Genomic DNA, 144,179 nt, shown 5'->3' on the forward strand with positions numbered 1-144,179 from the left:
TTAAGTAGTGTGTACGCTTAGGGACTGATGACTTAAGCAGTTAAGTCCCATAAGATTTCACAGACATTTGAACATTTTTGAACCTACTTCTGCTTCAGATCATAATGAACAAACATTCTTACGATCGTCCCGATGTATTTCCGCTTTTACCTCCGCCACAGGTTCAGAATCCTGTTGGCCCGAGCGTAGAAACTATAACGGGGAAAAATTAGTGATATCGCACTCAGGCTGGTGATGGTGAGAATTTGGCAGTCCCTTCTGCACCAACGTCCTCCGCAGCGATTATGTCCCCTGCTCCTCTCGATGCTACGATACCTCCCATCCGTGGTACGGTGAGTGGCGAAGAAGTCACCTCCAGCATCCCTCCTGCTAGCGAAGTGGCTCCTTCTCAGCTGGCTGTGTGCGGAGCGAGACCGGCGTCCCCCTCCCCCTCCCCCTCTTCGTCTTTGTGTCAGCCATTACAGTATGAGACAACGCAATGTCCCCCTGCTCCTTTGTCTTCAGCCGCTGGGGCTTCCTGTATTTGCCAACTACAGCAACTCCCTGGGAGAATAAAATTAGCGATCAAGTATCACCTGTTGCATTTTCAGTAGCACAGAATGCTTCCGCCTCAGTGACTGGAACTGCACTTCATGACCCTAGTTCTGAGTGGCAGGAGGCTGTGCCTATGACCCCTCACAGACCTCCGTCTGCAGAGGTCGCCATGCCATGTAGCCGACAGAAACAGGGTCTACAACCTGACCGTGCGATGTCACGTAAGACATCTAAGGAAAAAGGGTTGCGATGACATGGGCTCTGGTCCCCCAATGTCTGATTGTGGATTCTACAATGGTCCTTCACTCTCAGCTGTCTACCTAACTCTGCTCAGACCTTCCGTACATTCCTGTATAGCTGTGATCAATGACCCAAGCCTACACGTTCCCTTCCTTAAACGTTAATCGGGTGGAATCAGACTTGTGGTTGGCTTCGCTGCGTCAGTTCATTTATGCTTCATGTGCTGACATAGTGTTCTTGCAGGAGGTGTTATTTGGTAATTTCTCCTTACCTGGTTTTCGTGTTATTTTTAATGTAGCACCCGAATATTCTACGGGGACCACCTTATTATTTCGCGACGGCATTCCTGTTGCTGAGGTGGAAATGTTGGATTCTGGCAGGGGCATAGGTTGTCAACTTTTTAATCTTACCTTGGTTCTTTTATCTGCCCCTTCTGGCACTGGTCGCGCAGTGGATCGTTCGCGTTTTTATAAAGAGGATATTATCTGTTGCGTAAGAGTCCTCCGGGGCCGGCCGGGGTGGCCGATCGGTTCTAGGAGCTCCAGTCTGGAACCGCGCGACCGCTACGGTCGCAGGTTCGAATCCTGCTTCGGGCATGGATGTGTGTGATGTCCTTAGGTTAGTTAGGTTTAAGTAGTTCTAACTTCTAGGGGACTGATGACCTCCGAAGTTAAGTTCAAGTGGTTCAAATGGCTCTGAGCACTATGGGACTTTACATCGGAGGTCATCAGTCCTCTAGAACTTAGAACTACTTAAACCTAACTAAGCTAAGGACGTCACACACATCCATGCCCGAAGCAGGATTCGAACCTGCGACCGTAGCAGTCGCGCGGTTCCGGACTGAAGCGCCTAGAACCGCTCGGCCACCGCGGCCGGCAGAAGATAAGTCCCATAGCGCTCAGAGCCATTTTTTAGTCCTCCGTGTATTCTGTTGGGTGGTTATTTTAACTGTGTGTTGCGTCCTGCAGATAAATTTCCATTCTTTAATTTCTATCGTGAATGACATGAATTGGTTCGCTGCTTACGTCTGAAAGACGTCTGGATATGTAAATACCTGACGTTTATTAAGTTTACTTACATTACTGCGACTTCTAGTAGCCAGTTAGACAGGTTTTACTTATCAGACTGCCTGCGCGATTGCATCCTTAACGTTGAAGTCATTCCAGCCTCCTTTACTGATCACTGTGCTGTGACTACAACCCTCAATCTAGAACGGCAACCAGTTAAATTGTTTCGCACTCCGTGGATATTAAACGTCGCTCACCTAGCTGACCACTCTCTGACGTGATGTCAGCCGTGTAGGAGCATACTCTACGCTCCACAGGGAAGTACTCTTTTGTCCTTGATTGGTGGACACAGCTGGCAAAACCGAAGCTCAGGCAAACTTTGAACGCTTTTTGTGCTGCAAAAGCGCGAGACTTTCGGAGAAATTACGAATATTACTATCCCATTCTGCGTGAACTTTAAGATGCTCCTCAGCGAATAGTGGATGTTAGGCGTACAAAGGCTAAATTGTTGACTTTGAAGAGAATGCAATTGGAAAGGTTGAAAATGCGACCCGAAACACGGTCATTGGCCCGTCGCCGACGCACTTGTATACATTCTCTCACAATACGTAATGGACGTGACGTATCGGAGCAAGCTGATATAGTGCGTTTCTTACATCTCGTCTACATCTACATCTACACCTACATGGATACTCTGCAAATCACGTTTAAGTGCCTGGCAGATGGTTCATCGAACCACTTCACAATTGTATATTATTCCAATCTCGTATAGCGCGCGGAAAGAATGAACACCTATATCTTCCCGTACGAGCTCTGATTTCCCTTATTATATCGTGGCGATTGTTTCTCCCTATGTAGGTCGGTGTCAACAAAATATTTTCGCATTCGCAGGAGAAAGTTGGTGATTGGAATATCGTGAGAAGATTCCGTTGCAATTAAAAACGTCTTTCTTTTTAATGACGTCCAGCAAAAATCCTGTATCATTTTTGCGAGTCTCTCTCCCGTATTTCACGATAGTACAAAACGTGCTGCCTTTCTTTGTACTTTTTCGATGTTCCCCGTCAGTCCTATCTGGTAAGGATCCCACACCGCGCAGCAGTATTCTAAAAGAGGTCGAACAAGCGAAGTGTAGGCAGTCTCCTCATTAGGTCTGTTACATTTCCTAAGTGTCCTGCCAACACAACACAATCTTTGGTTAGCCTTCCCCACAACATTTTCTATGTGTTACTTCCAATTTAAGTTGCTCGTTATTATAATACCTATATATTTAGTTGAATTTAGGGCTTTTAGATTACACTGATTAATCGTATAACCAATAGTATGTAGACATCTACGACATCGATGAATCCAGCGCAACCACTTGCGACTCACTAGGCAGCATCTTGGACACGACAATTACACCTGAGCATAATGAAACGCTGTCATCTGCACTTCAGCCCGAGGAAGTTTACAAACGTATTGTGGGATCGCCTTCTCAAAAGCCTCCGGTTCTGGATGGACTTCCCAAGGAATTTTATGTGCACTTTTGGCCGCTGTTGGGTGCTACCTTTGCGTCTTTCTTTTGAATGAATTGTTACAGGGTAGAGTAGGGCCGATTTCGTTCAAAGTGGGAAAAATTGTTTTAATCCCGAAACGCCCTGGACCAGCTTCTCCTGATACCTTCCGCCCAATTACTTTTTATACCTCTGGCGAGCGCAGTTAACAGTAGTATTTCGGGTCTGTTGGAGATGATTGTTGCCAAATGGTCGTACCATTCTTACTCCTGTAGTCGAGTATCGTGACCTAGTTTCGGTTGCTGCTGTCACGTCGGCCTCTTGTGCCCTTGCTTTCCTAGACTTTGATAAGGCATTTGATTGTGATAACCACGAATTTTTGCTTATGATTCTGGAGGCAGTCGGTTTTACTGTTCACACGGCGAGTGCTATCAAATCTATTTACAGGTATTTCAGCTTCGGTGGTTGTTAATGGCCAACTGACGCAACCCATAAATATCCGTCGGGGAGAGCCCCAATGATGCCCGTTGTCAATGACACTTTGTTTGTGTTGTCCATGGAGCCCCTGCTTCGGATGCTAGCATCCCAGCTGAAAGGTTGGACTCTTTCTGGAAGGACTATAGTTGCTCGTGCATACGCGGATGACGTGATGGTTCTACTTCGCAATTCTGCAGAAATACCTCGACTGAAGGCCGTAATCGACGATTATTGTCGGAGTTCAGGTGCTCTACTTAATGAAGATAAATGTAGGCTTCTTACTTTAAGAGGTTTTGATGACGCCATCTCTCGGTATCTTCATTGATCTTTGTCCACTAAAAAAGGCGACTCTAACTGGAAGCCTGTTATTGAAAAAAAATGCAGGAGCGATGGTGGAACATGAAAGGCGTTCTCTTACTTTGCTCCAGAAAGTCCGAATACTGGATATATATATGTCTTATGCAAAGCTTATTACGTGCCCCAAGTTTATCCGCTTCCCTCGGTGGTGACGAAGAAACTACAACTGGAAAAGCTTACGGTATGAAGTTTACACGAAGCCTCGTTACTTTGGGGGGTTGGGCCTGGCTGCCGTACGAAATTAGACGCAGATGCTACACTACTGGCCATTAAAGTTGCTACACCAACAAGAAATGCAGATGATAAACGGGTATTCATTGGACAAATATATTATACTAGAACTGACATGTGATTACATTTTCACGCAATTTGGGTACATAGATCCTGAGAAATCAGTACCCAGGACAACCACCTCTGGCCGCAATAACGGCCTTGATACGCCTGGGCATTGAGTCAAACAGAGCTTGGATGGCGTGTACAGGTACAGCTGCCCATGCACCTTCAGCACGGTACCAAAGTTCATCAAGAGTAGTGACTGGCGTATTGTGACAAACCAGTTGCTCGGCCACCATTGACCAGATGTTTTCGATTGGTGAGAGATCTGGAGAATGTGCTGGCCAGGGCAGCAGTCGAACCTTTTCTGTATCCAGAAACGCCCGTGCAGGACCTGCTACATGCGGTCGTGCATTACCCTACTGAAATGTAGGGTTTCGGAGGGATCGAATGAAGGGTAGAGCCACGGGTCGTAACACATCTGAAATGTATCGTCCACTGTTCAAAGAGCCGTCAATGCGAACAAGAAGTGACCGAGACGTGTAACCATTGGCACCCCATATCATCACGCCGGGTGATACGCCAGTACACGCTTCCAATGTGCGTTCACCGCGATGTCGCCAAACACGGATGCGACCATAATGATGCTGTAAACAGAACCTGGATTCATCATAAAAAATTACGTTTTGCCATTCGTGCACCCAGGTTCGTCGTTGAGTACACCATCGCAAGCGCTCCTGTCTGTGATGCAACGACAAGTGTAACCGCAGCCATGGTCTCTGAGGTGATAGCCCATGCTGCTGCAAACGTCGTCGAACTTTTCGTGCAGATGGTCGTTGTCTTCCAAACGTCCCCATCTGTTGAGTCAGCGATCGAGACGTGGCTGCACGATCCGTTACAGCCATGCGGATAAGATGGCTGTCCTCTCGACTGCTAGTAATACGAGGCCGTTGGGATCCAGCGCCGGCCGCGGTGGTCTAGCGGTTCTAGGCGCGCAGTCCGGAACCGCGCGACTGCAACGGTCGCAGGTTCGAATCCTGCCTCGGGCATGGATGTGTGTGATGTCCTTAGGTTAGTTAGGTTTAAGTAGTTCTAAGTTCTAGGGGACTGATGACCACAGATGTTAAGTCCCATAGTGCTCAGAGCCATTTTTTTTGGGATCCAGCACGGCGTTCCGTATTACCCTCCTGAACCCACCGATTCCATATTCTGCCAATAGTCATTGGTTCTCGACCAACGCGAGCAGCAATGTCGCGATACGATAAACGGCAATCGTGATGTGCTAAAATCCGACCTTTATCAAAGTCGGAAACGTGGTGGTACGCATCCCTCCTCCTTACGCGAAGCATCACAACAACGTTTCACCAGACAACGCCGGTCAACTGCTGTTTGAGTATGAGAAATCTGTTGGAAACTTTCCTCATGTCAGCACGTTGTAGGTGTCTCCACCGGCGCCAACCTTGTGTGAATGCTCTGAAAAGCTAATAATTTGCATATCACAGCATCTTCTTCCTGTCGGTTAAATTTCGCGTCTGTAGCAAGTCATCTTCGTGGTGTAGCAATTTTAATGGCCAGTAGTGTATTATGTGCGACGTACTGTTTTGATAACTCAAGAAACTTACACATTCACGTCTCGTTTATTTCTCTGTGTCCGTCCTGCTAGTCTTGAACCCCCTATTGATGTTGATCGCATAAATTACAAGTTTAAATACATTCTTTACTTCTATCTAGTACTGAGCTATTTAGGGGCTGAAATTTTATGGAGGCCCGTCCTCGCTATAGAATTCCTACAGACTCGTTGGAAAGCAGTGCCTTGTCTGAACCTCATTGAAAGAGTATCGCCGCAAACAATCTGGGCGACGGTTTGGTGCAATATCAATGTTCCGACTTTGTCAATGCGCGTCGCGTCCTCGTGGTATAAGGTAGTCAATAACTTGATTCCAACGAACGAGCGAGTTTTCCGTATAGGGCTTAGCGACATGTATTTATGTAGTCGTTGTACGTCTACAGATACGATTCGACATCGCTTTGCTTGTGGACGTCTTATGGCAAATTGGTCTTGGATTAGGCCGCAATTGGCCTTCCTTACTTGATCTTCTGAGACTGCATACACTACGGACATCATATTGCGCCCAGATTCTTCTTTCTTTCCACGGTCGAAAACCCATACCATTATGTGGTTACTGGGACACTTCGTTCATTATGTTGTAGAAGGTGAGGAGGAAGATCACATGAACTTCATACAGTACATGATCACTGCCTATTGGACATGCTGGCGAATACCTCGATATCGAAATCTCTTTGCCAACACGTTGAATCTTGTTTTCCGTCAGCAAGGTGTTGGTTAATTTCATTTTTCTGGTGATAGGTGCTTCTCTTTGTTATGTATGTTTCCCATCTGATTATCTTCGGCTTGTTCTCTCCTAGTTTACCTGTTCGTTTTGTTTAGTGTTTTGACTCAGCGTCGCTCCAGCTGTATCGTAAAATGTGACTAGATGAAGTAATCTACACATGAGCGTATACACTCCTTGAAAACATATCGGAATTTTTTTAGTTTGCTATTTAGAATATAATCTGATTCGTTTGACTTTTTGCTTTTTTCAACAAAAAACTAAAAAATATAAAAAACGTAACAAATAGTTTATGTATATCATGAGAGATTGGTGGTGGTTTTTTGGCTATGTTCTCGGTTTCTTTTCCTTTCTCATCCTATTATTATTTTGTTACCATAATTAATTTTTCTACCATTTGCTGCTCATATCACATGATGATTTGACTGTGATCAACTGAAGTTTCATAATAGCACCAAGTAACTCTGATGATAAAAAAAAAGAGTGTTAATGTGCTGCTACTTGGACTTGTGTAGGCGCGCCGGATCCGGATCGAATCCACCTGGCGAATTAACGACGTGGGCTGGTACGCTGGCCAGCCTGGATGTGATTTTTTAGGCGGTTTTCTACATCCCGACAGGTGAATACCGGGCTGAACCCGACATCCCGCCTCAGTTACACGATTCGCAGACATTTGAAACATGTTTGCACTATTTCCTGGTTTACGCTAGATGCAGACAGCTGGGGTACACTGATTCCATCCTGGGGGCTATGGGGTGGTGGCAGGAAGGGCATCCGACCACCTCTTTAAATTAACCATGCCATATCCGTTGTAATGTTGCCGACCCTTCGAAAACTGCAAGATGAAGGCAGAAGCAAAAGAAGAAGAAGAAGAAAAAGAAGACCACTGTGCAGTTCCTGAATCTTTTGTTTCCGTTATTAGCTGCTGGTAGAAAACTTTTCTGCGTATGAGTGTTAAGTGTTGTGTCTTCCTGCTAGCGATTGTCCGCATTTGGAGGAACAAAAAAATCACGTTTGTCCGAAGATTTACTTATGGAAAAAAATCGGGTTGCAAATAGGGATCTAAACCTTCAGCTATTGTAAAGATGTGGCGCTAATTCTCCACGAAAAGCGTAACTGTATTTACGATAGTGTTTACATAAATAATTCTGAAGAGTGATTCTTATCACCTCTTAAAAACCTCCCAAGTGACGTAGATATCGCTGAGACAAGTGGACTACAGGTGTTGAACACGTGATATCACCAGATCGCGTACATCGCCGCACATTCAGTAGTTGAGCATAGTGTTCTGTCACACCTGATCATCCCAACTCATGTCCAGTCTTCATGCAGGTGTGACTATGGGCCCACGTGCGCGACTTAAGTACATGGAGCTAAGGTATCGTGTCTGGTAGGTAGGATTTTTTTTCATTGCGTGAGACAACTGTGTGTTTCGATTGAAGTAAGATTTGCTATTTTATTGTCTGGTCTGTTCATCTCTGATGGTTTATTGCAAAGTACAGTACAATAAATACCTACCGTATGAGTCAAAGTAAATGACTCACGTTTTCTTTACAAAACAATATCTGCTGACAAAAAAGAGATGGTACAAAAGGAAACAAACACAAAGTAAGAACAGCTTTTACTTGGTTACAGTGAGGACAATAATTTCGTAGCTTCTGCTTTTCCAACAGGTCACATTAACATAAGAAGTCCGAAGTTAGCACCGTTTGCTCGAATGCAACTATAGCATAGCTCATTCATCCCTCCACAGACAGGCACCACTGCTGCATGGGTAGCGAGGTACGTCATGTGGTGACATCACACTTTAAACACTTCTCATTCACTTTTGGGACTGAGCGAGGTGGCGTCATGGTTAGCACACTGGACTCGCATTCGGCAGGACGACGTTACAAACCTGCATCTGGCCATCCTGATTTAGGTTTTCCGTGATTTCTCTAAATCGTTCCAGGCAAATGCGGGGGTAGTTCCTTTGAAAGGGAACAGCCGTCATCCTTCCCCATCCTTACTCAATCCGATGGGACCGATGACATCTCTCAAATGAACCAACCAAGCAACCGCTTTTGGGGTACTTACCGACATTTGTGTCCACATCACTTTTCTCAGCGCCATCGACATCATTTAGGCGCTTTTTGATTGTTAGTAAGAATCATCCTCTATATATTCTTAAAAACTGTACATCACTGTATTTGCAGACACATATTACGAAAGTTTTAATACTCATTGTGAAGGAAATTCAAAAGCAATATTTCATGTTCATGATGGCAACATCGAAAATTTATTGCAATGAAATCATCTTGGAACTCCTGCTACATCAGTTCACTGTTGAATCCACAAAGATTTTTAAGGCACAGATACCTTCAACGATCAGAAGGCAGACATAATTTTGAGTATAGTGTTAATATTTTTCCTGTTTGCTCCGTTTACATTTGTATATTGTCCACTAGAAGACAGGCACAATTTTGGGAATAGTGTTGATGTTTCCTTCTGTTTTCCGTTTACATTTGTCTATTGTTCAACGTTTTAAAATGCTGTACCACCACACTCTCAAAGATGACATTCACTGTAGGTTCCCTCACACTCCTCCATTTTCCTGTAGTTACTCATTTATGATTATCTTGATGATATTTCCTAAGTTCCTCATATACTCTGTAGTTACACTGACAAGTCTTTCTTTTAATTGGTTTACTATCAATCTTCACGTTTTATACCTCCTGAAGTATCCTTTTCAAGTATTAATTTTACTTTATTGTTTTTGTTTATTAATATAACCTGTTACGTAGATTTACTATTCCAGTTTCGTGTCAAACTTTTTGCTATTTGCTGTCTTTACATTTGTTTATTGTTCAGCTTTTCACATTTTACTTTGCAGTGTCACCACACTGTCAAAGACGTTATTTACTGTACATTTCTGCTTCAATCTAGATGTGTAACTTCTTTTCCAGTGTCGTTTACAAACACTGTAACTTCTTTGGCAACAACAAAAGTGATACTGTAGAACAAAACCAAATTAGTGCTTTTCATTTATTAATCACAGGACAGTTTATTGCACCCGCACGAAAAAAGCCTGTACATGATACCTATTTTATGGGTGCTGGCAACAGAACACTCCTAACAAAATGTCCTGATGCAGGGTAACGAGGTACTATACAAATAAAAGAGAACTGCTGCCACTTTGATGTTCTGGAGCTCCCCTGATGGCCAGATACATTACATCTTGTCACAAGAACACGTTGAGGTCTAACACCTAGACAGCAGTTCCTGCTGAGTAAACCCTCTGTGTGCAGTATTCAACAGGTTAAGGAATGTCTTGGAGGTCCAGCCCCATCTCTCTCCCGGATACATACGTTAAACACTCCGTCCTCTTAACAAGCCATAGTCTCCACCTTACGGATGTCCCTGTTGAGCCCCGAACACTCCGGCGCAACATCGACAATGTCGATGTTTTGTGATGTCAGCCAGCGGGACATCGCACTAACGTCGCAGCTGCTGCAGTTCCACGGATTATGTCCCAGTGACATCTGCGTCAGCGGTGCCGTCCCGGAAAACAGCTCGGCAGGCAGACTGTGGAAAAGATACACAACCTGTAATTCTCACTAACCTTCAACAGTTACACACTGAAGAGTCAAAGAAACTGGTACACCTGCCTAATATCGTGTAGAGCCCCCGCTGGCACGCAAAAGTGCCAGAACACGACGTGGCGTGGACTCGACCATGTTGGATGGAGTGCTCGAGGGAACTGACACCATCAATTCTGCAGGGCTGTCCATTAATCCGTAAGAGTCCGAGGGGTTGGAGATCCCTTCTGAACAGCGCGTTTCAAGGCGTCCCAGAGATACTCAATAATGTTCATGTCTGGGGAGTTTGGTGCCCAGCGGATGTGTTTAAACTCAGAAGAGTGTTCCTGAGCCACTCTGTAGCAATTCGTGACATGTAGGGTGATGCAATGTCCATCTGGGACTGCCCAAGTCCGTCAGGATGCACAATGGACATGAATGGGTGCAGATGATCAGACAGGATGCTTACGTACGTGCCACCTGTCAGAGTGGTATCTAGACGTATCAGAGGTCCCATATCACACCAACCGCACACACCCCATGCCATTACAGAGCCTCTACCAGCTTCAACATCTGAACAGGCAGTATGTTTCCTGTCATCAAGAGTCCAATGTCTGTGGTGACGAGCCTAGGGGAGGCGTAAAGCTTTGTGTCGTGCAGTTATCATGGGTACACGAGTAGGCCTTCGGCTCCGGAAGCCCATATCGGTGATGTTTTTCGTTGAATGGTTCGCACCCTAACACTTGTTCATGGCCCAGCATTTTTGCGGAAGGGTTGCAGTTCAGTCGTCTTTGGTCCCGTTCTTGAAGGAACTTTTTCCGGCTGCAGCGATGTCGATCTGATGTTTTATCGGACTCCTGATATTCACGGTACATTAGAGCAATTGTCGTACACGAAGATCCCCACTTCATCGCTGCCTCGTAGGCGCTGTGTCCCATGGCTTGTGCTCCGACTATACCACCACTTCAAAACTCACTTAAATCTTGATAACCTTGCCATTGTATCAGCCGTAACCGATCTAACAACAGCGCCAGACACATGCCTTATATAAGCGTTGCCGACAGAAGTGGCGTAATCTACCTGTTTACGTACACTGTATTTGAACACGCATGCCTATACCAGTTTGTTTGGTGCTTCAGTGTACTTCTTAATGAGTAGATTATGACAACATTTTAAATTTTGAAATCGGTCAATAGTTATATGAAATGCAAAAAATGTAGTTTTGCTTCACATGCAAGGCGTTAGGTAGACAATTAGGACGCTGTGACATGTGTTAGTCTCTTCCTACATTCTAAGACAAAAAAACGAATGGGGCAGAAATTTGTAAGTACAGGGTGATTCAAAAAGAATACCACAACTTTAAAAATGTATATTTAATGAAAGAAACATAATATAACCTTCTGTTACATATCATTACAAAGAGTATTTAAAAAGGTTTTTTTTTCACTCAAAAACAAGTTCAGAGATGTTCAATATGGCCCCCTCCAGACACACGAGCAATATCAACCCGATACTCCAACTCGTTCCACACTCTCTGTAGCATATCAGGCGTAACAGTTTGGATAGCTGCTGTTATTTCTCGTTTCAAATCATCAATGGTGGCTGGGAGAGGTGGCCGAAACACCATATCCTTAACATACCCCTATAAGAAAAAATCGCAGGGGGTAAGATCAGGGTTTCTTGGAGGCCAGTGATGAAGTGCTCTGTCACGGGCTGCCTGGCGGCCGATCCATTGCCTCGGGTAGTTGACGTTCAGGTAGTTACGGACAGATAAGTGCCAATGTGGTGGCGCTCCATCCTGATGAAATATGAATTGTTGTGCTTCTTGTTCGAACTGAGGGAACAGCCAATTCTCTAACATCTCCAGATACTGTAGTCCAGTTACAGTAGCACCTTCGAAGAAAAAGGGACCAGAAACTTTATTGGCTGAAATGGCGAACAAATGTACAACTAAATGAAACTTTATAGCTCCCTCAATTCGCCGACAGATAGTGCTTAGCTCTGCCTTTTGTCGTTGCAGAGTTTTAAATTCCTAAAGTTGTGGTATTCTTTTTGAATCACCCTGTATAATGTACATGTGTGAAATAAGAAATGATTACAGTTTGAGATAGATAATTTATTAAAGAGAGAGAGCTTCACAGATTGAGCGAATCAATAAAGCGTTGCTGCACCTCTGGACATTATGCAAACAGTTATTCGATAGGCACTGGTTCACAGAGTTGTTGGATGTTCTCCTGAGAGACATAGTGAAAAGTTCTGTGCAATGGCGTGTTAGACAGTCAAAATCCCGAGCAGCTGGGGTGGCCCTGCCTATAATGCTCAAAACATTCTCAATTCGGGAGAGATCCTGTGACCATGCATGCCAAGGTATTTTATGGCAACCACGGAAGACACGGAGCAAAAACTTTCGCCATAGAAGGACAGGCATGGCTTCCCATGAAGGACAACGTAACGGCGCGTAGAATATTGTGGACGTACCGGTGTGCTGTAAGCCTGCCGTAGATGACAACCAAAGGTGTCCTGCTATGAAAAGAAATGTCACTCCAGACCATCAATACTAGTTGTCACACTCTCGATCTTTGCCTAATTGGATAGTGCCTGACTATCTCCAGGTTATGAAAGTTAAGTGCTTTGCACTATTCCTGCGCTTCCTAATGTGTATTTTAGGTGGTCCTATTATTTGTGTTGGTCCTATTAGGTGGTTAATATAGATCGCTGTGGCGGTTTTTAATGCCTTAGCAGGTCGGGCCATCTCGTTGTGCCCCTTCTATGTGGTTTATTCCCGAGATTTGAGACAAGCCTGTTTTCTGACTGCTGTAACTTTTCGTAGAAACGTCGTGCCGTCTGTCTAATTCTATTTTCTGCGCTCCTGTGATATTATGTAGCTCCCTAGTGGGGAAGTCACGTGGGAGTTTCATGATCATCCGAAGGATTCTACCCTGGAGGCCCTGAAGTCTTCGGATGTGGCAGTCAGCCGCATTGCCGCACACGAGTGCCGTATACTCCATTACCGGCCTTATAAGGGCGTGTGGGTAGGGTTGTCTTCGGGTTCAAGATCGGGTACAGTGCTCTCAATCTTCCACACGCTTTACGCCTAATATCCCTTATGTGTGGCCCCCACGTGAGGCGCCTGTCCAAGGTCACCAAGAGATACTTCGCAGTGAGAGTCCATCATAGGATGGGGCCTCCCATGATCCGCACCGGTTGTAGGTCGATGGGGATCTTTTTCCTCGTGAAGATGATTGCTTGACTTTTTCTGGCATTGTATTTGAGGCACCACTTGGTGGCCCATGTGCCTAGAGCGTAACAAGCCGTCTGCAGGTGGTGGCGTATAAGGTTCGCATTCGAGCTTATGGTATACAGCACGGTGTCGTCCGTGTATAATGCGAGCGAGACTCTGTTGGCGTTTGGCGTATCTGAGGTATATATGGAGTACAGCAGGGGTCCGAGAACAGAACCCTGTGGTACTCCCGCCTGTATGGGCCTTGCTGCAGATATGCCCGCTCCAGCACAGATATTGAACTTTCGTCCCCTGAGGTAGTACTCGATGAGACGGACGTGTGGTATCGGTACCCCCAGTACAAACAATTTGTAGAGGAGGCCCTTGTACTATACACAGTCAAAAGCCCTAGACACTCTGTTGGCCTTTTGCGTGTCCGAGGTATACAGGGAGTACAGCAGGGGTGCGAGAACAGAACCCTGCGGTACTCCCGCCTGTATGGGCCTTGCTGCAGATATGCCCACTCCAGCACAGACATTGAACTTTCGTTCCCTGAGGTAGTACTCGTTGAGATGGACGTGTGGTATCGGTACCCCCAGTACAAACAATTTGTAGAGGAGGCCCTTGTACTATACACAGTCAAAAGCCCTAGACACTCTGTTGGCCTTTTGCGTGTCCGAGGTATACAGGGAGTACAGCAGGGGTGCGAGAACAGAACCCTGCGGTACTCCCGCCTGTATGGGCCTTGCTGCAGATATGCCCGCTCCAGCACAGATATTGAACTTTCGTCCCCTGAGGTAGTACTCGATGAGACGGACGTGTGGTATCGGTACCCCCAGTACAAACAATTTGTAGAGGAGGCCCTTGTACTATACACAGTCAAAAGCCCTAGACACTCTGTTGGCCTTTTGCGTGTCCGAGGTATACAGGGAGTACTGCAGGGGTGCGAGAACAGAACCCTGCGGTACTCCCGCCTGTATGGGCCTTGCTGCAGATATGCTCGCTCCAGCACAGACATTGAACTTTCGTCCCCTGAGGTAGTACTCGATGAGACGGACGTGTGGTATCGGTACCCCCAGTACAAACAATTTGTAGAGGAGGCCCTTGTACTATACACAGTCGAAAGCCCTAGAAACATCAAGCAGCACGGCCCCTGCGTGCTGCCGATACTCCAGGGCACTCATCGCGTCCTCCGACAGACGTAGCAGCTGTTGCTCGGTGCTGTGTCCGCGTCGGAAGCCGATTTGTTCCGGCGGGATTAGCTCCACCTCGTTTACATGTAGCACTAACCTTTTAGAGTACAGGGGCTCGAATACCTTCGAGATTGCCGGTAGAAGACTGATCGGCCGGACCGTATGGCGGCTGACAGTCAGGTTGATATTGCCCCTCTTTTCAGGGCACCTTCAGACACATCTTCGCTGGTAGAAGTTGGACTCGTCACTGAAGACAATCCTATTACGGTCATCCAGATTCCAGGCGGATGATTTGTCCGGAGTCGTCCCAGAAAGTGATTGGATACCGACCTGACTGTCGGCAGTCATGCAGCCTGACAACCACTGGAGTGCCGCTTCGTTTCATAGCACAACCCCTTCGGTTGTCATCCGCGCCACCCTTAGAACACCGCGGTATGACAGTGATACTCTACGACCTATTTTGTTGCCATTCATAGCACACTATCCTATTCATATATCTCAGCAAGATAATGCGTGACCGCACACTGCGAGAGTTTCTACTGCAGGTCTTGGTCTTTGCCAATGCAAAGGTCGCCGAACGACTCCATAATTCACAGCATTATGGGTAGAGCCCTCCAGCCAGCCCGGGATTTCGACGATCTAACGCGCCAATTGGACAAAACCTGACATAATATCCCTCAGAAGGAAATCTAACAATTCCATCCATCAGCGCTGCTTTCATAAGGCCCAGATGCGAGCCAACGCGTGATTGACTTGCTCAATTTGTGAAACCCTTCCTCCTTAATAAAGGATCCAAATTTCCTGGATTATAATAATTTGTTTGATACACATGTACACCACATTTACCAATTCGTGCCCCTTTCACATAAGTCCTTCGTGGTGCGTCGACATCCTATGTCTCTCTGCCTTCTTATTACGTTATCGTGTAGTACAGACGGCATAGGACTGCATTAGTTCCATACATTTTCGAACCAGGTAGTAACTATCTAGCTGTTCGTATCCAAAAAAAGAGAGTGTGAGGCATTGCGCAAGTTACACACTGAAGCGCCAAAGAAATTGCTATAAGTGTGCGTATTCAAACACGCAGACATGTGAATAGCCAGCATACGGCGCTGGGGTCGCAACGCCTATCTGAGACAACAAGTGTCTGGTGCAGTTGTTAAATCAGTTACTGCTGCTACAATGGCAGGTTATCAAGATTTACGTTAGTTTGAACTTATAGTCGGCGCACAAGCGATGGGACACTGTCTCTCCGAGGTAGCGATGAAGCGGGTACTTTCCCGGATAACCATTTCATGAATGTATCGTGAATATCAGGAATCAGGTAAAATATCAGATCTCCGATATCGCTGCTCCCGTAAAAAGACCCCTAGTAAATTGTATAGAGCTCGTGGACATAATTGGGTGTGGAGATGACCTCAAGAATCCATGGAACCAGCATATCTGCAGGTGACTGTTCAAGCTGGCGAAGGCTCTGTATTAGTGTGTGGCCTGTGCAGTTGGAATGATGTGGGAGCCCTGATGCGTCTAGATACCACCCTGACAGGTGACACGTACGTAAGCATCCTGTCTGGTCACTTGCACCCATTCATGTCCATTGTGCACTTCGACGGACTTGGACAATTCCAGCAGGAAACTGCGACACGTACACGTCCAGAATTTCTACAGAGTGGCTCCAGGAACACACTTCTGAATTTAAGCACTTCCGCTGGCCACCAAACTCCCCAATCATGAACAGTATTGAGCATATCTGGGATACCTTGCTATGTGCTGTTCAGAAGAGATCTCCACCTCTTCGTACACTAGTGGTTTTATGGACAGCCCTCCAGGATTCGTGGTGTTTATGGACAGCCCTCCAGGATTCATGGTGTCAATTCCCTCCAGTAATATTTCAGACATTAGTCGAGACTACGCCACTTCGTGTTGTTGCAACCTTGCGTGCTCGTGGGGGCCCTACACGATATTAAGCAGTTATAGCGGTTTCTTTGGCTCTCCAATGTATAACCCCTGTTAGCGATTTAACACAAGTATTGCAGTAGCAAACTGTGTTTATTTCTCGAGGCAGCGTAACGTACTGTTCACAAATACCCCGAATTTATTCACAAAATATTTGAGGATCTAACAAATATAAACACAATTCAAAACATTGTCCAAACCTTTACTCGCTTACACGCTTAACGTCAAGTGTTTAACATTCATGTACGGCGATATTCTGTTGTCTCTGGTGAAGAATTTCGTAATAGTGTCCATATGTAGCAGACATCTTGCAATGTAGTACTTTTGATGCGATTTTGTTGCGTTGTTTCTTATTGTGCTACGAAAACTGCTTATAACAGGATAGAGGAAGTCTTGAAGGTGGGTTATTACATAAAGTGTTAACGAATTCTACGTGGGACGCAGAAAGTGTACTTATCTTGCCTGGGAAGAGGAAACATTTCTGAGAGTGTTGGATGGGCAACAAGAAGAGACGAAGATGAATACAGCCTATGCCAGTGAATGATATACAATAGGATACTTTTGGTCACTGGTCAGAGTATAGGCCGAAAACTAAGTTGTAGACTTTGCCCTCAGGGATAATCGTCTGTAAAATATGGAAAACATGGAACTCTTCTGAGCTTTGTAGCAAAGAGGAATTGTTTTAAGGCATCTGACATGATGTAAACTGGAACCGTTTTCTCAGGATCACAGGAAAAACACTGTAGTACTTTTTTACTACAGCGACAACGCTCTTTTTATGGACAATGATACTTACAGATAATATAACCTATTTTGAAGCAGCGTATGTGAAATTGTTCACATAACCATGTACATAAAATTTAAGTAAATACTTTTGGTTCATAATACCTCGACGTCTGCGAAATAAAGGATTAACACACTAACTCGCACATAAAGTAATGAGAAATTTTTTGTACGTAGGGGTTTGACTCATTAAGAATCGGAGATTTACTGGTATCCCTCTAATTTCTCCATATCCGTCGCATCGCCCGGCGCAACACGAAGGTGTAATTGCTCCGCGCAACTCTGATGTACTATAAACCGTGAGGGAAATTTCAAGTCTTTTGAAGGACCTCACAAAAATTGTTCTGTGTTGATGGAGCAATGCTGCATCCGTCTCAATCGTTAATTTCCCAGTAAAGCTTTTATTTTTCCCGCAAGAGTTTAAAAAACACTGTTTTGGATTTGCGAATGTTCTCCGCTATGCAGTATTGCTCATTCGATCTTGAGGAAACTGCTCAGTAAAGAGTTTATGCACCTTATGATCTGATATCTTAGCACTGAAATCGTTTTCTTTTCGCTTCATCTTATTGTGAGTACGAAGGATTGCTTTGTTAGCTACTAAAGTTAGGTTGACGTCACTGGTAAAACATGGCCATTGGGTGTTTATATTTTGACTCTGTTTGTCAACTGTGCTTACATAACAAATGCAGTTATATGAAGACTGTTTTGACTCATTACTTGGGACACGGAACACAAGCCAGCAGAAGCGAACCAGGGACTAAACTCCCAGAATGGACAGCAGCCACTACAATTCACCACTGTTTGACGATGAAATCCACAATAAATAGTTTTCTGGCATAATTGTATGGGGAATGAGAACTTAACTGATTATTGACCTCGAGATCAGGAAACGCCACACGTAGTTGGGAATCCTTTGTCGTCAGTCTTTCGTCCGGTTTTAGCTGTCCACAGTCTGGTACTGTCTATCGAAATTTTTTTGGTATTGATGTGATCGTTAGGTCTTACATCATCTATAATCTATTATACGTATTCCAGTCTCCTTTACTACTCCTTCCAGGGAGAAATATTATTGAAAGCTGTAGCAAATATCCTACTAAACCCGACGCCCAGGCAGAAGTTACTCACCATGGAGGTGAGAGGCGGGACACTCCGCAAGAGGAATCGACAATTAATCAGGAGTAACAGGATTGTGCAGGATATTCCAGATGGTTGGAAGGCAGTATTCATCTACTCCATGCACAAGAAAGATGACAAAATGGACTGTACCGGCCACATGGAAGCCTCCCTTTTGAATGTCTGCTGTGAGATACTGACCAACTTTACAGTCGGTGGACTCCAAGTGTTTTCAGAAGAAGTGTACGGCCAGTACGGTACGGTACGGTACGGTTTGGGCTGGGTTGGGTTGTTTGGGGGAAGAGACCAAACTACGAGGTCATCAGTCTCATCGGATTAGGGAAGGACGAGGAAGGAAGTCGGCCGTTCCCTTTCAAAGGAACCATCCCGGCATTTGCCTGGAGCGATTTAGGGAAATCACGGAAAACCTAAATCAGGATGGCCGGACGCGGGATTAAACCGTCGTCCTCCCGAATGCGAGTCCAGTGTGCTAACCACAGCGCCACCTCGCCCGGTGAATGGCCAGTGTCAGGGTGGTTTCAAAAAGGGGCGTTTGACCGTGAACAGCATCTACGTATTGTGACAACTCACTGAGAAGAGGTCGGAATATGGCGAAGACTTTCAAGCGCTCCTCATAGATTTTGAGAAGGCATACGATTACATCCACCAGGAGACACTGATGAATTAGCTAACCACTTCTGGAATACCCCAGAAACATACCAGCCTACTTCGCGTTCGTGTCTCTGATTAAGAAGGTAAAGTAAAGCTCGGGAAGCAACTCAGCTAGGGCATCAACATACAAGGAAATGGTGTGTCACTGATATTGTGCAATATAGCGCCATAAAGGATAATGAGGGAAGCTTTCCATAAGAAGCTCGAAGGAATCAAGGTAGGAGTTAAAAAAATCCCACATCATGCATTTGCAGAGGACACAGTCCTGTTGTCCAGATCTAAGGGAGAACTAATATGGATGAGCAACAGTGTGGAGCCAGCAGGAAGCAAGATCCGTCTCCTAGTGAATGAATCGAGGACTGAGTAACGGTGATCAGTAGGATCAAGCCTGTCCAAGAGACCCACTCCGGGCTCTGGTAGTCTCAAACAATCGAGGTAGCAAGTAAAAAAAAAATCACACATCAAGCATTTACTGATAACCTAGCCCTGTTGTCCACATGAACTAATGTGGATGAGGGACAGGATGGAGGCAGTAGTGAGCAAGATGCATCTCCTGCTGAATGAATTAAAGACCAGCAGAACTAAGCCTGACCAACGGACCCACTCCAGGCTCTGGTAATCTGAAAGGCTTGATGTAGCAGATAAAAGAAAAATCGTACATCACACGTTTACCAGTGATGTAGCCCTGTTGTCCAGATCTAAGTAAAAAGTAATGAGTATGAGCAACAGAGTGGAGGCGGCAGCGAGAGAGATCCTTGTCCTGCTGAATGAACTGAAGACCGAGTATCTAGTCAATTATTCAAAAAGACAGTCACAATCGCGTTATTTATTTTGCCGCCAACCGGTTTCAACCCACGATTGGGTCATCTTCAGGGCAGTCTACACCATTTGGTCGCTCGCCGGAGTCGTCACCCTGCCTGTGCACGTTGGTAACTATCTGGTGAACAGCAGGACTAAGCCTGCCCACCCGATACTCTGGTAGTCCAAAAGGATCGAGGTGGAAGTTAAAAAAATCACACATCAAGCATTTGCTGATGACATAACTTTGTTGTCTGGATCCAAGAAAGAACTAATGCAGCTGAACAACAATGTTTCGATGGCAATCAGCAACATCCATACCCTGGTGAATGAACTGAGGCCAAGTGTCTGGAGATCAGCCGGATTTATTCGAGAGACCCCCTCCATGCTCTCGTAGTCATAACTCAGTCCAACATGAAAGGGTTTATTATTTTCAATATATAGTTTTAATATTAACACAGGAGATGTCGCATGAGGCAGAAACTAATGCGATGATCGAAACGAGAGTTTAAGTAACGTTTTCAAATCTCACAGTCTCTCAAGTAACTTCAAACACCAAGTGTGCAAAATACTGAGCCAGTCTGTTGGGCTAGATGATTGCGAAACTTGCAGTTTTCAAAAGAAAGAGCTAAATAATCAAATAATTCTTGAGTGAAATGTCTTAAAGGAGATCTGCGGGCCAGTACAAGATCACTGGGGAATGGAGAACCCAAGCATAGTTGTAAGCTGGGTGCGATTTACAACAGGCTAAATATTGTAGCCAGCTGGATAAACAGTGATGAGCTTTGAAATCCAAAAACTTTACACCTCACAGAAAAAAAAGTTAGATGGGCCAGTATGATCTACCTTCGACTCTATTACAACATCGACAGTGAAAACTTGTGCTGGACTGGGACTTGCACCCGGATATCCAGCCGGACGCTATGGCCGAGCGGCTCTAGCCGCTTCAGTCCAGAACCACGCGGCTGCTACGGTCGCAGGTTCGAATCCTGCCTTAGGTTAGTTAGGTTTAAGTCTAGGGGACTGATGACCTAATATGTTAAGTCCCATATTGCTTAGAGCCATTTGAACCGGATTTCCAACTTTACGTGAGTGACACCTTAACCACTACATCTTCCCATACACCTACCACAGCCAGCCCCAATCTTCCATGTATTTCTTGTCTCACAAACTGCACTCTTGCTTTACGTATATACCCATCTAGGAAGAGCATATTCATTGAGAACCGAGGGCCTGGTATCAGCAGATAAGTATATGACACAAGTGCCTCTGTTATTAAGAACTATGGCGCAGTGTTCCTTCAGATACGCATGTGTGAAACTGAGTCAGGTGGAGGAGGAGCCTCTAGTTGGATGTCGTTCTCTGAGCCTAATTGTGTGAAGTAACATAAAGAAACTACACACTGTAATATCTCAGTGGATGCATTATTGGTCACCATAACCTTTGACATACTTCATGCATCCACTTCTCAATTGTTTTCGCTATGGTTTTTAGTCAATTCACATAACTAAATTTAATAATTTGTGGGGATTCGAAATGGAACGGTCACAGATGCTCACTTGCAGGTAAATCATATTGCAGGCTCATTACTGTTGGAACCAGGATGACAAAATCAGACTAACTCCGTGCACATATAGGCCTTTGAGCCCTGGGTTTAACAGTAGTTGGAAAGTAGGGCAATGGATGATGATACAGTTTCATCAGATTTTAAAACTGTCTGATCACATAGGTGTTGCCACCCCAGTTACAATCTTTAGATAACTCTTCACCTATACAACGGTCACATCCAAAGGTTGACAGTCTATCAGAAACATCTGGAGTATTCTAAACAACGGTATCAGTGTCTGAGGGGTAGTCATATGGAAATCAAATACCCGCTACAATGGGGCCATTCAAAAGTAATCGTCACACAAGTTAACATAGTTACCTTACTGCAAGACAAGATTATCAATCCCTGTTTCGCAGAAAGCAGTGGGGCGCTGATGAATCCGTGACCACGCCCACTCTTGCACTATCTTGTCCAACTGAAACTGACGTCCACAGGTGTCCTTCATCAGGTCACCATAGCCGTGACACTCACACGGTGAAAGATTTGGCTTTAAGGAGGATGTTGAGGTATTTAACAACAGAAACGCTAGCCTTCGTCCAAATGGCACTGCGGGAGGTGGACGTTATTGTGCATCAGGGTAATTGCATCCAACTGCATTTCTGGGTGTCTCGCCTTCATGGCGAGGAACTTGACGAGCAGATGCCCCTTCCAGTCGAAGAAGAAGGTCATCTTGATCTTAGCGGCACCTGTGTGAACAGCACTTGATTTCTCTGGAGGAGGATATGTGGGATGTTTCCACCCACGCCATTTGCCCTCGGACTGAGAGTGATGTCACCATGTAAGGTCATGATGACCTTTTTCTTCGACTGCAGAGGCACTCTGCTCGTCGAGTTTATCGAACGTTGAACCACAATCAATATGCATCACTACAAAGACATCCATGTGCTATAAAGTCAAAACCCCTTGGAAGGCTTTCAGGCAGAATCATCCTGTTGCACGGTAATGTACCCCTCCACAGTGCCAATCAGACGCTAGTTACGCTTCAGCGAGTCGCTGGGAAGTACAGCAATACCCTCGATACATCCCGTATCATTCACCATGAAGTTTTCACATTTTTATCGACCTGAAGAAAACATAGATGGCCATCGATTTCAGTCGTATAAGGAAGTCCAAGAATGGATGCGGTTTTGGATCGTAATTGACAGAGACGTTCTAAGAAACAGCACCTGATCATCTCATCTCTCAATGGGTTGCGGTATAGATTACTTTTGAATGGAACCATGCCATGGTCCCATTGTGACAGGCGTCCCTTATACAGAGTGGTCCATACTTGTCTATCTTGAAGGGGGAAACGAGATGGCGCTATGGTTGGCCCACTAGATGGCGCTGCCATAGGTCAAACGTATATCAACTGAGTTTTTTTAAAATAGGAACCCCCCACTTTTATTACATATTCGTGTAGTACGTAAAGAAATATCAATGTCTTAGTTGGACCACTTTTTTAGGTTTGTGATAGATGGCGCTGTCATAGTCAAAAACATATGGCTCACAATTTTAGACGAACGGTTGGTAACAGGTAGGTTTTTTAAAATTAAATACAGAACGTAGGTACGTTTGAACATTTTATTTCGGTTGTTCCAATGTGATACATGTACCTTTGTGAACTTATCATTTCTGAGTGCGCATGCTGTTACAGCGTGATTACCTGTAAATACCACATTAATGCAATAATTGTTCAAAATGATGTCCGTCAACCTCAATGCGTTTGGTAATACGTGTAACGACATTCCACTAAACAGCGAGTAGTTCGCCTTGCGTAATGTTCGCACATGCATTGACAATGCGCTGACGCATGTTGTCAAGCGTCGTCGGTGGATCACGACAGCAAATATCTTTCAACCTTGCCCACAGAAAGAAATCCGGTGACGCCAGATCCGGTGAACGTGCGGGCCATGGTGCTTCGACGACCAATCCACCTGTCATGAAATATGCTATTCAATACCGCTTCAACTGCTCGCGAGCTATGTGCCGGACGTCCATCATGTTGGAAGTACATCGCCAATCTGTCACGCAGTGAAACAACTTATGTTCTACCGGTGTTACTACAACGTAGGAAATCAGCATACATTGCACCTATAAGATTGCCATCGATAAAATGGGGGCCAATTATCCTTCCTCCCATAATGCCGCACCATACATTAACGCGACAAGGTCGCTGATGTTCCACTTGTCGCAGCTATCGTGGATTTTCCGTTGTCCAGTAGTGCATATTACGCCGGTTTACGTTACCGCTGTTGGTGAATGACGCTTCGTCGCTTAATCTGTCATCGTCCCGTAATTTATCTTGTGCCCAATGGCAGAACTGTACACGACGTTCAAAGTCGTCGCCATGCAATTCCTGGAGCATAGAAATATGGTACGGGTGCAATCGATGTTGATGTAGCATTCTCAATACCGACGTTTTTGAGATTCCCGATTCTCGCGCAATTTCTCTGCTACTGATGTGCGGATTAGCCGCGACAGCAGCTAAAACACCTACTTGGGCATCATCATTTGTTGCAGGTCGTGGTTGACGTATCAGGTTGAATACTTCTGTTTACACAAATAACGTAACTATCCGGCGAACGGTCCGGACACTTGGATGATGTCGTCCAGGATACCGAGCAGCATACATAGCACACGCCCGTTGGGCATGTTGATCACAATAGCCATACATCAACACGATATCGACCTTTTCCGCAATTGGTAAACGGTCCATTTTAACACAGGTAATGTATCACGGAGCAAATACCGTCCGCACTGGCGGAATGTTACGTGATACCACGTACTTATACGTTTGTGACTATTACAGCGCCATCTGTGACAAAGCGAAAAAAGTGGTCCAACTAAAACATTCATGTTTCTTTACGTACTACATGAATATGTAATAAAAAAATGGAGGTTCCTATTTAAAAAAACGCAGTTGATATCCGTTTGACCTATGGCAGCGCCATCTACCCGGCCAACCATAGCGTCATCTGGTTTCCCCTTCAAGCTAGACGAGTTTCGTTCTTTGTAGTTTTTTCGGTTGATGGTTATTTCGTGAGACATTTGGTCCGGTCACTATCAATGGACCACCCTGTATACACACCGTCATTAAGGTGTGCATTGGTATCACAGGGATGGTACCTTTGATCTGTTCCAAACAAGAGGGTAAACAAGTAATTAAAAAGAGCAATTAGAAAAAGTGCGTACCTCGAGAGATTGTTGTCTTCTAGCCAGACACACCAGAGATCAGTGTTGTTGACGAAGAGTCGCCCAGGCAGTCTCTTGAGCTGGTTGTGGCCCAAAAATAGAATCGACAGCTCAGGGCAGTTGGCCAGCAGCTGCTCTGGCAAGTCCTCGAGGAAGTTGTTTGACATCTCCAGAGTCAGCAAGCCAGTCGTCTCCTTGAAGACATCAGCTGGCAGTGAGGCCAGCTGGTTGTGGGACAGGCGCAGGTAGCGCAAGCCCCGCATCCCGGCAAACGCATCTCCAGGGAGGGTCTTGAGGATGTTCTCTCTGAGATCCAATGTGTGCAGCAGGGGGGTGTTCCGGAACATGGCTGGCTCCAGGGTTTCCAGCTGGTTGGAGGCCAGGAGTACATCCTGTGAATGCAGGACAGTACCTCTCTAAATGCACGTAGACCAAGGTAGGGGCAACAGTCCGAAAGTGACAATGATATCTAAGTGTTCTGAGTGGGTAGTTCACCTTCAAATTTAGGCTGAATTCTGGTTGTGCACAGACATTGGCTGCCTTTAGTGGGGGCGAAGGCAGCTGTTTAAGTAACACTTTGAAAAATTCCTAGGGAATACAATGTACTATAACCACTGGTGGAGGCTTCCTTTTTCAGATTGTTATCCCCAGTCTAGTTTCGATGGGAGGCAATTATTAGAGTTAGAATATTTTTTTTTAAAAAAAAAGTGGTTTTAGTGGCAATGGGATACCGACCTAGACAGTAGTAAACAGACAAGTTTGACTTAATTACTGACAGTTACCCTAACATTTCCATTTGACACGTTACAGGGTGGAGTTTGCATCTAGAATATAGTATATGTAGGAACACAAAAAAATGGCCCTGAGCACTATGGGACTTAACTTCGGAGGTCATCAGTCCCCTAGAACTTAGAATACTTAAACTTAACTAGCCTAAGGACATCACACACATTCATGCCCGAGGCAGGATTCGAACCTGCGACCGTAGCGGTCACGCGGTTCCAGACTGTAGCGCCTAGAACCGCTTTTTTTTCCTTTATTAAAACAACCATAAGTACATAAGCACGAAAACAAAATATTGAAGTGCTGGAACTGTTTCAACAATAATTGTATCTTACAATAGAATGAAGAACACATTTCAATATAGTGCCATTTGTAAGCTTACAAAATAGAACAAAAATAGTAAACTGACAATAGCCTCTTCAGTCCAGACAGAGACGTAGAACCGAAACGCAAACATATATATAATTGACTGTCTTAACTAGAATGACAGTTCTGTCATTTGATTCATAACCGTCCAAACTCAAAGTCATTTGGAGCATACAAACGGATAACAAGAGATGCACAGGAACATAAATTAATGAAAACGTCATAATGAAGTTAATAACATCATTGAGAAGTCTGGAGTAGTCCTAGGAACAGGTATAACCCCTTATTCGTTGTGTATTTTGTTCGCTACTTAATCTTGCATGCCACACCGGCCGGCCTATGTTCGAACAAATGATGCTTCTTGGCCGGTGAGTGATTCTAGAGTTATACAGTTACCCTAATATGTCCGTTTGATACGTTACAGTGTGGAGTTTGCATCTAGAGTATAGTATAGAGTGAAACGTGGACGATAAATAGTTTGGACAAGAAGAGAATAGAAGATATCGAAATGTGGTGCTACAGAAGAATGCTGAAGATTAGATGGGTAGATCACATAACTAATGAGGAGGTATTGAATAGAATTGGAGAGAAGAGAAATTTGTGGCACAACTTGACTAGAAGAACGGATCGATTGATAGGGCATATTCTGAGGCATCAAGATTCTAGAAACACATGATGTTTCTTGGTCGGTTCTTCAGCCTAGTGAGACATTTTAGAGTCACATGATGCTTGTGCACTAGAGAATCAGATAAGCAGTTCATGCCATTTCCTGCAATTTTTGTTGTTGTTGGTACACACGGGCTTTGGTTTTGCACGGCATTTGTAAATATTTCGAATTCTGCTCGTTTAAGTGCTATATAATGTATTATAGTTATTTGGAATATATTGCAAATTTTTCAGTTACAGAGTAAAATGTAATATGTATGTTTTGTCGTTGTGGTCCTCAGTCCAGAGACTGGTTTGATGCAGCACTCCATGCTACTCTATCCTGTGCAAGCCTCTTCATCTCCAAGTACCTACTGCAGCCTACATCCTTCTGAATCTGTTTTTTGTTTATTCATCTCTTGGTCTCCGTCTACAACTTTTACCCTCCACGCTGCACTCCAATACTAATTTGGTGATTCCTTGATGCCTCAGAATATGTCATCCCAAGCGATCCCTTCTTCTATTCATGTTCTACCATAAATTTCTTTTCTCCCCAATTCTATTCAATACCTCCTCATTAGTTATGTGATCTACCCACCTAATCTCCAGCATTCTTCTGTAGCACCACATTTCGAAAGCTTCTATTCTCTTCTTGTTTAAACTATTTATCGTCTACGTTTCACTTCCATACATGGCTACACCCCATACAAATACTTTCAGAAATGACTTCCTGACACTTAAATCTGTACTCGATGTTAACAAATTTCTCTTTTTCGGAAACGCTTTCCTTGCCATCGCCAGTCGACATTTTATGTCCTCTCTACTTCGACCATCATCAGTTATTTTGCTCCCCAAATAGCAAAACTTATTTACTACTTTAAGCGTCTCATTTCCTAATCTAATTTCATCAGCATCACCCGATTTAATTCGACTACATTCCATTATCGTCGTTTTGCTTTTGTTGATGTTCATCTTATATCCTCCTTTCGACACACTGTCCATGTTTTAAAGCTATTTATATGCGCACAGTTAAGTCTTATTTCCTTATAGAGAGACAGATTTAAGCGAAATCGATTTGCTGTTCTGTCATGACAACCGAAAATCTTTGCCATCGCACTTTAGGAATCCTTATCATCAACTAAATGCGTTAATTAATTACGCCATCTGAGAACATCTCAAAAAAAAACTTTCGGTGTTTGCACAAATCACTTCCGTATCCGGTCATCTCAAGGTTATATAAGTGTAGCACCAATTAGAGGACAGGTTTGAAGGACTGGCCATGTAGCACCATAAAGGCCTATATGTGCTAGCTATGGAAAACCTGCAGTTAGGGCTTTAATGAGCTTACTTGACGCAATGATAATGATGTCACTCCTCTGTAATGAAAACTGAAAATCAATGGCTGGCTTCTATTTGATTCCATATCTCCCGCATATCTCAAACTAGTCACATGTTTTGTGGGCGTTCTCATATCACGTGACGCCCACAAAACCAATCCATACGTTAGTGGCTCTTTATTTCTATTACAGTGTCTGACAACAGAAGTGAAGCACCCTGAAGATATAGATGTCAGTGCAACTTCCTATTGGTAGACAGCACCTGTGGTTAGGTAACTGACTGAAGATACAGGTGAAAGTGCCACCGCTGGGCAATTGAATTGTTCGTGTTCGTCGCTCTTACCAGGCATGATAGAGTATAGAGACGGGGATGTTGCGTACTCGGATGGGACAGTGGTCTGATGTTGGACGGCATGGAAACATGAGCAGAGGCATATTCGCTTCAAAGGTTCCAGTCCACCATGTCTGACAAGGGGAGAGACCCCTATATTCCACCAAACAAATCGTAATCCTTTCTTAGTTCTTATGAATGCCTGTCATCAGAGAAGAAATAATGGACTCTCTGGAATATTCGTTGGCAGCAGTCAGCAGGCAGATGATGGAATGACTCTCTGATGCATAGGCTTACATTAACGCCACTATGGCGTTTGTAGTGGTGCGGTGATCAGGAAATACGGACTGCCAATTAATAACGCCACACTGTGTGCACCAATGAAATGCAGTTGTGGACTACCCCGGGTGACCATCGTAAGCCCTTGGTTACGTCTTCTGGTCAAGTATGGTAGTGAGTGTGGAAACTCCTAGGCACAAAACTGCATCACAAACATTCTGCATCCTTATTTGTCACGGGTGCACTCGTGGTCTCCAGGTAGCGCCCTGGCTTCGAGACCCGCCACCCCTTAAATTTTCAAAATGATCAGAATTGGCGGCACTCGTGGCATATGAAGTCATCCCCATTCTGCCAATTGCTTTGACAAAGAGGGCGAAGAGCAGACAGATGTTCTTTGGTACTCTGTTGTCTTTCTATCGGGAAACTGCCCCTAGAGGCGGAAGAATCAGTAATCATCAAAGGCATGGGAACGCAGAAGGCAATGGAAACCACTGAATTAAATACACATAACGTGTATCCACAGGACACGTGGCGTGTCATAGAAAAAGTTTCATGAAGATCTCTGCATTGACAAAAGATTCCGGAATAGTCCCCCACTCGGATCTCTGGGAGGGTATTGAAAAGTGGGAGGTGACCATGTGAAAAATGAGTAACCAACGAAAGGACAACGTTCTATGAGTCGTGGCATGGAATGTCAGAAGTTTGAACGTGGTAGGACAGGAAACCTGAAACGGAAATGCAAAGACTAAATCTAGATGTGGTTGAGGTCAGTGAAGTGCAATGGAAGATAAGGATTTCTGGCCATATGAGTGTAAGATAACATCAGTAGCAGCATAAAATGGTATAATGGGTGTAACATTCGTTATGAACAGGAATGTAAGACAGACAGTGTGTTACTATGAACAGTTCAGTGATAGGGCTGTTCTTATCAAAATCGACAGCAAACCAACACCAACAACGATAGTGCAGGTATACATGCCGAAGTCGCTAAGGAATAGGAAGAGATAGAGAAAGTATATGAAGATATTAAAAGGGTAATACAGTACGTAAAGGGAGATGGAGATCTAATAGCCATGGAGGAGTAGAATGCAGTTGTAGGGGAAGGAGTAGAAGAAACGGTTACAAGAGAACATGGGTTTGGGACAAGAGGTGAAAGAGGAGGAAGACTAATTGAGTTCTATAGTAAATTTCAGCTAGTTGTAGCGAATACTCTATCGAAGAATAAGAGGAGGAGGTATACTTGGGAAAGGCCAGGTGATATGGGAAGATCTGTTAGATTACGAGGTGCATTCAAGTTCTAAGGCCTCCGATTTTTTTTCTCCGGACTGGAAAGAGATAGAAACATGCGCATTGTTTTAAAATGAGGCCGTGTTCATTGTCAATACGTCCCAGAGATGGCAGCACCGTACGGCAGATGGAATTTTACCGCCAGCGCCGAGAATGAGAACTTTTTTAAATACTTAAAATGGCGCCGTTTTCCTTACTTGAACAGTGTGCAATCATTCGTTTTCTGAATTTGCGTGGTGTGAAACCAATTGAAATTCATCAACAGTTGAAGGAGACATGTGGTGATGGAGTTATGGATGTGTCGAAAGTGCGTTCGTAGGTGCGACAGTTTAATGAAGGCAGAACATCATGTGACAACAAAGCGAAACAACCTCGGGCTCGCACAAGCCGGTCTGACGACATGATCGAGAAAGTGGAGAGAATTGTTTTGGGGGATCGCCGAATGACTGTTGAACAGATCGCCTCCAGAGTTGGCATTTCTGTGTATTCTGTGCACACAATCCTGCATGACGACCTGAAAATGCGAAAAGTGTCATCCTGGTGGGTGCCACAAATGCTGACAGACGACCACATGGCTGCCCATGTGGCATATTGCCAAGCAATGTTGACGCGCAACGACAGCATGAATGGGACTTTCTTTTCGTTGGTTGTGGCAATGGATGAGACGTGGATGCCATTTTTCAATCCAGAAACAAAGCGCCAGTCAGCTCAATGGAAGCACACAGATTCACCGCCACCAAAAAGTTTCGGGGTAACCGCCAGTGGTGAAAAAATGGTGGTGTCCATGTTCTGGGACAGCGAGGGCGTAATCCTTACCCATTGCGTTCCAAAGGGCACTACGGTAACAGGTGCAACCTACGAAAATGTTTTGAAGAACAAATTCCTTTCTGCACTGCAACAAAAACGTCCGGGAAGGGCTGCGCGTGTGCTGTTTCACCAAGACAACGCCCCCGCACATCGAGCTAACGTTACGCAACCGTTTCTTCGTGATAACAACTTTGAAGTGATTCCTCATGCTCCCTACTCACCTGACCTGGCTCCTAGTGACTTTTGGCTTTTTCCAACAATGAAAGACACTCTCCGTTGCCGCACATTTACCAGCCGTGCTGCTATTGCCTCAGCGATTTTCCAGTGGTCAAAATAGACTCCTAAAGAAGCCTTCGCCGCTGCCATGGAATCATGGCGTGAGCGTTGTGAAAAATGTGTACGTCTGCAGGGCGATTACGTCGAGAAGTAACGCCAGTTTCATCGATTTCGGGTGAGTAGTTAATTAGAAAAAAAATCGGAGGCCTTAGAACTTGAATGCACCTCGTACAACATGGCCAGACAGTGATTCCGAAACCAGATACTGAAATGTAAGACGTACCCAGGAGTAGATATAAACTCAGATCACTATCTAGTAATGATGAAGAGTAGGCAGAAATTTAAGATTAGTCAGGAAGAATCTTTATGCGACTAAGTGGGATTCGGTAGTGCTAAAGAGTGACGAGATACTATTGAAGTTCTCGAAGACTATAAATACAGCGATAGGAAATAGCTCAGTAGGCAATACATATGACTAGTAATGGACATCGCTAAAAAGGGCAATCACATAAGTTTGGAAGGGACTGATGGAAAGCGTGGCCAACCCTTCAAACCCGCCTCGTAATCGATGCTGCGGCCATGTAACAGTGAGAAGTAATATGAGGAAATATAGGAGGATTTCTTTTGTGCTTTTGAGAAGTTCTCGGATGACCTAAATAATTAGTGCCATAAGCATATGATAAGATGCCTAACCTGGCATGGCAGATATTTTGGTTGTTATGACTCAAGAGCTGATCCATTTTGAGGAGAGCTGTGTCGCTGTAAGGAAGTAGTCCAAGGCTGAAACACAGTCACACTCTAAAAGGCCATACAAAGTCTCATTTCCTTTCTGTTAAGGTAGTACACTCTACTAACTACATTTGCATGTGGAGTACTGAGCTTTCCTTTGTGATGACTGTCGGGTACTAAATCGTAAAAATAAACAAAAAAAATTATTTTTTCTTACCACGAGATTGGTAGTAGTTGCAAATATGTCCTTTGGAAGAGACGTCAGGTTGTTCGAGTGGAGATCAATTTTTCTCAGCGACACAGTTTTGGCAAAGATCGTCGAGGGCAGAGATGTGATTTCGTTCTCCGAAGCGTCGAAATCGGTGAGCAGCTCCGCGTCGTCCAACGTTCCCTGTTCCAGCTTTCTCAGGTGGTTTCGAGACAGCATCAGCTCCTGGAGTTTCGAAGCGTTCCTGAACGCCCCACCAGAAATGGTCCGTATCGCATTGTTATTGAGGAACAAGTGGCGCAATTCTGGGTTGCCAGCGAGCAGACCATTTGGCAAGTGCGTGAAGTTGTTGTTGTAGAGGCTCAGGAAACTGAGTGCCTTGTTCTGTCTGAAAGTTCCTGGCCATATTTCCTGGATCCTGGCGTTGATGACCACTGTTCTCAGGTCTGGGCACAGCTCGAACTGGTTCTCGTCCAGACTCTGGATGGCACTCGTCATGTACAGGTACTGGAGTTTGGGCAATAATCGGAAGACTCCCGACTCCAAAGTGGTCACGCTCGGTATACTCATTCTGAGTTCATACACTAATGGGTTGTTGGCGAAGGCGGACGATCCGATGGTTGTCAAGGAAGAGGACGTAATGTAGAGTTTCTGCACGCTCGGCACATTCTCCAACACGGGAGCAGTCAGATGGGTGATGGTTGGAAGATCAATTATGAAGAACGAGACGTTCTTAGACAGGAGGCATGGAGGTGCTTGAGAGACTTCATAGCAGGATGTCAGTGTGGAGACATCACATGGACAGTCGGTGGTATTGGAATCGCCACAAACCTCAACACTGAATATCAGAAGGACTGATGCCACTATGATACCTGGGACGTGAGGCCCTCGATGAAACCTGAAACATTCACCAGTCATTGATTTAAGATCTTAAACCCTATAATAATAAGAATAGTCGATCTGGCTTGGACCTACAACACAAGGTTAAAATTATCAGTACTCTGAAGTCATTAATGCTCTGTAGTTATCTGTTGAAGTGTACATATTCCCTAAAGAATCTGACCTTCATCCAAAACAAAGGTAGATCTACAGTAAAGCCTCAAATGGCTGTGAGCACTATGGGACCTAACATCTGAGGTCATCAGTCGCCTAGACTTAGAACTACTTAAACCTAACTAACCTAAGGACATCACACACATCCATGCCCGAGGTAGAATTCGATCCTGCGACCGTAGAAGCAACGCGGTTCCAGACTGAAGCGCCTAGAACCGCTCGGCCACAGAGTTTGGCAAAGCCTCGGTGCATAGAGTACTGATTACTTACAAGAAACACTGAGTAACTTGCAGCACACTTTTCAGAAAATTGGTTACCGGTACTCCGCTAATGGGGTGGAACGAGCATTACGTCGAAGAATCCAGGAATCAGTAACAATGGCCACGAACAGGGAAAGTTTTGCTCTCTTTCATTAACTACGTTACTGATCGGATCAGGATTTTTTCGACAAGCTTGAGGTTGGTAGGATCTTCACTATCACTACAATAATAAGAGATCACCTGAGAACTACAAATTATGAAAGTCATTCTCTGATGACAGTTGTTACGAATAAAATTTCATGTGGTTGTAGCTAAGTCACTACGTACTTGAAACTTTAACAACAACTATTAAATTGCCCTTCGCCGATTATAAACAGAACTGTCACTTCGTACGAACAGGTATGTCAGCTGTGGCGGAAAGTGCTTCACAGTGTGAAGACAATAAAAAAAATAGCTCCTGCGATTATAGTCCGTACGTTGAAAGACGAGCCCTGAGACTTTATGTGGGCATGATGCAGCTCCTTCGCACACTTGGCATAACCAGTTCTATGGCACGTGTTTGTTTACATATGTATGGCAACGCCTCCTTTTGCCACACTTCTGGAGGGGACTGCAGCTTTCAGTCAGTTAGGTTAGGTGCATCCAACAGTGTCTTCCTGCTTCGTAGTTCAAAGCTGGTAGGAGTGATGCTAAAAGACAGCATTCTTCTTTCGCTTGATAGTGGAAGGCGCTTAGACCAGGTGAGAGACCTGCAGTTCTAGACAGACTGAGCAAAAGATCTCGTTCCCCTTCTCGTAGTAGTTCCTCGTAGGTCGGCAGGGACAATGAAGCGTACTGAGCCGTGGCGCTCGTTACTGGCGCGCCAGTCTCTTGTATGTCCATTATCGATCCTTCGAGGTTTCTCACCTTTGCTTGCCTTGTGGTTTTCCGCATTCGTGGGGCGAGTGGCAGTTGACGTTTGCTCGGGCTACCTGCTGAGACTTCGCGAGGTACGAGGTGGGAAGCAACCACGTATACGTGGAGTTGGTTGTACACGGCCTGCCGGTTCAGGATGGAGGATACGTGTTGGCTGCCTGCCTGTCTGCTCTCCTGATTTTGCTCGCCGTGCCTTGCGACCGCCTAGCTTGGGTTGCTGCCTGGTGTATCCTACACGAGCCATACCGGACGTCCAGCAGAAGTTAAGCAGCCTTGTGTTTCTTTTAAAGAAAAGGAGCAAATGAATAAGACCTTTTGTAACCAATTTTGGTGGCCTCTTAAGTGTGGCCTTCGCGTTTACACTGCCTTTGGGGGCAATTCTTTTAAATTTAAATAATTGGGGTTACCTGTCCTTTATAATCTTTTGGGGGTTTTATTTGAATTTTCTCTTCGGGGTTCCTTCCTTGTGCTTGGTTAAATGTTTACTTGTATAGCGAGAAGTGACTCCTGGTTAAAACTCGGAGAAGGTGTTTGATGTTACTGCCTCCTCACGCATTCGTCTTTTCAATTAAGTGTTGTCATCCCTTCGAGCGACCTGGTGTCACTCCTCGTTAATCAATGCTGGTTTATGTGTACTTAATTTTGAATTGGCCATTTGAATTAATATTTTGGAGCTCAGTATAGCACTAAGGCAACCTCATTGTATACCACCTCTTGCCCCGGTCTAGTACCCTAATTTTCAGTGGCACGAGTTAGCTCCACTACCGGTTTTACTGATGTGCTCCCTTCAAAATCTTGTCTTGTTTAAGTTTGCCCCATGTGTGTCTGGGAACACAGAGATGAGCATTAGTGTGACTTCAGTGCTAGTCAGTTAATGGAATCTTCATTTTGGCTCGGCTTCCACTGAAGAGTTTGAGTGGAGCGTAGTGTGTTTGATTTGTTATCCATTAACTACCGTAAGTTTGTTTATTTAATGGGGAGCAAGACATCTATAGACTGTTGGTATTAACTCTCCTAGTTGCGGGGTGTTGCTAATTCGCTCGAAATGGCCTACTACTTATTCAACTGCAAGTTGGTTGCTGTGAGTACAAATTCACGCTATTTTTTTTGTTACCGAAATTGTTGAAGTGTCTGTGTCGTGATTCAATCACTAGCTACGTGTTTGAGCTAAACTGACATAAACCTTACATTGCCTCCTTAAAATTTGTTGCCAGCAGAAAGCCTTAAGACAACTAAGTTTTGTCACTGCTTATGTTAACCTTTACTAGGAGCAATATTTCATGTAGTTAAATTTTGTCTTAAAATGTGTATTTCTCTGATGTAATAAACAAGTGATAAAAGAAAAAAAGCAAAGGGGCCTGGTCCTTCCCATTGTGTCCGGTTTGTAACACTTATCACGTACCTAGCAAACGGAAAAATGTACACGGCATTCCCGTTTTCAATAAGGACCGTATGACAGATGCAAATAGACTGAAGAACCAAAGAAACTGGTAAACCCGCCTAATATGGTGTAGGGCCCCCGCGAGCACGCAGAAGTGCGCAGCACGACGTGACATGGCATCGACTAATGTCTGAAGTAGAGCTGGAGGGAACTGACCCCATGAATCTGTCAGGGCTGTCCATAAATCTGTAAGAGTACGAGGGAGTGGAGATTTCATCTGAACAGCGCGTTGCATGGCATCCCAGATATGCTCAATAATGAAACTTCCTAGCAGATTAAAACTGTGTGCCCGACCGAGACTCGGTCGGGCACACAGTTTTAATCTGCCAGGAAGTTTCATATCAGCGCACACTCCGCTGCAGAGTGAAAATCTCATTATGCTCAATAATGTTAATTTCAGGGGAGTTTGGTGGCCAGCCGAAGTGTTTAAACTCAGCAGAGTGTTCCTGGAGCCATTCTGTAGCAATTATGGACGCATGTGGTGTCGCAGTGTCCTGTTGGAATTGCCCAAGTCCGTCAGAATGCTAAATTGACATGAATGGATCCTGGTGATCAGTGCGGACGGTATTTGCTTCGTGATTCATTACCCGTGTTAAAATGGACCGTTTACCAATTGCGGAGAAGGTCGATATCGTGTTGATGTATGGCTATTGTGATCATAATGCCCAACGGGGGTGTGCTGTGTATGCTGCTCGGTATCCTGGACCACATCATCCAAGTGTAAGGACTGTTCCTCGGATAGTTACGTTATTTATGGAAACAGGAAGTGTCCAGCCACTTGTGAAACGTCAACCACGACCTACAACAAATGATGATGCCCAAGTAGGTGTTTTAGGTGCTGTCGCGGTTAATCCACACATCAGCAGCAGACAAATTGCGCGATAATCGTGAATCTAAAAAAGTTGGTGTTGATAATGCTACATCAACATCGATTGCGCCCGTACCATATTTCCATGCACCAGTAATTGCATGGCGACGACTTTGAACGTCGTGTACAGTTCTGCCACTGGGCACAAGAGAAATTACGGGACGATGATAGATTTTTTGCACGCGTTCTATTTAGCGAGGAAGCGTCATTCACCAACAGCGGTAACGTAAACCGGCATAATATGCACTATTGGACAACGGAAAATCCACGATGGCTGCGACAAGTGGAACATCAGCGACCTTGGCGGGTTAATGTATGGTGCGGCATTATGGGAGGAAGGATAATTGGCCCCCATTTTATCGATGGCAATCTAAATGGTGTTTCACTGCGTGACAGATTAGCAATGTACTTCCAACATGATGGACGTCCGGCACATAGCTCGCGTGCAGTTGAAGCGGTATTGAATAGCATACTTCATGACAGGCACCATACCATGGCCCGCACGTTCACCGGATCTGACGTCACTGGATTTCTTTCTGTGGGCAAAGTTGAAGGATATTCGCTGTCGTGATCTACCGACAACGCTTGACAACATGCGTCAGCGCATTTTCAATGCATGTGCGAACATTACGGAAGGCGAACTACTCGCTCTTGAGAGGAATGTCGTTACACGTATTGCCAAACGCATTGAGGTTGACAGACATCATTTTGAGCAATTATTGCATTAATGTGGTATTTACAGGTAAGCACGCTGTAACAGCATGCGATCTCAGAAATGATAAGTTCACAAAGGTACATGTATCACATTGAACAACCGTAATAAAATGTTCAAACGTACCTACGTTCTGTATTTTAATTTAAAAAACCTACCTGTTACCAACTGTTTGTCTAAAATTGTGAGCCATATGTTTGTGTCTATTACAGAGCCATCTGCCACAAAGCGAAAACATTTGTCCAACTGAAACATTCATATTTCATTACGTACTACACGAATATGTAATAAAAAATGGGGGTTCCTATTTTTAAAAAAGTAGTTGTTATCCGTTTGATCTATGGCAGCGCCATCTAGCGGGCCAACCATAGCGCCATCTGGTTTCCCCCTTCCGAATTCTGCCTGTTTATCTGTGCTTGAATACACATGGGTATACCACTTTCTCTGGCGCTCCATGGTAGCTATAGGCCTGTATCAATACGTCAGTGTGTTGTAAATTTGAGGAGCGAGTTTTATGATCAACAGTTTTTGGAGAGCGAAAACTGTCAATAAAAATCATGATCAGTCCCGCAGGCAGAAGCCCTGTAAAATGCAGCTCACTCTCTTCAAAGCACAAAGCAATTAAAGATGGTCGCTACCAGTAGACATTGGTTTATATCAATGGGGAAAGTTGAAAATTTGTGCTGGACTTGGATTTCAGTCCGGGGTGTATGCTTGCTAGCAAGTAGACCGACCACTACACCAACTGGACAAGTGGTCACCACGACTTTACGAACTACCCTATTATGCCTTCCACCAGAAACACACACTACATATGTAGTTTCCCTTGTCCATTATCTCCGTTACTTGCGGCATTTCGCCGATTCCCGTAAAAGTTCGGGCTTATTGTGCATCTGCACTGAAGGGATCTTTGGCCGTGCTCACGTTAATTATTTATAACGTGGTATCTGTTCTTTTGGACATGTCTGAGAAAAGAGATACCGCATATACGGGGTCTTTCCTTAGGAGCGTGCAAAAATGTAACAGGATGTAGAGAACGCTACATTGAAAAAATTGAGATAAGAGACGCCAGCTTAAGGAGTTACGGAAGTAAACTTGTCTACCGCTTTCTCTGTCATTACTGTTTTCCAACTTATTTAGAACTAACATGCATACAAGTTTACACGTACTGTGCTGTTTCTTTACATGTATGTTCTTTATTTCCTGCAAGGAAAGAAGGGGGACGAGTCTGTTTAGCCGACTGCTGTGGCCGTGCGTGTCTAGGCGCTTCAGTCTGGAACCATGCGACCGCTACGGTCGCAGGTTCGAATCCCGCCCCGGGCGTGGATGTGTGTGATGCCCTTAGGTTAGTTAGGTTTAAGTAGATCTAAGTTCTAGGGCACTGATGACCTCAGGTGATAAGTCCCATAGTGCTCAGAGCCATTTGAACCATTTTTTTTAGTCTGTTCACTAGAAAGTCATAACGCAGGTTTTCTTTACTTTACTTGTCAGTAAGGGGGCTATGTTGTATCGTATTTACGTTCTCCCATGACAGGACGTACTATGAATCAACGACAGATCCATTCATTTCTCAGTGCTCTTAGAGACGTACAGTATAGTACGATGGGGCAGTAGGTTGCAATGCTATCGCTGCTGTATAGGTAACGATTCCCTAACAGGCATCATCTGTCACGATGTTTATTTCTGTCGATAGAGGAATGAGGGAGACTGCTTCATTGGAAAGAAAAAACGATGGACCTGGGAAAATGACGGATTACTCCATTCCACTCCGTCTACAGACCACAAGTGGCCTATCGGGACCATCCGACCGCCGTGTCATCCTCAGTGGGAGGATGTGGATAGGAGGGGCGTGGGGTCAGCACACCGCTCTCCCGGTCGTTATGATGCTATTCTTGACCGAAGCCGCATGCGTATTCAAATACAGAGATATGTAAACAGGCAGAATACGGCGCTACGGTCGCCAACACCTATTTAAGAAAAGTGTCTGGCGCAGTTGTTAGATCGTTAGTCTGCTACAGTGGCAGGTTATCAAGATTTAAGTGAGTTTGCACGTGGTGTTGTTGTCAGCGCACGGCGATGGGATACAGCATCTCCGAGATAGTGATGAAGTGGGGATTTTCCAGTACGACCATTCCATGAGCGTACCGTGAATATCACGAATCCGGTAAAACATCAAATCTTCGGCACCGCTGCAGCCGGAAAAAAGATTCAGCAAGAACGGGACCAGCGACGACTGAAGAGAGTCGTTCAAAGTGACAGAGGTGCAACTCTTCCACAAATTGCTGCAGTTTTCAATCCTGGGACATAAAGAGGCGTCAGCGAGCGAACCATTCAACGAAACATCATCGATATGGGCTTTCGAAGACGAAGGCCCAATCGTGTACCATTGAAGACTGCTTTACGCCTCGCCTGGTCCCGTCACCACATTGGACTACTGATGACTGGATGCACGTAACCTGGACGAGTCTCGTTTCAAATTGTATCTAACGGATGGATGTGTACGGGTATGGAGACAACCTCATGACTCCATGCACCTTGCATGTCAGCAGGCGACTGTTCAAGCTGGTCGAGGCTCTGTAATGGTGTTGGAAATGTGCAGTTGGAGTGATATGGGACCTCTGAAACGTCTGGATACGAGTCTGACAAGTGACAAGTACGTAAGCATCCTGACTGATCAGCTGCATCCATTCGTTTCCATTGCGCATTCCGACAGATGAGGGCAATTCCAGCACCACAATGCGACCTGTCACACGTCCAAAATTGCTACAGAGTGGTTGCAGGAAAACTCTTCTGAGTTTAAACACTTCCACTGGCCACCAAACACCCCAGACGTGAACATTATTGAGCATATTTGGGATGCCTTGCGATGTACTGTTCAGATCTCTACCCCACGTACTCTTACGGATTTATGGAGAGCCCTGCAGGATTCATGGTGTCAGTTCCCACCAGCACTACATAAGACATTAGACGAGTCCATCCCACGTCGTGTTGCGACACTTCTGCGTCACTGCGGTCACCGTACACGATATTAGGCAGATCTACTAGTTTCTTTGGCTCTTCAGTGTATTACAATGAATTAAACATATGAGGGGAGTTCAATATGTAATGCAATACATTTTTCCCCGGTCACTTTCGGTTGGAAAACGGAACTTTGTAGTGTGCCATCACAGAATATTCCCGCTTCAGCCCACATTCCTTCATGAAGTTCACCGGCCGCTGTGGCCGATCGCTTCTAGGCGCTTCAGTCCGCAACCGCGCTGCTGCTATGGTCGCAGGTTCTAAACCAGCCTTCGGCATCGATGTGTGTCACAAAAATGGTTCAAATGGCTCTGAGCACTATGGGACTTAACATCTGAGTTCATCAGTCCCCTAGACTTAGAACTACTTAAACCTAAGGACATCACACACATCCATGCCTGAGGCAGGATTCGAACCTGCGAACGTAGCGGTCACGCGGTTCCAGACCGAAACGCCTAGAACCGCACGGCCACACCGGCCGGCTGTGTGATGTCCTTAGGTTAGTTAGGTTTAAGTAGTTCTAAGTTCTAGGGGACTAATGACCTCAGATAGTAAGTCCCATAGTGCTCAGAGCCATTTGAACAATTTTTTTTCATGAAATTCCGCTATGTGGCGGCGGTATGTGTCTGTTCTGTCTGTAATGTAGGTGAGTTCCAAGCAGTGTGCTGTCACCGAGTTTCTTTTAGTGGAAAACCAGAGCATTTTAGATAAGAATATCTTCGGAGACATGACAGTTAACAAAAGCACGGCGAGTCGTTGGATTACGCTCCTGTCGTCAAGGCAACAAGTTCTCACATACCTGTCCGATCTCCGGCGTGCTGGCCGGACGCAAACAGTTGCACACCCTACCCACCTCATTAGGTTGGCAACATCTCGGTAAACAAATCAAATAGGATGGGACACATAGTAAACTCAAAATACTTAGGTCTTTAAAAGCACTGTATCCGAAGAAATGTGTGTAACTATCTGTAGAATTCTAATAGTGCAGCACATAAATGGGGTTAACAAGACGAACAGCGTGAAAGGAAAAGTTCGGAATATAATAATGTGCTTACGTAAATGAAATGTAGTGCTACCTCCAGACCAGATGAAAGGCAACGCAGATGCCAACCAAAAACGTGAAGAACTGTAAGTAATTACTTATTCACATAAAAAACGCGACGTGAACTGTTTTATAATCTAAAAATAACACTGTAAATTCCTTAGAGTGATAAATGGCGAAACGCGTCTGGTAGAAATAAACTACAGTGCAGCAAGAAAAGTTGGTTTTTATTTGTAAAACACATAATAAAACTTTTCTGATTTAACCAAGGTCGTACTGATGTCGTCTTTCTCGCTGGGGGTTAAAATGTCTCGTGGCGGCCAGTCAATTTCTGACCAGTGCAGCTGTCCTGCTCTGCTGTCCCGTAAACAAAGAAAGCAAGCATATTTCGTATAACCTCCCCGCTGACCCAACAACGTGGTTAATCAACATCTACATTTATACTCCGCAAGACACCCAACGGTGTGTGGCGGAGGGCACTTTGCGTGCCACTGTCATTACCTCTCTTTCCTGTCCCAGTCGCGTATGGTTCGAGGGAAGAACGACTGTCGGAAAGACTCCGTGCGCGCTCGAATCTCTCTAGTTTTACATTCGTGATCTCCTCGGGAGGTATAAGTAGGGGGAAGCAATATATTCGATACCTCATCCAGAAACGCACCCTCTCGAAACCTGGACAGCAAGCTACATCGCGATGCAGAGCGCCTCTCTTGCAGAGTCTGCCACTTGAGTTTGCTAAACATCTCCATAACGCTATCACGCTTACCAAATAACCCCGTGACGAAACGCGCCGCTCTTCTTTGGATCAATTGAAATCCTCACAAACCATCCACTGATGCTCAAGAACCGTAGCCAAATCGTTATACTTTTCTTGCATATGAACCGAGTGTCGCATAGGAAGCGATGCAAATACATTTCCATAACGCATTAAGTCTGCGTTGAGAATAGCTTTCGAAGAATCAGTGAATGTGTGCCATTCTTCTTAATCATATCCCGTTACAAAACACATCGTGAATCCATGAGCATTACTACAGTAAACCAAATTTCCGTTTTGGAGAAAAACTGAGTAAATTCTCTCGATGTCTGCACTACGAAAATGAGCCCACAGACCATAGCAGGTTTTTGTTTTTGATCTTGATCGTAGCAATTCGCCTACATCTTCTGAAAGATCTGAATCTCTTAGTAGTTCGTTCACCTCACTCTGAGAATAAAGTTGAGGTCTTTCGTCAACAGGAAAATATTAGCTAGATCCGTCCTGGGAAGCTAATATGTTTTTGTCCTCTGACTCAACCAGGATTTTATCTGAATTAGATGGCTGTGGAACTGGTACTTGAGAGGCATGGGACAGTGGAAGAATGACTGAGCAAGGTTGGGGTAAGGTGTTTTATTTTGAGTTTTCTATTAGATCCTTTGACATTTAAGTAACGCAAGTAGCAGTCGGTAGACTGATTCTTCTGTTCAAGCCATATCACAGAAATGAGTTGTTCTTAAACCGCAACCGAAGATCTTCCTCGTATCTACCGCACATGTTTTGTGAAGTTCATCGTTTGTCTTGATCTCGAAGTTTCAGTTCAAAATATCCAAAATAAACATTTTTCAGAAGTTCACTTGTCTATATAATTGCGACAGTACGCTTACCAATATGTTCTAAAACGGCATGGGACTTTCCGCTGTTCATACCTCAGGTTCTACTGATGATACAAAGATAGGGCTAAGTGTTCAGTATAACTCTTGAGTTAGGGACCATTTGTATACCCAACAGGAAGTCCGTCTTAGTGTCACTACGAGGTGCATTCAAGTTCTAAGGCCTCCGATTTTTTTTCCTCCGGACTTGGAAGAGATAGAAACATGCGCATTGTTTTAAAATGATGCCGCGATCATTGTCAATACGTCCCAGAGATGGCAGCAATGTATGGCAGATGGAATTTTACCGGCAGTGGCGAGAATGAGAACTGTTTTAAATACTTAAAATGGTGACGTTTTCCTTACTTGAACAGCGTGCAATCATTCGTTTTCTGAATTTGTCTGGTGTGAAACCAATTGAAATTCATCGACAGTTGAAGGACAATTTAATGAAGGCAGAACATCGAGTGACAACAAACCGAAACAACCTCGGGCTCGCACAAGCCGGTCTGACGGCATGATCGAGAAAGTGGACAGAATTGTTTTGGGGGATCACCGAATGACTGTTGAACAGATCGCCTCCAGAGTTGGAATTTCTGTGGGTTCTGTGCGCACAATCCTGCATGACGACCTGAAAATGCGAAAAGTGTCATCCAGGTGGGTGTCACGAATGCTGACGGACGACCACATGGCTGCCCGTGTGGCAAGTTGCCGAGCAATGTTGACGCGCAACGACAGCATGAATGAGACTTTCTTTTCGTCGGTTGTGACAATGGATGAGACGTGGATGCCGTTTTTCAATCCAGAAACAAAGCGCCAGTCAGCTCAATTGAAGCACACAGATACACCGCCACCAAAAAAATTTCGGGTAACCGCCAGTGTTGAAAGAATGATGGTGTCCATGTTCTGGGACAGCGAGGGCGTAATCCTTACCCACTGCGTTCCAAAGGGCACTACGGTAACAGGTGCATCCTACGAAAATGTTTTGAAGAACAAATTCCTTCCTGCACTGCAACAAAAACGTCCGGGAAGGGCTGCGCGTGTGCTGTTAAACCAAGACAACGCACCCGCACATCGAGCTAACGTTACGCAACAGTTTCTTCGTGATAACAACTTTGAAGTGATTCCTCATGCTCTCTACTCACCTTACCTGGCCCCTAGAGACTTTTGGCTTTTTCCAACAATGAAAGACACTCTCCGTGGCCACACATTCACCAGCCGTGCTGCTATTGCCTCAGCGATTTTCCAGTGGTCAAAACAGACTCCTAAATAGGCCTTCGCCGCTGCCATGGAATCATGGCGTCAGCGTAGTGAAAAATGTGTACGTCTGGAGGGCGATTACGTCGAGAAGTAACGCCAGTTTCATCGATTTCGGGTGAGTAGTTAACTAGAAAAAAAAATCGGAGGCCTTAGAACTTGAATGCACCTCGTGTATTGCAGTACGGGCCGAAACTACGAATATTCCACGATTGGTGATGACCTCACTGTAGTTCATAAAGCTCGTATAAATTAGTAGTTGAGTGACCTTAGGATATAGTTGCCAGTTTTATCTCTGAATATGTGTCCCAAATGTGGGGACGAAGCGGAACGTTTATGCATCGATCACGGCTTTTCCGTCTTGAATATTAAGTAGGCACTGGCCGCGAATGGTTTCATTGTACTATCAAGACATTAGGAAACAAATAATAAAATTGGATATGTACAGGAACCAATAGAGTAGAATAAAAATTGAAGACTACAGGAGATGGGCTCCAAGTAAAAAGGGCATAAAGTAGGGACGCAATACTTCTCCTGCACTGGTTGACCTGTACATCGAAGGAGCACTGACAAATTTAAAGTAGGATTCAGTAGCGGGATTAAAATTCACCGCGGAATGATATCAGCGATAAGATTCGCGGATAACATTTCTATCCTCAGTGGAAGTGAAGAACTACAGATCAGTTTGAATGAACAGTCTAATAGGTGCAGAATATTTGTTTTGAGATAGACCGAAGAAAGACGAAAATAGTGAAAAGTTGCATCAATGAGTTTAGTGACTAAGTTAGGATCAAACTCGGGGACCACATGGTAGATGAATGACGGAATTCTACTACCTTGGAAGCAAAATCAAAGGCAAAGAACGCTGTATATAAGTAGACGTCCACTGACATAAAACATTGGACTTAATTTGAGGAAGGTAATAGAGTACGGTACTGTAGGTACACAATCATGGACTGTGACTGTCGGAAAAGGAACAGCCTTACAGAAAAATGCTTAGAATTAAGGGGACTAATAGGATAAAAAAGTGTGGAGGTTCGCAGCAGAACCTGTTCGACATGGAATACGTGGAAAACATGGGCTAGAAAAGGGGAATGGGAAACTAGATCTGTCTTACGATATGAGAGATAGTGAAAAAGAGACAAAAAAGATGATTTCAACAGTAAACACCATATTCTTGGTATCAGTATTTTCAATTCACCGATGAAGACCAACTCAACTGCAGAATATTAACTAACTATGAAAAGTGATGTTCACGGCGGAAGGGAATGACAAATGCTTGTATCCATAAATTCACGTAACCTTTGTAGCTAAAGTAACTCCGCAATCGGCAACAACAATGAAAAAACTGTGTCCGAAACACAACAAGCCATTTACATCATACCACCTGGTATTATTATTTGCACTTAAACCTAGGTAGCTGAAATGATCTGCACGATACCCACGGACCACAAAAAAAGTATTAACTATGAAACCAAATAAAGCTGCAGTGCGAAAGTACATCTGGTATCTTTAAACGGAATCCACGCTACTACCGAGTCTCACTTGAGTATAATCATAATAAAATCCTAAGAATGGCTTAAGTAGTTCAAATGGCTCTGAGCACTATGGGACTTTACATCTGAGGTCATGAATCCCCCAGAACTTAGAACTACTTAAACCTAACTAACTTAAGGACATCACACACATCCATGCCCGAGGCAGGATTCTAACCTGCGACCGTAGGAGTCGCGCGGTTCCGGATTGAAGCGCCTAGAACCGCTCGGCCACAGCGGCTGGCGTTCCTAAGAATGAAAACCACGTCTTAAAAACTTACTTGTTAAGAAAGACCATAATGCAAAAAGTATACTCTAGCGAAAATTAAAATACAAAAAAATATGAAATGCAATCTTCACTATAATAACAATGAAAGAATATAATAACAGACACGAACAGAAATAATGAAATCGCTGATCATCCGTCACAACTGCTGTCTCTAAATATCAGGTACACGCATAGATGTGTTTCTCACCACTACTAAAAGAAAAGTTAGAACACACTGAAAACTGATTATTATTGATGCGGAAAAATATAATCAGTATCAAATAAACAGCAACAAAAATACGATACTGCATGGAAGTCGGGGCTTCGAAATTGATGTAAAATCATATTATTCATAACTAACTCACGTGCAATACAGCAAGTGTACCAAAATATGTAAGATGTTCTGTTACAGATAACCTGATGATGGACGTATAGCTGAAACATACTTGCAGTTCAAATAAAATAATACTCATAGCAACGTAACTGGTTATATATAATTTAAAAAAATCCCCAAGGATTACAAATACAAGATTTATTTATAAATTCCATCGGACCTCATGCAGCAGCGTACCTCGGGGAACAGCAATAAAAACGGACTTGAGTACTCACATGCTGCTCGGATGGTGAACTTGGACGTAGCAGCTAGCAATAAATGCCGATGTCAGCGGTTTGCAGGTGAAAGAAACAGCAAGAGCGGACTCGCCAACTAGCTACCGATCAAGTTCCGAGACTCACGCACAGGAAAGCACTGCCGTACGCAATCAGGAACGCAGAGCCGCGAGTCTCGCCTGGGGCTGTTTGTGTGTCTGCCACGCACGTCACAGACTGCCGGAATGCCCCCGAAGTAGTCATGCAATAGTTTCCTGGTGGACCGCTGTTCCGGAAAACGCCGTGCCATCAGAGCGAGGGGGGAATCGGAGTTGCTTACAGCTCTGAGCAGCATTGCCTTCTGAAGGAATTCAGCTGCAAAGAGCTCTGAACGTCTCACTGAGCCGGCCGAGGTGGCCGAGCGGTTAAAGGCGCTACAGTCTGCAACCGCGCCACAGCTACTGTCGCAGGTTCGAATCCTGCCTCGGGCATGGATGTGTATGATGTCCTAAGGTTAGTTAGGTTTAAGTAGTTCTACGTTCTAGGGGACTGATGACCTCAGAAGTCCCATAGTGCTCAAAGCCATTTGAACCATTTTGTCTCACTGACGCAGTCTCTGACATACACGGGATAGGCAAAATAATGTGAACAAACTGTTCAAATGTGTGTGAATTGCTAAGGGAGCAAACTGCTAAGGTTATCGGTCTCTAGTCTTACACACTACTTAAACTAACTTACGCTAAGGAGAACACAACACCCATGCCCGAGGGAGGACTGGAACCTCCAACGGAGGCAGCCGCACGAACCGTGGTAAGACGCCCCAGACCGCGCGGCTACCCCGCGCGGCCTAATGTGAACCCTTGTACTTGCTTGGGAATGGTTTATTAATAAGGGGTTCGACCTCCGTTTACCGGTAATGCAGCTGCGATTCTTCTTGGAATACTGGCATATAACAATTGTATCGTGTGCAGTGGAATGTTATGCCACTCTGCGATCAGAACCTCTTCTCACTCCTGTAGTGACGAGGGAGGCGGAAATCTGTTCCGGAGTCTGCACTCCAACACAAGTGACACCCAGTCACGTGACCTCGTTCGGTCTGGAACCGCGCGACCCCTACGGTCGCAGGTTCGAATCCTGCCTCCGGCATGAATGTGTGTGATGGTCCTTAGGTTAGTTAGGTTTAAGTAGTTCTAGGTTCTAGGGGACTGATAAATTAAGTCCCAAAGTGCTCAGAGCGATTTGACCTCGTTCGAAGTTCGTGATTTCCGCGGAGCGCCCCATTCTGCTCTCTCACTATGACTACTGAGGTCACTGATATGGAGTAGCTGGCAGTAGGTGGCAGCAAAAAGCACTTAATATAAAAATGTATGTTTTGATCACATAGCGTATGTGCCTATGAAACGACAGAAAATAAAAAAATATCACTTTAGATAATCAGTATTTAATATCGATTAACCGATGGATCGATAATTTATATATCGCTGGTATGCATCGTCTGTACGCGAGATTTCCACACTCTTAGACATCCCTAGGTCCACTGTTTTCGCTGTGATAGTGAAGTACAAACGTGAAGGGACGCGTACAGCACAAAAGCGCACAGGCCGACCTCGTCTGTTGACTGACAGGGATCACCGACAGGCGAACAGGGTCGTAAAGTGTAATAGACAGACATCTATGCAGACCATCACACAGGAATTCCCAACTGCATCAGGATCCGCTGCAAGTACTACGACAGTTACGCGGTTTTCATGGTCGAGTGGATGCTCATAAGCGACACATCACGCCGGTAATGCCAAACGCCGCCTCGCTTGGTCTAAGGAGCGTAAACATTGGACGATCGAACAGTGGAAAAACGTTGTGGGCAGTGACGAATCACGGTACACAATGTAGCGATCAGATGGCAGGGTGTGGGTATGGCAAATGTCCAGTGAACGTCATCTGCCAGCGTGTGTAGTGCCAACAGTAAAATTCGGAGGCGGTGGTGTTATGGTGTGGTCGTACTTTTCATTGAGGGGGCTTGCACCCCTTGTTGTTTTGCGTGGCATTAACACAGCACAGGCCTACATTGATGTTTTAAACACCTTCTTGCTTTCCACTGTTAAAGAACAATTCGGGGATGGCGATTGCATCTTTCATCACGATCGGGCACCATAATGCACGGCCTGTGGCGGAGTGGTTTCCCGACAATAACATGCCTGTAATGGACTGGCCTGCACAGAGTCCTGACCTGGATCCTATAGCACACCTCTGAGATGTTTTGGAACGGCAACTTTGTGCCACGCCTTACCGAACGACATCGATACCTCTCCTCAGTGCAGCACTCCGTGAACAGTGGGCGGCCATTCCCGAGGAAATCTTCCAGCACGTGATTGAACATATGCCTGCGAGAGTGGAAGCTGTCATCAACGCGAAGGGTAGGTCAACACCATATTCAATTCCAGCATTACCGATGTGGGGCACCACGAACTTGTAAGTCATTTTCAGCGAGGTGTCCGGATACTTTTGACCACATAGTGCAGACAGATTTCTTGCCCATTCCAGCTACTACCAAACTAACCTGACAGTAAACGTCTCACAAAGGACTATATTTAATCTCATATTCAGGGCAACAGATGAGTACCGGAACTGAACATTAATTTATCTACGTCGTACATTCATGAAAGATTGTTAGTTCCGTCTGTCATCTGTATCAGTGAAAATAATAGGTACGAGGTACATAACGAACAATTTTGCTCACCTCATTGTATGAGAATGATGCAAATTACCACTTCCCGCTCCCAACTGCGCGGCAGAACATGCGCTCTCCTTACCTCCTGAGCGACTGGAGTAAGAAAAGATAAACGCAGTGTAGAAATTATGTGTACTCGGCACAAAAGTCACACACATTACTAGACTGATATTTAATGGAATATGGACTCTTTGTTGTCTGAAATGTTTTTGTTAAGTACAATATTTCACGCTCGTAACACATGACAGAAGTGTTTCATTCCCGACCTGTATCTTGTTTAGGGATTCGCCAGTAATATCGATATATTAAAGTATCGACATGTACTTCAAATCATCGATGTCTTTTGAATGCATCGATACAACACATATCGATTTATTAAAATTTGCCAATCCCTGATATATATCATACGCCTCTAATCTCCTACTGGTGTGTGATGGAGTGTACTTCTAGTGCCTACCTAACTTCGGCACAGCGAGACCGTCTCATAACTACATGGCGGAATTGGCCGACACGGCCAAATCCCGCGACCTGCTGAAGTTAAAGCTATTTCTTCACATGGTCGTCAATGTAGAGGTGTACAACACGCCGCGCACCCCCCAACAATGCCACAACTGCCAGCGCTTTGCGCACGCGGGTATCAGATGCGGTCTCGCACCCCGCTGCCGCATCTGCGCTGGCGGTCACACAACCCAACGCTGCAAACTCCCCCATACAACACCTCGCAAGTCCGCCAACTGTGGTGCTGCCCATCCGGCAAACTACAGAGGGTGCATTGCTTACAAAGCAGCTCTGAGGCGCAAAATCGCGAAACATGCGAAACCTACCGCCATCACAGTTCCAAAACCGCCCCCGCGCCCAGTAAGAAGTGGAATATCCTTCGCTGGAGTGGTCGCTGGCAGCCCCAGCAGCGCGGGACGGTCAGAGGAGCCCCAGAGCTCAGAACACGCTCAGCAAACACCCCCAGCAACAGACACACAACAGACAAACACAACACCTGACACCACACCCGCACCGGGCACACCACACGAAACAAGCTACAACGCCACCCTACCCCCTGAGATCGCGAACTGCAGCCCACCACAGGCTACAGAAAACGCACCTACACAGGGACAATCACAGCGCCAGAGGAGGAGGAGAAGGAGAAACAGCCGCAGCACGAGGAACACGACCACACGACAACAAGTATACAGGCAACAGAACACCAACACCCACGAATACATCCCGGACACCAACTCAACAACCCACATAACACACCCACTCACCACAGAGAATACACAGGCGACCACAACTGCCACATGAACAACCGACTCGCAGGCCAGCCCTCACCAAACGCCAACACTGGAACAAGCGGCCGCTAACACGACCAATAACTCGCAGGCCGACATGACCAACATTACGACAACATTCCAGAGAATAATGGAAACATTATTCCCCGGACGCACGACCACCGAAATAGTCTCGAAGATTATGGGGTGTGTCTCACAACTCTTCATGCAGCTCATGTCGGGTACGCTCAACTGGACTAGCTTCCAAGCCACTATCACACCGCTCTTTACACTACTACATGGAGAATACACCACACCAGCCCCGAAACGCAGACTTAAACACAATCACACAGATCCTGTTTTGGAATGCCAACGGGATCGCAAGCAAAAAAGCCGAGATGGCCGCGTTCATGGAGCGAAAGGGTATCCGAATCGCTCTTGTGAACGAAACACTGCTTACGCCTCGCAAACAACTAAACTTCCCAGGTTATTGCGTCTATCGTACCGACCGAGCGGATGGCAGGAGGGGAGGCGGCACGGCAATCATCATACACAGAGACATAGACCACACGAACATCGAGCTCCCAGCACTTGAAAGACTGGAGGCTACGGCCGTCAGCGTCAAGTTCAACGGAGCCAACACCACACTGGTATCGCTATACAATCCTCCTAAAAACATAGTAACACGCGATATCAGCACAGTACTCAACATAGCACCGTGGGTAATAGCCGCTGGAGACCTCAACGCGAAACACCCTGACTGGAACTCACGAACACGAACCTCCAACGGCAAGAAACTGTACGAACACGCACTACACACCGGAAGCAGCTACTAGGGTAGCAGAGTACGTGTGGCGTGCACATGGGGGTTTTTTAGGTTAGAGGGACCCCCCCTTGGGCGAAACGATAAAATACCTGACGGCTTACCAGAGAGGACATTATCATCGTTGATAAAGAACGTCCGTCCTCAGAGACCAAAAACAGGAAAAGTTAACGTAATATTGGTAAACTGCAGGAGTATCCAGGGCAAGGTTCCTGAATTAGTATCTCTTATTGAAGGAAATAGTGCGTATATGGTATTAGGAACGGAAAGTTGGTTAAAACCGGAAGTGAACAGTAACGAAATCCTAGACACAGAATGGAATATATACCGCAAGGATAGGATAAACGCCAATGGTGGAGGAGTATTTATAGCAGTAAAGAATTCAATAATATCCAGTGAAGTTATTAGCGAATGCGAATGTGAAATAATCTGGGTTAAGTTAAGTATCAAAGGTGGGTCAGATATGATAGTCGGATGCTTCTATAGACCACCTGCATCAGCAACCGTAGTAGTTGAGCGCCTCAGAGAGAACCTGCAGAACGTCGTGAAGAAGTTTCGTGATCATACTATTGTAATAGGGGGAGACTTCAATCTACCAGGTATAGAATGGGATAGTCACACAATCAGAACTGGAGCCAGGGACAGAGACTCTTGTGACATTATCCTGACTGCCTTGTCCGAGAATTACTTCGAGCAGATAGTTAGAGAACCAACTCGTGAAGCTAACGTTTTAGACCTCATAGCAACAATTAGACCGGAACTTTTCGACTCCGTGAATGTAGAAGAGGGTATCAGTGATCATAAGTCAGTGGTTGCATCAATGACTACAAGTGTAATAAGAAATGCCAAGAAAGGAAGGAAAATATATTTGCTTAACAAGAGTGATAGGGCACAAATCGCAGAATATCTGAGTGACCACCATCAAACGTTCATTTCTGAGGAAGAGGATGTGGAACAAAAATGGAAAAAATTCAGAAACATCGTCCAGTACGCCTTAGATAAGTTCGTACCGACTAAGGTCCAAAGCGAGGGGAAAGATCCACCGTGGTATAACAATCATGTACGAAAGGTACTACGGAAACAAAGAAAGCTTCATCATAGGTTTAAGAGTAGTCGAATCATAGCTGATAAGGAAAAGCTGAACGAAGCGAAAAAGAGCGTAAAGAGAGCAATGAGAGAAGCATTCAACGAATTCGAACATAAAACATTGGCAAACAATCTAAACAAGAACCCTAAAAAGTTTTGGTCATATGTAAAATCGGTAAGCGGATCTAAATCCCCTATTCAGTCACTCGTTGACCACGATGGCACCGAAACACAGGACGACCGAAGAAAGGCAGAAATACTGAATTCAGTGTTCCGAAACTGTTTCACTGCGGAAAATCGTAACACGGTCCCTGACTTCAGCCGTCGCACGGACGCCAAAATGGAAAATATTGAAATAAACGATATCGGAATTGAAAAACAACTGCTATCACTTAGTAGCGGAAAAGCATCCGGACCAGACGAGATACCCTTAAGATTCTACAGTGATTATGCTAAAGAACTTGCCCCCTTTCTATCAGCAATTTATCGTAGATCGCTGGAAGAACGTAAAGTACCTAGCGACTGGAAGAAAGCGCAGGTCGTTCCCATTTTCAAGAAGGGTCATAAATCAGATGCGAATAATTATAGGCCTATTTCGCTTACGTCAATCTGTTGTAGAATAATGGAACATGTTTTGTGTTCTCGTATTATGACGTTCTTAGATAATACAAATCTCCTTCATCATAACCAACATGGATTCCGCAAACAGAGATCATGTGAAACTCAGCTCGCCCTATTTGCCCAAGAAATTCACAGTGCCGTAGACACTGGCGAGCAGATTGATGCCGTATTCCTGGACTTCAGGAAGGCATTTGATACGGTTCCGCACTTACGTTTAGTGAAAAAAATACGAGCTTACGGAATATCGGACCAGATTTGTGATTGGATTCAGGGTTTCCTAGAAGAAAGAACACAACATGTCATTCTTAACGGTTCAAAATCTGCAGATGTAGAGGTAATTTCGGGAGTACCGCAGGGAAGCATGATAGGACCTTTATTGTTTACAATATACATAAATGACTTAGTTGACAACATCGGTAGCTCCGTGAGGCTATTTGCAGATGACACGGTTGTCTACAAGAAAGTAGCAACATCAGAAGACTCGTACGTACTCCAGGAGGACCTGCAGAGGATTAATGCATGGTGCGACAGCTGGCAGCTTTCCCTAAACGTAGATAAATGTAATATAATGCGCATACATAGGGGCAGAAATCCATTCCAGTACGATTATGCCATAGGTGGTAAATCATTGGAAGCGGTAACGACCGTAAAATACTTAGGAGTTACTATCTGGAGCGATCTGAAGTGGAATGATCACATAAAACAAATAGTGGGAAAAGCAGGCGCCAGGTTGAGATTCATAGGAAGAATTCTAAGAAAATGTGACTCATCGACGAAAGAAGTAGCTTACAAAACGCTTGTTCGTCCGATTCTTGAGTATTGCTCATCAGTATGGGACCCTTACCAGGTTGGATTAATAGAAGAGATAGACATGATCCAGCGAAAAGCAGCGCGATTCGTCATGGGGACATTTAGTCAGCGCGAGAGCGTTACGGAGATGCTGAACAAGCTCCAGTGGCGGACACTTCAAGAAAGGCGTTACGCAATACGGAGAGGTTTATTATCGAAATTACGAGAGAGCACATTCCGGGAAGAGATGGGCAACATATTACTACCGCCCACATATATCTCGCGTAATGATCACAACGAAAAGATCCGAGAAATTAGAGCAAATACGGAGACTTACAAGCAGTCGTTCTTCCCACGCACAATTCGTGAGTGGAACAGGGAAGGGGGGATCAGATAGTGGTACAATAAGTACCCTCCGCCACACACCGTAAGGTGGCTCGCGGAGTATAGATGTAGATGTAGGCCGAAACTACATTATACTTGGGCCGGACGTTCCCACGTTCGTGCCTACACAGGCCCGACATAGGCCAGACGTGTTAGACATAGCCCTCATAAAGGGCATCACATGCACACTCAACCTAACGGTTGAAAACGATCTGGACTCAGACCACATGCCTGTGATACTGCACATGGAAGAGACACTGCAGGACAACGAACCACACAGGATGCTTAACTACAAGCGTGCGAATTGGACACTGTTCAAGGAAACGCTTGATAGTCGCATTCCTGACACCCACGAAATTAACAACACACAGCAAATCGATGAGGCTGTGGAGACTCTCACAACTGCCGTCCAAGACGCAATGACTGACGCCATTCCATTTACAACACCAAGACAACACTCGACGGCCCTGCCCCAGGAAATCCTGGGCCTTATCTCAATGAGGAACCTCCTCAGGAGATACTGGCAGCGTACCAGGCGCCCGTTCTATAAACTGCACGCCAACAGACTCCAGGGCATAATACGGAATAAAATTCAAACATTCAGAAACGAACAATGGGGACAGAAACTCGCTGGGCTGGATACCGCACGTCCTGGCGTGTGGCAGCTGGCCAGACACTTCACCAGGGAGAAACATTACATTCCCACGTTACAAGGACCAGACGGCCCAGCCTACTCCGCGACGGAGAAGGCAGAGCTTATGGCCACAACACTTGCAGCGTCTTTCATGCCGAATCTGGTTCCTTCAGACCCAGCATTCACACTTGAAACGGACCAGGACGTTACACGACTTGTAGCCCAGCCCTCGCGCAACGAAATAAGACGTACTAACACAAATGAAGTCACATGGGCTATCAAGCACACCAACGCTAGAAAAGCCCCTGGGCCTGATGGCATTCAAAACCGTGTCCTCCAGGAGTTCACGGATAAAGCCGTAGAATACCTCACACACTTAACGAACGCCATCCTGACACACCAACACTTCCCTGACATTTGGAAGGTGGCCAAGGTCCTGATGTTCAGGAAGCCAGGGAAAGACCACTCCCTCCCACAAAATTACCGACCCATCAGTCTGCTGTGCTCGCTCAGCAAGATTGTTGAGAAGGTAATACTAAAACGTATCACTAGGCATTGCATCGCCAACGACACCCTAAGACCGGAGCAATTCGGCTTTAGGAATCACCACTCGACAACACAACAACTTATCCGTGTAGTCGAACATATAACACACGGCTACAACATGAACAAAGCCACAGGGGCCGTGTTCCTAGACATCGAAAAGGCTTTCGATCGTCTCTGGCACAACGGACTCATACGCAAACTAAGCGAAGCTGGTTTCCCGGACGGACTCGTACGTCTCATACACTCATATCTCACGAACAGATGTTTCATCACTAACGTGCAGGATAAACAATCAACACAACACGGTGTCCAAGCTGGAGTACCCCAAGGGAGCATCCTAGGGCCCATCTTGTTTAACCTGTACATTAATGACTTCCCAGCGACACGAAACACGACGTTAGCCGTCTACGCGGATGACACAGCCATCCTCGCGCAAGACTGGAAACCGTCGAACATCAACTCACGAATACAGACAGCACCCAGAACAGCTGAGCCTTGGCTGGAGCGATGGCGTATTAAAGTAAACGTCGACAAGTGCGAAGCAGTTCTGTTCACACGCAGACCGAAACTACTGCGCAAACACCAACACTGTAGACCAATAACACTACATACACGCCTAATACGTTTCCGAGAGAAAGTCAGATACCTTGGTGTCTGGCTGGACCGGAAACTTACATGGGGGGACCACATCGAATACGTTGCCAACCGAGCGCACGCGAGGCTCAAACAGCTCTACCCAATGCTCAACAGGGAAAGTACACTGAATAGGAGGGTGTCGAGGTCCTTATACATGACACTGATTAGACCTCTGATGACGTACGCAACTCCCGTCTGGGGATATGCAGCTCCCACACGACTGCGCCGCCTGCAGGTCATACAGAACAAGGTGCTACGAATCATTAGCAATGCTCCACGCTACACACGCACCGTGGATCTTCACCATGAATACCGCCTTGACACCCTCAAGGAAGTATTCAAGAAACACGCCACACGACTATACAGGAACTCGAGACACTTGAACAATCCTTTCATCCTCACTCTGGGAAACTACGATCACAACCACAGATGGAAACACAAGCGGCCAAAGACACTGCTAGCTAGGGCATAACCACCTATGGTAAACTAACATACGCAAACAGCGACAAACGCTGGTAAGCCCCTGCATATCAGCAACACTGACTGGTAATTACCAGCTGCTATTAGAGCCGACCAACAGGCCACAGCATGGACACCGACGAGCTCGCCCACAGACGCACGAACAATCTGCCAACACTCCCTCACACTGTGCCTCCGGTTTATGACCTATCGGACACAAGACCGATAACAAACCTAACTGTTGCAGGTTGCAGGACGCTGGACGAGGACTCTGTACCAGAACCCAGCGCCAGCCGCCGAGCAGCACAAACGCACAACGTCAAGGTATCGACATGCATGATACCCACTACTAACAAAGCCTATCCTTGCACAACCTACCGCAGGCAGCAAGACAACCGCTACTGCTCTTGCCGCCCGACCTAACTTTCGCAGAGGTTTTTTTCCCTTGGCTCTTGCTTTGGCACTTTTTTTCCTCTGCCCTTCAAACCGCTACCCTTCGTCAGATTTCGACCAATCTATCTCCAGATGAGCGCGTATTAATGGTTAATCCTAACCAGACGTACGCAAACATCGCAGTACCCACATCCTGCGACACCTCACTTTAGTGAATACTAACCCTTATGCAGAGATGGCAGTAGACCTTTTGTGTTGGCCATCATGCCGGTGTGGGCGCGGAGGGGCTCCACCCCTATCTAAAAAAAAAAAAAAATCCGCAAATCTCCGACTGGTGTGTGGTGGAGGGTATACTTTGAAACCGTCCCGTCTCCTCTATATCTCTTGCTACACAACCTTCCCTTCTACAATAACATATGAAACCTTCCCCTAGGATTTCTATCTCTTGCTTAATAATAACAAATGAAATCTTCCCTTTGAAATTAATTATCTTTCTCAATATTAGTAAGTGCAATATTCGCATACAAATTTAAATGCTGCTTGTTAAAAGTGATTTTCTGATTATTTCCGCGAAACATAGAATGTGTCGTCGTCGTGGCCCTCAGTCGTTACCTGCAATAACCCAAAACTGTTCCTCACCTTTTTTACTGTTACTGGATCGCCATCTGACTGCTACATCGAACTGCGACATGAATATACTTACTCTGTTTTACTATATTGTATTAGCTGCTGGTGGGCTGTAATAATAAGTGGGTGTATTCATTACCAAAGCTGACGTTATTCTTTAATTAATTTGACTGAAGTTACGTAATTCATAGTTAAACTTCTTCTTGACAACAATAAAATTTTGCAAATTTTTACGTTGATGGTTTTTGGGATGGATTATAATCAGTAATGCAATACTGATGTCAAAAATTAATTATATTCTGAATGAAATGATTTTACAAATGTTCAAATAGGACTTATTTTTTACAATAATCTTACAACTAGCATTGCGCAAACATACCTTCAGCAGTCTTGAGTTTCTCAAAAATAATTCAATAATGTTAGTTCCTCTTATGATAATAGTTAGCTGATGTCTCTGTACATCCGTTTATAATCTCTTGTAAATCATAGCTGGTGGCTGGCAGGCACACCGCTCCTCTCAACCTCTCGCTTCAGACCTGCTACCGACTCGCTTCACTTTTCGCTTACTACTGACTTCCTACGAACTCTAAAGTGCGATCTCTCCCGCCAACAATGCTTTTCTGGTGCAGACAATCCCTGCCACCATTACAAAACGTATCAATGCGCGGTCTTTCCCGCTCTTTTCTTAAAATGTATCCATACGCGGTCTCTCCCGCCCTTTTTAAAATTATATCAATTTGCGGTCTCTCTTGCCAACAATACTTTGGTGCAGACATTCCCTGCTACCACAATTATTTCCAAAATGAGAAATATTAGTTATTCCTACTGAATCCTATTAATAAAATATAAACATCTTCCATAAATTGTGGTTTGACAATAGACAATAGAAATATGCACGTCTTACAGCTTCTCGCACCAGCTTCGGGATTGGCTCTAATTTCTCATATTTTCTCGTCGTGGTCACTGAGCGAGATATATGTAGGAGGAAGCAATATGTTGTCCGACTCTTCCCGGGAAGTGCTCTCACAAAATTTCCGTAGTGAACCTCTCCGTGATGCACAACGCAACACTCACAATGTCTCCATCTCGATAATACTCTTACGTCGACTAAACCATCCCGTAACGAAAAGCGCCACTCATAGTTGGATGTTCCATATACCTTCTAGCAGTCCTACCTCGTGAGGCCCTCAGATTAATGAACAACACTCAGAACAAGCGACTTGTACGCTGCCGGCCGGAATGGCCGAGCGGTTCTAGGCGCTTCAGTCTGGAACCGCGCGACCGCTACGGTCGCAGTTTCGAATCCTGCCTCGGGCATGGATGTGTGTCATGTCCTTAGGTTAGTTAGGTTTAAGTAGTTCTAAGTTCTAGGGGACTGATGACCACAGCAGTGAAGTCCCATAGTGCTCACAGCCATTTGAACCATTTGAACTTGTACGCCAGTTAGTTCGCGAATGATTTACACTGAACAGCCAAATAAACTGGTGCACCTGGTGCACTTGCCTAATATCGCGCAGTGCCACCACAAGCTCGCAGAAGTGCCGTAACAAGACGTGGCAAGGACTGCACTAATGACTCAAGTAGTGCTGGAGTGAATTGGCACCATGAACCCTGCAGGAGTTTCCATGCGTAAGAGCACGAAGGGATGGAGATTTCTTCTGAACAGCACGTTGCAAGACGTTCCAGTGGAAGTGTTTAAACTAAGAGGAGTGTTCCCGGAGCCACACTGTAGCAATTCTGGACGCGCTGGGTATCGGATTGTCTTGATGGAATTGCCCAAGTCATTCAGAATGAACACTGGACATGAACGGATGTAGGTGATCAGACAGGACGCTTACGTACGTGTCACCTCTCAAGAGTCGTATCTAGCCGTGTCAGGGGTCCCGTATCACTCCAACTGCACACGCCCCACACCGTTACAGAGCCTCTACCAGCTTTACCAGTCCTCTGCTGACATGTAGGGTCCATGGACTCATGAGGTTGTCTACATACCTGTACACGTCCATGCGCTCGATGCAATTTGAAACGAAATTCGTCCGACCAGGCAATATGTTTCCAGTGTCGGTGTTGACGGGCCCAGGCGAGGCGTAAAGCTTTGTGTCGTGTGGTCATCAAGGCTAAACGAGTGGACCTTCGGCTCCGAAAGCCAATGTCGGTGATGTTTCGTTGAATGGTTCGCACGCTGACACTTGTTGATGGCCCAGCACTGAAATCTCCAGCAATGTGCGGAACGGTTGCACCTCTGTCACGCTGATGCCTTGCAACGTGTTGTTCAGAAGAGATCTCCACCCCCTCGTACTCTTACTGATTTATGGTCAGCCCTGCAGGATTCATGGTGTCAGTTCCCACCAGCACTGCTTCAGACATTAGTGCAGTGCACGTCGTGTTGTGGCACTTCTGCATGCTCGTGGGGACCCTACACGATATTAGGCAAGTGTACCAGTTTCTTTGGCTCTTCAGTCTAGTTTACTATTTGCGTTGGTATTTAGAATGGCACCTAAAGCAGCAATAATGTATTTCTTAGGGAGAACCGTAGCATTAGTTTTAGACCTTCGGCGAGTTGATCGTATTTACATTGCTGCAACTTTCACTGAAGAGCGTGCCTTTTCACTAGCAAATAAAAATCACCATGGCGATGTAAAAATGGTTTGAGCGATCAACTGCAGATACATATTTCTGTGACTTATGCAGTATCTCAGAGGTGACACTATAACTAATGTCTTCCATGACTTGTTGATTCTTCGCCACCATTCTATATACAAAGAAAAAAGTACCATGATTTGTAAATGATTGTAGCAGGAGCACGGTTTGTGTCAACTTCAAGATGTATTTCTTGCTGGGAAGATCAAACCAACTAATTGAGCAGGTAGTGGAATATGCGAAAGGGAGTTGAAATGTGTTTGCAGTAGTACAAAGTCTTATTTACCAAGAGTATTTCCTTCCGGCAACAAAAAACAAATTAAATTCGACTATAGCTGTTGTTGATGTTTAGCATTTTACTTGTGGAAATCAGCAATAAGAGAATATTTTATTGTTGTACTCATTGCACCCAAATGCAGCCCCATAAAAAGTCTTGTACTTGAAACAGACATAAAAATTCAGTGAAAAACTACGAATAAAGAGTCGTTACAGAACAATAACTTCGAAGTGGTGGTATGAAAGGAGTCTGACCCTCGCCAAATTTTGACGCAGCCTTGGGGCCAAGAATCATGCAATGGTAACATTTTTACATTTTAGATATTTTAGCAACGTACGCACGTAGCTTATCAGTGTAATAACTTTAGATACCATATTGAACTTTCGTGATGAAATTAAGTGCCTGTCTTTGCAGTAATACTGCTCAGTAATCATCGCCGATTTGCTGCGATATTTTATTTAATCACTTTTTTCCATAATCGACAGGAAGTCCCTTCGTAGAAACGAAGTAATTCGCTTTTTGATACTCTAAAAGTAATCGTGTTTGCATAAAAAATTGTGAGAACTAAGTTCTGTCGGTTTATGTAAACCACAAAATTTTCTTATAACACTTTTCTTGCTCTTATTGTAATGATGTCTGAAAATATATATATTTTTAATAAAATGACTGGGCCTAAAGCATAAAATCGATAAAAATATGTAAAAGTAAAAGGATAATAAAGAAGGTTTTAGGCGTAATTTTATACTTGTGCTATTATTGTTAACATACACATATTTAAATGTCAGTCAAATGTTACCCCACTGATGGTCAAGTAAATATAGTGAAGAGTGGGCAAGAAAGGTAACATGAGATCATTTTCATGTTTTACATAAACAATCAGTGAGCAGCTTTCGTATCATACCATCGATGGCTCGAACTCGTCCACTATTTGTGTTCACCCTGTCGTATTCTTCTTCTTTTTATTCTCCTTCTTCATCTTTCTCTTCTCCTCCTCGTAAGGAAGTAAACTGCTGCTATTGAACCAATAGACTCTCCATTTGTTGGCTGCTTACTAAAGTTTGCCGCTTGTTTGAAGACACAATGCTGCCTCGGGCTAACGGATCTGGAAACACTGCAGCAATCTGTTGCTTCTATGAATAATTTTTTCTTCAGTTCTGATGTTTTATTTTGGTGCACATGACAGCAAAGCCACACGACAGTCGTATTTTGTTGGGAATTTTGCTTTGGCGAATGCGTATCTTTGGTTACAGCTGATCCAGCTGAATCCAAGAATACAGAAGCAACTAAGGAATGATGGAAAAGGTAAAAGATGATTGACGAGTGTGTTTATTTATGTTTACCTTGTGTACGAATTTCAGTTTGCTCGCATAGAACTATAAAACCTGTACAAGATAAGAATAGGACACCGGTGCATGTTTGTGTGCTGTCGTGGCGTACTGTAGAATTTTGTTGTTTTTCTATTTTACATTGGCTGTCAAGTATGGACAGTCAAATTGTTTACTAATTTTATAGATTTCTTACACTTACAAAATCTTCATACTCTCATTCACAAACACTCTTGTAGTAGTTCAACTGCATATTGCTTTAATTATTGTATATTGTTTAATTGCTGGTACTCTCATTGCTTCGTACTACATACTACACAGGTAATAGTCATCATACGTTAACTCCAACGTTTCTTAACAAGTTACAAGTTTCTCAGTAAATATTTACGCCTCACCAAACCAACAACGTGCTCGGCGAACTGGGAAGCTGTAATCTACGACAACTACCATGGCTGTTTATTTTCGTGCTTTGTGTATCGTTTCCATCCTTTTTTTTTAGCGAAATATGCTTTTCTATCGATTAAGAGCTCACTTGAGTCATTCGTCTCTGCCGCCACCACAGTTTTATTTTTGTTAAAATAAATGAAAAAAGACGGAGGCAGACATAACTTGCCATGGTGCACGTGGAACCCAGCGAGCGTAAAGATAGATGTGCTCACGTTTTTTGTTTCATTTTAACTCAGTAAATGGCGGATGAGAAATTTGTTAACATCGAGTATAGATTTAAGTGTCAGGAAGTCGTTTCTGAAAGTATTTGTATGGAGTGTAGCCATGTATGTAAGTGAAACATGGACGATAACTAGTTTGGACAAGAAGAGAATAGAAGCTTTCGAAATGTGGTGTTACAGAAGAATGCTGAAGATAAGGTGGGTAGATCACGTAACTAATGAGGAGGTATTGAATAGGATTGGGGAGAAGAGAAGTTTGTGGCACAACTTAACTAGAAGAAGGGATCGGTTGGTAGGACATGTTTTGAGGCATCAAGGGATCACAAATTTAGCATTGGAGGGCAGCGTGGAGGGTAAAAATCGTAGAGGGAGACCAAGAGATGAATACAGTAAGCAGATTCAGAAGGATGTAGGTTGCAGTAATTAACGGGAGATGAAGAAGCTTGCACAGGATAGAGTAGCATGGAGAGCTGCATCAAACCAGTCTCAGGACTGAAGACCACAACAACAACAACAAATGGCGGATCCCGAAACACTGTGGCGTGCACTACGTTAATTAATATCCCGTTCAGTTATTTCGTGTTTACGATAATTAGCAGAACACAAACAACTTTTGATGTCTAAACTACACTCCCCAGCATTTAGAACAAACATAGCTTATAGCACTCTCGATTAAATTTGTCTAGACATAATAGTTTTCTGGAATATTTAGTTGTGGAGATCTATTATGTTGTGTGGCATCTTTGACTATAAGTGTCTCAAACGCTGTTCTTTATCTAGATATGTTTGCAGTCTTTCCAATGACATTTTTGTCTTAAGCGTGACGTAAAATCGAAGGCCTACGAAATAAGTTAAAAACTAATTAAACAGTAAACTGTGCTTAGTTAATTAGGGACTGAATGTAGAGATCTCCTCACTCTTCTCTTTAAGAGAATAATGGATTTTGATTTGTAAGTACTAAAAATACAAATAGTAGACAAGGTTTAAGATAAGTTTCACATTAATGATCTTCGTTAAAATTACATTTCAGAGTAGACTCTGTATAACGTGGAAGGATTCGCAAATTATTGTCCCCAACGTTTTTAACTGAAGATCTCAAACTGTTTAAACAAGTGCCCATAAATCCTTGCATAGGTCACTGCAACTCTGACCAGCTTTTATTGCATCAACATTGTCCTTCCCTCTTCTGAATCTTCTATGTGAAACGTCACGAATTCCTCTCCTCTGCCAATCTCTTCATCTCAGAGTAGCAGTTGCAATCTACGTCCCGAATTATTTGCTAGATGCATTCCAATCTCCGTCGTCTTCTACAATTTTACCCTCAACAGCTCCCTTCTAGTACGGTGGAAATTATTCTCTAATGTCTTAACACTGGTCCTGTCATCCTGCTCTTCTCCGTGACACTGTATTCCACATATTCCTTTCCTCGACGATTCCCTCATTCCGTACCTTATCAGTCCACCTTATTTTCAACATTCTTCTGCAGCACCACATCTCAAATGCTTTGATTTTCTTCTCCTCCGGTTTTCTCACAGTCCGCGTTTCACTACCATACAATGCTATGTTCCAAACGTACATTCTCAGAAATTTCATCCTCAAATTAAGACCTATGTTTGATACTAATAGACTTCTATTGGCCAGGAATGCCCTTTTTGCCAGTGCTAGTCTGCTTTTTGTGTCCTCTTTGCTCCGTCCGCCATAGGTTAATTTGCTGCCTAGTAACAGAATTCCTTAACTTCGTCTACTGCGTGATCACCAGTTCTAACGTTAAGTTTCTTGTTGTTCTCATATTTGCTACTTCTCATTGCTTCCGTCTTTCTTTAAAAAAATAAAAAAAATAGAAAAACTAACGACATCACACACATTCATGCCCGAGAAAGGATTCGAACCTGCGACCGTAGCAGCGGCAGGGTTCCGGACTGAAGCACCTAGAAACGCTCGACCAGAGCGGCCGGCCGTCTTTCTTCGATTTACTCTGAAACCATATACTGTACTCATTCAACTGTTCATTTCACTCAACAAATCCTGCAACTTTCGCAGGATGGCAACGTCATCAGGGAAGCTTACTGCTGATATTCTTTCACTCTGAATTTTAATTCCACTCTTGTGCCTGTCTTTCATTTCCTTCATTCCTTCTTCGAAGTATAAATTGAACAGCAGCGGCAAAAGACTGCATTGATTTCTAATTTGAAGGAAGCACTACATGGAGTACTTCAATATCTTCAAAAGTTTCAAATCAGAGACCTTCAAAATAAAAATTGCTTGTCATAAAAAAATTAATTACTCATTGTGTTTTCAAAACGGTCTCCTTACGTTATCCGCTGTTGGTTTCATTTCGATTATGTATATAAACTTCGAGAACTCAAATGCGAAATAAAAGAAGTGTTACAAGCAGTCTGTTACGGCTTCGTTTGAAATACATTTATTTCATTGTGTAACAACACTTAATCTTTAGTGAGAAAATATGATCATTTTTTCACGGAACGTAATACAGTAAAAGCCCATCAATACAATTTTGGTAGGCATCAATATTACCTCATTAAAAAGTTGTGTTATGAGCACGGCTTTAACATTTTTATACATTGTATGAATCCAAGAAGAACAACTATTATTCTAATAGAAATGCCATTCCCTTACACAATGGAAGAACTTCGTTGCTTCCTAGATATATGATTTACGTCATTATTTGTTGATGGTAGCTACTCTTTCTTGACAGACTGTAACTCATTCATGGGTATACACATCAACAAGCGTGGTGTATTTCATCACAGGAGCATAAAATACTGCATCTTCCACAAAAACAATGGACAACGTTGCTAAATTTCGTTTGCACACACGCAAACACACACACACACACACACACACACACACACACACACACACAGAGGGAGGGAGAGAGAGAGAGAGAGAGAGGCAGAGAGAGAGAGAGAGGGTGGAGGGAGGGGGGGAGAGAGTGAGAGTGAGAGACGCACAGACACACAGACACACACACACACACACACACACACACACACACACACACAGACACACACACAAAAGCCATATCCATTCACATTTTCCATAATGAAGAAAGCAGAGGATGATTAGGCATAGCCGCGCGGGATTAGCCGAGCGGTCTTAGGGGCTGCAGTCATGGACTGTGCGGCTGGTCCCGGCAGAGGATCGAGTCCTCCCTCGGGCATGGGTGTGTCTGTTTGTCCTCAGGATAATTTAGGTTAAGTAGTGTGTAAGCTTAGGGACTGATGACCTTAGCAGTTAAGTCCCATAAGATTTCACACACATTTGAACATTTGATTAGGAATTTTGACTATTACAATGACGTGTCAGTAATTCTCAACTTTCTTGTGACTCTAAAATGATGATAACACAAACATAAAAATGCTGGAAATATTGTTTGCATGATAATGTAAACAGAGCTTAATTTTATAATCTTTTTGAAACAATATAACGGCCATTCTTGTTTAATCAAGTTAAAAAATGGCTCTGAGCACAATGGGACTTAACATCTGAGGTCATCAGTCCACTAGAACTTAGAACTACTTAAACCTTACTAACCTAAGGACATCACATACATCCATTCCCGAGGCAGGATTCGAACCTGAGACATTAGCGGTCAGGCGGTTCCAGACTGAAGCGCCCAGAACCGCTCGGCCACACTGGCCGGCGTTCAATCAAGTATTTTGAAGCTTGTCATAATGTACACAATACACACACGCAATAGTAATATAAGTATTTATGCTTACTGGTGATTGTAATAGCCGTATTTCAGAACAAAAAAATATATTTTCAGTTGCCTAACTGTGTCACTCTGGCATAGCTGGCGTAGTAATGTACCGTCCTGTCTTCTTCTAGTGACGAGAACAGCACTTTACCAGGAGATGGAAGCAGAATATGCTCTTCTTTAAACATCACGGACTCCTTGCAGATTGACATGGCAGAAAAAACTTGCACAAGGGTTGCCTAGAAAGTAATGCGCTGCATTTTTTTTTCTCATCCGAAAACAATGTTACTAATGCGAACCGTTACGTATGTAGTATTTGAAGTCTCGTGAGTGAGCGCGTAATGTTTCCGTCACTTCCGACAGCTGCAGGACAGTTCCAAAATGGCGTCTATAGGTGATGTGCGTTACAAGCAACGTGGCGTCATTGTATTTTTCACTGCAGAGAAACAAACTGTGGGGAGTTTTCACAAACGCTTGTGCAAAGTCTACGGAGCATCTGCTGTCGACAGAAGTACAGTTAGTCGCTGGGAACGGAGGGTGACGTCATCAGAAGGTGGTTCGGCGGAGCTCCATGATTTGCAGCGGTCGGAGAGACCATCCATGGCCGTCACAACTGATACACCTGACCTAGCCCCTTCGGACTTCCAGTTGTTGAGCCACTGAAGGATGCCATTCGTGGAAGACATTTTGAGGACGATGAGGAGGTGATTCACATAGTGAAACACTTGTTCCGCGGCCAGGACAAGAAATGGTACCGATAAGGCATACACGCCCTTCTTTCGCGCTGGAGGAACGCCATAGAACGGGGTGGAGATGTTTTGGGAAAATAGGGTCTGTAGATAAAACACCATTCTTTCGTTTGTGTAATTCTCACTATGTTCAATAAAGAATTAAAAATATGGCGTTTCAGTCTTTGATCGCTATTTTTTATTTTGAATGACCTGTTTCAGGCTAGCTGCCCATCTTCAGATCTGTTAGATAAAGTTAAAAATATAATTAACAAGAGAGATGTATTTACTGATAGAGCTATCTTAGTTTACAAAAAGAAATTTTGGAATGTATTAAATGCCAACATACCATATATTGCAGTTACAGGGTAACCTGTCAGTACAGAACTATTGGTATGCGGTCATAACTAAAGTAATTTTTAATCTGTTAAACCTTGTATCACAGTTCTAAGAAACGTGATTGGTAAAAGCAAAAAGTGCCCTTTATCTGTAAGGATTGTGCATATCTTGTGACAGCCAGAGCGAGAGCACCAGCAGCAGCGAGTACTGTTTGTATAAAGCGTTTATTTTGCATTTTGTTTACGACCTTCCACTAAGGAAGGGATTCTATTTGTGTTTATCTGCTCTGCATAGTAACTAACAGTTCTTGATAAAACTTTACGTAGTTTTCGTGTTAGATTTCTTAGTGTTTTCTTGATCGTTTCGAACAGAAAGCGCCCTAAAACCGTCTTTTGTTTGTTTCGCGGCCGTTAGCCACTAGTCACTTGAATCAGCAGTTGTCTTGTGACAGCCAGAGTGAGAGCACCAGCAGCAGCGAGTACTGTTTGTATAAAGCGTTTTTGTACTTATTTGCTGCGCTTAGCTTTTAAATAGTTTTTCTGGGAAAACCTAGCGTAGTTTTCGCGTCTCGTATTTCAGTGAGTGTTTCTTGATTATCAGAGTAGCTCATCAGAAGATTATCTTGGGAATTTGTCACCGTATAGAGTAGGGTAAACATAGTCATGTGTAGGGACTGTGGTTGTTGTGAGCGGACGCAAGGAGAATTGGCCACTCTTCGGGGGCAGGTGGAGGATTTTGTCTGTTAGGCTCATCGAGCTCGAGGCGCAGGCGTCGGCTCGTAGTGGCGTTGGGGCAACTGTGGTGAGACCTATGCCTACTTCGGTGGCCTTGGAATCACATGGAACCCCTGATGTCGCTGCGTCTTCCGGCAGTGAGCATCTTACCGGTCAGCCATCACTCCAGGGTGAATGGCGGACGGTGGTGGGCTGGCGCGTGCCTGGCCGAAAGGCGAAGGTGGGATCTGGCCGCGTGGCAGCTGCCTTACACCTTTCCAACAGGTACGGGGTGCATCCTAGTGGTGATGACATCGTTTCCGAGCCACCACAGGATGCCTCGCCTGTTGGGCCAGTGGCCGATTCTCCGGCAAGGTCCCGACAGTCACAGAGGGCGGGCCTATTAGTTATAGGGAGCTCCAACGTTAGGCGGGTTATGGAGCCCCTCAGGAAAATAGCGGGTAGGTCGGGGAAGAATGCCAGTGTGCACTCGGTGTGCTTGCCGGGGGGTCTCGTCCGTAATGTGGAGGAGGCCCTTCCGGCAGCTATTGAACGCACTGGGTGTGACCGGCTGCAGATAGTAGCACATGTCGGAACGAATGACGCCTGCCGCTTGGGTTCTGAGGCCATCCTTGGTTCCTTCCGGCGGCTGGCTGATTTGGTGAAGACAACCAGCATCGCACGCGGAGTGCAAGCTGAGCTTAATATCTGCAGCATAGTGCCCAGAGTCGATCGCGGTCCTCTGGTTTGGAGCCGTGTGGAGGGTCTAAACCAGAGGCTCAGACGACTATAATGGTTGCAAATTCATCGACCTCCGTTATTGGGTGGAGAACTGTAGGGGCCCCCTAGACAGGTCAGGCGTGCACTACACACCGGAAGCAGCTACTAGGGTAGCAGAGTACGTGTGGCGTGCACACGGGGGTTTTTTAGGTTAGAGGGCCCCCCCCCCCCCCCCTTGGGCGAAACGATAAAATACCTGACGGCTTACCAGAGAGGACATTATCATCGTTGATAAAGAACGTGCGTCCTCAGAGACCAAAAACAGGAAAAGTTAACGTAAGATTGGTAAACTGCAGGAGTATCCAGGGCAAGGTTCCTGAATTAGTATCTCTTATTGAAGGAAATAGTGCGCATATAGTATTAGGAACGGAAAGTTGGTTAAAACCGGAAGTGAACAGTAACGAAATCCTAGACACAGAATGGAATATATACCGCAAGGATAGGATAAACGCCAATGGTGGAGGAGTATTTATAGCAGTAAAGAATTCAATAATATCCAGTGAAGTTATTAGCGAATGCGAATGTGAAATAATCTGGGTTAAGTTAAGTATCAAAGGTGGGTCAGATATGATAGTCGGATGCTTCTATAGACCACCTGCATCAGCAACCGTAGTAGTTGAGCGCCTCAGAGAGAACCTGCAGAACGTCGTGAAGAAGTTTCGTGATCATACTATTGTAATAGGGGGAGACTTCAATCTACCAGGTATAGAATGGGATAGTCACACAATCAGAACTGGAGCCAGGGACAGAGACTCTTGTGACATTATCCTGACTGCCTTGTCCGAGAATTACTTCGAGCAGATAGTTAGAGAACCAACTCGTGAAGCTAACGTTTTAGACCTCATAGCAACAAATAGACCGGAACTTTTCGACTCCGTGAATGTAGAAGAGGGTATCAGTGATCATAAGTCAGTGGTTGCATCAATGACTACAAGTGTAATAAGAAATGCCAAGAAAGGAAGGAAAATATATTTGCTTAACAAGAGTGATAGGGCACAAATCGCAGAATATCTGAGTGACCACCATCAAACGTTCATTTCTGAGGAAGAGGATGTGGAACAAAAATGGAAAAAATTCAGAAACATCGTCCAGTACGCCTTAGATAAGTTCGTACCGACTAAGGTCCAAAGCGAGGGGAAAGATCCACCGTGGTATAACAATCATGTACGAAAGGTACTACGGAAACAAAGAAAGCTTCATCATAGGTTTAAGAGTAGTCGAATCATAGCTGATAAGGAAAAGCTGAACGAAGCGAAAAAGAGCGTAAAGAGAGCAATGAGAGAAGCATTCAACGAATTCGAACATAAAACATTGGCAAACAATCTAAACAAGAACCCTAAAAAGTTTTGGTCATATGTAAAATCGGTAAGCGGATCTAAATCCCCTATTCAGTCACTCGTTGACCACGATGGCACCGAAACACAGGACGACCGAAGAAAGGCAGAAATACTGAATTCAGTGTTCCGAAACTGTTTCACTGCGGAAAATCGTAACACGGTCCCTGACTTCAGCCGTCGCACGGACGCCAAAATGGAAAATATTGAAATAAACGATATCGGAATTGAAAAACAACTGCTATCACTTAGTAGCGGAAAAGCATCCGGACCAGACGAGATACCCTTAAGATTCTACAGTGATTATGCTAAAGAACTTGCCCCCTTTCTATCAGCAATTTATCGTAGATCGCTGGAAGAACGTAAAGTACCTAGCGACTGGAAGAAAGCGCAGGTCGTTCCCATTTTCAAGAAGGGTCATAAATCAGATGCGAATAATTATAGGCCTATTTCGCTTACGTCAATCTATTGTAGAATAATGGAACATGTTTTGTGTTCTCGTATTATGACGTTCTTAGATAATACAAATCTCCTTCATCATAACCAACATGGATTCCGCAAACAGAGATCATGTGAAACTCAGCTCGCCCTATTTGCCCAAGAAATTCACAGTGCCATAGACAATGGCGAGCAGATTGATGCCGTATTCCTGGACTTCAGGAAGGCATTTGATACGGTTCCGCACTTACGTTTAGTGAAAAAAATACGAGCTTACGGAATATCGGACCAGGTTTGTGATTGGATTCAGGATTTCCTAGAAGAAAGAACACAACATGTCATTCTTAACGGTTCAAAATCTGCAGATGTAGAGGTAATTTCGGGAGTACCGCAAGGAAGCGTGATAGGACCTTTATTGTTTACAATATACATAAATGACTTAGTTGACAACATCGGTAGCTCCGTGAGGCTATTTGCAGACGACACGGTTGTCTACAAGAAAGTAGCAACATCAGAAGACTCGTACGTACTCCAGGAAGACCTGCAGAGGATTAATGCATGGTGCGACAGCTGGCAGCTTTCCCTAAACGTAGATAAATGTAGTATAATGCGCATACATAGGGGCAGAAATCCATTCCAGTACGATTATGCCATAGGTGGTAAATCATTGGAAGCGGTAACGACCGTAAAATACTTAGGAGTTACTATCCGGAGCGATCTGAAGTGGAATGATCACATAAAACAAATAGTGGGAAAAGCAGGCGCCAGGTTGAGATTCATAGGAAGAATTCTAAGAAAATGTGACTCATCGACGAAAGGAGTAGCTTACAAAACGCTTGTTCGTCCGATTCTTGAGTATTGCTCATCAGTATGGGACCCTTACCAGGTTGGATTAATAGAAGAGATAGACATGATCCAGCGAAAAGCAGCGCGATTCGTCATGGGGACATTTAGTCAGCGCGAGAGCGTTACGGAGATGCTGAACAAGCTCCAGTGGCGGACACTTCAAGAAAGTCGTTACGCAATACGGAGAGGTTTATTATCGAAATTACGAGAGAGCACATTCCGGGAAGAGATGGGCAACATATTACTACCGCCCACATATATCTCGCGTAATGATCACAACGAAAAGATCCGAGAAATTAGAGCAAATACGGAGACTTACAAGCAGTCGTTCTTCCCACGCACAATTCGTGAATGGAACAGGGAAGGGGGGATCAGATAGTGGTACAATAAGTACCCTCCGCCACACACCGTAAGGTGGCTCGCGGAGTATAGATGTAGATGTAGATGTAGATCTATCATACATATTAATGGCGAATATACCTTTTAATAATAGGACAATTTTTAAAGAAATAACATATGATTAATCTTTTATGAGTGGACCATGAACTGAAATAATTTACACTAATTTAAAATTTTTTAAAGAAACTTAAAAATAAAATTTCTTTCGAAAATGTGCGTTTCCTCTTCAATGTACTGATTGGTGGTGGAGAGGATTTCCCTACGTCAGAACGTATAGAGCGCCACGCCAATCATGTCTAGTTTTGATAAACAGTAAAGAATTGTTGAAGAAAAGAAAGTGGTGCATTACTTTCTGGGCAACCCTCATAACAAACTATCAAGGAAAACATGCAGATGGTGGTGTTTGCGGAAATCCTCTGAACACACTATTCGTAGGCTATGTGACCTCTGACACAAGCGTGTCTCTAGATTCTCTAGACACATGTAATTACTGTAACATCGTGCTTGTGCAGTTGCTGTGTGACCTGTTAATGTTGACTACTCTGGACGTCAGCCAGTAGTCGTATTGATGCTACTACAGAGCGTATTTTCCTCCTGCAATATACCTATCCCTAGACCCTACTGGCCGCTGTCCTTTGGACAGAGAGCAGCCGTCGCCTCACGAATGTCTTTCCCAGCCTGTGGTCCAGGTCCCGAGCACTGCGGCACGACATCGCCGATGTTGATGTGCTGTGATGTCAGCCAGGCAGCCATCGCAGCAACACTGCAGCTGGTGCAGTCCCATGGGTTACGTCCCAAGCGCAGAAGTTTCAGTGATGGCGCCCCGGCAAACAGTTCGGTTGGCAGTCTGTGGACAAGACACAAACACTGTAATTCTCACTAGTCTTCAGCATTTCCAGAACTTGCTCAGTCCCGCTCATTCTGTTTTGTAAACAGGAACTGTTGATGATGATGATTTTGGTTTGTGGGGCGCTCAACATGGTGGTCATCAGCGCACGTACAAGTTCCAGTCTTTCCATTTCCAGTCCCTGCACTCCCCGATGAGATGATAAGGGCAACACAAACGGGAACTGCAGGAGAACTCGTTATGGTTGGGATATGTGTATACCCACTGTATTACTAGCGTATCTCACTGGAATCGTGTACAAGGTAGCAAAAGAATCTCCTTTTGGGACGATGATTCGTGCTATGGCCTACGCAGGACAATATCAGAGGACTCATCCTCAATCACGAAACCTCACTTCAGCAGACTGACCACAGACATTGGTTTTTGCTAGGCAGGAGAGGCATAAATAATACTCTTTTGCATCTCAGACGTACAAAACAGGTTGAGCGTCAAGTTACCTGTGGGCCAATCAAACTATTGTCTGTGGTATTTTTCACAAATCGTGCTGGTAAAATTCAGGAGTGCGAGTTCTACTGTTTCATATCAATAGTTTAGACAAGAAGAGAATACAAACTACAGAAGAATGCTGAAGATTAGATGGTTAGATCACGTACCTAATGAGGAAGTACTGAATAGAATTGACTATGAGGAGAGATTGGATAGTGGGACACATTCTGAAGCGTCAAGGGGTCACAAATTTAGTATTGGAGGGAAGCGTTGAGGGTAAAAATCGTAGGAGGCCACGAGATGAATACACTATTCAGATTCAGAAGAATGTAGGTTGCAGTAGTTACTCGATGAAGAAGCTTGCATAGGATAGAGTAGCATGGAGAACTGCACCAAACCAGTCTGTAGGCTGGAGACCACAACAACAACAACAACAACAATACGACAGCTTCATGGAGCTGAAAATGTAAATAACTAATGCTTTTGTAGTCAGCTGAATCAGAGATGTCTAAAACTCAGTGGTAACACTCTTTTTAGGCTGAAGGTGGTTGTGATGTCTTCAAACCAAACAGCGTGCCTATGGAATATCGCCTCAGCAGAGCGACTCCATTCGTGATTTCGTGTCAGAAAGGTCACGATTCATAGTAATAGACGGAAAGTCATCGAGTAAAACAAAAGTAATATCCGACGTTCCTCTAGGAAGTGTAATAGGCCCTCTATTGTTCCTGATCTACATTAACGACATATAAGGCAATTTGAGTAGCTCTCTTGAATTATTTGCAGATGCTGCTGTCATTTACCGTCTTGTAAAGTCATCAGGTGACGAAAACAAATTGCAAACTGATTTAGATAAGATATCTGTATGGTGCGAAAAATGCCAACTGCCCCTGAATAAAGAAAAGAGTGAAGTTATTCACGTGAGTGCTGAAAGAAATCCGCTGAATTTCGACTACGCGATAAGTCACACAAATCTGAAGGCTGTAAATTCAACTAAATACTTAGGGATTACAATTACATATAACCTAAATTGGAACTATCACATAGATAATGCTGTGGGTAGAGCAAATCAAACACTGTGATTCATTGGTAGAACACTTAGAAGGTGCAACAGATCTACTAAAGAGAATTCTTACACCACACCTGTCCGCCCTATGCTGCGCGGTGTGGGAACCGCATCAGGTGGGATTGACGGATGACGTCGAAAAAGTACAAAGAAGGGCAGCTCGTTATTTATTATCACGCAGTAGGGGAGATAGTGCCACAGACATGGTACGTGAATTGCAGTGGAAATCATTAAAACATAGGCGTTTTTCGTTGCGACGCGATCTTCTCATTATATTTCGATCACCAGTTTTCTCCTCCGATTGCAAAAACATTGTATTGGCACCCACCTACTTGGGATAAATGATCATCATGATAAAATAAGAGTAATCAGGGCTAGCACAGAAAAATTAAGTGCTCGTTTTTTCCGCGCACATTTCGAAAGTGGAACGGTAGACAGCTTGAGGTGGTTCATTGAACCCTCTGCCAGGCACTTAATTGTGAACAGCAGAGTAACCACGTAGATGTAGATTTAGGTGCACGTAGACCAAAATTCATAAAGTTATAATGTCGACCAGACACTATACTTGTTGGAGTACAATGCTCGACCCTAACGACACACTGGAATAAAGAAATGACACAGACTGGTCTCAGATCAGTTCAAAGTGCGCAATTCTCAGTCATTTCAATTATTCAAAAACAGTCTTAATCGCATTATTATTATTATTATTATACCGTCAACAGGTTTCGACCCGACGTAGGGGTCATCTTCTGGGCGTTCACACCATTGGTCGACTGCTGGTTGTGTCACTCCTGTCTACATAATGGCAGGAAACTATTACGATTAAGATTGTTTTTGAACAATTGATTAATCATACTAATCGCTGCTTCATCTCCACAACCATGTTGTCCAAAAATCTCATTCATTTGCTGCTCTTTTTAGGATTTTGTAACTCCACCAGTAGAAAAGGAACCCTTCGAAGATCACTTGTTGTCCATCCGCTGCTCTGTCTTCCCGACTGTTATGCCCCCCTTTTCCTCGCGACGGTAGACGTACCAATTTGAACTTTATGTCAGATTCTAAGGTCTACACTCACTTGGCTATGCAAGAAAAGGGAAGCTTCTTAGTCAATGCAGTCACTAGATAACGCTATTTATGTCACATATTTCCGTACTTGCAAACTAACACATCAAAACCTTCACGGTACTTCCCGTTGATCTAAAAACTTAAAATTTGGCAAGAAGCATGGTTTCAATGCACAATCCGAAAACTGCGAATTTGTAATTAAATTTTATGAAAAAATTTTTTTTTCTTATTTGTTGTTCGACTTCATACCTGAAATTAAGACATTCTCGAACGTTTTGGAATCCCTGCGACCGATATCTTGCCAGCGTGAATGTCGGTAACAGGCAAAAATCATCGAGATCCACGATCAATTGTCAGTGTACATAATTAAGTTCATACGTAACCAGCAGTGCGTGAGTCCTGCTCGCAGGCATTCAGTTTTATCTTTATTTTCGAACGTCAATCTTCCGACTACTGTCGTGTAGTCCACAACCTTCTCTCATCTATCGTTAATCTTTCCATCTTTATGTAATTGTTACACCTTATACCACCTACAACATATTTTGGAGATTGTGGACTTGGTGCGTACCACTCCTTTCTTCCTGTACTACTCCTTCCAGCAACAACTCTTCTTGGAAGCTGTAGCAAATATCCCATTAGCTACCTACGTGTAACAATTTATGGGGCTATGTAATAAATAATTACTAGAGTCAACGACGAAAATGATATCTTTTTAAAAATTCTACAACTCTGGAACCCCGATCACGAGAAGCTAACTACTAAGCAGTTATCCTCGTCACAAAACATACATGAATGAAATGGTAGGGCATTCTAGTACATGCTACAACGGTAAGGAACCTCTGCCATGCCGTTAGTAGTACTTAGTGAAACATAACTAAAGATGGTGACACTAATGTAGTTGGTTCAGGTTTTGAAAAGAATAAGCAGCAAGGGTCTTATCACACTAGTCCGTGGTCTGTCAGAAGTTACACCAGTATATTTAGATGACTCTCCATCTAGGATCATACGTTCCAACTCAGACCAACAGGATTATTGACCGTCAAACTATGAGCAACAAGCACATCTTGTAGGACTGAAATGTCATCATGAGTATGGACATATGGTCTATTCTAAAACTGAGACAGTAGACTAGTAATAAGAAATAATTCGTACCTGCTAAGACAGTTGCCTTCGAGTGAAATGACGCTGAGCTCGGTATTGTTGGTGAAGAGTCGCCCTGGAAGGCTCTTGAGCTGATTGCGGTCCAAATACAGACTGTCCAACTGGGGGCAGTTGGCCAGCACCTCGTCTGGCAGCTGTTGGAGGAGGTTCCCTTTCAGAACCAGGGTGTCCAGGGCAGGGGTTGGCTTGAAGACATCAGCACTCAGCGAGGTCAGCTGGTTGTCGGACATGTACAGGTAGCGCAACCGCTGCAAACCTGTGAACGCGTCTGCCGAGAGGGTCTTGATGGTGTTCCCAATCAGATGCAGCATGATAAGGCGTGGGGTGTTCTGGAACAGTCCTGGTTCCGAGGACTCCAGCTTGTTGTGACTCAGGCTCAGGATCTGAGAAAGGACGACCGTACAGTCTAAGCTTGACAATATCCAGGACAACATTATATATGTGACAGTCAGTTCTAGGTGTTTGGAGAGGGTAGTTCACCATTAACTTCAGACAGATAGATGGTCACCCACATTATGGGACTAAACGTTTACAGACATCTGCTGTTCGTAACTGGAAAGAAGGTACATAAGTGATTGCAACATGATACAATCGTTGTAGATGGCTTTGGTATTAAGATTGTTATCATCATACTAGTTGCGATGATACTTGCCTATCACCAGTTGTTCTATAACAACAACTCAATAAAAAAAAAAAACTAATTTCAGAGACAACCAATTTTCTGAATGACAGTAACTTCCCACACCATGTGTCATTGGTTACACAAAATAAGAAAATAATTTAGATTCTGCACTGCTACTCAATTTCAGTGGGCAGTGCAGCCATTATCTGTTTAAGTTAACTGTTAAAACTCAATCCTTTATTTCTGTAACAACACTTCTTTACTCAGTGACAGTCCCAGGAGAGAAAAGTATGTAAGGGATAATCCACTGAAGAGAACTACGACATTTTTTCGTTTTACCTACTGTTCAGTGCAAATATTTTCACGTCTTGTTCGCCGGCCGGAGTGGCCGAGCGGTTCTAGGCGCTACAGTCTGGAACCGCGCGACCGCTACGGTCGCAGATTCGAATCCTGCCTCGGGCATGGATATGTGTGATGTCCTTAGGTTAGTTAGGTTTAAGTAGCTCTAGGGGACTGATGACCACAGCAGTTAAGTCCCAAAGCGCTCAGAGTCATTTGAAACATTTCAACGTCTTGTTCAATAACATGAGACAATAAAAAAACTTACAGAATTTTTTAAAACTGATAGTCAAGTGTTGTTTCTGAAATAAGCGGTAATAACTTCGGAAACAAAAAGCAATAAACACTACAGAGTTTTAAGCTAATAAGAGATTTTAGGATCTATTCTTTCTATCCTATGCCAAGTGTTTTTAGTAACAAAAAATTTCTATTGCTTATGACTCACCAATTTCGACACAGAACATGTTTTTTCAAATGAACAGAAAACAATTTAACGACATTTCTGTTACGTTATAAAGCTACACTGCTAGAAATTCAGTAAAGAATGAGAACATAAAAAATAATGTATCTTTGTACGGAGCTTTAGCAACATAATTTGTCTCCAGCTGTTGTGGTAGGGGTCGAGCAGTTCTAGGCGCTTCAGTCCGGGCCCACGCGGCTGCTACGGTCGCAGGTTCGAATCCTGCCTCGGGTATGGATGTGTGTGATTCCTTAGGTTAGTTAGGTTTAAGTAGTTCTAAGATGACCTCAGATGTTAAGTCCAATAGTGCTCAGAGCTATTTGAACCATTTGTTGTGGTGGGTCTAGCTAGTCGTTCATCATAAAAGCCGCGATATTGTGTTGGCATGTATGGCTGAAGTTCCCTTATGTCAACTATTTTATTCTCATTTACTCCGATATAGCCCTGTGGATAAGCGGGAGTACATGGCAGCACTGGATGGCTGACTGTAGAAGGTAACAGTTTAAAATCATGAACAAGCAGTTCATGAAAGAATTACTTCCCTATGACACAATTCTTCTCTTATTGACAGTCCATAAATTCACTTACATGGATCGTTGCTTTTTCATCTTCTCCACTCCACATATACAGCAAATAGATCCCGTCTGGTGTGAGAATCTCCCTCTTTGTAACACAAGTGTCCAGAAAGAATGCCTAAGAACGGGATAATAATGACGTTCACTTTATCTTCCAGTAGTAAGGATAGTTTGTAGAACTTCAACAACAGTGCTGTTTTTGTGTGAACGGGACACCCACCAGGAAATTTGTGTACGTACTTCAGTGGAATTTGATTTCTCACTATACAATGGTAAGACAGAGATTTAGGAACCAGGTTTTAAATTGTAGGATATTTCCAGGGGCAGATGTGGACTCTGACCACAATCTATTGGTTATGAACTGTAGATTAAACTGAAGAAATTGCAAAAAGGAGGGAATTTAAGGTGATGGGACCTGGATAAACTGAAAGAACCAGAGGTTGTACAGAGTTTCAGGGACGGCATAAGGGAACAATTGACAGGAATGGGGGAAAGAAATACAGTAGAAGACGAATGGGTAGCTCTGAGGGATGTAGTAGTGAAGGCAGCAGAGGATCGAGTAGGTAAAAAGACGAGGGCTAGTAGAAAACCTTGGGTAACAGAAGAAATATTGAATTTAATTGATGAAAGGAGAAAATATAAAAATGCAGTAAATGAAGCAGGCAAAAAGGAATACAAACGTCTTAAAAATGAGATCGACATGAAGTGCAAAGTGGCTAAGCAGGCATTACTAGAGGACAAATGTAACGATGTAGAAGCTTATCTCACTAAGGGTAAGATAGATACAGCCTACAGGAAAATTAAAGAGACCTTTGGAGAAAAGAGAGCCACTTGTATGAATATCAAGAGCTCAGATGGAAACCCAGTTCTAAGCAAGGACGGGAAAGCAGAAAGGTGGAAGGAGTATATAAGGGTCTATACAAGGGCGATGTACTTGAGGACAATATTATGGAAATGGAAGAGGATGTAGATGAAGATGAAATGGGAGATACGATACTACGTGAAGAGTTTGACAGAGCACTGAAAGACCTGAGTCGAAACGAGGCCCCCAGAGTAGACAACATTCCATTAGAACTACTGACAGCCTTGGGAGAGTCAGTCCTGGCAAAACTCTACCATCTGGTGAGCAAGATGTATGAGACAGGCGAAGTACCCTCAGACTTCAAGAAGAATATAATATTTCCAATCCAATAGAAAGCAGGTGTTGACAGATGTGAAAATTACCGAACAATCAGTTTAATAAGCCACAGCTGCAAAATACTAACACGAATTCTTTACAGACGAATGGAAAAACTGGTAGAAGCCGACCTCGGGGAAGATCAGTTTGGATTCCGTAGAAATACTGGAACACGTGAGGCAGTACTGACCTTACGACTTATCTTAGAAGAAAGATTAAGGAAAGGCAAACCTAAGTTTGTAGCATTTGTAGACTTAGAGAAAGCTTTTGACAATGCTGACTGGAATACTCTCTTTCAAATTCTAAAGGTGGCAGGGGTAAAATACAGGGAGCGAAAGGCTATTTACAATTTGTACAGAAACCAGATGGCAGTTATAAGAGTCGAGGGACATGAAAGGGAAGCAGTGGTTGGGAAGGGAGTGAGACAGGGTTGTAGCCTCTCCCCGATGTTATTCAATCTGTATATTGAGCAAGCAGTAAAGGAAACAAAAGAAAAATTTGGAGTAGGTATTAAAATCCAGGGAGAAGAAATAAAAACTTTGAGGTTCACCGATGACATTGTAATTCTGTCAGAGACAGCAAAGGACTTGGAAGAGCAGTTGAACAGAATGGACAGTGTCTTGAAAGGAGAATATAAGTTGAACATCAACAAAAGCAAAACAAGGATAATGGAATGTAGTCGAATTAAGTCGGGTGATGCTGAGGGAATTAGATTAGGAAATGAGACACTTAAAGTAGTAAAGGAGTTTTGCTATTTGGGAAGCAAAATAACTGATGATGGTCGAAGTAGAGAGGATATAAAATGTAGACTGGCAATGGCAAGGAAAGCGTTTCTGAAGAAGAGAAATTTGTTAACATCGAGTATAGATTTGAGTGTCAGGAAGTCGTTTCTGAAAGTATTTGTATGGAGTGTAGCCATGTATGGAAGTGAAACATGGACAATAAATAGTTTGGACAAGAAGAGAATATAAGCTTTCGAAATGTGGTGCTACAGAAGAATGTTGAAGATTAGGTGGGTAGATCACGTAACTAATGAGGAGGTATTGAATAGGACTGGGGAGGAGTTTGTGGCACAAATTGACTAGAAGGGATCGGTTGGTAGGACATGTTCTGAGGCATCAAGGGATCACAAATTTAGCATTGGAGGGCAGCGTGGAGGGTAAAAATCGTAGAGGGAGACCAAGAGATAAATACACTAAGCAGATTCAGAAGGATGTAGGTTGCAGTAGGTACTGGGAGGTGAAGGAGCTTGCACGGGATAGATTAGCATGGTGAGCTGCATCAAACCAGTCTCAGGACTGAAGACCACAACAACAAAAACTATTAATGTCGTCTGGACTTCTTTTAGCCTCACCCGCACGATATACATAAAATTTCGCAGTTTTGCCGCCTATGTTGTGAATGTCTACATTAATGGTGAGCTGATTGCGTGGAAGATCTTCTGTGCTGATATCTTACGCTTACATCGAGAAACAGCAGCTCTCCATGAAAAGTGTCGTTTTTCCTCTAAAATGTAATTTTGCATCGTGTCTGTGGACCAGAGATGTATAGTAGACGTGTTCCTTCAACATATGACTGTAGGTATTGTCTCCATAATCACTAAAATATAAATATTGCATCAAAAAGTGGAGAAATGCTGTTTCTGCAATAGGCTATTCAATTGTACACACTGCAGAATTCCATTTACAGTTTGTCAAAATGGTTCAATTGGATGTAAGCCCTATGGGACTTAACATCTGAGGTCATGAGTCTCCAAGACTTAGAACTATTTAAACCTAACTACAGTTGATGAAAGAATTTAAAAAATTTAAATTATTGGTATAATCTACTCATTTTGATATGTAATCTTACTTTAAAAGCTTAATACAATAAAGCAAGTATTAAAGTTAAAAAGTGTGAATATACTTTAAGTGGTGTAACACTTGACGCACAAATTACTGTGTGTGTCTTAATACAGTTTTTGAGAAACACAACAGTTTCAGAATGCTTTGCATTTAATTACAGACCTTTTGAAAACTTTCTCTGCCTGACACCGGAGCAAGATTATGAAAGGGAAAAGTATATCGTCTAAGATATTTTAGCTGTCCATGCTGCAGAACTTCGGCATTAGGCATGAAATTTTCATTTCTTACTTCTATACTACTAACTCTACTAGCAACACGTTTTGCAAACTTTCACTGTAGTAATCCCATCATATTCTTTTCCAAATGATACAACCATTGATCTTGTTACGAGACTGTCACGTATTACACTGACCATTAAAATTGCTACACCAAAAGGAAATGCAGATGATAAAGGGGGATTCATTGGACAAATATGTCATACTAGAACTGACACGTAATTACATTTTCACTCAATTTCGGTGCATAGATCCTGAGAAATCAGTACCCAGAACAACCACCTCTGGCCGTAATAACGGCCTTCATACTCCTGGGCATTGAGTCAAACAGAGCTTGGATGGTACAGCTGCCCACGCAGCTTCAACACGATACTACAAGTAGTTACTTGCGTATTGTGACAAGCCAGTTGCTCGGCCACCATTGACCAGACGTTATCAATTGGTGAGAGATCTGGAGAATGTGCTGACCAGGGCAGTAGTCGAACATTTTCTGTATCCAGAAAGGCCCGTACGGGACCTGCAACATGTGGTCGTGCATTATCCTGCTGAAATGTAGGGTTTCGCAGGGATCGAATGAAGGGTAGAGCCACGAGTCGTAACACATCTGAAATGCAACGTCCATGGTTCAAAGTGCCGTCAACGCGAACAAGAGGTGACCCAGTCGTGAAACCGATGGCACCCCATACCATCACGTCGGGTGATACGCCAGTATGGCGATGACGAATACACGCTTCCAATGTGCGTTCACAGCGATGTCGCCAAACGTGGATGCGACCAACATGATGCTGTAAACAGAACCTGGATTCATCCGAAAAAATGACGTTTTGCCATTCGTGCTGCCAGGTTCGTCGTCGAGTACACCACCGCAGGCGCTCCTGTCTGTGATGCAGCGTCAAGGGTAACCGCAGCCATGAACTCCGAGCTGATAGTCCATGCTGCTACAAACGTCGTCGAACAGTTCGTGCAGATGGTTGTTGTCTTGCAAACGTCCCCATCTGTTGACTCAGGGATCGAGACGTGGCTGCACGATCCGTTACAGCCATGCGGATAAGATGCCTGTCATCTCGACTGCTAGTGATACGAGGCCTTTGGGATACAGCACGGCGTTCCGTATTACCCTCCTGAACCCACCGATTCCATATTCTGCTAACAGTCCTTGGATCTCGAACAACGCGAGCAGCAATGTCGCGATACGATAAACCGCAATCGCGATAGGCTCCAATCCGACCTTTATGAAAGTCGGAAACATGATGGTACGCATTTCTCCTCCTTACACGAGGGATCACAACAACGTTTCACTAGGCAACGCCGGTCAACTGCTGTTTGTGTATGATAAATCGGTTGGAAACTTTCCTCATGTCAGCACGTTGTAGGTGTCGCCACCGGCGCCAACCTTGTGTGAATGCTCAGAAAAGCTAATCATTTGCATATCACAGCATCTTCTTCCTGTCGGTTAATTTTCGCGTCTGTAGCATGTCATCTTCGTGGTGAAGCAATTGTAATGGCCAGTAGCCTATTTCTCGATTTGATTTCAGCTTTGTAACCATTACTCGATGATTTATTGTACGGATGGGTACTTTCGCTGGCAGTGGTAAATTGTTCAGTTTCTCGCAAAGGTGGAGTAAGGCTGGGAGCTCGGCGGATCACGTTTGTGTCTGCAGAAATTTTTCATCGCGCCACAAAAGCAAGGAATGGCAGTGACCTTGGTGGCGACCAGTCTCGCAGAAGTGATCCTCTTTCCTGAACTGTGAACTGTTACCTCAATGAGTTCCTGGAACTAATGCCCTTGCCAAAGGAACGATGCCGATCGATGCGATAGCATTAGCCCTGTGTATACTTGAGCTAGAAACTTTTCTTCCCGTTCAAAAAAAAAAAAAAAAAAAAAAAAAAAAACCATGTTCAAATATGTTCGAAAAATCGTATGGGACTTAACTGCTAAGGTCATCAGTCCCTAAGCTTACACACTACTTAACCTAAATTATCCTAAGGACAAACACACACACCCATGCCCGAGGGAGGAATGGAACCTCCGCCGGGACCAGCCGCACAGTCCATGGGTGCAGCGCCTTAGACCGCTCGGCTAATCCCGCGCGGCTGTCTTCCTGTATGCACATCAAAAACTGCCGCCACCTGCCGCTACTCTGGTGTGAGAAGTACGCTGCTTTCCCTCCCAAAATTACGTACTGTCCTATGAATGGATCGCCCCCACCACAAGACTTGGTTTGGGGGATGCTAACCAATAGGGAGGGACTGGTAAAAATCAGTACCAACCCCATGAACTGTTTGTTTTTGTGGCCGTGCTCCGCAGCAAAGCCAGAAGAATTTCTATTGTAAATAAAAACAGATTTTTCTTGCTACAATATATTTTCTTTCTCACAGACACGTTTCCCCTTCTTCACTTTAAGGCATCGTCAGTGGGATCTGCACTAAAGAGCCAAAAAACCTTGTAGACCTGGCCTAATTCGTGTGGGGTGCCTACGAGCACGCAGAAGTGTCGCAATACAGCGTGGCATGGACTCGAGTAATGTCTGAAGTAGTGCTGGAGGGAACTGATACCATGAATCTTACAGGGCTGCCCATAAATCCGTAAGAGCACGAGAGGTCGGAGATCTCTTCTGAACAGCACGTTCCAAGGCATCCCAGATATGCTCAGTAATGTTCATGTCTGGGGAGTTTTGTGGCCAGCGGAAGTGTTTAAACTCAGAAGACTGTTCCTGGAGCCACTCTGTAGCAATTCTGGTTATGTGTGTGTGTCAAATTGTCCTGCAGGAATTACCCAAGTCCTACGGAATAAACGATGGACATGAATGGATGCAGGTCATCAGACTGGATGCTTAAGTACGTGTCACCTATCATAGTCGTAACTAGACGTATCAGAGTTTCCATATCACTCCAACTTCACATGCCCCACACCATTGCAGAGTCTCCGTCAGCTTGAACAGTATCCCGCTGGAGGGGCCATGGATTCATGAGGTTGTTTCCATATCCGTACACGTCCAGCCAGTCGATACAATTTGAAACGAGACTCGTCCGACCAGGCAACATGTTTCCAGTCATCAACAGTCCTATGTCTGCATCGACGGGCCCAGGCGAGGCGTAAAACTTTATGTTGTGCAGCCATAAAGGGTACAAGAGAGGGCCTTCGGCTCTGAAAGTCCATATCGATGATGTTTCGTTGAATGTTTCGCACGCTGACACTTATTAATGGCCCAGGATTTAAAACTGCAGCAATTCTCGGAAGGGTTGCACTTCTGTCACGCTGAACGATTCTCTTCTGTCGTCGTTGATCCCGTTCTTGCAGAATCTTTTACCAGCCGCAGCGATGTCGGAGATTTGATGTTTTACCGGAGTCCTGATATTCATGGTACACTTGTGAAATGGCCGTACGGAAAATCCCCTCTTCATTGCAACCTCCGAGATGCTGAGTCCCATCGCTCACGCACCGACTATAGCACCACGTTCAAACTCCGTTAAATCTTAATAACCTGCCATTGAGGCAGCAGTAACCGATCTAACAACTGCGCCAGACACTTGTTGTCTTATATAGGCGTTGTCGACAGTTGCGCCGCATTCTGTTTGCATATCTCTGTATTTGAATACGCATACCTGTACCAATTTCTTTCGATGCTTCAGTGAAGCTTAAGTTTACATAGCCCCAATGGTGAGTATCTGTAAGAAATTACATTTACCTCCGAACTGGTTTCTGGGACCTTCACTTGCTTTGACAGGTAGCGTTATAGAACTGAAGCATCAGTGACGTGGGAACATTAGATCAGTCTTGAGGGCAGTCTCATACAATGTAACTGGTTTAGACGTCCGTTCGTGATAAGCAAACGATACATTATCGTATTCCAGTCAGCCACGAATTTTCAGTTTTCAATATATGCGAGTGTTATATCATAATGTCCATGTTACCTCTGCTCTGGCCTATCCTTCAAACAGCTCCTCTGGTTGGTACAAAAAATGGTTCAAATGGCTCTGAACACTATGGGACTTAACTGCTGAGGTCCCCTTGAACTTAGAACTACTTAAACCTAACTAACCTAAGGACATCACACACATCCATGCCCGAGGCAGGATTCGAACCTGCGACCGTAGCGGTCGCGTGTTTCCAGACTGTAGCGCCTAGAACCGCTCGGCCACCTCGGTCGGTGGGTTGGTACAACCCGTGGGAGATCTTCAGCTGATAGAGTTCGGAAATAATATGAGGAAACACTGAAAGTTTTCGTGAATCATTGAGATGCTTTCCAGATAGCCAAATTTATTAAGGCGGTAAGAAGATGACAAGGAGAATAGAATGCAATCGAATTAAATCAGCTGGTGCTGAGGGAATTATATTAGGAAATGAGACACTTAAAGTAGTCAATGACGTTGGCTATTTGAAGACCAAAATAACTGATGATGGACGAAGTAGAGACGGTATAAAATGTAGACCGGCAACGGCAAGGAAAGCATACCTCATGAAGAGAAATTTGTTAACATCGAGTAGAGATTTAAGTGTCAGGAAGTCTTTTCTGAAAGTATTTCAATGAATTGTAGCTATGTATGGACGTGAAACATGGGCGATTAATAATTTACATAAGAATAGAATAGAAGCTTTCGAAATGTGGTGCTACAGAAGAATTCTGAGGATTAGGTGGGTATATCACATAACTAATGATGAGGCACTGAACAGAATTTGGGAGAAGAGGAATTTGTCGCACAACTTGGGTAGAAGAATGGATCGATTGGTAGGACACGTTCTGAGGCATCAAGGGATCGCAAATTTAGTATTGGAGGGAAGCGTGGAGGGTAAAAATCTTAGAGGAAGACCAAGAGATGAATAAACTAAGCAGATTCAGAAGGAAGTAGGCTGCAGTAATTACTCAGAGATGAAGAAGCTAGCACAGGATAGAGTAGCATGGAGAGCTGCATCAAACCCGTCTCTGGACTCAAGAGAACAATAGCAACAAGGATTCGTAACATGGTTTGGCACAAATTTCCAGCAACCGTGACAGAGTAGCAGGTCTATTTTGATGAAACCTGTCTGATTGCAAAGAAGTAATCCAAGCTTGAAAGATGATCACTTCCAATTAGTCTGCAACATACATTCCCTTAGCAGTGAGAAGTCATTTCTTTTGTGTCCGAGTAGTACACTTGAAAGACTACATTTGTAGATTGAGGTCTGAGCTGTCATTCGTCATGATTGATGGATACTGAATCCTAAAATTAAACATAAATAAAATTATAAATTCTTACCCCCAGATCAGTAGTAGCGGCAAATATGTCCTTTGGAAGAGATGTCAGGTTGTTAAAGCTGAGATTGATTTCAATCAGTGACACAGTTCTGGCAAAGATTGTTGCGGGCAGGGATGTGAGTTGATTCTGCGAAGCATGAAAATATATGAGTGGCACCGCATCATCCAGTGTTCCCTCCTCTAGAGTTGTCAGGTTGTTCCGAGAAAGAATTAAGTTGTGGAGATTCGAAGCGTTCCTGAACGCCCCAGCCGAGATGGTCCTTATGCCGTTGTTGGCGAGGTCTATGTAACCCACTTTTGGATTGTGGGAGAGCAGACCATCCGGCAAGTGGGTCAAGTTGTTGTTGGCGAGTCGCAGGTTGCTGAGCTCATTGTTGTGTCTGAACGTTCCAGGCCGCAGCTCTTGGAGACTGGCGGTGATCTCCACACTACTCAATTCCGGGCACAGCTCAAACTCGTCCTCTTCCAGGCTCTGGATGGTACTCTCCGTGTGTAGACGCTTGAGTTTGGGCAGTGATCGGAAGGTTCCAGGCTCCAAAGTGGTCACATTCGGTACCTCCAAGATGAGGTCACTCAGTAGCGGGTTGTTGGCAAAGGCGGACGACCTGATGGTGGTCAGAGAAGGGGCGATAAGGTGGAGCCTGAGGAGGCTTGGTACACTGGCCAACACGGAAGAGGTCAGTTCTGTAACAGTTGGAAGTTCCAGTAGCAGGAAGTCGACGTTCTTGGAAAGGAGGCATGGAGGTGCCTGAAAGGCATTTTCGCAGGTTGCGTCCCCAAATGGTAAGATCTCACATGGACAGTCGGTGGTGTTGGAAGTGCCGTGAAAGTCCACACTGGATATCAGAAGGACAGCAGCCAGTAAGGCGCCTGTAGCGTGGGGCCTGCGGCGAAACCTGAAACATTCACCAACCACTGAGTTACACACTGAAACATCCCATCCGTCCTTATTCTGAACACCTGTAGCACTGCGCTAAGTCCCGCTGCTGCTTCCACAGTCTACGTCTGCATCTACATACATACTTCACAAGCCACCGAACGGTGAGTGACGGAGGGTACTTTGCGAGCCAATGTCACTACCCTCTTTTCCTGATCCACTAACATACCGTCCGTGGGAAGAGGAGTGTGATTTGGGGATGGGACCAAATACTGAAGCCATCAATGGGATTAGGATCAGGGTGGGAAGGAAGTCGGCCGTGCACTTTTAAAGGAACCTTAAGTTGTTTAGGGAAATCACATAAAAATTCAGGATGATCGGATGCGGGGTTTGAACCATCATACTCCCGAATGCGAGTCCAGTGTGATAACAACTGAGCCACCTCGCTCGGTTCCACAGGAAGAACGATCGCTGGTAGTCATCTGTGTGGGCTCGAGTCTCTGTTATGTTACCTCCATTGTACTTTCGCGAGATATACGTAGAAGGAAGCTTAGACTGAATGATGGTTCTAGGAACGTACGCTATCAGAGTTTTAACAGTAAACCATACCATGACGCAGAATGCCTCTCCTGCATCGTATGCCACCGGAATTGGCAGACAATCTTGGTGACGGATTCGTGCTTACAAAACGAACCCGTCATGATACCTGCTGCTCTTCGTGACTCTTACTGACCGCTGTACAGATTTGCTCCGAAACATCTGTTAGCTCATAAGGATGAACTCTCTGCACTGCTGCACAATTAAAACTTGTCTGAAAAAATGATCACCACCCATGCTTTGGCCAGCAAGACAGGGTCAAAATTGTCACTGATCCATAGTCCTTACATCTATGTACAGTAATGGAAAAAAGATCGCAACACCAAGAGGAAGTTGTGCGCCATATCGGAAATTCGTAGGCGTGTTTCAACCTCTAGAAGACGACGTCTATTCAAAGTTCACACCAATGTCGTAAGAGGGGTGCTAAAAGCGCCATGATGAGGATACAAATCAGGTTTGCCTTGAACACAAGCTATAACGGTCGTGAGGCTTAGTTTCCGTTGATACTGGACGTGGTGAGTTGATGTTAGTCAAGAAAGCCTTTAAGGCGACAAACACGCCATTAGCAGCACATTTCTGAGTTTGGATGAGGTCGTGTAATAGGGCCACGAAAAGTTATATGTTCCTTCACAATATTGCAGAGAGTCTTGATAGGAATGTAGCCAGCGCACATGGCTGCTGGCATCGGTGGACTCTGGAATGTACGGTCACGAGATGACGGGCTGAAGACGGCCACGTGGCAGTACCGAGAGGGAAGACCATCGTGTTCGGTGGATGGCTCTGGCGCATCGTACTGCATCCGAAGCAGCAATCTGAGCGGCAGTTGGTACCACAATGACACATAAAACCATTACAAATTGGTTACTTCAAGGACAATTCCGAGGCAGACGCTCCGTAACGTGCATTCCACTTACCCCAAACCATCGCCGACTTCAGTCGTGTCAATCGAGAGATCACTGGAGGGCAGGCTGGAGGTCTGCTGTGATTTGTGATGAAAGCTGCGAGTGATTGGTTATAAGAAGTTCAGTCGAGGTTTGCAACCAACCTGTCTGCCTGCTAGACACACTAGACTACACCAGGACTTATGATATGGGGTGCGATTTCGTATGACCGCAGGAGAACTGTCGTGTTATCCCACGCATCCTGACTGCAAATTTGTACGTCAGCCTGGAAATTCGGACTGTTGTGCTGTCATTCATGAATAACACTCAAGGGGGTGTTTTCCAGCAGGATAACACTCGCCCACATACAGCTGTTGTGACCCAACAGACTGTCGACACATTATCTTGGCTTCTTCGATCACCAGATCTGTCACGAATCAAGTCACCAATCAACCGCGTATGGGACATTACTAGAGGAAGATCCGGTTGCATTCACAACCAGCTTTGATCGTCGCTTTATGGACCGACGAGGTGCAACAGGCGTAGAACTCCATCTCACAATTTGACATCCGGCACCATTAAAACACAATGCATGCACATTTATCATTCTTGCCTTCACCATTCTGGTATTTACACCAGTTATTAATGTACCAGCATTTCACATTTGCAGAGGCATATCTCGCGCGTACATTAACCTGTGATTCTGCAATATAAATCACTTAAATATGTTACCTATCCGAATGTATTCCCGAAATTTCATTACTCCACAGTAATCATTTTTTAAATGTATAGATGTCCATCTTACTACATAAACAAGAGACTTCAACTGATGATACATGTGAGGAAAAGTACCACCACAGCAGTTTCTTGAGAGTCTTCATTCTATTACACGATTAGTTTCCGTGGTACCTTACCACCTTCCACAGGCCTCACCACTGCCAAAAGAGTATATGACTTCCTTGGCGCATTTTCTGTGGGATCTTTGTTACCAGCACACATGGACTGGCTTTCTAGAACACGGTGTCGAGTATAGTCTTCTAATGACTGATAGCCCACGTGTGCTGGTAACAAGGATCCCACAGTAAATGCGCCAAGGAAATCAAATACTTTTTTGGTACTAGTTGGGCCTGAGGATGGCTGTATGTACCGCGGAACTTAGTCGTGTGATAGAATAAAGACGATGGTATTTTTTCTCGTAATAATTTTTCTTCTGTCGCAATTTTTTTCCGTCGTTCTATTTATTGTACAGTACATACCTCCTTAAGAAATCTGATCGTTATCTGAAAGAAAAGAAGACGTATAAATAAAACTCTCGTTGATGGGAACCGAGCGAGGTGCCGCAGTGGTTAGCATAATGGACTCGTATTCGGGAGGACGACTGTTCAGTGCCGCGTCCGGCCATCCTGATTTAGGTTTTCTGTGATTTCCCTAAATCGCTACAGGCAAATGCGGGGATGGTTCCTTTGAAAGGGCACGCCCGACTTCCTTCCCCGTCCTTCCCTAATCCGATGAGACCGATGACCTCGCAGTTTGGTCTCTTCCCCCAAACATTCCAATTCCAATTGTCGTTGATGGAGCACATACGTAAAACAAGTGAGGCTGTTTACTTACAATAAATACTTGGTTACTTATAGTTTTCTTTCCAGAAAGTTTTCCGATAGTGTGATGGAGCGAGGACTATGACGAAGAAAAGAGAACTCGCCGGCACATTAACAAAGATTACGAAAGGGAGAAGATTTCCTCTGTTAGATTAATAAGGTTACAGATCGCATCGGAAAGTTCTGGTCAAGCTTGAGCTTCAAAAGACTTATACCCACCAAGAAAATTAGAAATCGTCTGAAAATTACAAAAGATTGACGTCATCCACTTCCGACAGTTGGTGTCTATAAAATTATAATACTGTACGCAAGATGTTTCTAGAATACTTTTAAAAACTTTAGGGCCAAGTTCCTTACACCAAAACAAAAAAATAAAATCATATAAATATACACCGACGAAAAAAAATCGCAATACCAAATAATGATTAATTTATGTAGAGTAATGAAATTTCTGGATTACATTTGTCTACGTTACGTAGATAAGTGATTAACAGCGCAAGACCACAGGTTAATGTAAGCCACAGCAAATGTGAAATGGTGATACATTAACCCAGATAGTCCTGAATTATTTTTTTTTTCAAAATTGATTTATATCTTATCTACATTCATTCACAAGGTTGTAAGGAAGAAATTAAAACAATTTTGAGTATTTATTTTTATTTGGTATTTCCAAGAATGGGCGTCCTTCCAGAAGGACGTCAGGACAATAAGGGAACATGTTTTTAAAGTATATGACATTGCACCATTAACTTGTTTTGGTTTTTATACTTTCAAATAAACATAAATAAATTTGAATTATGGGCTAAAACAGCTAATAAACACAAAAGCAAAGAAAATAACCTATACACATATTTTATGCACTAGTATGATAAGACAAAAGCAAGAAACATGTAGTGGTTCGTCACATTTTACGCACATAGTAGTAGTTTTTTTGTGGCAACTTCGACATTTCAGCTGCTTCTTCTCTTTTGTTATCTCGTCCGTTGGTAATTCAGCAACATAATGTTTTCTTCCATCAAATCTAGAATCTAGTTTTGCCCTCTTACTAGGACGTCCTCTGCTGGTAGTGACTCTTTTGTTACTTTCAAGATTTGCAGTGAAAATGCGACGACGAAATGTCAGATGATCTATGGGTTCTTCGTTGTGCTTGTAAAGATCCCAGGCATTTTGCTCTGCAATGTCTATAAAATGTGCAATGATCGGGAAATACCACTTTTTCCCATATAGGGATACATTTTGGTCAGCTCGATCTACGCCTCCCATATGAGTATTGTAGGAGTGTAATAAGTTAGGTTGAAGCATGCTAATCCTTTTCTTTTGTTCACTGGAACATCTTGCTACAGAGCGTAGTGGTTGCACTCTATCAAAGTTGGTGGCTATAGTAACAACACTGTTGTCATTCCAACGTTCAATGGAAATCTCGGATGCTGAGTCAGAACAAATTTAATATGATCCTCTATTTTCTTTTATCATTTTATCTACAGATGATAGAGTATAATTCTTAATTCTGTTTCCTCTTATTGTTCCTGTTGCTTCCACGCCCCTCTCATTTAGGTCATGTAGCGCAGTAGCATTGAGCTGACTTGCTGGTAATTCATCTACACTTGGATTTTCTTCAGCACTCGAATCTACATCTGTTACGTCATCAGTTGAATTTAGAGGAGGTGTAATGTTACATTCACACCAGTATTAGGTATTTCCTCATCTTTTGATTCTAACATGTCCAAAAGTTCAATAAGTGTACATCGTTTTCTGTGAATACAAAATGACAACATATTATCCTGACGCCCTTCTGGAAGGACGGTTGAAAACATTATTGAATTACAACTGACGAAAACTTTCAATCACAATATGAACCCATAAATAATATAGTTTAATTCTTTAAGATATTATATGACAAGTTTCAGAATTATTGACGCAATATGAAAGAAAATATACATACCCATCGATGATAAGGTCTGTCAGTTCGTCCAAGGTAAAATCGGCCCTATTTTCAAGACACAGTTTCTCACTCACTATGAACGACAACGTCAAATCGACTGTCGCAGCGCACAAATGACACTGCCTACTTCACATAACAATGTGTCACAGTCCATTGGAAAATGCGTTATTCGCAAAAATAAATAATTTCAACAGTGAGTTGCGTCGTCCTTCCAGAAGGACGTCAGGGTTATCTGGGTTAATAACATGTATAGCCGCTAGAATGGTGAATGCAAGCGAGAAAACGTGGATGCATTAAAAACAGGTGTAGCCCCTATAATAGTGAATGCAAGCAAGGAAACGTGCATGCATTGTGTTTTATAGGTACTGGACGTCACTTTGTGGGATGCAGCTCCATGGCTCTTGCACCTGGTCGGTCAATGCAGGTACGTTTAATGCCGTTTGTGGTTGACCAAGAGATGTCGTCAGATTGTGTCCCATATGTGCTCTATTGGAGACAGATCTGGTGATCGAGCAGCCCAAGGCACTCTGCAGAGCGTGTTGGTTTACAACAGCGGCATGTGGGCGAGCGGTATTCTGTTGGAAAACAATCCATGGAATGCTGTTCATCAACGGCAGCATAAGAGGTCGAGGCACCAAACTGATGTATACCTTTGAAGTCAGCTCGCGTGGGATAACCACGAGTGTGCTGCTGTTGTCACACGAAATCGAATCCCAGACCATAACTCCAATGAGTCGGACACGCAGACAGGTTGGTTGCAGACCCTCAACTGACCACCTATTAACCAACACACAGCCATCGCTGGCACCGAAGCAGAACCGCTTTCATCATGAAAGACAACAGATCTCCAGACTGCCCTCCAATGAGCTCTCGCTTGACACCACTGAAGTCGCAATTGGGGGTATTTTGGAGTCAGTGGAACTCATTCTACAGAACGTCTGGCTCGGAACTGTCCTTGAAGTAACCGATTTGTAAAAGATCGTTGTGTCGCGGTTGTGTCAACTACTGCTCAAATTGCTGTTGCAGACACAGTACAATGCTCCAGAGCCATACGTCGAACACTGTGGTCTTCCCTCTGGGCAGTGCCGGGTGGCCATCCGGAGTCCGGTCTTCCTGCGACCGTACATTCTCGTGAGCACCGCTGCCAGCAATCATGTACAGTGGCTATGTTCCTGCCAAGTCTTTCTGCAATATCTCAGAGAGAAAATACAGCTTGTCACGGCCCTCTTATACGACTTCAGTGAGGTGTTGCTAATGGCGCGTTTACAGCCTTAAAAGCATTCTTGACTTACATCAACTTAACATAAGCCGGCCGGTGTGGCCAAGCGGTTCTAGGCGCTTCAGTCTGGAACCGTGCGACCGCTACGGTCGCACGTTCGAATCCTGCCTCGGGCATGGATGTCTGTGATGTCCTTAGTTAGGTTTAAGTAGTTCTAAGTTCTAGGGGACTGATGACCTCAGATGTTATGTCCCATAGTGCTCAGAGCCATTTGAATCATTTGAACTCACCATGCCCAGTATCAAAGGAAACTAGTCATCACGACTGTTGCAGGGTGTATTGAAAGCAAACCTGATTTGCAACCTCATCGTGGCGTAACTAGCGCGACTGTTATGTGACTGGCGGGAAATTTGATTAGATATTATCTTTCAGGTGTAGAAACACGCCTACCAACTTCCGTTCATGTCGCAGAACTCCTTCTTCGCGTTGTGAATTTTTTTTTCCGTAAGTGTATGTCCGAAAATCCGTAGTATTCAAATTATTAATAAAAGTTTATATCTTGGTGATTTGAGGTCATGAACCCATAAAGTCACAGTAAATTCTCGAAATGTCTTCCACTTGCTTCTAACCACGCATATAGTAATAGAATCATTCAGTGTTGCGCCCTTTCAAATACTCCCTGATGAATAGGCAGTCTTCCATGATGAACTCAAGGAAGACTTTCTGGGTTGTCTGCCCCATAGACTAGTTATTTAAGGTGCCCCCAGAAATAATAGTCTAAAGGACTGTGGTTGGTGGAACATGCAGGACATGGAACTGGTCATCCTCTACCTATCCACGTGCAGAATGATCTTTATGAAGAAAGTGTTGAGTATTGGGTAACGATATTATTTGTAGACTCGGCGATAACAAACACCACAGTGGGCAGTTGTGTTGACAAGGAACAGATTTCCCTAAAAAGGGCAATCACTGGAGTTTGACAGACAACTACGTAGATACGAAGAAGGTACTGCAAAGAAAAAGACAATGTTAACAAAAAAAAACCAAATACAAAGTCAATATCAACGTAAAACTGAGATCGTTAAACGAAATTCACGGTACTAAACTCTTATTAATACATTTAGAAAACTCCAAAAAACTAAGGTTTGTATTCTGAAGTTAATTTAAACTGCGTCATTTAACTGCAAACAACGGCTTGTTATGTTTCTCGTGGTTAACATGAGTCGTGAAGTTTACATATACACTACTGGCCACTAAAATTGCTACACCACAGAGATGACGTGCTACACACGCGAAATTTAAACGACAGGTAGAAGATGCTGTGATATGCAAATCATTAGCTTTTCAGAGCATTCACACAAGATTGGCGCCGGTGGCGACATCTACATGAGGACATGAGGAATGTTTCCAACCAATTTCTCATACACAAACAGCAGTTGACCGGCGTTGCCTGGTGAAACGTTGTTGTGATGCCTCGTGTAAGGAGGAGAAATGCGTACCATCACGTTTCCGACTTTCATAAAGGTCGGATTGTAGCCTATCGCGATTACGATCTATCGTATCGCGACATTGCTGCTCGCGTTGGTCGAGATCCAATGACTGTTAGCAGAATATGGAATCGGTGGGTTCAGGAGGGTAATACGGAACGCCATACTGGATTCCAACGGCCTCGTATCGCTAGCAGTCGATATGACAGGCATCTTATCCGCATGGCTGTAACGGATCGTGCAGCCACGTATCGGTCCCTGAGTCAGCAGATGGGGACGTTTGCAAGATAACAACCATCTGCACGAACAGTTCGACGACGTTTGCAGCTGCATGGACCATTGCGGTGAACGCACATTGGAAGCGTGTATTCGTCATCGCCATACTGGCGTATCACCTGGCGTGATGGTATGAGGTGTCATTGGTTACGTGTCCCGGTCACCTCTTGTTCGCATTGATGGCACTTAGAAGAGTGGACGTTACATTTCAGACGTGTTACGACCCGTGGCTCTACCCTTCATTCGATCCCTGCGAAACTCCACATTTCAGCAGGATAATGCACGACCGCATGTTGCAGGTCCTGTGCCGGCTTTTCTGCATACAGAAAATGTTCGACTGCTGCGCTGGCCAGCACATTGTCCAGATCTCTCACCAATTCAAAACGCCTGGTCAATGGTGGGCGAGCAACTGGCTGGTCACAATACGCCAGCCACTACTCTTGATGAACTGTGGTACCGCGTTGAACCTGTATGCGCAGCTGTACCTGTACACGCCATCCAAGCTGTTTTTGACTCAATGCCCAGGCGTATCGAGGCCGTTATTACGGGCAGAGGTGGTTGTTCTGGGTACTGATTTCTTAGGATCTATGCATCCAAATTACGTGAAAATGTAATCACATGCCAGTTCTAGTATAATATATTTGTCCAATGAATAGCCGCTTATCATTTGCATTTCTTATTGGTGTAGCAATTTTAATGGCCAGTAGTGTAAAAGGTAATGTCCTGACAAACTGACTGACTGAGTCAGTCACTCACTCACTCATCTCATACGTAACTCCAGGTGTAGGTCCAGTTTATGTAGCATGCAGCCATGTTAATTTCAGGCCTTCAGCTGGCGTTCTTCTGGCCAACACAAACCGTCACTGGCACTAAGCAGAACCAGCATTCATCAGAAAGTATAACAGGTCTCCACTCCGACACTGTAGACCCATATGGTGGTGGTTTGCGGGCAGTGGAATGCACGCTACAGGACATGTGGCTCAGAGCTGCCTTGAAGCAACTTATTTGTAACCACGGAGTGGCCGTGCAGTTCTAGACGCTACAGTCTTGAACCGTACGACCGCTACGGTCGCAGGTTCCAATACTGCCTCGGGGATGGATGTGTGTGATGTCCTTGGGTTAGTTAGGTTTAAGTAGTTCTACGCTGTAGGGGACTGATGACTTGAGAAGTTGAGTCCCACAGTGCTCAGAGCCATTTGAACCATTGATTCTGTCACTGTGGTACCAACTGCTGCTCAGATTGCAGCTGCAGATACAGTACGATGCGCCAGAACTATACACTGTACATGATGGTCTGCCCCCTTGGCAATGGTACATAGCTGTCTGCAGCCTGGTCTTATTGGAACCGTAAGTTCTTGTGACCACAGCTTGCATTTATCGCGAATCCCTTGCCAAACTTAGTGTCCAGAGCGACTGGAAGAAAGCGCAGGTGACACCTGTATATAAGAAGGGTAGAACGACGGATCCTCAAAATTACAGACCAATATCCTTAACATCGGTTTGTTGCAGGATTCTCGAACATATTCTCAGTTCGAATGTAATGAATTTCCTTGAGACAGAGAAGTTGCTGTCCATGGATCAGCACGGCTTTAGAAAGCATCGCTCCTGCGAAACGCAACTCGCCCTTTTTTCACATGATATCTTGCGAACCATGGATGAAGGTTATCAGACGGATGCCACATTCCTTGACTTCCGGAAAGCGTTTGACTAGCTGCCCCACTACAGACTCCTAACTAAGGTACGAGCATATCGGATTGGTTCCCAAGTATGTGAGTGGCTCGAAGACTTCTTAAGTAATAGAACCCAGTACGTTGTCCACGATGGTGAGTGTTCATCGGAGGTGAGGGTATCATCTGGAGTGCCCCATGGAAGTGGTAGGTCCGCTGTTGTTTTATATCTACATAAATGATCTTTTGGATAGGGTGGATACCAATGTGCGGCTGTTTGCTGATCATGCTGTGGTGTACGAGAAGGTGTCGTCGTTGAGTGACTGTAGGAGGATACAAGATGACTTGGACAGGATTTGTGATTGGTGTAAAGAATGGCAGCTAACTCTAAATGTAGATAAATGTAAATTAATGCAGATGAATAGGAAAAAGAATCATGTAATGTTTGAAAACTCCATTAGTAGTCTAGCTCTTGACACAGTCACGTCGATTAAATATTTGGGCGTAACATTGCAGAGCGATAAGAAGTGCGACAAGCATGGTTATGGCAGTTGTGGGGAAGGCGGATAGTCGTCTTCGGTTCATTGGTAGAATTTTGGGAAGATGTGGTTCATCTGTAAAGGAGACCGCTTATAAAACACTAATACGACCTATTCTTGAGTACTGCTAGAGCGTTTGGGATTCCTACCTGGTGGGATTGAGGGAGGACATAGAAGCAATTCAGAGGCGGGCTGCTAGATTTGTTATTGGTAGGTTTGATCATCACGCGAGTGTTACGGAAATGCTTCAGGAACTCGGGTGGGAGTCTCTGGAGGAATGGAGGCGTTCTTTTCGTGAATCGCTACTGAGGAAATTTAGAGAACCAGCATTTGAGGCTGACTGCAGTACAATTTTACTGCCGCCAACTTACATTTCGCAGAAAGACCACAAAGATAAGATAAGAGAGATTAGGGCTCGTACAGAGGCATATAGGCAGTCACTTTTCCCTCGTTATGTTCGGGAGTTGAACAGGGAGAGAAGATGCTAGTTGTGGTGCGAGGTACCCGCCTCCACGCACCGTATGGTGGATTGCGATGTATGTAGATGTAGACCACCACTACCAGCAATCGCGTACAGTGGCTACATGCCTGCCATTCCTTTCTGTAATATCGCAGAAGGAACATCCAGCCTCTCGTAGCTCTATTACACGACGTCATGGTAATGGCATCTTCGTCGACTTAGAGGCATTTATGACTAACATCAGTTCACCACATCTAATCTAGATGGTAACTAACGCTCATGACGGTTACAATGTGTATTTCGAGCAACGCTGATTTGCATCTTCACAGTGGTGCTACTAGCTGGCATTTACGAAATGAGTTCTTTCTGAGTGGACTGGGGAAGCTGCGAGAACGATGTTGTGATGAGAGTAGCGGTCTGGTGGCATTAATACGTACTGTCCAAATTCTGCCACTTTCCTCTGTACACAGCGAGAAACTTTTAAACGCCAGTTCATAAACGAGTCAAATTCAACTGCTTGTGAGTGGGTATCGTTAAAAATTATTAACTGTGAATATTTCTTTAGATAGAAATGTATTCAGACTTGGTGAAGGTTTATGGAACATTGCTAAAACTAAACTCCTCCCGCACAGGCCATGAAGGCCCAAATGTACCGACCGGCCGCCTTGTGATCCTCAGCCCACAGGCGTCACTGGATGCAGATATGGCGGGGCACATGGTCAGCATACCGCTCTCCCCGCCGTATGACAGTTTCCCATACCGAAGCCGCTACTTCTCAATCAAGTAGCTCCTCAGTTTGCCTCACAAGGGCTGAGTGCACTCCGCTTGCCAACAGCCCTCGGCAGACCGGACGATCACCCATCCAAGTGCGAGCCCAGCCCAACAGCGCTTAAGTGATCTGACGCTAACTGGTGTTGCCACTGCGGCAAAGCCGTCGGCTACAGCATTTTTAGGTGTTAACAAATGGACGAATTCCAATGCGATCGAAGTTCTCATTAAGATTATCCACAGTAAGGATCAGTTATGAAATGTTCCAGAATGTACTCCACAAGGTAGTCGACAGTTGGCAGTGGTACTTTATCACCATCACGCAGGCCTTCAAAACCAGCCCAGGAGGTATGTGGAGCAGCCACGGGCATAACGCTGCTCCTGGACATTACAGAATTGCTGACATACCATCCTGAAATGCCTGCAACATGGGGCGTTCCACTGTCGGCGGTATACTAGATTGCTATAAGCTGTAGCACAACACAGCATCTCCACAGCTGCTACGTGATCGGAACATACCTCCAGTCAAAACACACTTTGTCTAAGATAGTGTGAATGCTCTCAGGTCAGCTGGAGACAGCATTGCTTCATTTCCATGCGTTCAAGCAGTGTAGTTTGCACGCCAGTTATTACTAGAATGTGTGGCTTAGCAGATATAGCTCCATCGAGCAGCGTAACCAGTAAGGTGAAGCCTGTGACCTAGCAGCGATGGTTCTGGACTGAACTCGATCTTCCGAGGCGAGACCACCGAATGGGTAACACTGTCTAACAGTTCAGTCAGTGTCTGAGGCCTGGGTTCAACTCTGGCATCTGCACGCTTCTGCCAGACACTTTGGGCCACATGAAGTGTATGCTGGGCCAGCTGCTCTTCTGACAACAGACTTGCGTCAGCAAGGATGCTGTGACACCAGTCAGCGCCGCGCTGCCACAGCATTCTGCTACCTTCAGCCATGAGCTACAGTTGTCATCTGGGTGATAGCCATCAACCACCTGTATGGAACCCTGAGATAATTAATGCTGTTATTTTACAGTACTTATTCTTGGCTCTGTGGTTCAATAGATGTGACACGTTCCCATCAGAGCACCAATGTTGTGTGCCATCGGATATGGTTTCCATTTGGGTAGGTGACCAGCCGTCCTGCCAAGTGCTGTTGACCTACCAGAGTTCAATGAGCAATGGAAAAGCTACTTCACCGAATAGCTCACGGAAAACTGACAACGGCACAATGGCTGGGTGGGCTGTGTGCTAAACCCACAGCCCTCCATATGAACATTTGAAGACGCCAGTCAGCTGAGAGTGACACGGTAGTCTATCGGTGCCTTGCGAAACTTGTCCATACAGAGATTACCCTTGATGGTATACTTGATACAGTACTGTATATCCCATCCCATAGCTTCCCACACATGCCACTCTGGAGGTAAAAGTGGGTATGTTGCAACACGTGTGTCATCCAGCTGAAACATTGACTCTCCTCCATATAACAGGTAGGTTTGTGTGAAATAGCTGATGTCCTTAGCAAGGCATGAGAAAGGGTACAGCCTATTTTACATGAGGAATCAACGATGAGAGGGTGTTAAGAGAAATTAGTACCACTGTTGTCGAATCGTAAGTAAATACTATAGTGAACCGCCACTGTTCTCCTCTTGGATACAAGTCCACATCCTCTTTTCAAAATACATTTATTTATTTTTTGTAAGACATACATCAGGAACTTTTGAATGAAAATAATAGCTATACATTTACAAATATCACTAAATTACTACAGATCGACAATTCAACACAGCTTTCCAGTATAACTCAAGTGACATTAGATACTTACAAATATCAGAGTCTATTATATAGTATGTCACCCCTTCCACTGTTTGAAAAAGTTCGAAAGTACCATTGTAGGTAGGTATGGGACATGGTACCATATGTGCAACTGTCTATTGTTCTTCACCACAGCCCCAAGAAGATGATGCAGATTTTACCCACTTGTGGAGAGTGTCTGCATATTTTCCACGACCAGTTCGGATGCGATTCATGATAGTCTATACTTACTGAAACCAAATATAGGGGGTTTCTCCCAGATGAAAGGCAGTGTCAGGCATTGTAGAGGACTCTTCTGTTGTCAACAGTGTTTGTATTCATCGATGGCATTGAATTCATTTTTACTAAGACTCCTGGCTGTGATAAGAGTGGAATGCCTTGACCATAATCTTCTCCGATCCTCATGAAATACATCGTTCAATACTGGAAACTCGGGTTTATCAACAATCTTCTGGTGTTCATTAAGGAGAGCACTCTATCGTCTGATAAAGTACTATGAATGTGATAGAAGGTGGGTAACCAGAACATGGGGTTAAATCATATATTATACATGAAATGACAGAATTAAACACTTGGTCTTCTTCGCCTTACCCCATTCTTCTACAGATCAGCACTGTTATATGGATGGAAGCAATTTTAGTCACAGTTTGTGGCGGGACACCGTTCGTGATGCCTGTACTTCACTTGGAATTGAATCTGTGTGCCATATATGTCTGTGACCAGGGTAAACCTCATGACCAAGTATGGGCCATCCTAGTATTTATCCAGTTGGATGTGAGAAACCGCCTACAAATCACACACATCCCGGCTCACCAGTCCACGAGGCGGACTCGATCCGAGACTGCCTCGGCTTCCAGAATCCCTGAGCAAGTCCGACAGAATTAAACGCTATTAAAAGAAAGTCATGCATTGGCAGTCATTTCTTTATCTGAAATTCTAGAAATTTATCTGCGGTTGGACTAATCAAAAATATTTACTCTGGTCTATTCCGAAACAATCTACGCAACTGGGCTGGTTTCTGACATGATGAAACGAATCCTTTTCTGAAAATACTGTCTCTACTGCGTCATCGAGAGGGAGAAAAATGGATAAGAGGCTAGACAGCAGTAAAATTGGACGTTGTTGCCTTGTCATGTGATGAAACTGCGTGCCCAGAACCCACGTTTTAACCAGGTAGTGATACACCTCAATAAATACTGTAGTCTTGCACAGTGTATTCCAAACAAAGCAATAATGAGGGTTTTGTACATATTGGTGAGAAACTTTCTGGAAGTATTTGTATGAACTGTACGTTTACCAGTTGACAGCTCCTAAGAAAATAAGTAATACACATTGTTGGAGTCTGTTATGTACTTTCATAGGCCATAAGTTACTTTGATCAGCATTTAGCAAACACGAGGGGCGTTCAGTAACTAACCATTTTTTTTTTTTTTTTTTTTTTTTTGCAGCAAGTTGGTAACATTCGGGTTTCCAATACACCATATCATTCCCCACTCTTTTGGCTACAAAACACTGTATTTCAACACGATCTCCTGTCAATGCGACGGTCTTACGCCACCTTATTGGCAGGGACGGTATGCTCTCATGGTACTACCCTACAGGCCGATGTTCAGGCCAAGGTCTTGCTGTATCAATATCCTTCCTTGTAAGGCGCAAGAAGTTCCACACAGTTGGTCCTTCGATGCGAGGCACACACTTTTGTGTACTCCAAGTAGTGGACCAGTGTGTCAGCACTACCAAACAAGCCGTCCAGTGGGGCACTGAGGTGTTTGATTATGTCCTGTCGAATGAGAGCGTCCGCACGTTCCAACACTGCAGTAGCCACAGGTGTGCGCGGCCGACCGGCAAGCTGGAGATCGGACAGGTAGTGCGACCTCGACTGTATGATGACAGACGCCTCACCCAACGACTCATCGTGCTTTTGTTTACTGCCAGGTCTGCGTAAATATTCTGCAAGTGCCCATGAATATCTTCTATGCTCTGGTTTTCCGCCAAAAGAGAGTAAATCACTGCTCTCAACTTGGAACTCTCCTCAGGTACAGACGTCATTTTGAGGGCTATGATTAGCGCTACCGTCTACCTGCTTTTAGGACTGAAGCGGGAATATTCCAAGACCTTTCAGAAAAAGTTCCGCAGTTTTTCAACCGAAACTCGTCGATCTTGGAACTCTTCTCAGTTACAGACATCATTTTGAGGGCCACGTCTAGTGATACCATCTACCGGCTTTTGGAACTGAAACGGGAATATTCCAAGACCTTTCAGAAAAATTCCGCATTTTTTCAACCGAAACTTGGCGGTAAAAAAGTTTTGCATTAGTTGTATTTCTCACTGAATGGCCCTCGTAGCCTGAAACATGGTACTCGTACACCACAATAAAGTTGTCAAAAATAAAGTCGTACTCGTTACATTGAAAGAATGGTGATAAATTAAAAGCTCACTGTTTTAAAAAATCTACTGTATGCCAAATTTTTTTTTCATACATATATCTCTTACAGAGCCCATCAACTACTCTAAGCAGCACATGGGACAGTTCAGAGCCTAAAACTACTCAAAATTACTGTTCTGAAATGATAGTATCATATATAAAATTATCTTTAAAAGTGAAAGTGTCTAACCAAAATTGTTTCCTTTTTAATTAGTGAAAGTATCAAAGATAAAATTGTTCCAAAATAATTATTCAACAAACCTGCATATGACTGCATCTACGAACTTGTTTCGTGCACTCTCCATTTTGCCAGTAGTGAAACATGTATTTGAATCAGCAATCAAGTTGAAGAGAATAATGCCGTTTGTACAACGGCATTAACATGGTACTGAAAAATTTACTTTTAGCCCTCATGTTTAGTTAATGAAGTTATATCTTGACTTGAATAATGCCAGTTGTGCAATGGCATAAAATTATTTATTTGAAATAACTTTGCTCTGATAACTTTAGTTATACCAAAATCGATTTTAACTTCACATGTTTATTGCATAGAGGTCTCATTTTCTATATGTTCTTTCATAAGATGGGTAACTTTACTACTCCTTTTCATATTCATTACAAGCAAAGGATGTGGATTATGACTGAGGCTGTTAGATTTAAACACAATGTTGATCTCAATATATATAACCTACCATTTCCATCATTTTTGTAGCACGAATCACTCTTACAAAAAATTTTGCTAAACGGTATTGGACATACCAATCCTAACTCTGAACATTATTTAACAAAATCCATCGACTTGATTTTCTGGATCTACTCTGAGCACACATTAGCACATACCTTTCAGAAATTAACTGTTCTAATAATTCAAAGAACTGTCTGTTGCTCGTCTAAAAATGGCGAATTTTAACACACGACTTGTCACACAGATTCAGAATACTACAGGCAGAAGCGGAGGAGGCATTTTAAGCGAAAATCCCCTCCGCACAGTGGTACAACCGCACGATCTTAAGGAGAGGTCCTGGTCGACACCAAAGAAAAAATTGATTTTTTTAGGTAACTTGCATCCCTAAAGTATATAAAATATACTTCCTACATAATTTTTTTTAAAATATGGAAGTATTTTTGCTGTTACGACGTTTTAAATGGAATCGGCAGAAGTAAAGACAGCTGTAGGTTCCCAATGAGCTACACTGCCGTTGTTCCACATAAGATGTGACCTGTATATGAAGTTCTGTCCAATGAAGATTTGCGTAAAACATGCACCGATGCCGATACACAAAATGACAACAGCAGCTCCAGCGCATGCATGTTTCCGAACCATCGTTGTGGGGTAAGAACTGTTGAAATAGCGGCATATATCTGCACTTATGTTCAACGCAGGTTATTCATCTATTCTGGAGACCATGAACGTGTTAGGCATTACAGCGACGAACAACAAGTACTTCGCGGAGTTATCCAACAGGAAACGCGTGAAAGTTGCAGAGCAAGAATTATCTCAGTTTTTAAAAGAGTCCAGACTGAAATACAGCATCATATTTGTAAACAGATTATGTTCGCGAAAGAGGATGGGTACATCTATGGTTCTGAGATCGCAGGTCAATGATAAGGGACTTTTTGTCTTTAATCAAAGTTTAAACGCCTTTTTCTTGCAACAACAATTCTGAGCGCACGAAACGCTCAAGATCCTCGACAGGTTAACCGAGGCATTTTATTTTCAGAAACCAGACTTCAGATGCGACGGGTGGTAGAGAACACTTCTGTTGGATCGAGATGTTTTTCTTTCCCCCACTAAGGGACGCAAGAGAGATCAATACGTATTTCCGTTTTTTATCCCAAGAACACTTCCTTTCATTTCTGCATACCACCAGACTCAACATCTTGAGGTACAACGAGGTCAATAGCTGTTATTTGAACCGCAGAACACACCAAGAGTGAAATATCGTTGATTTTTCTTCCAAGAAAGGTTGTTGTTGTTGTTGTGGTCTTCAGTCTTGAGACTGATTTGATGCAGCTCTCCATGCTAGTCTATCCTGTGCAAGTTTCTTCATCTCCCAGTACTTACTGCAACCTACATCCTTCTGAATCTGCTTAGTGTATTCATCTCTTGGTCTCCCTCTACGATTTTTACCCTCCACGCTGCCCTCCAGTACCAAATTGGTGACCCCTTGATTACAGAATTCAAAATGAAATCTCGTGAGATATGATCACGTGCCTAGGTAACCCTATAATGAAATGAAATTAAATAAATTGATGACTTGCAACATATTGCACTGTTAATGCAATCAAGAAGTAATATGGAACAAAAATCACAACAAAAAGTGAATAGTAGCCCTAAATCACTCACTTTAGAGCCTCAACAACTGTCAAATAAAATTTTTTCACGCGGAGGACCCTACACTGCGTTTACTTTGGATACTGACTAAATGTGACTTGATATAATTCAATACGTTCGAAGGATAAGGAAAGTTAAAAATTAGAAGACGCAAAAGCTTGTAGTAGTAAAGAGTATATAATGCGTTACAGTGCAAGATGTCATACTAGTGAGACAAACTCTTGTACAGAATGAAAACAAACTTGATATCTGGGTCTTTCACTCAATTTTTCGCTTGTGTCGGAAGTTTGCTGAAAATTAAACTTGCAGAATATCGAGCACCTTAGTGTGGACTGGTTATAGGACTGTTTACGAAAGTGCCAATAGTTATCTTGTCTATTGTTCACTCAGTGGATGTGACAGTTACTACTATTAATCTCAGATCATGTATACGGGTGACAGAGTTACAACATCGGTACATTGGAACAGCGCGCTGCTCGAAGTTCACGAACTGAAATGACAGATGGTCCACATCGTCCTTTTCTGGTCTAAAAATGTTCGTGAATGTACGTAGTTGAGACTTAGAAGACGATAACATGGGATTTAACAGATTTAAAATGTGAAAATTTAGCAATCAAACAATATTATACACTATTGGCCATTAAAATTACTACACCACGTAGATGACGTGCTACAGGTGCGAAATTTAACCGACAGAAAGAAGATGCTGTAATGTGCAAATGATTAGCTTTTCAGAGTATTCACCCAAGGTTGGCGCCGGTGGCGACACCTACAACGTGCTGACATGAGGAAAGTTTCCAACCGATTTCTCATACACAATCAACCGTTGACCGGCGTTGCCTGGTGAAACGTTGCTGTGATACCTCGTGTAAGGAGGAAAAATGCGTACCATCGCGTTTCCGACTTTGATAAAGGTCGGATTGTAGCCTATCGCGATTGCGGTTTATCGTATCGCGACATTGCTGCTCGCGTTGGTCGAGATCCAATGGCTGTTAGCACAATATGGAATCGGTGGGTTCAGAAGGGCAATTCGGGACGCCGTGCTGGATCCCATCGTCCTCGTATCACTAGCAGTCGAGATGACAGGAATCTTATCCGCATGGCTGTAACGGATCGTGCAGCCACGTCTCGATCCCTGAGTCAATGGATGGGAACGATTGCAAAACATCAACCATCTGCACGAAGAGTTCAACGACGTTTGCAGCAGCATGGACTATCAGCTCGGAACCACGGCTGCGGTTACCCTTGACGCTACACCACAGACAGGAGCGCCTGCGATGGTGTACTCAATGACGAACCTGGGTGCACGAATGGCAAAATGTCATTTTTTCGTATGAATCCAGGTTCTGTTTACAGCATCATGATGGTCGCATCCGTGTTTGGCGACAGCGCGGTGAACGCACATTGGAAGCGAGTATTCGTCATCGCCATACTGGCGTATCACCCGGCGTGATGGTATGGGGTCCCATTGGTTACACGTTTCGGTCACCTCTTGCTCGCATTGACGGCACTTTGAACAGTGGACGTTACATTTCAGATGTGTTATGACCCGTGGCTCTACCCTTCATTCGATCCCTGCGAAACCCTACATTTCAGCAGGATAATGCACGGCTGCACGTTGCAGGTCCTGTACGGGCCTTTCTGGACACAGAAAATGTTCGATTGCTGCCCTGGCCAGCACATTCCCCAGATCTCTCACCAGTTGTAAACGTCTGGTCAATGGTGGCCAAGTAACTGGCTCGTCACAATACGCCAGTCACTACTCTAGGTGAACTGTGGTATCATGTTGAAGCTGCATGGGCAGCTGTACCTGTACGCGCCATCCAAGCTCTGTTTGACTCAATGGCCGGGCGTATCAAGGCCGTTATTACGGCCAGAGGTGGTTGTTCTGGGTACTGACTTCTCAAGACCTAAGCACCCAAATTGCGTGAAAATGTAATCACATGCAGTTCTAGTATAATATATTTGTCCAATGAATACCCGTTTATCATCTGTATTTATTCTTCGTGTAGCAATTTTAATGCCCAGAAGTGTATTTAATAAAACAAAAATTAAAACAGTTATCCGTGTCAAACCATTTTCCGCCATATCGCTTTTCGAGGACTTAACAGCCTCATCAGTGTATTACTGTACAGTTTTTTTTTTTTTTCGCTCGATGTAGCTACATGTCTGTTTTGAGATTCATTGCTCTGCAAACGGAATGTTCCACTGGGATTATCAACATTAAACAGTGATTAAGCTACTTACAATACGTTCCTGTGGCAAGAACCATGAGGTTTGTCGTAAACATACATTTTCTTTTTTAGATGTCCTCATGCTTAGCTGGATGGTTACGTGCTTGCTCTCAGGCAGCGAGCCCGGCTTCGCTTTCCAGACGGGTTGGGGGATTTTTTCCGCTCGTGGACGGGGTATTGTGTTGTCCTCATCATCATTTCATCCTCATCACCGGCACGCAAGTCGCCCAATGTGGCGTCGACTGAAATACGATTTGCACTCGGCGGCCGAACTTTCCCGAATGGGGGCATCCCGACCAGCAGTGCCATACGCTCATTACATTTTCTTTTTTCTTCTTCAGATGACTCACAAGGACGTATAAACGAGACAAACTGTCAGAGTACAGATGAAGAGACAGAGTAGCTTCTAAGTCATCGAACATCCGTTACTAGTTTACACTGCGAATCAAAGATATACATAAATAATATACAAGACAGTGTTTGACTCTTTACAATTTTTCCGTCAAAGAATATCGTCATTCCAAATACAAAAAAAAGACAAAAAACAAAAAAAAATATGAAAAGTATAAAACTTCCAAACCTACATTTCAGCATATTTATACAGTTTTCCGGTTTGGTCATTTGCCGAGTTGTATGATTTAGGTCGGTCACTCGACAACAGACGGCAGCAAAAGTTACTATACTTTAGAGCATCTAAAAGAGTTCATTGCCGCTGCTTCACCTTTGTCATTGCCCGTGTTCTGCACATGTTTCCCATCGTGAATAAAAATGTCAGGTTCTTCATAATGGTACAGTCTGTAGCGTTTGCCTAGTTTGTGAGATCTTATTAGATTATTATCGATGTTGTCGTTAATCTGTTTTGTTTTGTGTTAGTGTGACGTGTAAGGATGAAAATGTATATTTATGACGAAAATAATGGTTCTTTATGCTGTAGCATATCCTTAGTAGCTTAGTTTTTAAGTAAAATGAGTATTCGCGCGCCTGCTACGGTCGCAGGTTCGAATCCTGCGTCGGATATGGATGTGTGTGATATCCTTACGTTAGTTAGGTTTAAGTAGTTTCTAAGTCTAGGGGGCTGATGCCCTCAGATGTTAAATCCCATAGCGCTCAGAGCCATTTGAACAACAAAATGAGTATTCCCTATGCCATACTGCGTAAACAAGTGCTGTCGACAAGGGATCTCAGATCGATTCCGTATTCCTAGACTTCCAGAAGGCTTTTGATACCGTTCCTCACAAGCGACTGTTAATCAAATTGCGTGCATATGGAGTATCATCTCAGTTGTGGGACTGGATTCGTGATTTCCTCTCAGAGAGGTCACAGTTCGTAGTGATAGACGGTAAATCATCGAGTAGAACAGAAATGATATCTGGTGTTCTGCAAGGAAGTGTCATAGGCCCTCTGCTGTTCCTGATTTACATGAATGATGTAGGTGACAACATGAGCAGCCCCCTTAGATCGTTTGCAGATGACGACGTAATTTACCGTCTAGTAAAATCATCTGACGATCAATTCCAACTACAAAATGATCTAGAGAGAATTTCTGTACGGTACGAAAAGTGGTAGTTGGCACTAAATAAAGAAAAGTGCGAGGTCATCCACATGGATACTATAAGAAACTCGATAAATTCTGGGCGTACGATAAATTGCACAAATCTAAGGACTGTCAGTTGGACTGAATCCCTAGGAATTACAATTACGAGCAACTTACATTGGAAAGACCACACAGATAATAGTGTGGGGAAGGCGAAACAAAGACTGCGCTTTGTTGGCAGAACACTTGCAACAAACCCACTAAAGAGACAGCCTACATTACACTTGGCCGTCCTCTGCTGGAATATTGCTGCGCTGTGTGGGATCCTTACCAGGTAGGATTGACGGAGGACATCGAAAAAGTGCGAAGAAGGGCAGCTCATTTCTTGTTATGGCGCAATAGGGGTGAGAATGTCACTGATATGATACGCGAGTTGCTGTGGCAGTCACTGAAACAAAGGCGGTTTTATTTGCAGAGAGATCTATTTACGAAATTTCGATCACCAACTTTCTCTTCCGAACGCGAAAATATTTTGTTGACACCCACCTACGTAGGGAGAAATGATCATCATAATAAAATAAGAGAAATTAGAGTTCGAACGGAAAGATTTAGGAGTCCCTTTTTCCCACGCGCCATTCGAGAGTGGAATGGTAGAGAAGTAGTGTGAAAATGGTTCGATGAACCCTCTGCCAGGTACTTAAGTGTGAATTGCAGAGTAACCATGTAGTTGTAGATGTACATGTAGACATGTAGACTGTAACTTACTTCTAGCGAAATCGAACTCAAAACTGGCTACGTCCAAAAAAAAAAAACAAAAAAAAAGTAATATAATCCACTGATCCAGCAGAAGACGAGCGTTTAAGAACTAGAAACGCTTTGTGGGCGTAAATAAAAAGTTACTGACAGATAATTATTTGAATTTATCTTTCAACCTGTGTGTGGCTAAATGGTATTATACTGCTGAAGGCTAAATTACATACATTAAAATTGTATTTTACTTCCGCAAATACGCTGCAGTCATGGACTGTGCGGCTGGTCCCGGCGGAGGTTCGAGTCCTCCCTCGGGCTTGGATGTGAGTGTTTGTCCTTAGGATAATTTGGGTTAAGTAGTGTGTAACCTTAGGGACTGATGACCTTAGCAGTTAAGTCCCTTAAGATTTCACACACATTTGAACATTTTTTTCCGCAAATAGTCGCCGTTTCCTAACCGACGTCAAATATAGACGACACAAGGAAATTTAATTTTTATTGATATTAATTTTTTATATTTTACGTTGTTTTTTTGTTTTGTCTATAGTTTTGTATTTGTATTTTTTATTTTTTATTTTGTGTTATTTATTTGTGTTTACATTTTATATTCATGTTTATGATTTATTTCTATATTTCATATTTATATATTTTTATATTTTATATTCATGTTTATACTTTTTTCTATATTTCATATTTATATTTTTTTATACGACTCGAGCTTCAGCAACAGTGAAAAACGGATTACTTACATCTTGCACTGATGAAGCCAGACGTTCCGTTTGAAAATGCAGCGGAAAACCTGTCGCCCGGCTAGTAGACGGAGCCAGAATGAAATGCCGAAGACGCCTCTTAGGGAATGAGAAACGCTGCCACTGCACGCTCGCCCAGGAGCTACCACTCAAATGTCGAGACTCACGCACAGGCACGCACTGTCCTTTGCAACTGGTGGGGCAGGACCCAGTACCGCTTAGGGATGTTTGCACGTCGCCGCTGACGTCACAGACTGCCGGAATGCACCGTAGCAATCGTTGCCATAGCAACGCGCCGGCGTTACCCAATGGATAGCTGTTCCCTGGAAACGGCGTGCCAGCCGAGCGAGAGGGAAATCGGAGTTGTGTGCAGCGCTATGCACCGTCGCCTTCTGACACGATTTAGCTGAAACGGCTCTGAATGGCAAACTGTCTCAGTCTCCCACGAATACCATCGTTGCTTCTTTTGTGAAACGCGAAGTATGTACTGCACTCCTCCACCGAAACACATGATAGGTAGAGGGTGTTTAGGAACAAGTGTCACGTACCCCTACAGGAGGTACTCATGGTCAAAACCAGAACAAAACTTCCTATAATGATACGTCCCCAAACAAAAACCTGTTGAGGTGTGGACTTATCTGTCCTCTCATTCCTATCCGCACGTTACGCGCAAATAGACAGAATGGACAGTGTTACACATACTTTAGTGCCGGCCGGGGTGGCCATACGGTTCTAGGCGCTTCAGTCTGGAACTGCGCGACCGCTACGGTCGCAGATTCGAATCCTGCCTCGGGCATGGATGTGTGTGATGTCCTTAGGTTAGTTAGGTTTAAGTAGTTCTAAGTTCTAGGGGACTAATGACCTCAGAAGGTAAGTCCCATAGGGCTCAGAGCCATTTGAACCATTTTTGTTACGTGTCCCGGAATGAACTAGAGTTTGGAGTGGCATCCCATGACAATGATGGGAGCACATCGTGATGTCAGCTGTATGTTTGCGACAAGTGTAAATAAGGTATTTCACTTATCAGTGCTAGTGTGCGCGTGAGGGATGTAGTATGTATCGGAAGCGGAGGCTATCTGAGGTGGTACATATAAAACAAGAAAGTAATGAAAAAAAAAAACACCACGTATGACATACATGTTCAGCTCCTGTTACAGCACTCCTCTTGTGAAGCTTATATGTGATGCATTGTTGAGATTCACTGCCGGAGTTCCTTGTCGTGGATGCCTTATGGCAGACTTTTTCGCCGTGTCATGAAACACTCATGTCAATATCTTCGTCTCACTAAAGGAAGCCAGAGAACTGAATGGTCAATTATCTGCTGCGCTGCTGAAAGAAGGTACTGTGTATAAACGAAGCAAAGTTACTGAAGTACTTTTTCGGGAAACATTTTACTTGTAGCATAAAAATTAATACACCATGTATTCTGGAATCGCACTTTTTCCGCTACGCAACTGTTCTCAAGCGACTACAGGGAAACTATTGCTTAAAAATATTTACTTATTTCAAACTGCTTATTTCTCACATGACATCCTGATGATGTTGTGATAATCTTTTCTTGACTGATCAGATTTATCACGATACTGCAAAGGAGAGTAACTCACTGCCCATTGTTCGAAGAATTTGCAGTGAATTAGGGCGCTAATTGCGGCTGCTAAACATAGAGGGATAGAAATTGGCACTCTGAAATGCGTATTTCGACGCCAATTTTGTTTCTGATTAATTATGCTTTGTATAATGTACGTTTTCTTCGGTATGTAATCTTTCATATGCTGTAAAGATGTAGAAAGGTATGCACTATGTTTTCTCTTCCCGTTAGAACACTTTTCATCATTTGGAGGAGGATGACTTTATATGTATTTTTTGTTGATTTACTAATATGTGTAAATGAAAGGATTTAGTAGAAGGTATGAATATACGACTATGTATATGCTGAATCACACTTAGGACTTTTGAATTGTATAAATGAAAACTTAGCGTGCTTCCCCTCTGAAACGAAAGTGAGTTAGCGCTCGCAAAATGTGGTTGGTGCAAAGGATAGTAACTGGAAGGTGCTTTGTGCAGGTGCCGAGTGAGGCTTTCAGTGCTTGGAGGTATTATGGGAAAGCCTCGGGTGGATGAATGGCTCTAATACATTACTCCGTTGCTGGAAAATATCATAAAATCTGATGATCGTCGTCAAGAAGAAAATAACACAGCATATCACTTCCAACGGAAAGTCCACCTGTCGTCGTGTACTCGCCACCAACATTGCGCAATCACTTAAGCAGAGAGGAGAAGTCTAACTTTTGTAAAGTGTTGGATCAGCACATTTATTATGTGCAAATATAAGGTAACTCATAGTAAATTCGTGTACCTACCTTGAATTGTTTCCTATCATAATACATCTTAGGATCCTCTCCTTTTGAGCAATGATTTTCGAGGGCCCCGAGTATGAGAACTGATAATCAAAAACTTGATTACTTTTGCTTTAAACTGAGTGCAAAAAGTTGCCTAAAATTACTGCTGATTTTGTTGAAGTTGAGGGAGGAAGTAAGTGTTGCTTTCATGAAATCCTCCCGCCCCCTAGTAATTGAATTTCTTCAGTTTAAAGTTTTGTGGTTTTAAAGATTACTAACTTAAATTCTGGCTATAAAAGTAAATGATTGTGCTGATGACGAACAGTTAACAAGTCATGTTGAGATTAGTTAAAGTAAATGTTCTCAAAGGTAGATTTGAAATACAATAACTGGTAAAAAAATATGTGCTGCATTAACTGTTGAGAAAACCAAATTTATGGAAGAGTGTTACCAAAGTTTACTGATTTTAAATTGCTTCTGAAACGTGTGTGGTTACTTTATAATAGCAGTCAAGATTAAGGGCCCCCATTGTAAGTTGTTCAAAATGCATGAAGTTACTTGGTTAATGAATATACTCACTGCTTTTGAAGTTTATGTTGAGGTTTGTGCACATTGTGCAATAAAAAGTGTAATATCAGATTGGGAGCCCCCTACTTACTGTTTGTATTACTGAAGGTAAAGCTACCATGAGTGCCCTCATTCACAAAAACAGTTACAACATTGCTTACTAAGGAATGTGTGAATCTTAATGCAACTGCATTATGATTACATTTGTGCTGTGCAGAAAGTATCTGATGAAGTAAGACTGGGCCCATGTCCCTTTCTAGTTTAGTAATGAATTGCAATTGCTATGATGATGAAATAACTCAGGTTTGGCGAAGTATTTACTGTTGATGAGTGTTAAAGTGTCATTTATGTTTGTGAATACTTGAATATCTTACAATAACTGCTTTTATCCACTGCTTGTGATAGGGTTCATTGCACTTTCGTAAGAAAGGAGTATAGGTGGTGTTTTTCCACCAAAACTATTTTCCCTTTTATAAAAGAATTGTTTCACATTTCTATGCCTCATTAGGCTGGCGACGGAATTTTTTTTCTTTCATTTGAGTAAATTTGATTAGTTAAAACATTATCTAAATTGGACCTGACACTTTCTCTGTTTTACGTAACTTTAATTTCAAGTTTGATAAGCAAAATCCTTTAGGCATTTCAGGGTTAAATCTGAAAAAATCCTCCCAGAGGGTAACATTATACTGCATGCAAACACCAAAATCGAGTATTATCTATATGCTGACATAGCAAAACGGTGCAGTGATAGTGTTATAAAGTGTTCCCACCAGAGGTCAACTAATCATAAAGTAATAGGGTGGACACACCCCACATTAATATCCACTAACAAGCATCCGGATACTTTTGATCAGGTTTTGAATTTGTTATTACAAAGCTGGCAAACAGAGCAGCAAAATATTGGCTTGTCTAATGAACTTTATTGCGGAAACGTCTTAGTACACATACAGGAGTACAGAATTAGTTCTGATTATAGAATATCATTTCTTCTCCAAGCTTCAATTACGAACTTTTGAAAATCTATTTGGAGATATCAGCGACTAAACTATAATCTTTGAAAATAATTACAACAGCCTACATCGCATGGCATATTTATTTGAAAGGTGAGTGGTTTCGATCATCACACGATCATCTTCAGATCTAAAACCATACTGATGGACAATAGTTGTAGGTCCGAGACTGTTATAATTATTTTCAGTTAAGAAAGTCAGATACCACTCATACTTAATATACATAATTTTATTAATGAGTAAGCAATAACCAAGACATCTTAGCATTACTATTTCATAATTCTTTATTATCAATAAAACTAACTATTTATTTATTTCAAGTTTCTGCTAACAGTCACGTTTTATTTTATGCTTAATCTAACATAATGCAACGCAGTTAGAACATGTTCTGTTCATCTTCAAGGGTTTGTACATACATACTTATGTATATACATACATATTTACATACATACATATGTACACACATATGTACATACATACATATGTACATACATGCATATGTACACACATACATACATACATATGTATGTACAAACGCTTGAAGATGAACAAAACATGTTCGAAACGCGTTGCACTGTGTTAGATTAAGCATAAAATAAAAAGTGACCGGCAGCAGAAACTTGAAATAAATAATTTTCCCACACAGTCACAGTTCACCAACATAGCCATTATGGCTGAAAATACTTAAAATTAACTGACATTTTCAGTCTCTTTTCATTAATCGTCTTTCTTCGTTCTCTTTCTCTAGAGCTCCTGTACACTCTGGTTCTTTCAAGAATTCCTCGAAATCGTCATACATGAGTCCAATAGCGCTCACACAGTACAAAGATTCTGTTTTAAATTTGCGCAGAATTTCAATATATTGGCCGTTTCCGCACTCACAAGTCCACGGATTGTTTAGCAAGCTAAGTGTTTTAATGTTGTGGCATCCGTCTACAGCGAACAGTACCTCGGTGAGATTACTTAATTTGTTCGTACTAATGTCCAGTTCCTGCAGTTTGGCTGTCTTCTCGAAAGTATCTACGTCAATAAAGGAAATCTCGTTACTTTCCAAGTGTAGCGACTTCAGTTCAGGAGTAAAATCAAATACTCTCTGTGGGAGACTGGGGATACGATTGATATCCAAGTTCAGTTTCACAAGTTTTCCGTTGTTCACAAATGTTGCTGATCCAAGAGTTGTCAAAAGATTTCCTGTTAGTTGGAGCTGACGGAGATCCAGCAGATTGTGAAAAATGCCGTCAGGGAGGGACTCGATGTTGTTGTAGCTGAGGTCAACGACTCTCAACTCGCGATTGGCCGAGAAGGTTTCCTCGTGCAAGTGCGACAGGTGATTCCCTCGTAGGGTCAGCTCTTTCAAGGCTGGTAACTTGGCCAGCGTCTTTGGAGGCAGGACTGACAGTTCGTTGACGTCCAGTTTGAGTACTTCCAACAGTGGGGTCATAGAGAACGTTTCTTCTGGAAGGGACCATACACGGTTGTGACTCAGGTTCACTGACCGTAGTTGTCCAGAGTTGAAGAATAGACTCTCGGGCAGCTCTGCAAGAGAGTTGTAGCTCAGATCGACCCACTCGAGATGAGGACTCCAGAAAAATACGTTTTCGGGGATGTCTGTCAGCCAGTTAAAATGGAGATCGACGTGTTTCAGTAGAGGACTGTGTCTGAAGAGTGTTGGAGGAATGTTCTCCAAGTTGTTGGAAATAGCTACAGTCTCCAGCAGTGGACAGTGGTCGAAGAATCTGCCGTCTACGGTAGTGAGCCTAGTCATCAATGCTGAGAAGACTCTGAGCTTTGGGTTGTTTTGGAGTGTGTGCTCATGAAGAGTGCTGATGTGGTTCCAGTCGAGGATGAGTTCTTGCAAATCGTTGTTACTGCGGAAAGTGTCTTTCGAGACAGATACAACACCGCTGTCATTGAGGCTGAGAAATACCAACTTCGTCAAGTAGCTGAAGGTGAGGTTCGTTATGTGTCCCAGTTTCGTTGCTCCCATGTACAGCGTTTCGACGTTGTCAGGAACACAACCTGGAATCACAGCTCCTGGGAAAACTTTAGGGTCGATGGCTAGATGTGGAGGTGAATTTGATTTCTGCTGTTTACTGCTCCTCAGTTTATTGCCGTCTGATATCAATTTTCTGGATATCTCGAACTGACTTCCCCTCTCAGAGACTCTATTGTTGGTGCCCTTACTATCTAATGAGTGGCCTAGGTTGACTAGATGGTGAGAGGTTCTTTTATAATTCTCTTTGTTATCTGCAGCAGGATCTTTGCCATCCAGTGGTCTCTCTTTCAGATGCAAAGATCTACTGATGTTCTGAGTGTGCATAAAAGTTTCTGCCAAAGTATCAACCAGTGTTTGATGTACTGCGGGGATGTTTCTTGAATTTCTATGGTGATTCAGATCTGAAACGGAGACGTCTTTGAGTGCACTACCAGTTACAGTATGTTCTTCCTCTGGCAACTGAGACGTGCTCTCAGCACTTTTCTTGATGCTCGAGGTTGCTGCTGGGCGGCCTCTCTTACCAGTAATGAACTGGAGCGCGAGTCTTCTGAGGACTTCGAATGTAGAGTGAGTGTCTTCCACTATTCTCTCGATGAATGTGGAGGCTACAGTCTTCAGATCTGTCTGTATTTTCTCGTCTCGGCGAACTTCAACTGGTTTGAAGAAATCGCTCTTATTGCCAGCAATTCCAGCACTCAATGATTCTATACTGCTGGATTGTGAACTACCACGTCTATAGACGCCAAGGATATGAGGGTCACCTCTCGTCACCTGTGGGATATTTAAGCTTCTGATAGCTCTCCTTTGAGGACTAGCTTGGTTGACAGATGTACTTACTCCAGTTTCATGTTGTCTGGTTACAGTGGTTGCCAATACAGGTAATAGGTACCTCGTATTTCTTCGATGATTCAGATCTGAAACAGGAATCTCTCTTAGATCACCACCAGTTACTGAAGTTTCTTTATTTCCTGCCAGTTGCAGAGTGGCTTCACCCCTCTGCTGGAGGCCAAAATTTGATGCCGGCCGACCTCTGTTAGCAGTAATGAACTGCAGTGATAGTCGCCTAAGGATATCGAATGTCGAATCAGTGCCTTTCACTATTCTCTCGAAGAATTTGGAAGCTACAGTCTTCAAATCTGTGGGCATTTTATCAATTCGTGGGTGTCCCATTGATTTGTAAATACTAGGTATTCCTTCCATCAAATTTTTATTACTGTCAGGCTGTGAATCTCCAAGTCTATAGACAGCAATACTTGGAGGGTCGCCTCCGGTCAATTCTGGGATACGTAAGCTCCTGGTGGTTCTCTTTCCTGGAAAAGCTTGATTGGTAAATGGTCCCATTCCATTATCATGTTGTCGAGATGGCGTGGTTGCCAGGCGAGAATTGTGCTGACCAAGATGCGTCCTCGGCGACACTTCGCTTGGACTCAGATCCTCTCTATGGGAGAGGGCTTGATCTGGAGGGGGTGCAGTGGTGGCGTCGATGTCCTCGTCTCCCAGGTACTGTGACGGTGTCATTCCCTCGTACGGCTCCGTGACGTCATCTGGTCTAGTCTCCAGAAGGTGTTGGGAGCAGTCGAACACTGTTGGGCTGAACTGGATGCAGGGGCAGACCACTGGGATCTCCTCAGCGCCAATGTTGTCTCCGGGACTCACGGATGTCCGCTGCATGTCGGCACCGCTGTTTCCGGAAGTTAACAGCGGAGATGCAGTGAGGAAGAACCTGAAACAAATGCAAAAATGCGTTTTAGTCTTTAGTCTTATCTATAGGACAACAGTAATCGTGTCAAGTGTGCTTCCAGGTAGGTAATATGAACCCCAACACGATTGCTGTTGACAGCGGAAAATAACGGTGTCTGCTTTTCTCGATGAGTAGATAAAATTTTTAAGTGAATTAAACCGCGATATACTTTTCCCATTGCAAGTCTATATTGTAATTTTCAAATCGTCATGATAATAATAATAACAAAAGTAACAATAAGACATAAAATTACAAACACCTTCTGCAAAACTGTTACCATTTTAAGGTCACCTCAGACGACTCGATGGAAACACCGTATAACCTTAGATATGCACTTGAGGACAAACACTTTGCCACAAGTGTGCCACATGGCCACCGTTAATGCCGCAGCCAGTCTTCTCATTCGATGCCCTACACGTAAAATATTGCATTCGTGTACGGCATGCATTAACAGCCGATCACTGTGCGTACCAGGGACGCATTGACACTGCCAACAGGGCTGGAATACACCAAAGGCTTTGAACATTCCCGTACCAAAAAAAAACAAAAAACAAAAAAAAATCCAACTGGTTCAAGTAGAGAGACTTGAGAGGCCATGGTGATGGCGAGCCACGACCGACAAAACTTGTCGAAAATTCGTGTTACATATTTCCAAACAGCTACGTGAAACTTTGCAGGGGCACCATGTTGGATGTGCCATATACTCATCCTTTTGCCATTAAGAACATAATCCGAACCGAGGCCTTATAAAGTGTTTTAACGTTGGGTGAGAGTCCACTTGTGTATGCGACATATCGGGGAAACTGTTGGTTTCCTGGCGTATGTTTACCAGCATTATTTGAGGGTAACATTGTCCTCTACTCATCCTTTTCGTTTGTAGCTAGGATACCGACATAACCTGAACAAACGAGTGTAGTCCATCACGTAATAATTACTATACAATCCATTACATCTGCACACGTAATTTTTTCCATCAGTTGTGACATTTGACAAGATAAGACTCCTGTCTCGATATGCTAAGGAAATATTTGAACACGAATCACACGAGAATGATGCATTGCCGCTCTTCAAAAAAATGGTTCAAATGGTTCTGAGCACTATTCGACTTAATTTCTGAGGTTATCAGTCCCCTAGAACTTAGTACTACTTAAACCTACCTGACCTAAGGACACCACACACATCCATGCCCGAGGCAGGATTCGAACCTGCGACCGTAACGGTCGCGCGGTTCCAGACTGAAGCGCCTAGAGCCGCTCGGCCACAGCGGCCGATATTGGCGCACTTCATAGCCTCAGCTGTCACTGGGGAACGGCATAAGAGGCCGAAAACGCGGTCATAGCGAGTAAATACACTTAGGGGTAACATCAACTTAGAATTTTCTGAAAATCTATTTTGTATTGACTTAAAAGACACTTTGAATCTTCTAAAATAAGAGGCAAAAATTGGAATCCTTGAAAAAAAAAACTGTTCTACAGATTTCCGAACGCTTCTTCTATCAGCTCCGATGACCCTAAACGGTCTACCTCCTCTAGTTAGACCGAGTGAAGTGGAACAGTGGTTAGCACGCTTTCGGGAGGCCGACGGTTCAGACTCCCGTCCGGCCATCCTGATTTAGGTTTTCAGTGCTTTTCCTAAATCGTTTCACGCAAATGCCGGGATGGTTCCTTTGAAATGGAGCAGTCGATTTCCGTCGCCACATTTCCCAAATCCGAGCTTCTGCTCCGTCTCTAATGACCTCGTTGCCGACTGGACATTAAATTCATTCGTTTTGAACCTTGATTTTTGTGGGCAGTATTGACTTGTGATAGTTTATTTGTGATTTTATAGCATATAGTGCTTTCACGTAAGAATGAGTGATAGTCCTAAGAAGAGCACTCGAGTAGATGAGGTACGGAAACATCGTATCCAACGCGGTGTCGAAGTTGTATGTCATCAAAGCGTCCAAAGAATGGATATTTGGCTGAGAGCAGTTCGGAAGGAGTCGGTACATCTGCTACGATACTGCAAAACAGTGACCAATATTTTGATAAGAATTACGGATTGAGCTATGGGATTATAAATTTTCTTGCCGTTTTCTACATCTACATCATACTCTGCAAGCCACCTAATGGTGTGTGGTGGAGGGTACTTTTGGTAACACTATCTGATCCTTCCAATCCTGTTCCACTCGCGAATAGTGGGTGGGAAGAATGATTGTCGGTAAGCCTCTGTATTGGCTCTAATTTCTCGAATTTTGTCCACAAGTTCATTACGCGAGAAGTATGTGGGGCGGGGGGGGGGGGGGGGGGGAAGTAATATGTTGTCCCACTCCTCCTGAAAAGTGCTGTCCCAAAGTTTCCATAGTAAATCGTGATGCACAACGCCTCTCTTGTAACGTCTGCCAGTGGAGTCTGTTCTGCACCTCCGTAACGCTCTCTCGCCAGCTAAACGATCCCGTGACGAAACGCGCCGCTCTTCTTTGGATCTTCTCTATCTCCTCTATCAGTCCTACATGATAGGGATCCCAGACAGATGAACAATACTCAAGAATCGGGCGAACAAGCGCCTTATAAGCCACTTCTTTCGTGTATGAGTTACAATTCCTTGACGTTCTTTCTATGAATCTGAGTCTGGTATCGGCTTTTCCCCACTATGTGTTTTACATGGTCATTCCACTTACGGTCGCTCTGGATAGTTACGTCTAGATATTTTACGGCAGGCGCTGTCTCCAGCTGTCTGTCATCAATAGTGTAGCAGTACAGTGGTGGATCTCTATACGTGAAATGTAAAACATGCAATGCAGGTGTCACATTGCAAGGACGAAGTCCTTGAGGCTTGTTGTTGTCTGTTGTTGCGGTCTTCAGTCCTGAGACTGGTTTGATGCAGCTCTCCATGCTACTCGATCCTGTGCAAGGTTCTTCATCTCCCAGTACCTACTGCAACCTACATCCTTCTGAATCTGCTTAGTGTATTCATCTCTTGGTCTCCCTCTACGATTTTTAACCTCCACGCTGCCCTCCAGTACTAAATTGGTGATCCCTTGATGCCTCAGAACACGTCCTACCAATCTATCCCTTCTTCTAGTCAAGTTGTGCCACAAACTCCTCTTCTCCCCAATTCTGTTCAATACCTCCTCATTAGTTATGTGATCTACCCATCTAATCTTCAGCATCCTTCTGTAACACCACATTTCGAAAGCTTCTATTCTCTTCTTGTCCAAACCATTTATCGTCCACGTTTCAGTTCCATACATGGCTACACTCCATACAAATACTTTCAGAAACGACTTCCTAACACTTAAATCAATACTCGATGTTAACAAATTTCTCTTCTTCAGAAACGCTGTCCTTGCAATTGCCAGTCTACATTTTACATCCTCTCTACTTCGACCATCATCAGTTATTTTGCTCCCCAAATAGCAGAACTCCTTCACTACTTTAAGTGTCTCATTTCCTAATCTAATTCCCTCAGCATCACCCGACTTAATTCGACTACATTCCATTATCCTAGGGTTGCTTTTGTTGATGCCTTGAGGCTTACGCTTTCTGGTCCAAACTGGCCAGAAGCTGTTACAAGAAGTGGTAAGTTTATACGGAACGCATATGAAATCAACCGTTGAATCATTCTAGTAGTATCATGCTTGGAGTAGGGCTAAATGGAATTTCGTGCGTCCATGGAAATGTCACGGCCGATATTTCAGTCTTGCTATGGAGGACTAGTGAATGTGATTTTGATCGCAGCGGCAAGAGTACGGCAGGTCGGTTCTGAGATAGCAGATTAATGGTAAGAGCTTTCTAGAAGTAGAGTTTTTTTTTCATTTCCTCGTGTTTATAACGCATTTCAATACTTCAGACGGATGTCTCTCGGAATATGATTTTTCAAAACGGCACGCAGCATAACTATCACAATATTCAATCTTTTTATTTGAAAATTTAGACACAGCTTTGAAATAAAATTTCAAATTGAAAGACATAAGGGATTTTCGAATAGTTAATTTAATCAAAATTTATTAACAAATGACTGTCCCTTTTTGGTGAAAATTCAACCGTATTTATTCAAACATCGTCGATTACACAAAAAACAATATTTCCAAAATCTCCTACTTGCTTCAATAGCAATTACACAGATTCTTTTTTTTTTAACCAGGAACAGTGCGTTCTGCAGATCGACTAAAATTCTATACGCCTCGGGAAAACTAATGCGTGTTGCCATTTTGTAATATTTTCCTACAGAGTTTGTTTGTAACATACTTCAACATACGCCCCATAAATACTCAATAAAACGCTCTTACCCCGTAACAACAGTCCAGGCTAGATTTTGTCCATTCTAAAGTCTTGCAGGGCTTGGACACGGGAAAACGGAGCACGTCGTTCCGCCCATAGACCAGTCAGTTTGTCCCGACCGACCGCCACGTCATCCACAGGCAATGGTGTCATCGAGAATCGGTATGGATGGGCTGATGGACAGCACACCACTCTCCCAGCCGTTGTCGGATTAGCAGAACTTATGACGCTACTCACATAGGTAATCAGTCAGCATGACGATTCTGTAAGCATCCTGTTTCACGACCTTCCAGCAAGGAAAAGTCACTGGAAGTCCCCAGAAATCGAATCTGGATCTCTCACATGGCCAAAGCCGCGCTGACCACTCAACCCAAGAGGTCGACACTACGCACGGAAGAAAACAGAAAATAAATTCTTGAATTTTATGTTTAACGACCAATCGATGTGTATAAGAGACTGAAATAAAGCCATTTTCCTCACTGACGCCGGCCGTTCAGGACCAGACGTTTCGGCAGGCTCGAACGGCGGCATCTTCAGGCGCGCGAAACCCACAAATATGCAGGCCGCCTCACCTCCTCCCTCGCCGGCAGCTGTCTCTCTGCCAGTCGCGCGGTGACTAACGGCCGGAATTAATTCGTCACGTGGCTGAGCGGCAAGTCCCGTTCCACAGGCGGCAAGAGATATTGTTTGGATAACAATAACAGAATCTTCAATTGTCTTAAAAGGGCCCGCCTGTCGCATTGTCCTCGGCGTCGGCGGCGTCTTCCCGAGAGGGGGACGGAGGCCCTTCCTCTGCATTTCCAGGGCGGTGCGTCCCAGCCTCGGCGCTGATGGATGCGCTTCATTAATAACGGGGTCGTCGTCCCGGCTGCTGCGGAGCTTGGGGCTTTTGTTTCGCCAGCGTTGGCACCTACTGGGATCTACCATCTGTGGGCAGAGAGACAGCCCTCAGCTTGAGGAGGGATGGAGGCTCTATTGTGTGCCTGTTGCCATGGAGACTGTGCTGTAGAAACAACGTTCTCAAGGTTTGCCGAATAAGGAGTTACTGCTTTACTGGTCTACAAAAACAATTTTTATCTCGTTTTTTTTTTCACTGGCTAGCGATAAACTCTACAATTTTGTAATTCAATTGTGGGAAAAAAAATCGCAGCACCAAGATGTAACTAGTGTGGAGTAATGAAATTTCGGGTATGCATTTGTCTAGTTAAAGTAGCTGTTGTTGTTGTGGTCTTCAGTCCTGAGACTGGTTTGATGCAGCTCTCCATGCTGCCCTATCCTATGCAAGCTTCTTCATGTCCCAGTAGTTACTGCAACCCACATCCTTCTGAATCTGCTTAGTGTATTCATCTCTTGGTCTCCATCTACGATTTTTACCCTCCACTCTGCCCCCCAATGCTAAATTTGTGATCCCTTGATGCCTCAGAACATGTCCTACTAACCGGTCCCTCCTTTGTGTCAAGTTGTGCCACATACTCCTCTTCTCCCCAATTCTATTCAATACTTCCTCATTAGCTATGAGATCTACCCATCTAATCTTCAGCATTCTTCTGTAGCACCACATTTCGAAAGCTTCTATTCTCATCTTGTCCAAACTACTGTATTTATCGTCCATCTATGGAACATGGCTACACTCCATACAAATACTTTCAGAAACGACTTCCTGACACTTAAATCTATACTCGACGTTAACAAATTTCTCTTCTTCAGAAACGCTTTCCTTGCCATTGCCAGTCTACATTTTATATCCTCTCTACTTGACCACCATCAGTTATTTTGCTCCCCAAATAGCAAAACTCCTTTACTACTTTAAGTGTCTCATTTCCTAATCGAATTCCCTCAGCATCAGCCGACTTAATTCTTCTCCATGGATTTTAATACCTACTCCGAATTTTTCTTTTGTTTCCTTTACTGCTTGTTCAATATACAAATTGAATAACATCGGGGAGAGGCTACAACCCTGTCTCACTCCCTTCCCAACCACTGCTTCCCTTTCATGCCCCTAGACTCTTGTAACTACCATCTGGTTTCTGTACAAATTGTAAATAGCCTTTCGCTCCCTGCCACCTTTAGAATTTGAAAGAGAGTATTCCAGTCAACATTGTCAAAAGCTTTCTCTAAGTCTACAAATGCTAGAAACGTAGTTTTGCCTTTCCTCACTAATTCCCACTAGTAGCTACTTCATTAATATTGGAGGAACGCAGGGTAATGTAAGCGCGAGATAAGACATTTGAAATGTGAAATTTTGGTACATTAATAACCGATATGATGAATGCAAGCATGCAAACGTGCATGCATTGTTTCTACAGGTGTCAGGTGTCAGTTTCTCGGACAGAATCAGCGGCGACGAGTGAAAAATGTGTGGTGGACTGGGCTCGACTCCGAGACCTCTTGCTTCGTGGCTCTGAGCACTATGGGACTTAACATCTATGGTCATCAGTCCTCTAGAACTTAGAACTACTTAAACCTAACTAACCTAAGGACAGCACACAACACCCAGTCATCACGAGGCAGAGAAAATCCCTGACCCCGGCGGGAATCGAACTCGGGAAGCTTGCTTCGTAAGTAGTTGCATCAACCTCTGCACCAGCTGGACACAGGGTTTATTGCAAACGCGGTATCTCGACAGCGCCCCCCCTCCCCCTTATGACTCACACTGTAACCTAACGCTACCAATACACATTTTTAGATTCCCGTAAATGTTCTTCTGCACTGAAGGCTAGGGGCTCATTGCTCATCTACATGAATCGATTATATGAATAAGAGCAAGCACCACATATACATATAAAAGAAATAACATTGATTTAAAGAGAATGTAACCTAACAGAGCAGTGATTGCAATAATGTTTCGCTACTTACATAGCTGACCCATGTAACACTTTCAAACGACATCTAGTATTTCTGCCAACTCTTGGTTGGTGCACATTATACTCAGAAAGAGCTAAATTCTTATATTTCCGGAAAGCATTTGACATGGTGCACACGGTGGGTTGATAACGAAGGAAGGGAAGACGAATGGAATATTCCAGAATTTGAAACACGAACAGCTGCTAGCGTGAGTTTCTTAGAAGTAGATACCTTAGGGGTTGCGAAGCAACTCAAATCGCTTGATACGGGCAAGCCTTCAGGTCCAGATTGTATACCGATTAGGTTCCTTTCAGATTACGCTGATACAATAGCTCCCTACTTAGCAACCATATACAACCGCTCGCTCACCGTTAGATCTGTACCTACAGATTGAAAATTGCTCAGGTCGCACCAGTGTTTAAGAAGGGTAGTAAGAGTAATCCATCGTACTACAGACCTATATCATTGACGTCGGTTTGCAGTAGGATTCTGGAGCATATACTGTATTCAAACATTATGAATCACCTAGAAGGGAACGATCTATTGATACGTAATCAGCATGGTTTCAGAAAACATCGTTCTTGTGCAACGCAGCTAGCTCTTTATTCGCACGAAGTAATGGCAGCTATCGACAGGGGATCTCAAATTGATTCCGTATTTATAGATTTCCGGGAAGCTTTTGACACCGTTCCTCACAAGCGACTTCTAATCAAGCTGCGGGCCTACTGGGTATCGTCTCGGTTGTGCGACTGGATTCGTGATTTCCTGTCAGGAAGGCCGCAGTTCGTAGTAATAGACGGCAAATCATCGAGTAGAACTGAAGTGATATCAGGCGTTCTCCTGTGAAGCGTCCTAGGACCTCTGCTGTTCCTGATCTATATAAATGACCTGGGTGACAATCTGAGCAGTTCTCTTAGGTTGTTCGCTGATGATGCCGTAATTTACCGTCTAGTAAGGTCATCCGAAGACCAGTATCAGTTGCAAAGCGATTTAGAAAAGGTTGCTGTATGGTGTGGCAGGTGGCAGTTGACGCTAAATAACGAAAAGTGTGAGGTGATCCACATGAGTTCCAAAAGAAATCCGTTGGAATTCGATTACTCGATAAACAGTACAATTCTCAAGGCTGTCAATTCAACTAAGTACCTGGGTGTTAAAATTACGAACAACTTCAGTTGGAAAGACCACATAGATAATATTGTGGGGAAAGCGAGCCAAAGGTTTCATTGGCAGGACACTTAGAAGATGCAACAAGTCTACTAAAGAGACGGCTTACACTACACTCGTTCGTCCTCTGTTAGAATATTTCTGCGCGGTGTGGGATCCTTACCAGGTGGGATTGACCGAGGACATCGAAAGGGTGCAAAAAAGGGCAGCTCATTTCGTATTATCGTGTAATAGGGGAGAGAGTGTGGCAGATATGATACGCGAGTTGGGATGGAAGTCATTAAAGCAAAGACGTTTTTCGTCGCGGCGAGATCTATTTACGAAATTTCAGTGACCAACATTCGCTTCCGAATGCGAAAATATTTTGTTGAGCCCAACCTTCATAGGTAGGAATGATCATCAAAATAAAATAAGAGAAATCAGAGCTCGAACAAAAAGGTTTAGGTGTTCGTTTTTCCCGCGCGCTGTTCGGGAGTGGAATGGTAGAGAGATAGTATGATTGTGGTTCCATGAACCCTGTGCCAAGCACTTAAATGTGAATTGCAGAGTAATCATATAGATCTTATCTACATGTAGATGTAGATAAGATACGAGAAATGCAGAGGCATATATGCAGACGTTTTTCCTTCGGCCGATTTGTGACTGTAACAGGAAAGGACATGATTAATATTGGGTACAGGGTACCCTCCGCCACGCATCGTACGGTGGCTTGCAGTGTATGTATGTAGGTGTAGATGTAGATGATGATGATGACGTCTCATACTGCGCGAAGCGTAGGGTACGAAGCAGAGACCGGCACCGCCAAACTAGGCAAGGTCCTAGCGGAGGTGATTTGCCGTTGCCTTCCTCCGACCGTAATGGGGATGAATGATGATGGTGAAGAAAAGCACGACAACACCTAGTCAGCTCAAGGCAGGGAATCGAACCCAGGACTCCGTGCGCAGGAAGCGAGGACGTTACCGCAAGACCACGAGCTGCAGACAGATGTAGAAAGCTTCAACTTAAAATGGTTGACTGAATGAATAAATGGATTAAGATCGGTTGAGTTGACGTGCGGTTAGGTAATCTGAGTGTTAGTCAAACGAGGAACGTATGCCTGTACTTCTGTGGACACGCTTTTCTGTCATCCTGAAACACAGGAGTGTCTGTAGGATACTCACCACGAAAATGTAGAAGGAGGACAAGACTTACGACACTGACAATGGTGAAATAAACAACCAGCTCAATTTTTACACTATATTAATATAGTTGCGGTACAATTTCGTAGCGCTTTTGCATAAGTTTAATAAAAACAACCGATAGATATAACACAGAATTTAGTGATCAGTAATACGAGGTGCATTCAAGTTCTAAGGCCTCCGATTGTTTATCTCCGGACTGGAAAGAGATAGAAACATGCGCATTGTTTTAAAATGAGGCCGCATTCATTGTCAATACGTCCCAGAGATGGCAGCACCGTACGGCAGATGGAATTTTACCGCCAGCGGCGAGAATGAGAACTGTTTTAAATACTTAAAATGGCGACGTTTTCCTTACTTGAACAGTGTGCAATCATTCGTTTTCTGAATTTGCGTGGTGTGAAACCAATTGAAATTCATCGTCAGTTGAAGGAGACATGTGGTGATGGAGTTATGTATGTGTCGAAAGTGCGTTCGTGGGTGCGACAGTTTAATGAATGCAGAACATCGAGTGACAACAAACCGAAAAAACCTCGGGCCCGCACAAGCCGGTCTGACGACATGATCGAGAAAGTGGAGAGAATTGTTTTGGGGGATCGCCGAATGACTGTTGAACAGATCGCCTCCAGAGTTGGCATTTCTGTGGGTTCTGTGCACACAATTCTGCATGACGACCTGAAAATGCAAAATGTGTCATCCAAGTGGGTTCTACGAATGCTGACGGACGACCACACGGCTGCCCGTGTGGCATGTTGCCAAGCAATGTTGACGCGCAATGACAGCATGAATGGGCCTTTCTTTTCGTCGGTTGTGACAATGGATGAGACGTGGATGCCGTTTTTCAATCCAGAAACAAAGCGCCAGTCAGCTCAATGGCAGCACACAGATTCACCACCACCAAAATAATTTCGGGTAACCGCCAGTGCTGAAAAAATGATGGTGTCCATGTTCTGGGACAGCGAGGGCGTAATCCGTACCCATTGCGTTCCAAAGGCCACTACGGTAACAGGTGCATCCTACGAAAATGTTTTGAAGAACAAATTCCTTCATGCACTGCAACAAAAACGTCCGGGAAGGGCTGCGCGTGTGCTGTTTCAGCAAGACAACGCACCCGCACATCGAGCTAACGTTACGCAACAGTTTCTTCGTGATAATAACTTTGAAGTGATTCCTCATGCTCCCTACTCACCTGACCTGGCTCCTAGTGACTTTTGGCTTTTTCCAACAATGAAAGACACTCTCCGTGGCCGCACATTCACCAGCCGTGCTGCTATTGCCTCAGCGATTTTCCAGTGGTCAAAGCAGACTCCTAAAGAAGCCTTCGCCGCTGGCATGGAATCATGGCGTCAGCGTTGTGAAAAATGTGTACGTCTGCAGGGCGATTACGTCGAGATGTAGTGCCAGTTTCATCGATTTCGGGTGAGTAGTTAATTAGAAAAAAAATCGGAGGTCTTAGAACTTGAATGCACCTCGTATATTCTCCTTTATTCTCCTTCAATAATTGTCTGCCAACGCTGGGTGAACGTTTCGATACCGTGTCTATAGAAATCACGCGGTTCTGGGGCGAAGAACTCATCTGGCCATGTTCGAAATACATTTTCGTCTGGAAAGAAAGTCCCTAGGAGGTTCCTCGACAGAGCAGAAAAGGTGAAAATCTGAGACCTTAAGATCAGGTGAACAAGGCGGGTGCGGAATGGCCTCGCAACCCCTGTACAGCGGGTTTCAGTCAGTGTAGCTGAATAGGGCGGGGGTACCGGGAAGTCGCATCACTTCACGTGGTCTTCCTGGTTATTGTTCTTGGACTGCGTCTGCAAGACGTCTCAGTTGTTGACAATAAATGTCAGCTGTCATGGTTACTCCTCGGGGAAGCATTTCATAGCAGACCATTCCATCAGTGTTCCACCAGATCCGCCACGTTATCTTTTGTGGATGCGCGCCGGTCTTTGTACAGGGAGATGCTGGTTTGGTTGGGTCCAAACATTTATTTCTTTCCCTTGTGTTAATATTTCTCGTCAGTAATAACAACACAGGATAGGAATGGTCGGTGATGTGATGTTGACAAGGCAGTTTATGACGAGCTAGCAGAGATATTGCCATAAGCTGATCTTTTCAGATTTTGGCTTAGAGCATGCAATACACACATGTACCCAATCTTTGAACCTTTTACATTGCCCACACATTTCGCACGATGGTCAAATGATCACAGTAGATCACATTTGCCAGTTCTTGAGTACACCGACGGGGTTTGTAATATATCTGGCTTAGTCATCCATCATATTAGGCTCCAAGAAGCTGTTCCCAGAGCAGTGGAGATGCAAGAAGTGTATAGATGACGAAATGTGGTGTGATGTACCTGTGACAGATGTTAGAATCGGTACCATTCCCGTGAGAAAGACCGCCTGCATAGTGCTACTGCTCTGTGATTGGCTACTGTGTTCGGAGCAAGGGCGCCAAAACGTTAAAGTAGAGTTATTATTATTAGTTAAACTACTGAATGGAATGACTTCACTTTCTAATATAAATAACTCTCAACAGCTGACTATCAATCAGTCATTTTAGAATTATTGTAAACAATTTTAATCAAAAACAAAAGTCTGACGAAACTGCAGACGAAGCACTTCGGAAGCGTTCGGATCACGCCTTTTCTGGTATGACGCGCAAAGTGTTTCGGGCTGTTCGTCACTCTGGATTAGGCAGTGGAGAAGAACAGACATGTTCTCTGTCGTAGGATGTGTTTCCAATTTTTAATTAAGTTCCTGTTCGTGACTCTGGATTAGGCAGTCGAGGAGAACAGACATGTTCTCTGTCGTAGGATGTGTTTCCAATTTTTATTTAAGTTCCTGTTCGACACTCTGGATTAGGCAGTCGAGGTGTGCAGTCATGTTGTCTGTGGCAGGATGTGTTTGCCAGTGCTCAGTATTAAGAGATTCACTCCGGCAGTCATGAGGCACAGACAAGTGCCACAAATAGTGTAAAGATACATTTTCGTAAACATTGTGTTAGACCATGTACTTTGTTGTATCAGAAGGTGTTGTATTAAGGCCGGCCAGAGTGGCCGAGCGGTTCTAGGCGCTACAGTCTGGAACAGCGCGGCCGCTACGGTCGCAGGTTCGAATCCTGCCTCGGGCATGGATGTGTGTGATGTCCTTAGGTTAGTTAAGTTTAAGTAGTTCTAGTTCTAGTGGACTGATGACTTCAGCACTTAAGTCCCATAGTACTCAGAGCCATTTGAACCATTTTGTTGTTTTAAGATCTTGCAGTCTTCTCTTGTGGCTATATTAAAATACGCGAGTGGCATCCCAAAGAAGTGATACAGAACCTGGCTAAAAATCAGTTTCAGCCTCAAGATACAGAACCTACAACCTGCGTGCTGTTTTCTGCGCCGGGGACATCAAATTGAAGACAGCAGGTTAGTGAACTATAACAGAACCTTCGTATTCCACACAGGGCAGTGGAAACAACTAGGCGCCTCACGTGTACTGCATGCACAGAACAAATGTGCTCAGTGACACGTCATCTGCAGTAATGCAGAGGAGGTAAAGGAGGATGGTCGTTATTAACACCAACAGTCAATTCATTCTTCCTTTCTTGCCGTAGGTTGATTCTACATCTACAGCTACAACCATACTCTGCAAGCCACCTGACTGTGTGTGGCGGAGGGTACCTTTAGTACCTCTATCGGTTCTCCCTTCTATTCCAGTCTCGTATTGTTCGTGGAAAGAAGGATTGTCGGTATGTCTCTGTGTGGGCTCTAATCTCTCGGATTTTATCCTCATGGTCTCTTCGCGAGATATACGTAGGAGGGACCAATATACTGCTTGACTCCTCGGTGAAGGTATGTTCTCGAAACTTCAACAAAAGCCCGTACCGAGCTACTGAGCGTGTCTCCTGCAGAGTCTTCCATTGGAGTTTATCTATCATCTCCGTAACGCTTTCGCGATTACTAAATGATCCTGTGAGGAAGCGCGCTGCTCTCCGTTGGATCTTCTCTATCTCTTCTGTCAACCCTATCTGGTACGGATCCCACAATGCTGAGCAGTATTCAACCAGTGGGCGAACAAGCGTACTGTAACCTACTTCCTGTGTTTTCGGATTGTATTTCCTTAGGATTCTTCCAATGAATCTCAATCTGGCATCTGCTCTACCGAAGATCAACTTTATATGATCTTTCCATTTTAAATCACTCCTAATGCGTTGTTGCTGTTGTTGTTGTGGTCTTCAGTCCTGAGACTGGTTTGATGCAGCTCTCCATGCTACTCTATCCTGTGCAAGCTTCTTCATCTCCCAGTAGCTACTGCAACCTACATCCTTCTGAATCTGCTTAGTGTATTCATTTCTTGGTCTCCCTATACGATTTTTATCCTCCACGCTACCCTCCAATGCTAAATTGGTGATCCCTTGATGCCTCAGAACATGCCCTAGCAACCGGTCCCTTCTTCTTGTCAAGTTGTGCCACAAACTCCTCTTCTCCCCTATTCTATTCAATACCTCCTCATTAGTTACGTGATCTACCCAGATAATTTATCGAATTAACTGCTTCCAGTTGCTGACCTGCTATATTGTAGCTAAATGATAAGGAGATCTTTCTTTCTATGTATTCGCAGCACATTAAACTTGTCTACATTGAGATTCAAACGCCATTCCCTGCACCATGCGTCAATTCGCTGCAGATCCTCCTGCATTTCAGTACAATTTTCCATTGTTACAACCTGATTCTAGATTAATCCGCTTCAATGATCCTCATGAAATCCGGATGAGAGTGGAGAGTGACTGATGTCGAAACGACGCCACGCTCTGTCCAGTGGCGTTATCCCGATACATCTGAATGCGAATATATGGTCTTGCCACTGCAACTTCCCACTCTACATGGGACGGGACACAGTCCGTTGGCCAGCTACTGGGAGGGTCCCAGTTTTACGGGCGCGCGTTCCGGCCCGACCGGCCGTGCCCGCGGTGGGCGCAGAGCAGCAAGTGGTTCGTATTTCACGGGGCGGCTCGTAAACGTCAGCACGGGCCGCGCCATCATTTTCACTCCGCCGCAGCACCAGCCGTGGGCCTGCCTAGCCGGGGAAGCCCCGCCATGGCGCCGCGCCTACCTGTTGATGCGCGCATGCGCGCTGGACCCCGAATGCCGCCCGCCTACTTTGCTGCCACAGCGTCGCTCAGGGCCGCCTAACATCTATCCTGTCTTATCTACATCTACACTTCGCAAGCCACCTTTCGGTACATGGCGGGGGCGGGCGGGGATGAAGGGGGAATGCCTCTGGTTCCAGGGCCACAACTGCTCTCCATCAAAAAGATTTGAAGTATCCACTGGGGGAGGAGGAAACGATATGATACTTTGAGAGGGTATGTGATGTAACTGAAGTGATTAGGAAATCGAGTATAGACAATAACGAAGTCGACAGATTGAGCCCATTATCTGTGTGATGTAAGCCTGGATGCATGGATGCATTGGGGAGTGCGTCATGATGCCACTGTGTCGAGTCTGTGCAGGGTATAGTGGCCGATGCGCATTGACCAGGTCAGCTTTCCTCCAAAGCGCTTGGCGAGTTCATTCTTTTGTTCACTGTCTTCACCCAAACTACTTCCAGCACACCTGTACAATCTAAAATATTTTGAAATATTTGAGGAATGACAGCAACAACGGAAAACTCAGACAATAGTTCGTCGTTGTTTACAGAACACTCATCGTTTTGGCTCGGTAGCCTGGCATTTGTAAGACGTTTGTTATGCTGGAAGATGAACAAATGTAACAAAAATCACAAATTATTTGTGTTGCGGTACTTTATTTCTTCATGTGTACCATACTTCTCTCGCTTTTACTTTAAGACAAGTTCTGCACGTGAAATCATAATCTCGGAAACAATATAAAATGCACTTTGTCCGAGGAACTATAATTAATCAGGTATTAGTGTCATGAAATGGATTTTACTTTTACTTTCCTCGTAAAAAAATAAAAACCACTATTTTGGGATTCGCGCATATTCCCCGCTATCCTCATTCGATTTTCAGGAAACTATTCGGTAAGAAAAAAGCACTATGGGACTTAACATCCGAGGTCATCAGTCCGCTATAACTTAGAACTACTTAAACCTAACTAAGGACATCACACACATCCATGCCCGAGACAGGATTCGAACCTGCGACCATAGCAGCAGCGCTGTTCCGGACTGAAGCACCTAGAACCGCTCGACCACAGATTCGGTAAGAAACTATTATTTTGCCGGCCGCGGTGGCCGTGCGGTTCTGGCGTTGCAGTCCGGAACCGCGGGACCGCTACGGTCGCAGGTTCGAATCCTGCCTCGGGCATGGGTGTGTGTGATGTCCTTAGGTTCGTTAGGTTTAAGTAGTTCTAAGTTCTAGGGGACTTATGGCCTAAGATGTTGAGTCCCATAGTGCTCAGAGCCATTTGAACCATTTTTGAAACTATTATTTTCCTGCATCTTGTAGTCACACATTTCAGCTTGATATTTCACTTGTATTATTTTCGTCATGGTACATAGTTACTGCGATACTTCAAACTGAAGTACAATACTGTGCATATTTTTGAAACTTTGCGGTGAAAAATGTAATCGCTGGCCAGTTTACGTTTGGTGCGGTCTATGCCCACCATTGCCGTGCACGAAATGTAGCTAACATATCGAAATTGATAAACGTAAACATGGTCCGTAGAAGGCTGTAATGCGATGTTCATTTACTCGCGCGATTAGCTAATTTCGACTACGCGCCATTGTCTGGCACATTTGTAACATCTGTATTTCATGTCGTTTTCAAATCACTGTTAATTACAAGTAAAAGGTAGCCTTATTCCGTCATTTAATAAACGATCAGCACTACAACGACACTTTTAAAATCTTATTCTGTACTTTGCAAAGTCCTGAATATCTGACACGATTCATGCCCATTATACTCCCCCACCTGGCGTGATAACAACGCTAAACATGACCAACTCTGGTGCCTGTTCTACCTGTCCATTCCAATCTTCCACATAACCAATGATGCTGAGCACGTGTATGAAGTTGCAGTAACATCCGCCCATGTCTTCTAGATGTTTCACTTTTCTGTCATGCAGGGTATATTCATGGAGGGCCCGGAGCAAGCGCCTAAATTGGGACTCTCTCCTTTTCTCCTTCCATGCTAATCTCCTCCTCCTTCTTCACCTTTGCCAACCCACCAAAACGTAACAACACACGCAGATACATAGCTAGAGACAGAAAAAAAACAAGAATAAGAGAGAGAAAGAGTGAGGAAGAGATTCTCAAATAATGCTCCAGGTACAGGACGAAAACAATCGAAAGTTGGATGCTTCTACATCTACACCAACCATTTTTTAGGCAAATCGGCCGACTTGAAATTTCACTTCCCATGTTTGGTTAGAAACGGGTTTTGTGGAGGATCCAGCACGCCTGTTTATGTGGGTACCCATAAGGACGGAGAAGGTTGAGGCAGCTCTTGCAACGCAAAGGCCGATCTATATACTTCCATGGCCCTGTGGCGGTTACTCAAAAGGGATCGGGTGACCAATGTTTCCCCCTTCGCCATGTGCGTTCGGTTACTCGCCTCTCTCAGGCAGGGTGAAGCAACTGGAAACTTCAGGGGCTATGTTTCCACTCCTCAGTAATTATCAGAAAAATGGTCCGCCCCGATAGCTGAGTGGTCAGCGTCCTACGGGCCCGGGTTCGATTTCCGGCTGGGTCGGAGATTTTCTCCGCTCAAGGACTGGGTTTTGTGTTGTCTTCATCATCATTTCATCCCCTTCCGGCACGCAGGTCGCCCAATGTGGCGTCGAATGTAATAAGACCTGCACCAAGGCGGCCGGGCCTCACCCGCAAGGGGCCTCCTGACTTATGACGCCAAACGATCATTTCGATTTCCATCACAATAATTAATTCATCATGCATTTTAGACAGAAATCTACTGTGGACAATCGCTTCCAGTTGTCGGGACGTATGGTAGGCGACAGTAAGGTTGGTGTCCCACTGCTGTCTCCAGATAAGTCTCCGTCGGTCATCTGCGCTCATTTCGATGCGGGGCTCATCACTGGCGATAATTCTACTCCATTGAATGAGATTCCAGGCCGAAGACATGTCTGGAGACGTCCTGGACAGTGGTGGGATCCCAACCTGATTTTCACCCGTCATACGATCCGACAACCAGAAGTGAAGGGCCTGGGTGTCATTTCGTTTCATAGCAGGACCTCTTTGGTAGTCATCCGCGGCCCTCTTATAGCACAGCGGTGCGTCCACGATAATCTACGCACCGTTTTGTTGCCCTTCATTTCAAGCCACGTTTTCGATGGGCATCGCCCTCCAACCAGCTCGGGATTTTGACGCTCTAACGCGCTAATTTGGCAGAATTTGGCGCGTTATCCCTCGGGACAACATCCACAGCTCTATCAATCAATGCTGAGCGAAATAGCTGATTGCATAGGGACCAGAGGCGTACCAGCGCGCTATTGACTTGCCCAAATTTCTGAAGCTCTTTCTCTTGAATAAACCGTGCACATTTTCTGAAACTGTAATCATTTGTTTGTCTGCACATTTACACCACATCTACGGACTGATGACCTCAGTTGTTAAGTCCCATAGTGCTTAGAGCCATTTGAACGTTTATGGTGGGTCTGTTGCGTCATTTTCTTTCCTTTTTTTTTCCTTTGGAGTCTACATGAATGCATTTTTTTTTTTCACTTCTCCTCCTAGATGAATCCCATTTTACCGAGGCGCTCAGGTTTTAGCACTCTGCTGTGACCCAAAGAAGTACGCTCGCGTGAGCTCAAGATCCCCACGGAACCACCCTAGCCACACAGATCTTTTGCGCAGGAATCAAACGGAGACACTCCACAACGTCGGGAGACAAGAAGTGGGAAGCCGACTCTCCTAAGGAGACAACCTCGATGAAAAACAAGCAAGGACAGCCCTCAAAACCAGAAGGCATGTATCCACAACCATAGTGAACGCAACCGTCTAAAGAGAGGCAATCCCAAAAGAAAAACGTACGTCTTGGGCTGCAGAAAGGTGACATTCCCACCACCTAGATATCCTGGCTAGAGGTCCGTTTCCTGTGATAGGGAATGATAAAAATACTCACAAAATCCAACTAGGAAAACGGCCTACTTATTTGAACACGACCAAAGTGAAGAAAAAAGTTAAGAATGAAAGGCTTTGTGAAATTCTGGAAACAGCCACATAGCATCGTAGAAGAACAACTAACAAAAGGAATTAAACAACGCAAAAATTTATGCAGCTGTAATATCGGAAACAAAGAAGCAGCTACAATGCCCAGAACAAATTAATTGTTGTACTGGCTTATTCTTGCAAGGAAGAAAGCAGAAACAAGCCACTACTGATGATGCAAGTTTCGGACCGACAGGTTCATCCTCAGACCGCTATTTATGTCTAGACGCAATTTATTCGTATTTGAGTGAGTTTTTGGCTTCTTCATTCCTTCTTGTACTGAACGATCCTAGGGATGGTCATGCCCCTACAGAAAAAAAAAAAATCCTATGTCAGAAAAGATTTAAATGCACGCCGGACGCGGTGGCCGAGCCGTTATAGGCGCTTCAGTCTGGAACCGCGCGGCTGCTACAGGTGCAGCTTCGAATCCTGCCACGGGCGTGGATGTGTGTGATGTCCTTAGGTTAGTTAGGTTTAAGTAGTTCTAAGTTCTAGGAGACTAATGACCACAGATGTTAAGTCCCATAGTGCTCAGAGCCATTTAATTTTTTAAAAATTTTTTTAAGCAACTGTCGTCCCTGCAACCGATTGACCAAAACTTGAACAATTCTTGGAGGTTGAAAATTCCGTTTCAAATTGTTACAGTTGTTTGCCTGACTTAGCAAAACTGTTAAGAGAGTACGAATCACTAATTTGATGTACCTACGTCAACCTAGCGTAAAGCACTACACACACACACACACACACGCACACACACACACACACACACACACACCAGAAAGTGTTAGACACGTGGGAAAATATATGCAAAGATGACAATGTCACAGCTACAGTATTGGCAAAGAATTTATCTCAAGAGCTTCTTTGGCTCTGTTACAATTGTGTCTGACCGAGATAATTCCCTTACGTTATTCTTGTTACCTCATATTTAGAGTCATATTTTTTATCGTATTAATGTTTAAACAACGTCTTCTGGCCTAAAAATGTAGTTCCTTATTGTTTCTTTCGGTTCGATAGTTTCGTTTGTGAACCATTAATGCCGACATGGCGTCCGATGAGGAGAAGCGGATTCACTGCACTTAGGGAAAGTTTACCAAGTTGTTTACTCCTATAAGGATTTTTAAATCCAATATATCACGCAAAATAAAAGATGAAACTAACTTCTAAGCCTGCTGCTGTGACCGAGCGGTTCTAGGCGCTTCAGTCCGGAACCGCGCTGCTGCTACGGTCGCAGGTTCGAATCTTGCCTCGGGCATGGATGTGTGTGATGTCCTTAGGTTAGTTAGGTTTAAGTAGTTCTAAGCCTAGGGGACTTATGACCTCAGATGTTAAGTCCCATAGTGCTCAGAGCCATTTGAGCCTGACCTCTAAATCCTTTTCTACAGGGTGTTACAAAAAGGTACGGCCAAAGTTTCAGGAAACATTCCTCACACACAAAGAAAGAAAATATGTTATGTGGACATGTGTCCGGAAACGCTTACTTCCTTGTTAGAGCTCATTTTATTACTTCTCTTCAAATCACATTAATCATGGAATGGAAACACACAGCAACAGAACGTACCAGCGTGACTTCACTTTGTTACAGGAAATGTTCAAAATGTTCTCTGTTAGCGAGGATACATGCATCCACCCTCCGTCGCATGGAATCCCTGATGCGCTGATGCAGCCCTGGAGAATGGCGTATTGTATCACAGCCGTCCACAATACGAGCACGAAGAGTCTCTACATTTGGTACCGGGGTTGCGCAGACAAGAGCTTTCAAATGCCCCCATAAATGAAAGTCAAGAGGGTTGAGGTCAGGGGAGCGTGGAGGCCATGGAATTGGTCCGCCTCTACCAATCCATCGGTCACCGAATCTGTTGTTGAGAAGTGTACGAACACTTCGACTGAAATGTGCAGGAGCTCCATCGTGCATGAACCACATGTTTTGTCGTACTTGTAAAGGCACATGTTCTAGCAACACAGGTAGAGTATCCCGTATGAAATCATGATAACGTGCTCCATTGAGCGTAGGTGGAAGAACATGGGGCCCAATCAAGACATCACCAATAATGCCTGCCCAAACGTTCACAGAAAATCTGTGTTGATGACGTGACTGCACAGTTGCGTGCGGATTCTCGTCAGCCCACACATGTTGATTGTGAAAATTTATAATTTGATCACGTTGAAATGAAGCCCCATCCGTAAAGAGAACAATTGCACTGAAATCAGGATTGACACATTGTTGGATGAACCATTCGCAGAAGTGTACCCGTGGAGGCCAATCAGCTGCTGATAGTGCCTGCACACGCTGTACATGGTACAGAAACACCTGGTTCTCCCGTAGCACTCTCCATACAGTGACGTGGTCAACGTTACCTTGTACAGCAGCAACTTCTCTGACGCTGACATTAGGGTTATCGTCAACTGCACGAAGAATTGCCTCGTCCATTGCAGGTGTCCTCGTCGTTCTAGGTCTTCCCCAGTCGCGAGTCATAGGCTGGAATGTTCCGTGCTCCCTAAGACGCCGATCAGTTGCTTCGAACGTCTTCCTGTCGGGACACCTTCGTTCTGGAAATCTATCTCGATACAAACGTACCGCGCCACGGCTATTGCCCCGTGCTAATCCATACATCAAATGGGCATCTGCCAACACCGCATTTGTAAACATTGCACTGACTGCAAAACCACGTTCGTGATGAACACTAACCTGTTGATGCTACGTACTGATGTGCTTGATGCTAGTACTGTAGAGCAATGAGTCGCATGTCAACACAAGCACGTAATACAAAATTACAATTGAAAACGGCCTACTCCAGGCAGATACTAGGACATCAAGATGCCTAAAAAATATGTCCGAAATTCAAAACAACAAAAATGGGACGATATTGTGGAATACCAATGGTCTCATTAGCCAGATTGGTAGGCGAATTCAACAGTAAGTGTGCCTTTAAGAAAATACACACAGTTAATACTATGTATTACTTTCTTTTTCCCTCAAAAATATTTGGCGTGGTACCTTACAATACAGATTGGTGAAAATTCCCCTTAGGGGGTCACTTCACTCCACTTTCCCCTACCAGCGATGTGGCATATCTTACATTACACCCACTGATCAAGTATCTGAATACAGCCGATATTTAACAGCTCCTGTATCCAAGTTGCTAACAAGAATTAAGGAGAGAGGAACGGAAAAAAAACTGAGCATCCGTATGCTGACTATCGGTTCGGCTTTAGGAAAGGTAAAGACACCGGGCAGGTAGTTCTAACTTTAGTCTTGGTCATGGAAACAAGATTGAAGAAAAATAAGAAACACTCATTGTGTTTGCTGACACAGAAAAATCGTTCTACAGTGTGAAATGGTGCCAGATGTTCAAAATCTTGTGAATAATAGGAGATAATTGTAGGGAAAGACGGGTAATGTGCAATAACCACAAGAACCAAAAGGGAACAATAAAATTAGAGGATCAAGAACGAAGCGCTCGGATTAGAAAAGTTGTTAGGTGGTCATGCCGTGTTCCACCACATAAAAGTTCAGGGGTGGGATTAAAATTTAAGTTGAAAATATATCAATGACAACAGCCTGTGATACCACTGGCATCCTCAGTAAAAGTGAAGAAGAATTACAGGATATCCTGAATGGAATAAACAGTCTAATTAGTACTATAGGAAATGGGAAAACCCAGAAATTTAATATCAGAACTGGCGATCACGAAGTATATGAAAATAAGGAATTCTGCTGCTTAGGCCACAAAATAGGCTTCAACGGACGGAGCGAACTGGACATAAAAATCTGAATAGCACTGACTACAAGGGCATTACTGGTCAAGAGAAGTCTTCTAGTGTCAAACACAGTCCTCAATCTGAGGAAGAAATTCCTGAGGATGCCTGTTTTGGGCAGAGTATTGTTTGGTAGTAAAACATAGAGTGTGGGAAAACTGGAATAGAAGAAAATGGAAGCTTGTGAGGCGCGGTGCTACAGAAGAATGTTGAAAATTAGGTGGAGTGGTAAGATATGGAATGAAAGGTTCTCTGCAGAATTGGCGAGGAAAGGAATATATGGAAAACACTGAGAAAGAGAAGGGACAAGATTGATAGGACACCTATTAAGATATCAGATAATAGCTTCGACGGCTCTAGAGAGAGCTATAGATGATAAAAACGGTATCGGAAGAAAGAGAAAATATTCTCTATAATTGTAAGCTAAGTTAAGGGCCAATGACCTAGAGTACTTTGTGTAAAACCGAACTAGGAATGCTTCCGGAACTGGCGATCTATTTATTTTCAACTAGCTGAGAAACCAGCATTGCCCAGCATTTATATATTCCAACCTTCTAGTAGTCCGTCTCTGTCCTCTCTCTGTCCGCCTCCTCTATCCCCCTCTCTCTGTCAATCTTCTTCTGACCTCTCTTGCTATCCTTCCTCCTCTCTCTGTCCACTTTTGCCTGCCCCTCTTTTTACCTATTCCCTCTCTCTTTAACCACTTATCCTACTTCCTCTCTCTTGCTATCCACCCTGTTCCTATCCACCACTTCCACTCCTTCCTCTCTCAGTCAATCTCCACCAACCACTCTCTCTGTCGAACTCCTCCACTCCCCCCAAACTTCGTCCGTAATATGTGTAGCAAATTTGACTGAAATCGTCCCAGGGGTTAGGATGAGATTTTTACCAATGGCTTTGTCCGCATAAGCACATATCAAATAAAATATATTTCACGCATGTTTAACGTACTTCACGCGTATTTGAACACATTACACAGCCGCACGTTCGAACCCACGACGGGTCTCGCTTTATATACCCCTACCAATGGCTAGCCCCAGCAGTGGCGAATACCATAATATATCCAAGAGGCTTTGAATGGTCCACAATGTCCCGGAACATTCCACAACATTCGAGAGTGTTCTGGAATGTTCCACAATGATCTGGGATGTTCCTGAACATTCTGAACTCTTCCCAAATGTTCCAGACTATTCCCGAATATTCCAAAACATCCCGGACTATTTTGGAACATTCCGGGATATTCTGAGACGATATGGAATGTTCTCGATACTCTCGAATGTTCTGGGATGAAAATTCCCAGCACTTATATCTTCAAAAGCACGCCCTTCAGGTAAATATGAGAAGTGCCTTCATGGATGGGGGATAGGGCCTACCACACTATACAGTTCCCTTGATCGCACCGAGACTCGTTTCTGACTATTAGCGGCAGGCACTCTTTGCACTTACTTTTGTAATATACACTCCTGGAAATGGAAAAAAGAACACATTGACACCGGTGTGTCAGACCCACCATACTTGTTCCGGACACTGCGAGAGGGCTGTACAAGCAATGATCACACACACGGCACAGCGGACACACCAGGAACCGCGGTGTTGGCCGTCGAATGGCGCTAGCTGCGCAGCATTTGTGCACCGCCGCCGTCAGTGTCAGCCAGTTTGCCGTGGCATACGGAGCTCCATCGCAGTCTTTAACACTGGTAGCATGCCGCGACAGCGTGGACGTGAACCGTATGTGCAGTTGACGGACTTTGAGCGAGGGCGTATAGTGGGCATGCGGGAGGCCGGGTGGACGTACCGCCGAATTGCTCAACACGTGGGGCGTGAGGTCTCCACAGTACATCGATGTTGTCGCCAGTGGTCGGCGGTAGGTGCACTTGCCCGTCGACCTGGGACCGGACCGCAGCGACGCACGGATGCACGCCAAGACCGTAGGATCCTACGCAGTGCCGTAGGGGACCGCACCGCCACTTCCCAACAAATTAGGGACACTGTTACTCCTGGGGTATCGGCGAGGACCATTCGCAACCGTCTCCATGAAGCTGGGCTACGGTCCCGCACACCGTTAGGCCGTCTTCCGCTCACGCCCCAACATCGTGCAGCCCGCCTCCAGTGGCGTCGCGACAGGCGTGAATGGAGGGACGAATGGAGACGTGTCGTCTTCAGCGATGAGAGTCGCTTCTGCCTTGGTGCCAATGATGGGCGTATGCGTGTTTGGCGCCGTGCAGGTGAGCGCCACAATCAGGACTGCATACGACCGAGGCACACAGGGCCAACACCCGGCATCATGGTGTGGGGAGCGATCTTCTACACTGGCCGTACACCACTGGTGGTCGTCGAGGGGACACTGAATAGTGCACGGTACATCCAAACCGTCATCGAACCCATCGTTCTACCATTCCTAGACCGGCAAGGGAACTTGCTGTTCCAACAGGACAATGCACGTCCGCATGTATCCCGTGCCACCCAACGTGCTCTAGAAGGTGTGAGTCAACTACCCTGGCCAGCAAGATCTCCGGATCTGTCCCCCATTGAGCATGTTTGGGACTGGATGAAGCGTCGTCTCACGCGGTCTGCACGTCCAGCACGAACACTGGTCCAACTGAGGCGCCAGGTGGAAATGGCATGGCAAGCCGTTCCGCAGGACTACATCCAGCATCTCTACGATCGTCTCCATGGGAGAATAGCAGCCTGCATTGCTGCGAAAGGTGGATATACACTGTACTAGTGCCGACATTGTGCATGCTCTGTTGCCTGTGTCTATGTGCCTGTGGTTCTGTCAGTGTGATCATTTGATGTATCTGACCCCAGGAATGTGTCAATAAAGTTTCCCCTTCCTGGGACAATGAATTCACGGTGTTCTTATTTCAATTTCCAGGAGTGTATATTGATTTAGATACTTTACACGCCTATCACTTCTTCCTTTACACAGGAGTCAGCACGACTCCAGACGGCACTATATTCGGACGATCCTGCTGTGTGAATGAGTTCTTAAACGCCAAATTCAAAACTTCAGCACCGCTTTTGCTACATTCTAGTGCCATACAAAATTCGTAGACTAGCGACTGGATAGTAGCCTTCGTCCCGATTAGTGACTTTACGAAAGACCAGAATTTTCTGTGGTTCTCGGCAGGATCTTTCGCTAAGGTATGCCGGTGGCTTCGCGCATTCAGCTTCTTATAGACGCACGAATTTTTACCGATTGTGGTCTGTCGA

At 44.1% G+C, this 144,179-nt stretch overlaps 1 protein-coding gene across 1 annotated transcript; it reads right to left on the reverse strand.

The window, feature by feature from the left end:
- Positions 1–72,249: 72,249 nt before the first annotated feature.
- Positions 72,250–115,515, reverse strand: LOC124718704 (leucine-rich repeat-containing protein 15-like). Its single transcript, XM_047244325.1, has 4 exons — positions 115,508–115,515; positions 86,784–87,678; positions 76,245–76,636; positions 72,250–72,478 (listed from the first exon to the last, which is right to left on the reverse strand). The coding sequence occupies exons 1-4, from the start codon at positions 115,513–115,515 to the stop codon at positions 72,250–72,252; spliced, it is 1,524 nt and encodes a 507-aa protein (XP_047100281.1).
- Between the last annotated feature and the right edge of the window lie 28,664 nt (positions 115,516–144,179).

The sequence above is a fragment of the Schistocerca piceifrons genome, chromosome 10 (assembly GCF_021461385.2).
Source record: "Schistocerca piceifrons isolate TAMUIC-IGC-003096 chromosome 10, iqSchPice1.1, whole genome shotgun sequence".
Taxonomy (NCBI): domain Eukaryota; kingdom Metazoa; phylum Arthropoda; class Insecta; order Orthoptera; family Acrididae; genus Schistocerca; species Schistocerca piceifrons.

What these genes read in the sequence shown, in the direction of transcription:
- LOC124718704 (XM_047244325.1), bottom strand. An exon ending in CCGCTACTACTGATCTGGGG is followed by an intron (nt 76,637 to 86,783) that starts GTAAGAATTTAT and finishes GTCCTTTCTCAG; the next exon opens with ATCCTGAGCCTGAGTCACAA. An exon ending in GAAGGCAACTGTCTTAGCAG is followed by an intron (nt 72,479 to 76,244) that starts GTACGAATTATT and finishes TCTTGTCCACAG; the next exon opens with ACTGCCAACCGAACTGTTTG.